Source organism: Panthera uncia, assembly GCF_023721935.1.
Source record: "Panthera uncia isolate 11264 chromosome B2 unlocalized genomic scaffold, Puncia_PCG_1.0 HiC_scaffold_24, whole genome shotgun sequence".
NCBI lineage: Eukaryota > Metazoa > Chordata > Mammalia > Carnivora > Felidae > Panthera > Panthera uncia.
In genome coordinates this window covers 93,908,504-94,052,682 of record NW_026057580.1, presented here as the reverse complement: position 1 = coordinate 94,052,682, position 144,179 = coordinate 93,908,504, and the positions used below count along the sequence as shown (strand labels likewise).

Genomic DNA, 144,179 nt, shown 5'->3' with positions numbered 1-144,179 from the left:
AACAGCGCCCATAGTTCTGTGGGTGTAGCAGTTGTGAAGGCTAGACAGGAGCCCAAATCCAGAAGGAAATATTCCCCACCCGAGGGACACGGATGGACAGGGGAGAGGGGCTGTTCTGATGACACCACGTCCGTTTTGCCAGGAGCAAATCTCTCCCAGTTCTTGGTGACCCAACTATGCTGCATTTTATTGCCCTCATGAAATGAAGGTACTACTGACTTGGAGAATCATTCAGCTTAGAGTTTGAGTTTTTTAAGAAAACGGTTTTTGGGTGTTTTTGTTGTTGTTGTTTTACTACAGTATAAAATATTTGACAATTAAATGTCAGATGATTTGACTCTGCGTGTTTGCATTTGAGGGAAATGGTGGTTATAAGCAGGCATAAAAATTAACACCCCTTGAAGAATGAGGAAGTGACTCTTACAGTTAGTAAATTGTTTCGGTCTCTGACCACAGAAGCAGAGGCTAGCAACAAATTTGATTTACAAAGTAAATATAATTTCTACAGTTGGGCTCAGCCTGTTGTTTCCTTAGAGGATATATATTTTAGTTTGCACTGTGCAAAAACACAGATTAGCATTTTTCAGAACATGAGGAATCAAAGATAGTATCATAAAAGCACAGAAAAAAAAAAAAAAAAAGGAACTCATTTTATCTTCCAGTCACGGATGATGTTCCCAATCAAAACTGGCATGTGACTAATAGGCAGATATCATATTTGTGGGCTCTGCTCTCATCCACATATTATTCCATGTATGTTTCTTTGCAGTAGCAGAAAACAAGATTCCAGCACTGGTTCATCTGTGTGATTGAGAATATGAATATGCCAGAATTTTCTCAATGTCATGTGATCGAGAATAACAGTCTCTTAATATTTCTTGACTCTGGAAAGTATTGGCAAACATTTGAATGCAACTCAGGATTTTTTTTTTCAAAATAGGCCTTAATCTTAAAAAAATATTCTCTATTCAAATTAAAATAATTTTAATAGACCTTCATTTCCAGAAATGATAATATACAAAGCAAGGCATTTTGTGAACTGTGGTCCTAACCTAATCACAGTGCAAAAGTAAATATGTACTAAGTATACTAGTCGAACAGAGACTACTCTCTGTCCCTTGAGCTTCAAAGGAAGCTGGACAAACTTTGGGCAGGGGTTTCCAAAACCAAAGTGAAGCTAAGCACTAAGGCTGCATGTTTAACATTTGGCGCTAGGATATGGTGATCAAAGACGGACATCATAAGTTAATAACAGTGTCCCACAGAGCTTTTCAAAGTCAAAAGTGGCATTGTAAGAGTTAAATACACAATAATCTGAAAGGAACCCATCTGTATGGAGATGACAGTAAACAAGGCAGGGCAGCTGGCAGAAGGGGGACTTTGATTCACTTTCTCTGCTCAAAGCTCCTGAGGATTTATTTTGGTTTGCGGGACCCTTTCAAAACCCTGGAGGCACTGGCCTGGACGCGGGGTGCGTCCTGACGAGAACAATCCGTGGGCTGTCCCCTCCTGAAAACTAGAGTGGACCGATTTTGAGAAATAGAGACTTAATCAGTCAGAAGTGAGGGATGAGAGCAGATGTGAAAGGAAGCCCTGAAGTAGACTACAGCCTCTGCAAACTGAAGAGGAAACAGAAATTATGAGTAAGCAGCGGAAGTTAGTCAGTAAGTCTAGAGAGGAAAACGGAGCAGATGTGCAGAGAGAAGATGCTGAGAGACAAACTATGTGCCTCGTGATTCTTGGTGACTTTGTCATTCATCCCCGGCTCAAGTCTATATGTGTCCTAATTGTTATATAAGTAAGTTTAAAAGTCAACAAATGCTTTTTCTTGCGGTCACTATAATAAATCTCCAGAGGTACCTTGCAAACAAAGAAGTACTAACCATACACTAATCCAAATCTCCACTTTGTCTTCTGCTGACCAGAAACATCAACACTGAGCAAATGATTTCCTGTGTCTTTAAGTGAAGAAAATTCATAGTCACTGACCCGTCTTTTCTTACTGAAAAGACGATTGAAATTCCTCCTGATCCCTCATAGAAATCCTGGCTTAGTATTTGAAAATGAGGGAAGGTCCAGAGGCGATAAAGGGATTTAGGGAAACGGACATCCAAAAAGTGATTGCCCCAAGAGTCTCTGTCCTAGGACGCTCACTATTCAGTAAGCCAATGTTTATGGAGTATTCAGCAGGGGGAAAAATTGACCAAAATTCCTGCCCCATGGAACACACAGACTAGAAGAGAAAATGTAGAATAAGCAAAGTAAATAAGTAAGGTATACTGTGGGTTAGATGAATTCTAAAGAATGAAGCAAAGCAAATGATGGAAATACAAAGCTGGGGGTGGGGGCATTGATATTTCAAAGAGGTGACAAGGAGACACTTGCTAGTAAGGTAACTTTTGTATGAAGAAATGGAGAAAGGTAAGGATCTCTCCTTAGAGACATCTGGGAAAACAAGTTTTAAGACAGAGTAGACAGCAAGTGTGGAAACCCTGGCACAGACAGTGTTGGAGTGCTGGTAGAAAAGCAAGGCGGGCAGTATGGCTAGAGTGGAGTAAATGAGGGAGAGAAGTGCATGAGGTCACGGAGTCCCAGGGGACCTGGTTGCACAGGTTTTATAGGCCATCGTACAGGCTTTGGCTTTGAACTCTGAGAGGATGGGAAACCCCTGGACAATTTTAGGCATAACAGTAATGTGACTTGATCTACATTTGTATTGAAAGTAGATGGAAGGGGGCAAGGGCAGAAGCAGGTAGACCAGTAAGAGATTCCCTTAATGATTCAGGGGACAAATAATGGTGGTTGGAGCAGGACAATGACAATGAAGATAATGAGAAGTGGGTTGAATTCTGAAAACTGAACTGATAGGACTTGGTGTTTGGATCACATGTGAGAAAGAAAAAAAAGAGGGGAGTCATTCTTGACTCCAAACGTTTGGTCCAAGTAACTAGAAGAATGGAGTTGCCATTTTCTATGATGGAGGGGAAACTTCTTTGGAGGGAAATATTCAGGGATACATTTTGGACATTTCAGAATCTTTATGTCCATTAAATATGCCCAAGTGGAGATGTCAATAAGCAGTTGGATATATAAATCTGGAGTTCAAAGGAGTGATATGGGTTGAAGCACTTAGATGGAGTCAGTATAGACAGAAAAGAAAAGAGGTCCAACGACTGAGCCCTGAAGGCTCCCACCCTGAAAGGCTGTGTGTCCATTAAGATTCAATCCATTGGCTACAATAGAAAGTCCAATTAACAGTATCTTAAAGAACATAGACAACTGGAAATAAGTCTTCTCAGGCTACTAGGCAGTCCGTGATATTTATAGAGATCCTGTCCCCTTTCCTCTCTGCTCTGCCATCCCAAACACATGGCTTCCATGTCCACATTTGCCTCAGAGGCGGAATATGGCTGCCGTAGCTCCTAGCAATTCATCTGTTTCAGGCAGAAAGAAGGAGAAAGTGGAAAAGGGTGTAAGAGCTCTCCTGGAAGTGCTACCCAATGACTCTTGCTTCCACAACATGGAGAGAAGAAGAGATACAGGCTCTGGAGACAAACTGCTGGGTGAGAATCCTGCCTCCACCATTCATAATTATGCAGCTTTGGGAAGTCAATTCACCTGGGCTAGTTGATTAATCTCTGCCATAAACTGACCTTCCAAAAATGAGAAGAATAATAGCTCTTCCATCTACATTCGTGTGAGTAATAAGTGAGATAACATGTGTAGAATATTTCCTGCTCAAAGTAAATATTCCTTAATGGATTCATGTGATCATGTTTCTTTTAATGAGCCAACGTTTAAGGGAGGCCAGAATACAGAGTTTATAAATTCTGTGTTTTCTATACAGCAGTGTTTTCTATAGAAGAGAATGGTGTAAAAACCTCTCGACCAGGAGTCCTATCTCTGGTGTTACAACGCGGTCAGTGTGGCACCTGAGATAATTCAACCACTCTGAAGATGACTGTAGGCATCTGTTAAAAAGAAATAAAAACACCTCCCCAGATTTCTTCTCTAGGATATTGTGAGGATCCAATGACTTGATGTTTGTAAAAGTATGTGTGTACTGTATGGTATTACATAAAGTAGACTATTTTCTTAATTGTCATAAGATTTCTTCCCATTCTAACACCACAGATGCTTTCTTCTTCTGATGTTATACAGTTTACATTTTTATAATTTAGTAAACTTTTCCTAAATATAACATTTTTATTGGGGAAAAATGAAAAATACTGAAATATATACAGAAAAAAAATAAAAATTATCCATAATCCCACTAATGTAACATGTTTCCTCACATATTTTTTCTTTCTATGTATGCGTGCGTGCATGCATGTGTGTGTGTGTGTGTGTGTACACAAGCATTCACATATATACAAATGTATATTTCATTCTACAAAGACAATTTTTTAAGTTGAGGTATAATTGACATATTATGTTAATTTCAGGTATACGACATAGTGATTTAATATTTGCATGTATTGAGAAGTGATCACCACAATAAGTTTAGTTGACATCCATCACCATACATAGTTATAATTTTTTTCTTGTGTTGAGAATTTTTACAATTTACTCTCTTAGCAACTTTCAATTACGCAATACGGCATTGTTAACAATAGTCACCATGCTGCACATTTTATCCCCATGACTCATTTGGTTTATAATTAGAAGTTTGTACCTTTTCTCATGGATTGGAAGAATAAATATTGTCAAAATGTCAATACTACCCAAAGCTATCTACACATTCAATGCAATCCCAATCAAAATTGCACCAGCATTCTTCTCGAAACTAGAACAAGCAATCCTAAAATTCATATGGAACCACAAAAGGCCCCGAATAGCCAAAGTAATTTTGAAGAAGAAGACCAAAGCAGGAGGCATCACAATCCCAGACTTTAGCCTCTACTACAAAGCTGTCATCATCAAGACAGCATGGTATTGGCATAAAAACAGACACATAGACCAATGGAATAGAATAGAAATCCCAGAACTAGACCCACAAACGTATGGCCAACTCATCTTTGACAAAGCAGGAAAGAACATCCAATGGAAAAAAGACAGTCTCTTTAACAAATGGTGCTGGGAGAACTGGACAGCAACATGCAGAAGGTTGAAACTAGACCACTTTCTCACACCATTCACAAAAATAAACTCAAAATGGATAAAGGACCTGAATGTGAGACAGGAAACCATCAAAACCTTAGAGGAGAAAGCAGGAAAAGACCTCTCTGACCTCAGCCGTAGCAATCTCTTACTCGGCACATCCCCAAAGGCAAGGGAATTAAAAGCAAAAATGAATTACTGAGACCTTATGAAGATAAAAACAGCAAAGGAAACAACCAACAAAACTAAAAGGCAACCAACGGAATGGGAAAAGATATTTGCAAATGACACATCGGACAAAGGGCTAGTATCCAAAATCTATAAAGAGCTCATCAAACTCCACACCCGACAAATAACCCAGTGAAGAAATGGGCAGAAAACATGAATAGACACTTCTCTAAAGAAGACATCCGGATGGCCAACAGGCACATGAAAAGATGTTCAACGTCGCTCCTTATCAGGGAAATACAAATCAAAACCACACTCAGATACCACCTCACGCCAGTCAGAGTGGCCAAAATGAAGAAATCAGGAGACTATAGATGCTGGAGAGGATGTGGAGAAACAGGAACCCTCTTGCACTGTTGGTGGGAATGCAAATTGGTGCAGCCGCTCTGGAAAGCAGTGTGGAGGTTCCTCAGAAAATTAAAAATAGACCTACCCTATGACCCAGCAATAGCACTGCTAGGAATTTATCCAAGGGATACAGGAGTACTGATGCATAGGGGCACCTGTACCCCAATGTTTATAGCGGCACTCTCAACAATAGCCAAATTATGGAAAGAGCCTAAATGTCCATCAACGGATGAATGGATAAAGAAATTGTGGTTTATATACACAATGGAATACTACGTGGCAATGAGAAAAAACGAAATATGGCCTTTTGTAGCAACATGGATGGAACTGGAGAGTGTGATGCTAAGTGAAATAAGCCATACAGAGAAAGACAGATACCATATGGTTTCACTCTTATGTGGATCCTGAGAAACATAACAGAAACCCATGGGGGAGGGAAAAAAAAAAAAAAAAAAGAGGTTAGAGTGGGAGAGAGCCAAAGCATAAGAGACTGTTAAAAACTGAGAACAAACTGAGGGTTGATGGGGGGTGGGAGGGAGGGCAGGGTGGGAGGGAGGGCAGGGTGGGTGATGGGTATTGAGGAGGGCACCTTTTGGGATGAGCACTGGGTGTTGTATGGAAACCAATTTGACAGTAAATTTCATATATTAAAAAAAAAAAAAAATAAAAAAAATAAAAAAAAAAAAAAATAAAAAATAAATATTCAAAAAAAAAAAAAAAAAAGAAGTTTGTACCTTTTGACTTCCTTCACACATGTCGTCCACCCCCAACCCCTGCCTCTGGCAACCACTAATCTGTTCTCTGTATCTTTGAACTTAGTTTTTTTGTGTGTGTATTTTTTTGGGTTTGAATTTTTTTTTTTTATTCTACATACAAGTGAGATCATATGGTATTTGTCTTTTTCCCTCTGACTTCATTTAGCATAATGTCAGGGTGCAAGGACAAGTTTTAACTCACCTTTCCCCTTGATTTTTTTATCATCAGCATATCCCCGTGTCATTAAATAGTCCTTAAGAGTTGCAAAACATTCCCAATCATAAATGTGTAATAATTTTATTTTTATCCTGTGGGAATTTCAGTTGCTTTCAGTTTTTGTTATTATAAATAAGTCTGCAATGAACATTCTCATGGTTGTAAATATTTCTGCCGATTGTTTATTCAGAATTATTAGAAGCAAAATAACTAAATCCTGGGAAATGAATATTTGTAAAACCTGTGCTATATTTTGACATACTGATCACTAGAAATCCTGATCAATTTTTATGTCAATGGATTAGGAATGTGTTGTTAATAAATTTTCATACACAACATTTTAGGAAGGAAATCATATTCTGCCCAAACTCTTTTTTTTTGTATATGTAGCTTTGGGCCACTGTCTTCCATGTATCTCCTTTCATTTGCTTTTCTTACTTGGAGTGCTTCCAAGCTCTCCTGTCCTTAGTCCATTAGTGTAGTTTGGAATAGGAGATAGATAATCTTGTCATTTAGTTCTTACGTTTGCAGACTAAGAGGGGCCACAGGTAGATTTCATGTAGAGTCCCCTGCGAACCATTCCCTAGTGAAGAAACAACCCCACACTAAAGACACTGGAGATTGAATTTCATACCATGATTGGGTGGCACTTTAAGGATACTACCCTCAGAGAAGGGCTGAGTATATTTTGCATGCAGGGAAGAAAGTAGACTGAATTTAATTACCAGAGAGGTGGACTGTGATGTCATTTGTCCCCATGGTAGATCTGTACTTCCCCTGGAAGTTGAGGCCATGGGACTGGTTTTTGCCAATAAAGTGTTGGTGGAAGTGATGGTTTCTTCACTGGCAACCGTTACCCAGGGAAACAAACCATGTGTTCCCTTTTATTTTTTTATTTTATTTTTTTAAGTTTATTTATTTATTTTGAGAGAGACAGACAGTGCGAGTAGGGGGGAGCAGAGAGAAGGAGAGAGAGAGAGAATCCCAGCATGGGGCTCAAACCCATGAAACTGTGAGATCATGACCTGCGTCAAAACCAAGAGGTGGAGGTTTAACTGACTGAGCCCCCCAGGTGCCCCCATGTGTTCCCTTTTAAAAAGTGGTACTTTCTAAGGTCTGCCATTTTGCACCCCCATCTCTGCATGTGCCATAGCATATTCTCTGTCTTCTTCAGCAATTATTCCTATTTGTTCTCACTCCTGCTCACTCAGAGAAGTGCCCCTTTCTTTTGAAAGTGAATATTGAAGACAATTTCTAATATCTTCCCCAACTGGCCTTCTTCACACCTCCCATTTTTCTCTATAATGCAATTCTTCACCTAGGACGCCCATGAAGATTTTTATGATCTCAATTACTTTGGGCCATATCCCCAATTGTTACAGAGTTTGTAGGATTTGTTTCTTAAAGACTGTGTGGCTGTAATGTGTTTTGAAATGATATTTTCAAAAATAATTATATAGTAATATTGAATTTGAGGGATTGAAATTCCAATATGTAAAAGTCCATATTCCACAAGTGTTAACACATATTTGTGTGACCACCACCACAATCTATATACAGAACAGTTCCACCCCCCCCCCAAAATCTCTCCTGTCCTATATTTGTAATCACACCCTCCTTATGCTGGTAACCACTGATCTGTTCTCTGTCACTATACTTTTGTCATTTAGAAAATGAGAATCATTGGAATCATAGTATATAAACTTAGAGACTGGATTCTTTCACTCAAAATAATACCTCTGAGTTTCATCTAAGTTGCTGCATATATTAATAGTTGGTTCCTTTTTATTGCTGAGTAGTATTCCATTATAAAGATATACCAGAGTTTATTTATCAATTCACCCACTGAAAGCCATTTGAATTGTTTCCAGTATTTTGGCATTATGAAGAATTCGATAAACACTCATGTACAGGTTTTTTTTTTATCATGAATGGGTATTGAATTTTGTCAAATGCTTTTCTGTATCAATCCTTCAAACTATTTGTATGGTAGATTGCATTGATTGGTTTCCAAATATTGAACCAGTCTTGCAATCTCAGGATAAACCTCACTTAGTTTCAGTGATTTTTTTTTTTACATATTACTAAATTCATTTTGCTAATACTTTCTGGATAATTTTTACATCTACAGTTTTCTCCTGCTTTTCTTTTTTGGGTACCATCTTTTTCTAGTGTTGGTGTCAGAATAACACTGATCTCATGAAATGCACTGTGAAGCATTCTCTCCTCTTCGATTTTCTGGAAAAGATTATGCAGAATTGGTGCTATTTCTTTAAATGCTAAATGTAATTTGCCAGTGAAACAATATGAGACTAGACATTTCTTTTTCAGAAGGTTTTACACACAAATTTAACACCTTTAATAGTTCCAGGACTGCTCAGTCCTGTTTTTTCTTGGGTGAGTTTGAGTAGTTTTTGGATTTTAAAATTTTGGTCCATTTTGTCTAAGTTGTCAAATTTATGTGCATGAAGTTTTTTTTAGTGTTCTCTTATTATCTTTTTAATGTCTCCTAGATCTGTAGAGGTATTCTCTGTTTGTCACTCCATCATCCATTATGGTCAGATGTAGAATGTTTTCCCACTTTCCTCATTGCCCTGTATGATTTCCAGAAGAAAAAGTAGAAATACTTACAGCTAAGTTTCTTCTACATTCTTAGTAAAAGAGAATATGAGAAAAACTTCTCTCAGATTTCCAGTGCCTCTTCTCCAATCCAGGTCCAAGAATTTGGATTTTCAATGAGAGTAGCATGTTAGGAAAGGAAACAGAGGTTGCTGGCAACAATTGTGTTTCTCCAGGACTGAAACAGTCATTACAACTAGTAATAAAGGAGATTGTTTAATTCATGTACAAATATTCCTTGTGGTTTTCAGAAGTGATTTGGAAGCAGAAATCTAAAGAAGAATGGAGAAGTGTTCCAAATTATTATAATTTTAATTTTAAAATTTAATTTTAATAGAGAAATTTATACCCCAAATTGGTAAAGTAGGACTTATATAATATTTTGGGAAACACATAGAATTAATTTCCAATTAAAATGTGTTACATAGGTAAATTTTATATAAGTGGGGGAGAGGAAAGTTGGTAACAGGGTGTTCATATTTACTTAAAAGATTTAAAAATTTAATACCACATTAGATTTTAATCATTTTAAGAACACTTAATTTTATTTTATTTTTTTCAATATATGAAGTTTATTGTAAAATTGGTTTCCATACAACACCCAGTGCTCATCCCAAAAGGTGCCCTCCTCAATACCCATCACCCACCCTCCCCTCCCTCCCACCCCCCATCAACCCTCAGTTTGTTCTCAGTTTTTAAGAGTCTCTTATGCTTTGGCTCTCTCCCACTCTAACCTCTTTTTTTTTTTTTCCTTCCCCTCCCCCATGGGTTTCTGTTAGTTTCTCAGGATCCACATAAGAGTGAAACCATATGGTATCTGTCTTTCTCTGTATGGCTTATTGCACTTAGCATCACACTCTCCAGTTCCATCCACGTTGCTACAAAGGGCCATATTTCATTCTTTCTCATTGCCACGTAGTACTCCATTGTGTATATAAACCACAATTTCTTTATCCATTCATCCGTTGATGGACATTTAGGCTCTTTCCATCATTTGGCTATTGTTGAGAGTGCTGCTATAAACATTGGGGTACAAGTGCCCCTATGCATCAGTACTCCTGTATCCCTTGGGTAAATTCCTAGCAGTGCTATTGCTGGGTCATAGGGTAGGTCTATTTTTAATTTTTTGAGGAACCTCCACACTGTTTTCCAGAGTGGCTGCACCAATTTGCATTCCCATCAACAGTGCAAGAGGGTTCCCGTTTCTCCACATCCTCTCCAGCATCTATAGTCTTCTGATTTGTTCATTTTGGCCACTCTGACTGGCGTGAGGTGGAATCTGAGTGTGGTTTTGATTTGTATTTCCCTGATGAGGAGCGACGTTGAGCATCTTTTCATGTGCCTGTTGGCCATCTGGATGTCTTCTTTAGACAAGTGTCTATTCATGTTTTCTGCCCATTTCTTCACTGGGTTATTTGTTTGTTGGGTGTGGAGTTTGGTGAGCTCTTTATAGATTTTGGATACTAGTCCTTTGTCCGATATGTCATTTGCAAATATCTTTTCCTATTCCGTTGGTTGCCTTTTAGTTTTGTTGGTTGTTTCCTTTGCTGTGCAGAAGCTTTTTATCTTCATAAGGTCCCAGTAGTTCATTTTTGCTTTTAATTCCCTTGCCTTTGGGGATGTGTCGAGTAAGAGATTGCTACGGCTGAGGTCAGAGAGGTCTTTTCCTGCTTTCTCCTCTAGGGTTTTGATGGTTTCCTGTCTCACATTCAGGTCCTTTATCCATTTTGAGTTTATTTTTGTGAATGGTGTGAGAAAGTGGTCTAGTTTCAATCTTCTGCATGTTGCTGTCCAGTTCTCCCAGCACCATTTGTTAAAAAGACTGTCTTTTTTCCATTGAATATTCTTTCCTGCTTTGTCAAAGATGAGTTGGCTATACGTTTGTGGGTCTAGTTCTGGAGTTTCTATTCTATTCCATTGGTTTATGCGTCTGTTTTTGTGCCAATACCATGCTGTTTTGATGATTACAGCTTTGTAGTCGAGGCTAAAGTCTGGGATTGTGATGCTTCCTGCTTTGGTCTTCTTCAAAATTACTTTGGCTATTCGGGGCCTTTTGTGGTTCCATATGAATTTTAGGATTGCTTGTTCTAGTTTCGAGAAGAATGCTGGTGCAATTTTTATTGGGATTGCATTGAATGTGTAGATAGCTTTGGGTAGTATTGACATTTTAACAATATTTATTCTTCCAATCCATGAGCACAGAATGTTTTTCCATTTCTTTATGTCTTCTTCAATTTCCTTCATAAGCTTTCTATAGTTTTCAGCATACAGATCTTTTATATCTTTGGTTAGATTTATTCCTAGGTATTTTATGCTTCTTGGTGCAATTGTGAATGAGATCAGTTTCTTTATTTGTCTTTCTGTTGCTTCATTATTAGTGTATAAGAATGCAACTGATTTCTGTACATTGATTTTGTATCCTGCAACTTTGCTAAATTCATGTATCAGTTCTAACAGACTTCTGGTGGAGTCCATCGGATTTTCCATGTATAATATCATGTCATCTGCAAAAAGTGAAAGCTTGACTTCATCTTTGCCAATTTTGATGCCTTTGATCTCCTTTTGTTGTCTGACTGCTGATGCTAGAACTTCCAACCTATGTTAAACAACAGCGGTCAGAGTGGACATCCCTGTCGTGTTCCTGATCTCAGGGAAAAAGCTCTCAGTTTTCCCCCTTGAGGATGATGTTACCTGTGGGCTTTTCATAAATGGCTTTTATGATGTTTAAGTATGTTCCTTCTATCCCGACTTTCTCGAGGGTTTTTATTAAGAAAGGTTGCTGAATTTTGTCAAAGGCCTTTTCTGCATCGATTGACAGGATCATATGGTTCTTATCTTTTCTTTTATTAATGTGATGTATCACGTTGATTGATTTGCGAATGTTGAACCAGCCCTGCATCCCAGGAATGAATCCCACTTGATCATGGTGAATAATTCTTTTTATATGCTGTTGAATTCGATTTGCTAGTATCTTATTGAGAATTTTTGCATCCATATTCATCAGGGATATTGGCCTGTAGTTCTCTTTTTTTACTGGGTCTCTGTCTGGTTTAGGAATCAAAGTAATACTGGCTTCAAAGAATGAGTCTGGAAGTTTTCCTTCCCTTTCTATTTTTTGGAATAGCTTGAGAAGGATAGGTAATATCTCTGCTTTAAACGTCTGGTAGAACTCCCCTGGGAAGCCATCTGGCCCTGGACTCTTATTTGTTGGGAGATTTTTGATGACTGATTCAATTTCTTCGCTGGTTATGGGTCTGTTCAAGCTTTCTATTTCCTCCTGATTGAGTTTTGGAAGGGTGTGGGTGTTTAGGAATTTGTCCATTTCTTCCAGGTTGTCCAGTTTGTTGGCATATAATTTTTCATAGTATTCTCTGGTAATTGCTTGTATCTCTGAGGGATTTGTTGTAATAATTCCATTTTCATTCATGATCTTATCTATTTGGGTCATCTCCCTTTTCTTTTTGAGAAGCCTGGCTAGAGGCTTATCAATTTTGTTTATTTTTTCAAAAAATCAACTCTTGGTTTCGTTGATCTGCTCTACAGTTTTTTTAGATTCTATATTGTTTATTTCTGCTCTGATCTTTATTATTTCTCTTCTTCTGCTGGGTTTAGGCTGTCTTTGCTGTTCTGCTTCTATTTCCTTCAGGTGTGCTGTTAGATTTTGTATTGGGGATTTTTCTTGTTTCTGGAGATAGGCCTGGATTGCAATGTATTTTCCTCTCAGGACTGCCTTCGCTGCATCCCAAAGCGTTTGGATTGTTGTATTTTCATTTTCGTGTGTTTCCATATATTTTTTAATTTCTTCTCTAATTGCCTGGTTTACCCATTCATTCTTTAGTAGGGTGTTCTTTAACCTCCATGCTTTTGGAGGTTTTCCAGACTTTTTCCTGTGGTTGATTTCAAGCTTCATAGCATTGTGGTCTGAAAGTATGCATGGTATGATTTCAATTCTTGTAAACTTATGAAGGGCTGTTTTGTGACCCAGTATATGATCTATCTTGGAGAATGTTCCATGTGCACTCGAGAAGAAAGTATATTCTGTTGCTTTGGGATGCAGAGTTCTAAATATATCTGTCAAGTCCGTCTGATCCAATGTATCATTCAGGGCCCTTGTTTCTTTATTGACCGTGTGTCTAGATGATCTATCCGTTTCTGTAAGTGGAGTGTTAAAGTCCCCTGCAATTACCACATTCTTATCAATAAGGTTGCTTATGTTTGAGAGTAATTGTTTTATATATTTGGGGGCTCCTGTATTCGGCACATTGACATTTATAATTGTTAGCTCTTCCTGATGGATAGACCCTGTGACTATTGTGTAATGCCCTTCTTCATCTCTTGTTACAGCCTTTAATTTAAAGTCTAGTTTGTCTGATATAAGTATGGCTACTCCAGCTTTCTTTTGACTTCCAGTGGCATGATAAATAGTTCTCCATCCCCTCACTCTCAATCTAAAGGTGTCCTCAGGTCTAAAATGAGTCTCTTGTAGACAGCAAATAGATGGGTCTTGTTTTTTTATCCATTCTGAAACCCTATGTCTTTTGGTCCATTTACATTCAGTGTTATAGAAAGATATGGGTTTAGAGTCATTGTGATGTCTGTAAGTTTCATGATTGTAGCGATGTCTCTTTGTCTCGCAGGATCCCCCTTAGGATCTCTTGTAGGGCTGGTTTAGTGGTGACGAATTCCTTCAGTTTTTGTTTGTTTGGGAAGACCTTTATCTCTCCTTCTATTCTAAATGACAGACTTTCTGGATAAAGGATTCTCAGCTGCATATTTTTTCTGTTCAACACATTGAAGATCTCCTGCCATTCCTTTCTGGCCTGCCAAGTTTCAGTAGAGAGATCGGTCACGAGTCTTATAGGTCTCCCTTTATATGTTAGAGCATGTTTATCTCTAGCTGCTTTCAGAATTTTCTCTTTATCCTTGTATTTTGCCAGTTTCACTATGATATGTCGTGCAAAAGATCGATTCAAGTTACGTCTGAAGGGAGTTCTCTGTGCCTCTTGGATTTCAATGCCTTTTTCCTTCCCCAGATCCGGGAAGTTCTCAGCTATTATTTCTTCAAGTACACCTTCAGCACCTTTCCCTCTCTCTTCCTCCTCTGGAATACCAATTATGCATATATTATTTCTCTTTAGTGCATCACTTAGTTCTCTAATTTTCCCCTCATACTCCTGGATTTTTTTTATCTCTGTTTTTCTCAGCATCTTCTTTTTCCATAATTTTATCTTCTAGTTCACCTATTCTCTCCTCTGCCTCTTCAATCCGAGCCGTAGTTGTCTCCATTTTATTTTGCAACTCTGTTGATAGCATTTTTTAGCTCCTCCTGGCTGTTCCTTAGTCCCTTAATCTCTGTAGCAAGAGATTCTCTGCTGTCCTTTATACTGTTTTCAAGCCCAGAGATTAATTTTATGACTATTATTCTAAATTCACTTTCTGTTATATTGTTTAAATCATTTTTGATCAGTTCGTTAACTGTTGTTATTTCCTGGACGTTTTTCTGAGGGGAATTCTTCCGTTTCATCATTTTGGGTAGTCCCTGGAGTGGTGCGGAACTGCGGGGCACTTCCCCTGTGCTGTCTTGAATAACTTGCGTTGGTGGGCGGGCCGCAGTCCGACCTGATGTCTGCCCCCAGCCCACCGCTGGGGCCACAGTCAGACTGGTGTGTGCCTTCTCTTCCCCTCTCCTAGGGGCGGGATTCACTGTGAGGTGGCATGGCCCGTCTGGGCTACTTGCACACTGCCAGGCTTGTGGTGCTGGGGATCTGGCGTATTAGCTGGGGTGGGTAGGCAAGGTGCACGGGGGCGGGAGGGACAGGCTCAGCTAGCTTCTCCTTAGGTGATCCACTTCAGGAGGGGCCCTGTGGCAGTGGGAGGGAGTCAGACCCACTGCCGGAGGGGTGTCTCCGCAGAAGCACAGTGTTGGGTGTTTGAGCCGAGTGAGCAAGTTCCCTGGCAGGGACTGGTTCCCTTTGGGATTTTGGCTGGGGGATGGGCGAGGGAGATGGCGCTGGTGAGCACCTTTGTTCCCCGCCAAACTGAGCTCTGTCGCCCCGGGGCTCAGCAACTCTCCCTCCCTTTGTCCTCCAGCCTTCCCGCTTTCCAAGCAGAGCTGTTAACTTCTGACCTCCCAGATGCTAAGTTCCGCTTGCTGTCGGAACACACTCCGTCTGGCCCCTCCACTTTTGCAAGCCGGACTCGGGGGCTCTGCTTGGCCGGCAGGCCACCCCTCCGCCCCGGCTCCCTCCCGCCAGTCCGTGGAGCACGCACCGCCTCGCCGCCCTTCCTACCCTCTTCTGTGGGCCTCTCATCTGCGCTTGGCTCCAGAGACTGGGTTCTGCTAGTCTTCTGGCGGTTTTCTGGGTTATTTAGGCAGGTGTAGGTGGAATCTAAGTGATCAGCAGGACGCGCGGTGAGCCCAGCATCCTCCTACACCGTCATCTTCCCAGGATCCCCCCCACTTAATTTTAAATAAAGACATAAAGCACTATATCCACCACAAGTTATAAAATATTTCAGTTCTCTATTATTGCCATAAACAAAATATTTATAAATGTAGAAATTAGTAGAAAGGTATTTTTTAAGCTGATAATGTTTTCACTTTTTATACAGCTAAAGGCCATTTAGTATGTCATTTATTGCTAAGTCTTTCTAAATTTGCCCATCATTTCCTGTTATAATCGTTTGTCAAATTCTATAAATTTTTAAAAGCTGGCCCAGAATGTCATTTATCAATGAATGTAAAGTACTCATTCAGAGGATTATTTGTTCTCATGTTTTTCCTCTTATAAAGGAGAAAACTAACCTAATAAATCCTGAGTAAAGTTACACTTTCTTAAATCCCCCCAAAAGTTTACTATCTTTTGTGAATGCATCATTTTAGTCTATCCATTTATGTAACTTAATATTTGTGGGTATCTCTACCTCAATCAACTTTTATGTGAGTTTACTGGCAAGAAATATTCTCAGATTTTGTCTGAAAAAAATGTCTTTACTGTATTTTCATTTTTAAAGGATACTTTCACTGCCTTGTAGAATGCTAAGTTGGCAGTGTTTTCTTACAGCAAGTTAAATATAGCATGCCATTATTATCTGGATTTCACCACTTTGATCATTTCTCCTTGGAAGAGATGTGTTTTGTCTTCTAGATGCTTTTAATAATTTCTTTTGGTCTTTAATTTTAAATAGTTTGACTATAATGTACCTGGCTGTGCTTGGGTTTTACAGAGATTCTCGAATCTTTGGCTTGATTACTTGCACTAATTTTGGAAAATTCTCCATGAGTATCTCTTCATTTGCTACTTATTCCCCAATTCTTTCCCTCTTCTCCTTCTGGGGCCCCAATTACACATATGCAAGAACTTCTCACCATTTGTTATATATATCTTGCTCTCTTTTGTATTTTTCACCTTTTTCTTTTTAATTTTTTTTTAACGTTTATTTATTTTTGAGACAGAGACAGAGCATGAACAGGGGAGGAGCAGAGAGAGAGGGAGACACAGAATCGGAAGCAGGCTCCAGGCTCTGAGCTGTCAGCACAGAGCCCAACGCGGGGCTCGAACTCACAAACCACGAGATCATGACCTGAGAGGAAGTCTGACGCTTAACTGACCAAGCCACCCAGGCGCCCCATACCTTTTTCTTTTTAATGTGTCAGTTCAGTGATCCTCTGCTCTAATTACTGTTAAACTCATCTGATGAGATTTAATTTTTACCAACTCTTGAACCTCGATTGGACTGTGTTTATAAGTCCCAGTCTTCTGGCAGAATTTTCTTTTTATCTATTTTCTTAAACCTGTTCATTACAATTATTTAAAAGACTGTCTAAAAACTCTGATATATAGATCAACCAAGGGTCTGTTTGTATTCTTTTTGCTTTTGTATTGGCCATTTTGTCCTGTTTCCTGGAACGTCTGATAATTTTTGATTGAATGCCAGTCATTGTGAATAATGAATTATAAGGGCTCTGGATACTATCCTCCTTGAAAGAAGCTGGGTGTTTTGTTTATTTGTTTCCTAGGAGATAGTCAAAGGAGTTGTGAATCACTTTGATCCAATCAGGGACTGAGATGATTGAAATCCAAGAGATCTTTGGAAATGTCTGAATCCAGTGTTTCTGTCTCTCCAAACACTGTGAAACTGTTTAAACTTAGTTTCCACTTTCTGCATTGTTGCATATATTCCCACCCTGTGCAGCTTATCAAATACACTGAAGAAAAAAGAATTGCAGAATATTGGGCTCACTTCCTTGTAATTTCCTTTAATCCAAGATCTTGATTTCTAAAGTCTTAGCTTTTTTGATCATATGGAACCCAGACTCTTGCCCAGCCCTGATGCCCAGCTTTGTGAGCATCAAAAGTTCTGAGACTTTTCTCTCTGTCTAGCGTCTCACCTGTGCTACCTACCTACTAGAAAATGACTTGAGAGGATCACCAATAAAGAATGTCATATTTGCATCAATGCATTGCTCTTCTTTCCAGGACATTATCCTATTAATCTTTAACAGCCTTAGTTCTTCTCTGATGCCTCCAACAGCTTGGAGAGGGGAACTGTTAAATTTTAATACATTTTACTATCTTTTTTGGTCATTATTCTTGTCAAGAGAAGGGAGTCAATCTGATATAAACTACTCTGGCATAGCTAGAAGTGGAAATTTCTTTACAAGATGTTTGCATTCTTCTCTATATATTCTTACCGAATATATTTTCCCCTTGTCATGTTTCACTTATTATTTCAGATGAAAGAGACTTTAAAGTATTATCATTACTTTATAAAATTTAGTTCTTGAATTTCTTTCCATTTATTTATACCTATACCATTTATACATTCTGTTTCTTTTTGGCCTGTAACTTCAATCTCATAATCCAAATTCTCTCTGTAAAGTCCGTGTCTAAAATAGTATCCCCTGCAGTTCTCTTGATTAAATGGCTTATTTCTAACAGTACACAAAAGGAACTCTGATTTAAAAAAAAAAAAAAAAATGGCCTGCATACCTTTTGTTCGTTCCAGAATAAATTCTTTTCCTTTCATCATTTGTTTTATTCTCAAAAGAATTTCAAGCTCCCTTGCCTGAATATCCATCCTTGCTTTTAACAGTTTTTATAATACATTTTGCTTGAAGAGAATCTGAAACTCAAACTTCTCTGGGATGCCATAAATATTCTATTTCTATAAAATTTATATTCAAATAGCTGCTTCTTTATTATGTCATTCATGTAAGTAGTATTCTCAGTGAGAGAGATGACAAACAAATAATTACACGGATGCAGGCTTCATCCAAAGAATGCGAAGATCATGAATTTTACTAATAACATAGTCTCTTTCATGTCAGTAACAAGGTGTTTAAAAAAAAACTACTTAGTATAGTATTGTTCTAGATAAAGTTATTATAAGGTTTGAGGTCCCATTTTGTAGGGGGAGAAAAATCTTATGAATGAATACTAAGGCTGCCTGCCACACAGGAATCTTAAAAAATAAGTATAAAAAAATAAATCGGATATCACCAGAAAAATTTACCATAACAGCAGGGACTTTCCCACATCAAATTTCCTCCAGTTGTTTCTGAAAGCACCACAGAGCTTTGTCACATATGCTCCACAACAGACCCCACATGTGGTTATTCTGGCCTAAACTAAACTCCTGGTGAAGGCACCCTTTCCCTTTCTCTTCTGGTAGGAGCTCTGAGATCACCATTTGGCAGAAGAAGCTACACTATGGAAAATGGCCATTGCTAATGCTTAACCAGCCTAGGTGACAGACCCTTCCCTTAACTAAGGGATGGAGCTAAGTTCAGACTGCAGCAGATGACGAAAGTATACTGTCTTTTCTTTGATGTGTGGCCCCCAAATGAAGGGTGTCTTACAAATGCTACTAAAGGTGGTTACTCTTAACAGTTTAGTCTCAACTTGTTTTCAGGGTCCATTTGGGTGCTCCCAGCCAAAGTGAATAGAGTCAGGGTCAAATTATTCTAACCCCAGGAATGCTCTGAACATAACTGTGCCTAGGAGTATAGGTCACTTAAGACAAGTTAAGAAAGAATGATTTTTACCCTTCTTCAAGTCTAAGGTCCTATGATTGGCTCCTCTTGCTCAAGAATAACTAAAGAAGAAATGTCTCCTTCACAGGAAAGTCCTGCCCTTGACCACAGGAGGGTGGCCTTGCATCATGACCCCATCAGCACAATGACACCAAACATAATAACGCAGTGTCACTCCAGGTCTGTGCATCGCATGCAAAAACAAAACTAAGCCCCACAAACTACTTAAGGAAGAGCCTATGCAGCTTCACAAGTTCACGCAAGAGTTTTGTCAGCAGCAGGCTCTCCATTCATAATCTTAGAAACCCTCCAAAAAAAATCACAAAGCCAAGTCTCAGAGGCATGGCCTGGGCTTGAGGACATGGTACATTTTGCATCATCAGACAGAGCATTCTGCAACAATGTCCTCCCGCCTGCAGATCCACCCACAGATGCTTGATTTACATTTGTATAACTCAATTATCCATTCAAGAGGGTTTTTGAGAAATAATAGTATGGCTCAGAAATAAGCTGAGCCTCTATTTTAGCAGAAATGTTTGCTACGTTTTAAAAAGTTTTTCCAGCTTCTACTGATCGAGGTTTCAAAAAGCATTAGAGTTGCATTGACAACCAGTGTTCTCAATGACGCAAGAAGCAGAGTGGTCAGTGGGGTATAGGGCCAGCTAGCTCCTCTGGAGGTGGGAAAACTTGTGTTCTTGCCTTAGCCTTCGATTAACTGTTATTTAAATAATGACTTCATTAGTTATTATATACTAGTACTTATTAAAAAATGCAGTAAGACCTGACGATGTCTGGCAGTGAGGCAGAATGGCAGTTTAGTTGACCATGCAATGATACTAAAAGCTACCCAAAAAGAAAAGACACGGAAGTGTCCCTTTTAATAATTAAAATTCTTCTTCATTAGGTAGCTGGGTGGTCTGAACTCGCTCCGAAAGCTTCATAATTGGAAGGATAGATGGAATGGTGATACTTCAGCTGCCAGAAATTTACATCTGATAGATTGAGTGGTGGGAATGGGAATTTGTTTTTAGGGTAGATATCATCGTTTTGCAAGGTGTCACTTTAATGAGCATTTCAAAGTCAAGAACCTAATCATTTCCCTTTGGATACCTCTGGGCATGGCTGGAGAAACCAGCTGCAAATGCTTCATGCTGAGACACTAAGTATTCTGTTTAATAATGTTAAAGACTGGGGCGCCTGGGTGGCTCAGCTGGTTAAGCGTCTGATGTCGCCTCAGGTCATGATCTTGCGGTTTGTGAGTTCAAGTCCCGGGTTGGGCTCTGTGTTGACAGCTCGGAGCCTGGAGCCTGCTTCAGATTCTGTGTCTCCCTCTCTCTCTGCCCCTCCCTTACTCACTCTCTCTCTCTTTCTCTCTTAAAAACAAACATTAAAAAAATTAAAAATAACAATAATAATGTTAAAGACTGTGCTGTGGAAAGTAGCACATCTCTAATGAAGGATGTTTTAACTCCAAATTGAATGTCAGTTCCATAGCCTAAGAAGGAAAAAATGTTGGGGGAGCACAAAGCCTGGATGAAGAAGGCAAAAGGGGAGGGTAGGAGTCAAGGACAGGAATGCTGGGGGTATACCTGCTCTTCCTCGGCCTGGACCCTCTGCACTGGTGCTTGGAATGGCTAATTCTGTCTAATCATTTGGATTTCCATTCAAATGTGACCTCCATAAAGAGGACTTCTCAAACCCTCCTGTTCACGGCAGCCTCCAAGATGGCTTCTCATCGTCACAGCCTTCAAAGAAAGAAAGGAAGTAACTTTCAAGCGTATCACTAAAGAAAAAAATTTACCACAGTTTATTTTTTCCCCTCTTTTGTGTGTAGGAGGATTATTTTTAATCAGTCATTCTTAGAAATTTATGGCTCCAAGCAAAATTTCAAGAAGGAATTCCCATATTGTTTGTTAGGTAAAAATAAACATACTGAACTCTTCCTGCCATCTACGCGTTATCAACATTGTAACCAAAGAAGCTAGCCACAACTACATCACCAGTTCTGTTTTCAGTTTGCTTGCCAGTGCAGTTTTGTATTATCATGCATGCTATCTGTGAGGGGTGAGAGGATTCATTTTCAGAAATACCAAATAAAAGCAGTGCTGTCTAGTTAACAATGGGTTTACAACCTTCCCCTCCCCCACCCCGCCTCGCCCCACCAAAAATGGAGTTCCAAACCCTTGGACACTTCACTTCCTGGTTCTGGTTCATCTTCCCCTCTCTATTTTACCAGCTTATTGTCACGGGCTTTGCAATGGGCATGCGCCAAAGAACTGAAGTCTGTGTGTCACCTCAAGGAATGTACTTTTTGCCTTCCATGGGCCTACGCGACTTCCGGGTAAGGCTATAACCGCCGTAGTACTCAGCCAATGAGGATTAAGGGGAGGGACTTGCACAGTAGGAGATAAATTGTCTGCTGTGACTGCCCAGATCGTGCCTGTCCATCAGACACCCGCTTGCAAGAACATTGATTAAAGCCTCACTTCAGGTTGGGCCAAGTCGGTCCCTCCTTGGATTGGGTCGGTGGGCTTATTTCTCCCACTATCTAGAACCTTTGAGGAATTAGTGATGAATTCCACTTCGCTAAGTGTGCAGTTTAGGCACGAGCCAATATTAACTGCTATTTGTACAAAGCAACATACTAAACTCCTTTTGGAGGGTTTAGAGAAATCAACATCTAAAGAGCTTTTAATGCAACTGGGAGGGAAGCAAGAAGGAAAGGAAGGGGCAAAGACATCACTGTTTAATGTGCGTCTACAAAGTCCTGTGATGTGTACTTTGTGTTTTATACTGTTCAGAGATCCTGTTGTGGATGACAGAAGCTGATTCTGGCATATTCAAACAGAAAGGAAATTAATAGTTAACCTACTGACTCTAAGAAATATGGAGAACTGGATTTGGAAAATGGTAAGGAATCAAGGAAATGTAAGCAGAAGAGCCTTGGCTCAGAAATACTCTGATTAAGATTATGCTGCTAAAACCTCTTGCACTAGCACTGAGACTGCTGGACCCTACCCACTGGACACTTACCACCACCCCAGGAAATAATCTTCGTCCCCTGGATAACTTTGTTCTTGTATTTCCCCAGATTCAAAGTTCCAGTTGGGCTTATGTTGGGACAAAGCTAGGTCATATGCTCACTCCTAGAAGCCAGGTAAGAAATGGAATGTATGCCCCATTTACCATAACAAGGGCAGGCGGAACTCTGCCCCCACCAAGACTGATTCATTTGTGAGTGAGGTTTGAAATGGAAAAAAAAAGATTCAGATGCTGGGCACCCAACAAAATGGCAAGAACTCCCTGCTATCTACCACTTTGCTTTCTTAACACCCACATGCACCATTTGTCACTTATGTTAAAATAAACATCTACACATTAAAATAATCCTCCTGCCTAATAACACGGACCCATTATAGGGTAAAAAAATGTGCTCATCTTCCCAAAGGGAAATGGCCCAATGTCTCAATAGTTTCTGCAGTCAATTCCAAATTGAATATTTATTCTTGGTGGTATTTTATTTCTCCTCTAGTGATGATATAATCTCCTCGCTAACAACACATACACAACAGTGTGGTAGGAAAGAAAGGGAGAAAATTACTTGAAATATATGGCAAAATAAAGAAGTAAATACAAGTAAAGGCAACAATAGTCCCATCTATAACTTTTCACAAGCTGTTTATGATACATGGTATGTGTGACTTTCCTCTTCACCATCTACTTCATTTTCCCTTTTCTTTCAGAGAGCATCTTATTTCGCCAGGGTTTGGCTTTGGGGGCCCTTCCAATATAACGATGTCGTTGGCTTCATTAATTTTTTGCAGCTTGGCAGATGTACAACTTAGGTTCCATCTATACTTTTTCTTGTCCCCATTACATATTGACAACCTTACATGTCCCTGATAGCCAAAATCAGTGACTCCAACCAGTTCCCCTTCCCCTTGCCTATTTGCCTCTTTGTTCAATAGTATGTAGAACTCCAAGTAGCCAGGTATCGAGTCTCAGCTTTAGTTTTCATAGAACCATTGCAGTCCTGTGGGGGCACTGCTCACGTGGATTCTAAAATATTGAGTGCAACAGAGCCCAGGTATCAGTGGACACCCCCACTTCTACTCTTGGTTCCTAGACCTGTGTGCTTTGTCTAATTGGGAGCAAGTTTGCCTTAAAACACATGTCCGGGCAAAATTAATTTATCAAAAATGTTTTTAAGACATTTATACAGCTAAAATGACACTATTGTTTCTTAGGCTTTGAAATTCCTACATTTTGAAGAATTAAAATTTTGAAAATAAATTCAATATTGCCTTTAGAAAGCTACTTGTTCAATTAATAACACAGGAAATAATAGATGCTGGCAAGGATGTGGAGAAAAGGGAACCTTCTTACACTGTTGGTGGGAATGCAAATTGGTGCAGCCGCTCTGCAAAATAGCCTGGAAGTTCCTCAAAAAGTTAAAAATTGAACTACCCTAAGATCCAGCAATTGCACTACTGTGTATTTACCCAAGGATACAAAATACTGATTTGAAGAGGCATATGCATCCCTGTGTTCATAGCAACATTATCAACAATAGCCCAGCTACAGAAAGAGCCCGAATGTCCATCAACTGATTATTGGATAAAGAAAAGGTGGTATATACATACAATGGAATATTACTCAGCCATTAAAAAGAATGAAATGTTGCCATTGGCAATGATGCAGATGGAGCTAGAGTGTATTATGCTAAGCGAAATAAGTCAATCCGAGAAAGGAAAACACCATATGATTTCACTCATATGTGGAATTTAAGAAACAACAAAACAACACAGACAAACATAGGGGAAGGGAGAAAAAAATAAAGAATGGGAAGCAAACCCAAAGAGAGTCTTAACTACAGAGAACAAACTGAGGGTTGATAGAGGGAGTTGGATGGGGGATGGGCTAAATGGGTGACAGGTATTAAGGAGGGCACTTGTGATGAGCACTGGGTGTTATACTTAAGGATGAGTCACTAAATCCTATATCTGAAACCAATTTTACCATATATATCAACTAACTAGAATTTAAGTAAAAACTTGTGGCATACCTAGGATCCAGGAAACGAAACCGAGAGCGTTCCCACACCCCGGAGGTTCTCGGCGGCATGGAGCACCCGCAGCCACAGAACTCTGTAAATCATGGAAAAGCAAAATGGACAAATGAATGCTCCTCACCCAGGAACACATTTACCATCTGACTATCCCCCTCAATGTCCTTCAGCAGCACCCCAAGGACCTGCAGGACATACTGGCTACCCTGACCCCCAGATTGGCTATCCTGGCCCTCAGGCTGGCTACTCGATTCCACCAGCTGGTTATTCAGGTGCTGGCCCAGTAGGGTTTCCTGTCCAACCCCAGCCTGTGTATAATCAACCAGGTGGACCTGCGGGGGTACCATGGATGCCAGCACCACACCTCCATCAGGCTGTCCACCCGGATTGGAGTGTTTAAGGCAGATAGATCAGATACTGGTTCACCAACAAATTGAGCTTCTGGAAGTCATAACAGGTTTTGAAACTAATAACAAATATGAAATTAAGAACAGCTTTGGACAGAAGATTTACTTTGCAGCAGAGGATACAGACTGCTGTACCCGGAATTGCTGTGGGGTTTCTCGGCCTTTTACCATGAGGATTATTGATAATATGGGCCAAGAAGCTATAACTTTGGAGAGACCACTAAGGTGTGACAGCTGTTGTTGCCCTTGCTGCCTTCAGGAGATTGAAGTCCACGCTCCTCCTCGTGTACCTGTAGGTTATGTTACTCAGACCCGGCATCCATGCCTGCCAAGGTTTACAATTCAAAATGAGAGGAGAGAGGATGCACTAAAAGTTATTGGTCCATGTGTTGGGTGCAGCTGTTGTGCAGATGTTGACTTTGAGATTAAATCTCTGGATGAAGAAACTACAGTTGGCAAGATTTCCAAGCAGTGGACTGGTTTTGGAGAGAGGCATTTACAGATGCTTCTAGCTTTGGTATCCAGCTCCCTTTAGACCTTGATGTGAAAATGAAAGCCGTAATGCTTGGTGCATGTTTCCTCATTGATTTCACGTTTTTTTTGAAAGGAGTGGAAACAAAGAATAAAAAGAAGGAGTGTGGTAGGGGATTAATGAAAGCCTCCTCAAAAAGTGTGAAGTCCGTGTGCTTATTGGGACTATGTCAAGGAAAAACTAATTGGTTTTCTTTTCTTTATTGAAGTGACTTCCGGCATTTGTGAATTCTACTGTGATGCCTGGTATATGCGATGACTTTTCAAATTATAGGGTTTATTTTCCATATCACTTACCTATAAATGTTTTTATGCATCTTGCTTTGTTTTATACATTTTCTTTTTCATTGTGTATTTTAGAGAAAGGACATGTTAAGTTTTACATTTAGTCATGAAATTTCCTGTGGCAAGTTGTTCTGAACTATAATCTGTTTTATTTTCAACTTTTACACCAAATTAAGTCCTTATTAACTTTAAAATATAAATGTGCATTTTATTAAACATAGTTCTGATTTATTTCACATCCTGTGGCCACTCCACATCCATTGTGGCAAAGATGTCATCATCTGCTCAGCAGCCCTGTCACGTTCTTGACTTTCGCCATACTTGTGGCCAACTCAAATCCCTGTGTTTTGTCTGATGTTGTTGTTAATGCGGTATGTGAAAAAAATAACAATTATGTTATTTTGCAAATACTGTATATTCAAATAAGTTAAAAACGAATATAATTTGTTTCTTTTACAATTATGTTAAAATAATACTTAATATTCATATTACCAGAGAAAAATAAAACATGTATTTGTTTTCTGTTCAGCGATCACAATGTATTAAACTTCTTTTGTAAGCTAAATAAATAAATAAAAACTTGAAATTGAAAAAAAAAAAAAACCTACTTGTTCAGATTCTCCAAGAATAAAAAGATACATAATCTATTTTAGTCAACCCACTATAACTACAGCATGGGCAGAGCAAGGTGGATACTTTGATATATTAATCATTACGATAATAACTAATGGAAAATATTCAAATATTAGCAGATATGTATAAGTGCTACTTAAACTGGAAATTTTTAATTTCAGTTTCTGTATCCTTACCCAATACTGAGTCCTTTTTCATGAAACTCTAGTATTACATGCTAAGTTTTATAGCCATAGAGATTCCCACTAAAGCTAATTATAAGGAAACATAAATTACGAGGCATGATAAACTAAATTCTGAACGTGCTATAAACATGTGTGCTTGTGATGAATTGTTACATTAATGTGCCTCAATAAATCTCACTTCCTATATCCAACCTTAGGTTGTCCCTTTCCTCACTGACTCTGGAATGTGGTCATGTGACTTGTTTTGACCAATGAGACAACAGCAAACATGATTCAAGCAGAAGCTTGATTTGGGTTTGCACATAGGACTTTCTCCCACTGAAATGCAGCCAGTGTCAGATGAAAAAAACCTGAGTAGGCCTCCCTGAAAATGAAAGACCACATGAAGGGAGAAACCCAGCCATTCCACTCACCCTAGCTGAGTCTGGCACCCTGAGGGTCTCTCGGCTACGTGCAACCGTGTGACTAAGTCCAGGTGACTGCAGCACAATTGACTAATCTACCAACAGAACTATGATAAATAGTCATTGTTTTAGATTCCTAAGTTTTGGGGTGTTTTCGTATACAGCATATCTGATAGATGATGCTACAAATATCCTCTGTTATTAATATTGAATCCTGTCTGCACATGAATGAACGGGATGGAGAAAGAATGAATGGGAACAATAAGATTGTCCTGGAAACCTCTAGAAGAGCAAGAAAACTATCCCTTTGAAAAATATAGTGCATGCTTTTCTGAGGATAAAGGGGCACATGTTTGCCTGAGTATGGTAGTAGAGACAATAACCACAGCCTACAACTTTTCCTTCTATCAGAGTCATGATTTAATTAGTAACTATTTGTTGAGCATGTGGTGTGCTCTGGGCTCTTTCCTCGACTTGTCTCACTCAATACCTTTCTCAGTAACTTGGATGAAAATGCGGCAGTAGGCTTATCAAAAGTACACATGGCAAAAGCTTGGAATGGGAAACATTTAATGGTGGAATCATCATTCCAAAATGTCAAGTTGGAATAGTGAGCCAAACCTATCAGTTCAGTAGGAATACAAGTTAAATCCTTAGGTTCAAAGCAGCAGCTTGGTTCAAAATACACAAGCACAGAATTAGAGAATCATATTTAAAACATACCACATTAACAACAACATCAGACAAAACACAGGGATTTGAGTTGGCCACAAGTATGGCGAAAGTCAAGAATGTGACAGGGCTGCTGAGCAGATGATGACATCTTTGCCACGATGGATGTGGAGTGGCCAGAAGGGCAACAACGGTCCCCTGATCTCTGCTTCGGTCAGGCTACAGCCTGTATATGCTGTTTATTTCTAGACCCTTGAGGCAATACATAGAAGAAACATGGACAAAACAGAGGAAGAAAATTTAGGGGAGGAAAGGTCTGAAGACTGTGTCAGATGGCGAACAGTTGAAGCAGGAATCATTGCCCAGAAGGGATAAGGTTTTCAAACATCTGAAGGGCTGTCATGAGGAAGTGATTTGAAATGTATTGTCTATCGCTCCTGATTCCAAATGCCTACTCAGGGTCTGAAAGGAAAACTGTCACCATGGCTTTACCATATGGTTTTCAAGCACAGCTGCTGGCGGGCAGATCTTTATACAGCACATCCTTTCACAGAGAATGTCAAGGGCTGGGGCATCCTTGAAGTCTGACCCTTCCCCTCTGGAAACACGCCCTGAACTAAACATCAAAAACGTCAGAGAAATTTTTCCCTCTATTTCTATTACATTCTAGAATGGCTGCAGGAGGGAGCCTCCAAAATGGAAGCAGCCCGGAGGTACTGGAATGAGACACTTTTCTCTATCTCCTCAGAGGAACATATTGAGAGAACTAAATCTCTCTACAACCCTAAGGACCTTATTTTTTCTTCATACAAATTTACTGAGCATTGACTCTGGGCCAGGCACTGGGCTAAGACTGCTGAGATAAAGCACGCTGTCTTTGTTCCCAAGTCCAGTGGGGTTATAGGCAAATAGACCATGGCAATTAAATTGGATGAAATGCCGTAATCATGGCTATTCTCCTAGGTAGATCTTACAGCTCCTGCTTGACACTAGTATTAATAAATTGTTTTGATTCTTCTAAATTTTTCTAAACTTAATTCTAAGTCTTCTGGGGATTAAAAGATGCATACCTATTGAGAAAGATGGTTCCCTTTCTAATTAATTAAGCTTACTATTACCATTATTTATTACTATTACTATTAATTACTATTACTATTACTAGTTATTACCATTTATTACTATGAGAGACCGATGGAAGATCTAGATCCTTCCCAAGACCTGAGAATTAATGCAAAACTCTACTCATAGTAATCATGCTAATAATTCCATAACTCTAATAGTAGTTATCATCTAGCCCACTTTCCTGGATTTATATTATAAACAATTTCTAATTCTTTCATCTACCTATAGAAATCTACAGATCCTATCTAGGATGCTCCATCTGATGTGCTCGGGATTCTTAAGCTATGTAAATATCTCTTTGAGTCTAAAGACTTATAAATTGAAAACATCATAAAATATGCAGATGCCTTCCCATTTAATTTTTTCATAATCAATGTTTTCTGTTCCATGATCAGTCCATAGACGCTATGAAACTACTTGCAAGTAATTCTTAATATAAACACTGAAAATTTAACAATTCATGAGTTGTAATCCATAGCAATTTTTCCAGTACCTTTCCATCTTACAATGTGTAGGCAAATTTTTTCTTAAATAGAGGATCTCAAATACCAAGATTTTAAAATATCAATGAGCTGTTAGACCTAATTCCCTCCAAATTACAACTTAATGCACACACACAAAAATTTCCACTCTCTGCCAGCACATGAATGAAGTAATAAGGAAAACTGGAGTACAACCACCAAAGACGGCACAGGAAGCAGACATTTGGGAAAGCAATTCTACTTTAAAAATGGATTTTTAAAAAAAAGCAAGTCATTTAAAATACTTGTCATGCTGAATACGTGATTATGGCTTCAAATCGCTATTTAGTTATACTGCATATCATGGCTATTGAGACTTCACTTCTGCAGCCTATGGAATGTTAAGTTGAAACACAAGACAGTTGGGGTGCCTGGGTGGCTTGGTCGGTTAAGCGTCCGACTTCGGCTCAGGTCATGATCTCACGGTCTGTGAGTTCGAGCCCCGCGTTGGGCTCTGTGCTGACAGCTCAGAGCCTGGAGCCTGCTTCCGATTCTGTGTCTCCCTCTCTCTCTGACCCTACCCCATTCATGCTCTGTCTCTCTCTGTCTCAAAAATAAATAAACATTAAAAAAATAAAATTAAAAAAAAAAAAGAAAAAGAAACACAAGACAGTCATTCACTTTTTAAAGAAGATTTGTAGTGAAAGGAAAAAAAGCACTTACCTAAATATGTAAAAAGAAGGAAAAAGGTAGTATAAGGGGTGGGATTTTTTTTCTCTTTAAAATGTCCTCCTAGAGCTACCAAAAAATTTGCATTTGTAAGACGATTGGTACAAATACCTCTGAATTAACAAGAAGAGACATGCCAGGACCCACAGGTGAGACCGGGTATATGACACTAACTGGACTTCACTTTCAGTTTCTCTGGCTTCTGCAGGGCAGTCTTCTATAGTTTCTTGGTGAGCCACCTCAGCCTCTTCTCTTTTGTTTGCATTTATTTTTGTCCTAAGGTTTGTCCTGTCCTGCTTCAATGTTCACCAGCAGGCTGGGCTGACAGCCTTGCCATTGCCCCTTTAATTCTTCTTGTCCCGCTCCTCCTGTTGAATTCACCCTCTTTTGTTCCCCATGGTGGTATTTGCGTCTTACCTTTGCTTTTTAAAGACATTTGCATGGTATACATTCTTTCCCATTCTTTGCGTCATTTAAAGAGCGATACAAATGTAGCAGCACTCTCAACAACAGCCAAACTATGGAAAGAGCCCAAATGACCATCGAATGATGAATGGGTAAAGATGTGGTGTGTATATATACAATGGAATATTACTCAGTGATCAAAAAGAATGAAATTTTGCCATTTGCAATAATGTGGATGGAACTAGAGTGTATTATGCTAAGTGAAATAAGTCAGAGAAAGACCAATTATCATATGGTTTCCCTCATATGTGGAATTTAAGAAACAAAACAGATGAACATAGGGGAAGGGAAGAAGAAATAAAATAAAAAGAGAGGGAGGTAAACCATAAGAGACTCTTAAATACAGAGAACAAGCTGAGGGTTGCTGTAGGGGTGTTGGGTGGGGGGGGATGGGATAAACGGGTGATGGGCATAAAGGAAGGCACTTGTTGGGATGAGCGCTGGGTGTTACAGGTAAGTGATGAATCACTAAATTCTACTCCTGAAACCAATGCTACTTGAATTTAATTTTTTTAAAAAACTTTAAAACAAGTGATGCCAATGACTTTTGGGTATTTCCCATGGCTTCTGTCTTAGAGTCACAAGTTATGGAGTCTTTCTAATGACATTCCTACCTTGTGTCAGAAAATGCCTTCTAACTGATACATTTAGGATTAACTCATTTCTGTCATCTTTATACATACAATAAATAAGCCAATAATGCCAAGTAAATAACAAGGCTCAGCAATAATAAATGCTAGTCCCTTCATCTTTTTTTCAAATTCTTAGTTATCTTTTTTTCTTTTTGTTCATCATTAGGGAATCATAGCTTTTTAATAGATTAAATGTATTTAAGGGGACTGAAGGATTTATTATTATTTTTAATGTCACAACTTTTCACTTCACTTAGGCACTTTCTTGTCTTTTAGATATGAATTTATTTATTTTGAAAGCTTTCTTTCTGGCACAACTATCCAAGTTGTATACCTAGATCATGCATAGACTGAGATATTTCTCCAAGGACCCTTAGTTTCTTTTAGTGAAAAAACAGAGAGACCAAGAACTACATAATAGCTCGCAGCATGGGATAACATTGCTCCTAGGTTATTTCAGTATCAAAGCTACAAATGTTTTCTTCCTTTTTTTTTGTTTTTAAAGCTCAGGCCCATGGTGGAGCCCAATGCCAGGCTTGAACTAACAACCCTGAGATTAAGACCTGAGCTGAGATCAAGAGTTGGGCACTTAACCGACTGAGCCACCCAGGTGCCCCTGCAAAAATTTTCTTTTAAAGTTTACATTAATATTTCTAATTCTGTTCTTAAATTATGATGTACCTCCTTAATTTGAGGAATCCTATAATCATAGCACCTTTTCTCTTCTACAAGTAAGAATAATTTCTTATCTTCTTTACTTGACTAAGAGCCCCAAAAGACTCACCCTAACATCAATATGAGCCATGAAGTATTGAATAGAGTACACCATTCTATATGTAGTTACTTTTGTTTCGAGAGGGGATCCTGGAAAGGATGTGCATTCCAGCTACTTGGTTCTAAGTTCGTTCTGCAGCCTTCATTCTTCGTAGCTGCGTAGATGCTTGTTTGACAAATGGTTTGTTTCTCTTGTTTCAATTGGTTTAGAGTCTGAAGTCCTCGGCATTCTCACAGCTGCCAATTCCGCGTCTTGGCAAGTGGAGGCTTTGGGTCACTACTCCTTTCTTGGTGCTAATGCTAATATTCAGCTTCAGAAGACAGCACAAAACTAGTCCAGTCCACTCTGAGAGGATGGAAAGAGTTTTAATTTGTGGTCCACTAATACTGTGCAATTAAAAATACAAGTTCATTTATCTAAGTGCATGAGTGCATGCTGCGCAAATTGATTCTTCTTACTCCTCTCTAATTTCTAGTAATTTCTATTTCACACATTTAATTAAAACTTAGCTCTCCCAAATTTTGCCCTTTCCTGATACTCTTTAAATGTATCTCCCTCCCCTTCCTGAGCCCCAAGCACTTCCTTGTATATACCATTCACCGTGTCCTCATTTCCTTAGCAGCTTAACAGATCATAGAATGTTTTATTTGCATTTTAGGAACCCAATTGATTCTCTTAGTTCCACTTCATTCTAGGACCAAGTCAGTTCAAAGTGTTTAATTTTCTGTAGAGAGATCAAGGAAAGGCGCTGTGTGCAAATAACATTACATGTAAACTTGGGCTTCGGAGGCTTAGACACAAAGTCTCCTTTGACCTACGATCAAACATTCATATATTTTGAATATATCATCTGATAAAATTTCACTTATCAATCAAAAATACATATGTCTTTAATTTAATTACAGATGATACCAGTATAGAACTCGAGTTTCTCAGAGGCTTCTGAATAAATAAAAGTATCTGTTACTTAAAATGTTATGAATTCAAGCTTCCAAAAACTACTTTAGAATATCAGAAAATATGCAGAATATATCAAAATTGGACAGTTTGGTAGAAATATTATGCACATTTACCTAACAAAATTGCATATTTTCACTTTTTTTTAAATGTTTTTAATTTTGAGAGAGCAAGAGAGAGAGCATAAGCAGGGGAGGGGCAGAGAGAGAGAGGGAGACACAGAATCCAAAGCAGGCTCCAGGCTCTGAGCTGTGGCACAGAGCCTGATTCAGGGCTCGAACTCACGGACCAGGAGATCATGACCTGAGCCAAAGTCGGAAGCTCAACTGACTGAGCCACCCAGGTGCCCCTAAACTTATTTTAATGTTTTCTTATATATATTTTTTAAGAGACTGAGAGAGAGAGCACAAGCAGGGGACAGGCAGAGAGAGAGGGAGACACAGAATCCAAAGCAGGCTCCAGGCTCTGAGCCATCAGCACAGAGCCCGATGCAGGGCTCGAACTCACGAACCATGAGATCATGACCTGAGCCAAAGTCGGAAGCTCAACCCACTGAGCCACCAAGGCGCCCCTATTTTTGCTTGTTTTTATGCAGAAATCTAATCTATGTCACTTAACCTTACAGCGAAAACCACAAATCACATTAAATTTCCCAGTTTCATTATATGATGCAGGAAGGTTACACTTCAAAATTTAACGGGCTTTTAATCCAGAATGACCCAATTTGGAAAAACGACCAGATTATTTTTTTGTTGTTGCTATTGCTCAACCTTTATCTTTCCAGAACTGGGGCTTTTGCTACTATGACGCATTTTATTTTTTTATTTTTATTTTTTTTAATTTTTTTTAACATTTATTTATTTTTGAGACAGAGAGAGACAGAGCATGAACAGGGGAGCGTCAGAGAGAGAGGGAGACACAGAATCTGAAACAGGCTCCAGGCTCTGAGCTGTCAGCACAGAGCCCGATGCGGGGCTTGAACTCACTGACCGCGAGATCATAACCTGAGCCGAAGTCGGCCGCTTAACCGACTGAGCCACCCAGGCGCCCCACTATGACGCATTTTAAATGGCGACTTTTTTCCCATCTCAGAACTTTACTCAGGCCCACGCTTCCCATCCCTTCCTTGGCCTTATTTCATTCTTATTAGCACAAAGTCAAATGTCTCTTTTTGAGCTTAAATCTATGGTATAAAAAAGTATTCATTTAAAGCAGCGTAATTCATATAATATTTAACTTTATCTACATACATTGACACATAATGCCATTCAAGCAAAATATTCAAATACAAATTGTTCATACACACTTCTGACCAATAAAGCTTCATAATTTCAATTAAGTGTATGTTTTTTTAATGTTTATTTATTTTATTTTTCAGAGAGAGAGAGGAGCATGAGCAGGGGAGGGGCAGAGAGAGAGAGAGAGAGAGAGGGAAACAGAGAATCCCAAGCAGGCTCTGCATTGTCAGCACAGAACCCAATGCGGGGCTTGATCTCACAAACCCATGAGATCGTAACCTGACCTGAAATCAAGAGTGAGGTTCTCACCCTACTGAGTCACCCAGGTGCCCCAAGTGTATGTTTTTTTTAATTGTTTACTTGTTGTTGCCTCCCCTCAAAAGACACTCATTCTTTAGATTCTAAGATCTCTGGATTTTAAATTGTGAATTTTAAAACCTTACATTAGTTGCCTATTTTGTTTTGCTTTGTTGTTGTTGTTGTTGTTGTTTAAGGAAAGGCACAATCCTTTTTGTTAATGTATAGAGTAGTTTATGATGATACATATTTTAGTATGCACTCTGGGGGGGAGTTAGTTGATCTTTATCTCCATCCAATGACTCTGAAAGTAAGGTTCAGGCCGTGTTCAAGTGTTCATTCCTGTGAACAGATTCCTTCTGGTGAACATCCCTTGTCTCATTCACTGGGGACACCCAGGACAGCACTTCCTTTGGTGAGAACTCAAACCTGTTAGTTTTAGGCTGTCCTCTTCTAATCTATGGGGATACAGTGATCATGCCTCAGGCACTTATTTTTATTTCTAGACAACCAAGAGAAGGCTTCCTGGGATCCCTTCAGGAGGGATATATGGTGGTTTGCAGGGATGCCGCGGGAAGGTAGATGCAGGGCTAAGAGCAACAGCAGAGGTTTCAGAGATTCGCTGAGGCACTCATATCTCGGCAGCCGAGTATCACTACTTTTTAATAATAGTGGACATTTTTCCCAATAAAGTGCTTAACGCTATTATCTTTTGCGATTGATGGCACTCTACAGAAACGTGAGAAGATCCCCTTGAATTTTTCCTTCATGTTTTTAATGCTTTTGCAACCTCTCTTGGGTACCTGTGAGAAAGACACTTAGGAATTTGTCCTTCCCAGATACCATGATTCCATCTGGCCATAGTGAACCTAGGACCACCATGATGCACAAAGCTGGGTGGGGACCCTTTATTTTGATTCATTAATGACCCTTGGAGTTAGGCAGCAAGCCAGCTCTGAGAGGATCCAACTACAATATGGGACCACTGCTGGTTAATTCAAATCCAAATGGGTATAGAATGGGTCCACAAAATCATTTAAAGATGAATGCAAAAGGTAAGGTGCTTCCTCCCCAGTCCTTGAAATTGAACCAAGGAGCACAAATGGTAAATTAATCTAGTCCAGGAACAACCAGTCACGTAAGAGATTATTCAGAGCCAGAAATGCTCTTAAAGACTAGATAGGCAGGCAAACTCAATTAATGGTCTGTCTCTAAAACAACAAAGCTTAAGCATCCCATACCACAAAAAGGAAGTAAGGAAGAGACATAATAAAAAGGATTCAAAAAGTAAGGTGTTAGAGTCTAAGCATTCGCCCACCTGATCTTATCCCACCGACCACCTCTGCCATTCTCAGGGTCTGTGTTGTTCCAGATCCTATCATATCCACATCAAACTATTGGGAGGAAAATAACATGCTTAGAATTTCAAAATAGATCCATGGGATCTCCCGGGTGCTTCAGTCAGTTAAGCGTCCAACTCTTGATTTCAGCTCAGATCATGATCTCACAGGCTCTACCCCAGCATCGGGCTCTATGCTGACAGCATGGAGCCTGCTTGGGATTCTCTTCCTCCCTCTCTCTCTATTTCTCTCTCTCTCTCTCTCTCTCTCTCTCAAAATAAATAAACTTAAAAAAAAAAATAGGTCCAGACTCTATGCTAAGAACTGCATTGCAAGAGGGAAGGAAAAGAGAACCCACCAGCTTGTCGCTAGAAAACCACCACACCCCTATTTTTTTAACACATCAAAATGACAGTCTTCCTTAAACACAAGTTCAACCTTAGACCCTTTCTGAGAATTGCTCTGTGATCAGCAGGGGAAGAGGAGCCTCATGACACTCATGAAGAAGAATCAAAAGAACCTTTGATACTAAACAGAGAAGAGAAAGATGAACCTTGTAGTCATTAGTCACCAAACCTCAAAAAAGTGTTTTGAAGGAAATGCCTTTGTCAAATCTTTGAAAGGAGGCACAATTGCTTTTGTGGTAAAACACAATGGATCTATCATTTTGGGAAACTATTCCTTTATTTAACTAGTGACAAGTAGTGCTAGCTTATTAGGAAGGGCTGATTTATTTTTCTTCACAATGTCGTCTACCTCACGACAGGTCAGGGTGGCTTTGGACAAAACCTCTGAGTCCAAGGAAGATGACAAGGTAATCTCTGAGGTCCCTTCCCTTGTCAAGATTCTGCAGATGCTGCAAAAGCCATCAAATCCCAGAAAAAGGAAGCATGAGAAGAGGGGGAGGGTTGGGGGATAGGATACACCTGTCGGTCCATAACCGTGGGTGGGCTTGGCAACCTCAAAGTTGGGACCATCAGCAATTGGCATTTTCAACCTTCATCACTGCCTTCTTGTTGCCATTAATTTTGGTATCTTGTGATCATAGCTCTTTCAAATGGGGTGTGTATTCCACATTTCCTCTAGGGAATATGAACCAGAGGATGTGGGATGTGAAAGTAACAGTTCCCCTGGAGTTCAGGAGCTTCTGCCCCCAGAATTGTTATGAATATTCAAATGTGAGCAGGATTTTCCTGATGGTCTGCAACAACAAGCAGACCCCCCACCCAAGGAACATCCTAGAACTCTGCTGGGCAAACTGCTGATGACACACGTTTTAGACAGGACTAAGGGGAGACATGTCTCCATGCTTCAACCATGCGGCCTTTGAGCCCACTTGCTGGCACTCAGACGATGGAACAGTGAAGCCTGTTCCAGGAGAATGTCATTGCTGCAGACCTGGGCAGCTCTACCCTCAGTGGACACATTATAGATGAACAAGGCAACACACAGTCCCACACTCCCAGATCTCTACGACATTCGGCAATGAAGTAGGGAGAGGCTTTTCCAAGATGAAATATCCAATGTTATACAATGTGACAGACTTTATTCTGTCTTCCTTGGACAAAATATTGACACAAGCCAAGTCTCCCTTGTAGAATCCATGCAGCAAAATCATAATTCAGATTAAACAGAGAATCCATGTAAGAAGCTGACTCCAAAATTTATCCGCATTATTTATAAGAAGAAATCCATGATCAAATTGTTATCATGAAAACAATTTTAAGTGTAATCAAATAAGGCCACTTAAAAAGAGGAGCTCTTTCCAAGCACAAGTGTAGCACCCAGTATTTATGCAAGTTTCGAATGATTTATTTTATTCATGAAAGCTAGTTCACATTGCCCTGTCTAGAGAAAATCTTTGTTTGCCTAATTCTTGCTTATAATTAATAAAACCAAATTCTTTTCATAGGAAGTGAATCATAATTGCACTTCTGAAGACCACCTGTGCACAGCTAGTGCAAATTAAAGAGGCATCACCGTAAGAATCGAGCCATTGTGACCTGCTGCCTACTTTTGAATTTAGACTAACTGAAAATAATTTCTGCTTGGCCACAGTCCTACATTTTCTCCTTTTCCAGAAACAGAGAGATGATGTCTGATGAGTAGGAACAGAATTTACAAAGATTTGCTCCTCACCACAAGCCAATCTAACCCAGGCACACCATGACCAAGAGATAATACAATACATTCCCAGATATAAACGTTTCTAGACAGCAACAATTCCAAAATACTATTAGTGTATAAAATATTAATTTCCATTTCACAGGCTTCACTTAAGCATATCATTATTGGAATTAGTTAACATAGATTATGTATTCATTATATAGACCACATTTGTTGTGTTGTCTTATAACAGTCATATAAAATAGGTAGTCCTTATCTTACAGAGAAGGAAACTGAGGAAGTTAAAATATAGTCTAAGTAAAAGACAGATCTAGAATTAATATGCAACCTGCCTGATTTTCAGGCATATAATCTTAATTATTACATGATTTCTGCTTCCCTTAAATCCATAGTAAAAAAGTATAGAATTAATAAACTCTTATATTTGAAAGATGTATTAAGTGAGTCATTTAATCTAAGTCTCTCCCACCCCAGGTAGGAATTTCTTCTTCAGTGTCTTTAAAAGAAAGAACAACCAAGACTTTATGAGATATTTCTGGTACTGGAGCTTCTGATTTTGGGTAATAGTTCATTTCATTGTTGGATCACTGTAAAGATTAAACAGATCTCCCTGATTCCAAGGTGGCATTGTAAAAATTTTTCTGATCTCTTTTTCCTCTAAAATTCTATAGCAAACAAGAACAAGAAAAAGAAAAAGAAACTGTAACATCAATGAAACCAGAATTGAATCTGTAAATCTCAAACCATAATGAAGACTAGAACAAAACACATAATAGTAAATGATCCAACAGAAAAAGGGTGCTTCACAGAAATGGTTTAGCAGGATGAGGGAAAGACAGTGGGAAAGTTAGAAGCAATATCATTTTCTTGGTAGATTTTGTTTTGTTTTGTTCAATATTTTCTAAATATTTTATTTATTTTTGAGAGAGAGAGAGAGAGAGAGAGAGAGTGCAAGCATGGGAGGGGCAGAGAGAGGGAGACACAGAATCTAAAGCAGACTCCGGGCTCTAAGCTGTCAGCACAGAGCCTTACCCAGGACTCAAACTCATGAGATCATGACCTGAGCCTATTCCACTGACTGAGCCACCCAGGCACCCCTTTTCTTGGTATATTTTGAAAAAACTAAAGAATTTGAGGTTAATATTCAGCAAGTAGAGGTTCTATCAAAAATATTAGTAGAGCTGATTTTATGGGTTGGGTTTTGGTTGTTGGCTTTTAATTAGGAGAATGGTCAGACCCAAGGGTCCCCAATCGCACCTAAAAAAGTAAAGTAACCTCTCTCCATCCTTTCAGGATACCTGAGGATTGTTCTCTGGGGAAGCTTCACCAGAAAGACTGCACTCAGAGTTATGAGGCCCAGAGGAGGAAGAGGGTGAGCAACAATGATAAAGTGGGAAGGAAGTTAAAGCTGTAAGTCTCTAGATTTAAAAACCATTAAACATCCAACACAATAAATGGGGGAAAAAATGCACATCAAATTTTATCATTGTGAAACTTCAGAATATAAAGGATAAAGAGAAGATTCTAAAGGTTCCACAAAGGGAAGGAAAAGAAAAAAAAGAAAAAAGATCATAAAAGAGATCAAAAATAAAAATGACCTTACCCTTTAAGAAAAAAAAAAAAATGAAACCTAAAAGACAAGGGAATAATGCCTTTAAAAATTCAATAGATATGTAAAAAAGTTTTATCAAAAAATTTTTTTTTACGTTCTGTAAAAAATTTTACATCCAGCCAAGCAATCAAGTAAGTATAAGGGTAGAGAAAAGGCATTTGAGACGTACAAAGTCCCCCATAAATGCTTTCTCAGAAAGCCAACAGACAGCATGTTTTACTAAATGAGGAAGTACACCAAGAAAGAGGAAGAATGGGAATCAGGAAACAAGAGAAAGGTAAAGGGAATTCCCAGGATGACATCAGGGGAAATGTTAGGACCACAGCTGTGCAGCAGGCCGAGAAAGTCACCAAACCAGACTATAGCAGAAAGTCAAGGGTCTAGGGATGTTTGTATATGGGGGTGATATCGCCAAGAAAATACTAGAATGTATAAATTATCTGATAGGTTATATCTTGTGGAAAATTGCATAGCAAGCATTTTACAGAACTTTTGTGCAGTTTGGGAAAACAGAATAGCCTCAATACTAAGCAAATGAAAAGAAAAAGTAATCATTAACTCCAGGAAAAACAAAAAGTTACAAAAGAATGGAATTATTTATAGTCAGTGCTTTACCCAATTTAGCAGTGAACATTATTTCAATAATGAAAATATAGAATATGAATTAAAAATTGAGTTGTAACTTAATGAAGAAAATGAGGAAAAGGGGGTATAGCTAAAATCTTTACCTATTATTATGGGAAGAAAATAGGTAATGTCAAAAACTGATGAGTTGACAGCAATATCAGCATCTTATTTATAAATGAGAAAGTAAACTACTGGGGAAATACCTGCAACAGTTTAATATTATTACCCCTGGGGAATATGACAAGGTTGGAGGAACAGGGTGAGGAGGAGGACAAGGGATTATTTTTTTCTTGTGGTAAACTTACCATCAGTGACTTCTTATTTTCTTGTAATATTTGCATAAAAATTAAAATGTTATTTTCAAAAAATATATATTCCTTACAATAGCTCAAAGGTTTATTTTATAATAAAACACTCAGCTCTATTGATTTGTTTTCTTTACCTTCCCAGTTCTTTGGGCCTCTACCAGGCCACAGAAGGATTCTAGAGAGCTACAAGTTTGTGTGTTTGTATTCATTTCAATAATAATTGAAAATGTATAAGCCTATTCTGGATCATCTGGATAACTGTCATTTTGGTGCCATCACTATTCTATTATGTGCACATCTAATCAACTTAGCTCCAAGTAGCACTACTTTTTTTTTTTTTTAAGTTTTTATTTTAATCCCATTTCATTAACATAGAGTGTAATATTAGTTTCAGGTGTATGATATTGTCATTTAAAACTTCCATACAATGCCCTTGCTCATCACAAGTGCACTCTTTAATCCTCATCACCTATGTGACCCAATCCCCCCACCACCCACATCTCCTTTGGTAACCATCAGTTTGTTCTCCATAGTTAAGAGTCTGTTTCTTGGTTTGCCTCTCCCTTTCTTTTTTTTTTTTTCCACTGTGCCCATGTGTTTTGTTTCTTAAATTCCACCGATGAGTGAAATCATATACTGACTGACTTATTTAGCTCAGCATAATACTCTCTAGCTCCATCCATGTCATTGCAAATAGCTAGATTTCATTATTTTTTATGGCTGAGTAATATTCCATTCTTTTTTATTTTTTATTTTTTCTCAGATCTAGGGTTAGGGTTTTCTCAGATCTTAGGGTTAGGGTTATGGTCCAGGTGAGGGTATATAAGTAGCACTACTTTAATAATTGCAAGAAAATGAGGGGCGCCTGAGTGGCTCAGTTGGTTGAACATCTGACTCTTGATTTCGGCTCAGGTTACGATCCCAGGGTCATGGGATCAAGCCCTGCATCAGGCTCTGTGCTGAGTGTGGAGCTTGTTTAAGATGTCCCTCTCTCTTTCTCTCTCTGTCTATCTTTCTGCCCCTCTCCCCCTCTGGTGTGCTCTCTCAATATATACGAAAAGAAAGTAAATCTTTAAAAAGAAAAAGAAAATGAGAAACAGCTATTAATGATATGTTAGAATCAAAGGAAGTCCAACTGAAATTGTGGCAGTTAAGGTCAATGAAACTTATGTAATAATTTGAATGGACCAAGTGTTGAGGAAATTGAGTCATTTCTTCAGGCACATTGAGGAAGAGTGTCATGAACTCAATAGGACCAGCAGGCAGTACCATATTTGTGTTGCAAGTGGCAATTTGGGTTCAGCAAAAAACCATCTGCCACATAAAAGTAATATTTTCATTTGAATTGTACTTGTTCATCTCATAGGGTTCTTTAAATGATGTTTTTAAAATTGGTACCATATAATAGTTATAAGCAGCAGATGTTTATATCTATTTTTATATTAGTACATACTGGTGCAAATGATAATACAGTAACTTAGTTCAATCACGGTGAGTTCTTTTTTTTTCCTTTAAATTAATTTCACTTTTAAAAATTCTGTTAAAAAATATGTACATTACTTAAATTTGAGAAGCACTGACTTACTGTTTATACTCACTGAGACTTCTCACTGGGTCAGTTTAATGCAATCCAGTATGGTGTGCCGCCCAGTTCTAGGTCCTCACCAAGAACACGTTAATTTAGAAAGAGGTACTTTTTTTCTCCCACCCATTTTAATTTACCAACCTTATCATCAAATGATGCAGTAAACAGCTTATTGTCTTCATTATTGTAATTTCTTTATCCTGACCCCTATTTGTTTGGAACACTGATCTAATATATAACTTACGCCTCCTCCCCCGAACTCAGAGAAGGGGATGAGAAAATGTTTGGGGGCAGGATATTTTAGTTTTCCTTTACTAAGGTAACAATTTACCATGAACCTGATAGCATTGAAACAATACAAATTTATTATTTTATAGTTCTGGAGGTCAGGACTCCACAATGAATTTTACTAAGCTAAAATCAGGTGTCTGCAGAATTGCATTCCTTCTGGAAGATCTAGAGAACAATCCATTTCTTTGCCTTCCCCAGCTTCGAGAAGCTTCCCAAATCCCTTGGTTTGTGGCCCCACAGCACTATGATCTCTTTTGGTGTCTTTTTCTGACACTGACCCTCCTGCTTCTTTCTTTTGTTATAAGGACCCTTGTGATTACATTGGGCCCACCTAGATAATTCTGGATAATTCCCCCATCTCAAGATCCTTAATTTAATCACACCTGCAGGGGCGCCTGGGTGGCTCAGTCGGTTAAGCGGCCGAATTTGGCTCAGGTCATGATCCCCGGTCCATGAGTTCAAGCCCTGCATCGGGCTCTGTGCTGACAGCTCAGAGCCTGGAGCCTGTTTCAGATTCTGTGTCTCCCTCTCTCTGACCCTCCCCCATTCATGCTCTGTCTCTCTCTGTCTCAAAAATAAATAAACGTTAAAAAAAAAATTAATCACACCTGCAAAGTCTCTTTCACCTTGCAAAGTAACGAATTCACAGAGTTTCTGGGATTAGGATGTGGACATCTTTCTGGTGGCACTATTCTGCATACCACGACAGGTGTCATTATGCCCACCCAGTCCCAGAACAGAAACTCTAATGGAGGAACACGTTCTCCAGAAACAGAAAATAAAGGGCATGGTTGTAAGTTAAGAGAAAGAAGCAGAAGGTTCTTTCTCTGAGGAGGGTTATGGAGCAAGTTGAAGACCTAAGAAGGGTGGAAAAACTTGGGAAAGCAGCAGTGGAAAAGTCTCCAACTCAAAAAGAAAAAGTGACTGCCTCCCCATAGGGCTTATCTAAAATAGATGTGAAGGCAGTGACGTCAGTAAGACGTGGGATGTGAGGCCACGCCAATTACTGTGTACGTGAAGACGCCACTAAACCCAGCTCCAGGACACCACTTCGATTTTTATTTCAAATTTTACAAACCAACCAATGACATCAGGATTTAAGGAGTTCTACCACCTCCTTTTTGTTATGCCATTGCCCCCCCCCCCATGATTCCCATAAGAAATCTGACACTAATTAGACTAGCATAAGAAGGAAAAAAAAAATAAGATGATTCATAGACCACACTGGAGATAAATCCAGAAATAAGAAAAACTGATCTCTGCCCGAAAGAACACGGGTGAAAAATCGCTCTAACAGAGGGGCATCTAGTGAAAGTTAAATTTTTTTAAGGACAAAACACAGAGAGTTTGATAAGATATACCAGCTGCTTCTCTTTTCTCAAGACGTTTGCCCAGGAGACAGCTACTGAAACTTGGGTGTATTTCTCTCTTGCTGTGTCACACGCTGTTCCTTTCCCTCCCCAACCCCTCGCTGCTCTCCTGCTGTGCCTGTGGTGTGTGTGTGTGTGTGTGTGTGTGTGTGTGGTTTCTCTCTCCCTTGTAAGAACACAGCCGCCTGCCTGCCTGTCTCCTGCTGTCGGGGCTCCTCTCACTAGCTTTTTGCTGCCTTTTGCCTCTTCTCTTTCTGCTTAGCTCCTTGCCTTCTGGTAAGTGCGACAAACGCTCCCCCCAAGTCCTGTGAGAAGCTGGAGGGTGCGGTTTGTGGTGTTCAAAACTTGCAACTTTGAGACTGCCAGTGAACTGTGGAAGAACTTTGCATTGTTTTATTTATAATTGAAATGTGTTGCTCAGAAAGGGATGTGTGTGATAATTGGCTGGACTACCAATACAAGTGAAAAATTCTTAAAGGAGAAAAAAAAAAAAAAGAAAACGAGGCAATAAAGTTTATTAAGAAGATAAAATTTAGAAATAATTTCTTGCTGTCAAGTTATTCATAGTGAAACGGACAATTTAAAAGTAGCAGAGTTTCTTGAATTTGTTTTTTTTCCCCCCTTCTTGTTGATTTATCCTGAGGCTACTTTTAGGAATTGAGTTGTCTTGTGGTTTACAATGACTCAGTCAATTCTGTTTTAAAGTAGATGTGGGATATGAGTTTAAGGGATATCCATGGAATTAATATTAAAAACATCAATGACTGTGGCCTCTGAGGAATGAAGAATAAATCAAATACAACCAAACTTTTGCATTTAGACTAACCGTATTAAAACTCCTGTGAACAGTTTTAAATTCATTGCTTTGAAGTTGGGTTTACTTTAGATTTTATTTCATCCCAAGAAGCCTCCCTAACACGTTAAAACTCACATATGTATTTAAGCCAGTAAATGTTTACTGCTTTTAGTTTTGATTTAAAAAGGATTCTCTTCCCTTGATTTTCAAAGAAGTGCCAGATGCCACGGCTACTTTTAGAAGAGCTTAAAATAACTTCTGGCTGGACAGCCGGTGCTGTGTGTCTTTCTTGGAGTTTAGGGGAGGCAGGAGTTATATATAGATGAGTGTGCCCAACAAGTAGGGGTCAGGACACAAAAAAATGCCGGTGATGGAAACAATAAGGCTGTTTACTGCATCATTTGATAATCAAGTTGGTGAATTAAAGTGCATACCAGAAAAAAGTATTTCTTTCGAAATTAAGGAGTACTTGATGAGGGCCATAAGTAGGTGACAATGACTGCAGGTTGAATTTTTCGTGCTTGTTGGTGCTCAAGCACTTGACCTGCCCTTCCCTGAGAACAAGAGGAGGAAGCTGTGCAAGGCATGGAACAGTATGCTTTTGTTTTTGCTCTCATCCCACCACCACAGCAGAACCTATGCCCTAGGAGGAGCCTGTCATATTTTTATGCTAAGAATTAGCAGCATCACCATTAAATACCATTGACAAATAAAATGCACCGTAACTTAAAGGCCTAAGTCAATTCCACTGTAACCTAGAAACGGTGATATCCAGAAACCCTGGAACTCTTGACTCAACTTGTACTTCAGCGCCTATTTCCAAACAGCCCCTATTATATGTCGATTATTTCCCAATAATATTGGGAACATTGCTATTTCCTAAAAATTATGAAGTTATCCTAGAGCTTCTTGACTGAGAGAAAAGATTTTCAATCTGGTTTTTTTTTTCCTAAAAGAAAGCCTGTTTTTACATTGGAACAAAAAAGTGTTAATGGAAATTCAAGAAATTGTTATCATGACCATCACCATGGTTCCATATTGGTCTGTTGGTTAATTTATACCCGCCTTCATTCTCCATCTTATTCCAGAAATGAAGCTAGTTTGAACCTCAGAAAAAGTGTTTTCCTGATGGATAATTACGTGTTGCTCATCTGGGAAAAGGAAAATACCAGAAAAGCCAGAAAGTATTTCCTGTATGCAGTATAATAATTCATTTACATCAATGTACTCATATTTATCAACTCTTCACTTATGGGTTAAAACAGAGTTTAGGACTACAATTGTTATGAATGATTTTAGTAAGTTCAGTGGCTCTTGTATTAAATGTCTTAACTTTGAAAAAAAAATAACACCACTTTAAACATTTTTAATGTAGACATTCGTGTCGTTCCAATGACTGTAAGGCTGTATAGAATGTCAGAGAGAGGTAGCACAAATTGGCTTAAGCCACATGACAAATATAACCTGAAAAACAGTATCTTGAATTACTCCATTAGTGTCAATAATAGGAATTTCTTCTGGAACTTAAAGACCAAAACCAAAAATATGCTGGTAGTATGACCCACTTTGGAAAAATGGCTCCCCCCTGTTTCTACCTTAACTAACTGCAATATCAATGTCTTGTCAAAGTACATTCATTCTATGTTGGAAACTGTAATCAGTAGGTGCCCTTGTGGGGATACCCTTACATTTTACATGTAACTGTATTAACTACATAAAACCTGACTATGCTTACCACTAGATACTGCTCCCAGTATGGAGATGAATCAGTCTGTACAGCTCTCGGGGGAACCCCAATCAACACCTCCAGGGGACAATTCATTACCCACTCAAAATGGTCTGGAGAAGCAAGATGAGAAGGATTCCTCAACCCTACTCCAAGCACCAGAGGGGAAGGCAGGTATGCAGTCTGAACAGGGAGCTCATGATATCTCTGAGGAGCTGAACCGACAACTGGAAGACATCATCAATACATATGGGTCTGCTACTGAAAAAGAGGGTCCCACCAAAGCAAAGGAGCCGCCTGAGAACACAGAACCACCCGACAATGAGGACGGGGACTGTGATGAGGCCACTGAAGAGATCGAGAGAGAACCCACAGCTTCTGGAGAGCCAGCCACAGCCAAAGAGCCTGTCAGTAATAAAGAGCAAAAATTGGAAAAGAAAATCCTGAAAGGATTAGGCAAGTAGTTGTGTTCTAATGCATGCATGACTTTTCTTTGAGGTATTCCTAATAAGGGACACTTCCTCCAACCTTTACTAAAAGCCACATCTCATTTTTGGCTATTACTGTAATAGCTTCCTTCAGGGTCTCCTTAAACTTCCCTTGCTGTAATTGTGTTTAGCCACTTCCCCGCAAAAGAGCTAAAGCAAACTTTTCAACATGTTACTCACCTACCCTCTCTCTCCAATGGTTTCCCACTGCTCTTAGGGCAAAACCAAAATTCTTGACATGGTCTTTCAGGCCCTAATGGTCTAACCCTAACCAGTCTTCCCAGCTTTATCTCCCATCACTCTTGCCCACAACACCCCTTTTCTGAACTCTCTGCCCCTATCAGCACCACAATGAGTACTGCCTAATTGCTAATCATTCTGATCTTCTCTTTCCTTTGTTTGAACACCCCATGCGCTCCATCCCCCACAAAGCCCACATACATCCTATTTCCTCTATCTAGAAATCCTTACCCATTCAGCCCTTTGGGCACTTAACTTAGTATTTAGCTTACAATCCAAATGGCATTTTCTTAGCCCAATCCTACATAAGGTCTTCTTGTTTTCTATTTCGATTGTACCACGTATCTTTCCTTCCTAGCATTTAGCAGCATTTGAGAGTGTGCATTTCCTTTTTGCCATTATGTGGTTAATGCATGTCTTCCCGGCTAGCTTTTTTCGATCAAGAACAGGGATTGTGTGTATATTCAGATGCCATTGGATGCCTAGCATCTAAGATAGTGGGTGGCGCATGCTAGGTACTCAGTAAATACTTGTTACAAGGAGGAATGAGTGAGTAAATGAATGAAAGAGAAATTGTTTAAAGCAAAGCTAGTGGAATCTGGATTTAAACAAAATATAAGTATAGAGATGGTTTGTACATGAAATGATCACCAATTAGATCACTTAGTACGTTCTATTACTACGTGAAATATTTTTTATTAACAAAACTCTTTAGAAATCAATCAATTATAGAATGTCAAACATTGCAGAAAACATGTTTACTCTCATTCGCTTATTGATTCAGCAAATATTTATGAATGCCTAGTCCTTATGAGGTACTGCGTTAGGCACACAAAGATAAATAAGTCATTATGGACCTTTGGTTAAGGAGCTGTAGGTATGGAGAGAAAAACAGACATTTAATCTAATTGTTATATAGAAGAAGTGCTAAGAACAGGCACAGGAAAGTTGTTGGGAGGGATTTTATACCAGAAATGGCTGTGAAAAAAGAACGAAAGGGTTCAGCTTTTAGCTACTGGTGGAAGCATGTTACTATACACAGGATAGCCCCCCTGCCTGTCTTCCTTGGTGAATTCCACTGTGACACCACAAACACCACCTCTTATATGGTACCTTCCCTCACATGCCCAGGTAGAGTTGGCATCACCTTTCTTAGTCCTCCACTCAATCTTCTGAAGCAATCATTTGTTTATATACCTGCTTCCCAAGGAAGGTAGAGAATCTATCAGGAGAAGCTGTAATGTCTTATTCATTTCTGGAAGATAACGTGGCAAAGTGAAAACTCATGGGCGCTGGAGTCAGTACGGGGTTCGGACTCCAATAACGAGCTATCGATAACCCCCCAAATATGCCTATGCATGGGATATGACTATGATGCTTTAAACCCACTGCTGGCAATGATTTCAAGAAGGGCTAAAAGACACATTCAAATGGCGCACTTGGCTCACCCAGCATGAAGAATAAAATAACCCAAATAATACCTTGAAAATATCTACCCAGTTCCAAAGTGCAAGATTGGAATCCCTCAAGTGTTTTTGGATCTTTGGGAAAGAGAATAAAGTTGCTCTGCATTCAAACACTGCTTTTCCTTATCTATCCAAGCCATCTCAGGAAAGTCCCTTTTGGATTAGTCCCTGTGTAACTTCCCATAAGACAACACAAAGTCACATCTCAGAGGTGAATGATTTCAAGTGTTCCTACCCAGGAAAGTTCTTTTGCTTTCTCACTCTAAAACAACTTCTATAGAGGAATGTGTCTGTGTTGTATTGAGAGGATATGAAGAAAATAGGAGTAAAGTTAAAGAAGACCAATTGTGGTTTCTTCTCTGTCTTCCAGGAGTTATTTCAAAATCCATATTAACCATTTAATTACCAAATAATCAAAACCATTTTAAAGAAAAAAATCCACAATTCTAATCCTCCCACTATCTACAAGTTCCCAGATTTCAACTGAGCATGTGGTCAGAACCAATGTTTGTGAAGCAGGGTGCCCACTCGTGTCCACTCTAACCGCATGTGTATAAACGCTGACCCTTCCATGCCATTCCCCTGAACACCATCAGTACGTTCTTCTAACCACTAGTGTTTCAACTACGTTATGATGTTAAAAAAAAATTTTTAGGCTAATTGAAATATGTAACCACCGATGTATTTTTTTTAAGTTTATTTTGAGAGAGTGAATAAAAGTGGGGAAGGGGCAGAGAGAGAGAAAGAGAGAGAGAGAGAGAGAGAGAGAGAGAGAGATCCCAAGCAGGCTCTGCGCTGTCAGCACAGAGCCCATTGAGGGGCTCCATTTCATGAACCGTGAGCTCATGACCTGAGCCCAAATCCAGAGTCTGATGCTCAACCAACTGAGCCACCCAAGTGCCCGTTGTAACCACCATTTTAAACATTATTTCAGCCATCTGCATGTAGCGTTAGTAGGCTTATTAGCTTTTTATCAATTAAATGGCTCTGTACTATCATCTACACCAGTGGTTCTTAAACTTCATTGTGCATTAGAATTGAATACTGAATTTATAAAAAATGCTATTCCTGAGCACAGAAATTCAGAATTTGTAGGAATGGGGTGGAACCAAAGCACCCTAGGTAATTTTGATACAAACAGATTGTGGAAACAATGATTCTGATGCTTTAGAAAGTGCTTCTTCTGCCCTCTTGGAGACAAAAAAAAAAAAAAGTGAAGTGTTGACTATGGTCTTCATTAGAATCTATTTGGACTTTTATAGAATTTTAGTAACTCATTTGACCAGTACCTGAAAAGATATCCTTAGACTTTGCTTAGGTGCTTAATCGAAGATGACTCTTTAATTATTGCATGCTTCTCAGATAATATTTGTTTTGTTGGTATTTTGAGATGCTGAAATGTTCCGGCTCTCTAACCCAAATTTTTCCCATAGTATATATTTTGGGACATTTCAGATTTCAGTAAAGTTAAAGTTTCATTACTGCCAGAATTTTCTGACCTTTAATGTATACAACAATGAAAATGTCCAATAGTGATGGGCATAGTTTGCAACATTTCCTAGACTTATTGGACCAAAGAGACCCTTCTTTCCCAAACACTTTGAATATTTGGGAAATGTCTCGACAACCCAAGTATCTAGAACTTGTTTCTCCTTTAGAGACTGCATACCCCCTCACAAGCAACACACTATGCACCAAAGCAGTTGGGGAAACATTTTTAAATCTCCTTGGTTGGTAGAGTCACTTTCGCCTTGGCATTTGAACTGAAAGAAACAAGAACATATAAAACATTAGACAGAACCATGGCATGCCCTGTCAGCATCTAAGTCTTCCCCCTTGCCTCCCCCAGCCCATCCTCCAGACTCACAAGTGTCTTAATAATCACTTGTCTGCCAACAGGACGTGGGTTGCACAAGCATCACATAGTAATAAGCACAAAACAATGACAGAATATAATGTCCATTCTGATATTTAGGTAGATAACTGATTGAGTAGGAAAGCATAGGTTTGAAGTGTAAGCCTAGGAGGAAAACAAAGCTAATCCACAGGTCCAGTCTGAGCTCAGAATACATCTGGTCAACCCACTAATTGTACAGACAGCGAAATTGAAGCTTAGAGAGTTTAAGAGTCTGCAAAAGAGGTTACTCAACTAGTTGATGCGACTGTGAGATTAGTCACAAAGAAAGCAAGGGAGCAGAACTGAAGTCACTAATATTGCAGGACCGAAGATACATAAAAACTAAATGGGGTACTGGTTGAGGAGCATTTATTAGAGCTCAGTGAATGGGTTTCATCTTTAGTTACAGGTAGACTTTCAGTTCTATCATCTAAGGACCTTGACTAGGACAATGGATTCTGAAATGTCTCTAGAAAGTCATTTACTTACTCTTCCTTAGAATGAGCACTTTCCCAGAAGATGTGTTTCATCCATTTTAGCTTGACTTCTAGTTTCACTGTGAAAGAGGAATAAACTTGCCTTGATACAAATGGTAATTTATTTATTATTATTATTATTTTTTTTTTTTTTTTTTTTTTTTTGGAAGAGATGGTAGGAGACCAGAGGAATTCAGGGGAAAGAGGAATCAGCAAAGAGTGAAAGGTTCATGAGTAGATTCACAGGAATGCTAGATCTCGGGCCAGGTCCTAAAAGGAGAGAGGGGTTTAGAGAAGTGGGTAGAATAGGATAGAAAAATACAATTTGAGCAAAATGATTAGTATTCTCTTTTGATCAGAATCAGATGTATTCATTTTTTCCTGCTCTTTCTGGTATTTTTCTTTCATTATAAGGTTTTGTTTTGTTTTGTTTTCCCTGGAGTAACCTCCTCATTATTAGACTCTTAAAGGTTTTTCCTTTTAAGAAAGTTTTCTTTATAGTTACAGCCAAGAAATCGCTAACAGTTTAAACATATCACCGCCTGATCTAATAAGAGGTCCAGGTCCAGGGGCCCCTGGGTGGCTCAGTCATTTAAGCTTCTGACTCTTGATTTCGGCTCAGGTCATGATCTCATGGTTAGTGGGATCCAGCCCTGCGTTGGGCTCTGCACTGTCAGCTTGAGATTCTCTCTCTCCTGCTCTCTCTGCCCCTCCCCTACTCATGCTTGCTCACTCTGTCTCTCTCTCTTAAAATAAATAAACTTAAAAAGAAAGAAAGAAAGCAGTCCAGTTCCACTCCCCAACTGAATAAGAGGCCGAAGTTCCAAATACATACAACAAGGTGACTAAAAACACAAGAGATATGAAATGTTGGCCAAATAAAAACAATGTAACAAGAAAATACAGGGCAGGTAGTATTTTCAAAACTGGTAGGTCATTAAAACCAAGCACAACAAACAAAACCAGATTATGAGAGGAGATAATGAAGGATAAGAGAATCTTGATAAATTTTTAAAGTGGACAAAAATATTTTGGAAAGACAAATATACCATCCAAACATTGCTATTTTTGTTGTTATCTAAATTAAGCTAAAAATGGTTAAAACTACTCTAGTCATGGAATCAACAAATCCTAAGTGCTAAACTCAGAACCCATTTAGTCAACTTACTAATTTTATAGACAGGGAAATTTAGGCCCAGAGAGGTTAAGACTCTGTAAAAATGGTTACTCAACTTGTCAATGGCAGGGTGAGTTCTAGACCTTATCCTTAGTCCAGTGTGACTACATTATCCTTTTTATCTACATATGCAAATCTAATTTTCTTATAAGATATCTATAGATGCTCAGGAATCATTTGTACCATACTCACTATTTTTAAATTTTGTTAGGAGACAAAATTAACATTGAAATATGAATCTGGGGTCGGGGGGAGCACCTGGGTGGCTCAGTCAGTTAAGTGTCCGACTTTGGTTCAAGTCATGATCTCGCGGTCCGGAAGTTTGAGCCCCGTGTCAGGCTCTGTGCTGACAGCTGGGAGTCTGGAGACTGCCTCAGATTTTATGTCTCGCTCTCTCTTTGCCCCTCCCCCACTTGCCCTCTGTCTGTCTGTCTTTCTCTCTCAAAAATAAATAAACATTAAAAAAAAATACAAATCTGGGTCTAACACTGAAACAGAATATTCATGATCTTTTTCCAGCTTTAAGCTTCTGCCACAACACATGGAAATTAGGGAGGGGGGAGAAAGGCACATGTGTGTACCCAAGATGAAATTTTAGCCCCCAATTTCTAAAAGATAATTTTGGAAGAGAAAGAACAAGGTTTTAGACACTCATCAAATCTGCATGAATTTAGAGGGCGCCTGGGTGGCTCAGTCGGTTAAGCGTCTGATTCTTGGTTTCGGCTCGCGTCACCATCTCATGGTTCATGAGTTCAGGCTCCACATTGAGCCCTGTGCTGGCAGCACAGAGACTGCTTGGGATTCTCTCTCTCTCTCTCTCTCTCTCTCTCTCTCTCTCCACCCCTCCCCACTCACACTGTCTCTGTCTCTCTGAATATAAATAAACTTTAAAAAATCTGTGTAAATTTAGTTTAAATGGTTATTGCTATGCTGAAAGTTTAAGAAAAATCCCAGGTCATGTTTATATAGCTGACTTCATTATCTTAAGTGTTTTAATATCTTTGATGTAAGAATCACGTCTTCATATTACAATACTCCCTCGGTCTACAACCATGCCACAGGTGCAACACACCCGTTCTTGTTGCTGAGGTGGTCCTACCTTCCTGGGGACCGACTACTAAATGCGTACTTTGTGGAGGGGTGGCCGAATGCCCTTCACATGCCTCCCCCAGCTCGAATGGGGACTCAGGTCTGTCCCTTGCTTTCTTTATGACGAATCTCACAATCACAGTGCTTTGGAATGACCCACTGAGGGGAAAGGCAGTCATTCCCTCCCAGTAAACTGTCCCTGGAAAAAGTCAGTTTGTCTCTTGGGTCTGACACTATCACCAAATGACCCCATTTCTGTGGAACTGTAATTACAGCCTTTATGAGAAGCGGAGCAATCTTTTCGTCTATTCCTCCCCGCCACGGTAATCCCCCACAGCATTCTAGTCCAGCAAAACCGATACAAGTTTACAAACTAAGCTCTCTGGTGTCACGAGTTTATTAATTCTGCACATGCTTGTCTCCAATTTCCTGGATTTTGTTGTTGTCGTTAAAGGGAGAAATCATTTGGGAAGGATAGACTGTTGCTTGCAAATGTTAACTTTCTAAATGTTTATTTTTGAGAGAGAGCACACACGGGGGAGAGACAGACAGAGAGAGGGAGAATGAGAGGCTCTGAAGCGGGCTCTGCGCTGAGACAGCAGAGTGCCCAATGTCGGGCTCGAACTCATGAACCGTGAGACCATACCTGAGCCAAAGTCAGGCGCTTAACCCACTGAGCCACCCAGGCACCCCATGAATGTTAACCTTCTACGCAAAATAACAGAATATTAGAACCGAATATTAGAAACCTCAACGTGACCGAAACAAAACAAGACAAAAACCCTCTTCTCGCAGTTAAAGAAAATAAGAAGGAAAGAAGATACTTCATGTGAAGACGAAAATGTTCCCATCTCCCCCAGATGAGACACATAATGGTTTTACACGTCGGTACCCTTACTGGGGGGTGATCCTAGGCATACAGTAAATGTCCCAGGGGAAAGTAAGACCCATCTGTCCTCGGGTCCAGCACGAAGTTGTCTTTAGGACACTGAACCTTTAATTTACATGGCACTAGTGTGCACGCCTTGGTTTGGCTTTGTTCCGTTGTTACCAACCCTTACTGAGCACTGGCCACAGAACAGACCCGTGCGGCGTCCTGGGCCAAATCTGATCTTCAGCAATCTCTTTCCTCTAACAGATGACAGAGGTTTCACGGGGCCCCTTCCACAGACTGAAGGCAAGGGTGAAGGGATGTCCTGACGAAGGCACGTCCGTCCCTGCGGCTAGAGAAATAACTCAAAGCACAGGCGCAGTGGGGGCAGGGCGGCAGTGATGACCAGGGTAAACACAGCACGCTAGGCCGCAGCCCATAATCGGAGAGCTGGCGGGGGGGCCCTCTCACACCCACCCTCTCCCCTGTCTTAAGCCACATCTCTAATCTGAACTGACTCACTGGGCAAAGATGGACAAAACCAGCTGTTAGGAATGAGGTCATGTTTTTTAAGAAGTTTCTTATTATTTCTCTGGGTTTCCTGGCATCAAAATTCCACATGGGAAGGGAGTGATTTACAGCAAGCAGACAAACCTTGGACTCAAGCCTTGGCTCTGCCAGTACTAATTATGTAACTTTGGGCTTCTCTGGGGCTTCGATTTTTAATCTATAAAATTGAACCAGTTGGCTGGATGCTCTTTAAAGTCCTTCTAGACCTAAAATTCTTTGATGCCATTAGCGTTACCAGATTTAGCAAATAAAAATACAGGAGGCCAAGGGAAATTTGAATTTCGGTAAACAATGCAAAATTCTTTAGTACAATCACGTCCCGCGCCCTGTATTTCATCTGGCAAGCCTAATTCCATGATTCATACGCCTCTCCGGGATGAAAGCAGATATTCCAGCAAAAGGGAAATGCCCGTTCCTGGGGAAGGGTTGTCAAAGCTGTTAATATTCTTACATAGATTTACATCAGGAACCATGACCTCTACCGTGTGTCTTGACCTTCCTATCCTAACTAGACCGACTTGTCACTGTGTTCCACCTTGACCAGACTGTTTGAAAAGATATAATCAGTGGTACCTGCAGGCCTCAGGGTCCCACTCCTCCCCACCAACACTCAGCCCAATGGCGACTTGAAAACCAGATTTCCAGGCCCACAGAAAGGCAAGTGGGAGGTTGGGCTGAAGGAGACAAAAGGAAGAACAACGAGGAAAGAGGAGAAGCTGAGGTTCACAGGCGGATAATCGTGAAGAGATGAGTCTTCAAATGTAGCATGAACTTCCACGGGGACCAGAAAAGGAGACCTCCAACAAAGATGAAGACCTGGGTAGCGGAAAGGAAGGCCCAGGAAGGCGGATCCCGTTGTCACAGCGACACAAAGAGGCCTGCGGAGAAGGTCCTCTGCCATGTCTTGGCTCGCTTTTCCTTCTAGGTTGATCTTAACTCTTATGCTCTGCTACGTAGGAAGCGTGATCAGAACACTCCCACCCAAACGTCGTGGAAAGCATTCCTGCACAAAAACAAGAGAATTGGTTCCCCCAAAAAAGAGAGAAGAGAGGGACTGAAGGAACAAAAACAAAGCAAAGATAGAAGTGGCCTACTGAGCTGTCAAATTTCCGTGCTTTGGGCTGGAATTCTAAAACTGCACACCTCCAGGCCGGCAGTTTGGTGGTAGTCAGAAATTTCGATTGGTGGTTTTGCTTCTTTTTTTTTTTAAATTAATCAATGCAGGGAAATGGGTGATTTATTCACATATAAAGTCAGTGTTTTTTATTCTTTTGAATATTTTCAAAATATTTAAAACCTTTTTTTTTTTAAATGTCTTTATGGCTTTTTGTTTTCTTTCAAGGCAAAGAAGGCAACCTGCTCATGCAAATGCTGACCAAGCTGCAAACACCTGAAGAAAAATTTGACTTTTTATTCAAGAAGTATGCTGAATTGGTAAGATCTCTGATTAGCTCTTTTTGTCAGAAAGATTCAGGCTCCGGTTAGAGCTGAGAAAAGGAGGCCGTTCACTTTTCCTGTACCTCATTATAGACCATAGCTGGCTATCTCACATACGCCAGAGCGAGGATCCGGAAAAGCAGAATTTTTTTTTTTAAAGGAAAAAGAAACAAAAACCGAGGGCAAACAGCAAAATAAAGAAAGAAGACAGGGACGCCTGGGTGGCTCAGTCAGTTAAGCGGCTGACTTTGGCTCAGGTTATGATCTCACAGTTTGGGGGTTCAAGCCCCATGTTGGGCTCTGTGCTGACAGCTCAGAGCCTGGAGCCTGCTTCGGATTCTGTGTCTCCCTCCCTCCCCCCCCCCCCCCCCCCCCCCGCATGCTCTATCTCTCTGTCTCAAAAATAAATAAACATTAAAAAAGAAAGAAACAAAGAGGATAGGGTTGGAGTCTACTCTGCCTTCAATTATATGTATAACTTGGGGGGTGGAAGAAAGAATTATAGATAATTGAAAGCTGTGGATATTTTGAAGTTCTTTTGGCTTTGTAATATAACAGAAATATACTCCACATAAGGGCAAACTTTTGTTCAGTTCTTGTTCCTAGGTGTTTTGAGGGTCCCCCTCAGGAAGGCAGAGGGATGAGTTACCCTCAATTTGTGACACATTCTCATTTAGTCTTGAAAACTTTATTTGTGCACTCACTCATTCATTCAGTCAATCAACCATTCATTCATTCATTCATTCAACCATTCATTCATTCTCTTTGATCTACATTCTTCTCCCCGCCCCCACTGTGGCAAAGTGCCTGATGTGGATTACTTTGCGCCCAGTTCTAAGACCTCCTCTTGCAGGCTCCCTCTGGGTAAGAGAGGGCCATTGGAAGGCAGGGAAGCCACCCACAGACATCAGAGAATCCGGGAAGTGCCTGGTCCCCCCACCAGTACTCCTATAATGGGGCCACTTGGGAAAAAGAGGCGGGTTCAGGGAAACACCACTCCCGCATGGGCACTCCCTTATGGAACCCGCGGCTGGGATGTGGCATCCTCTCAAGTGGGGCTAGCCAAAGTGCTTCTCCTTCATTCCTGCTTGCTTTCCTTAAAGGAAAAAAAAAGTTTCATTTATTCCTGTTGGACAAGCTGTCACAGGAGAATGAAACTAAGTCCACACACAGCAAAACAGTTCCTCCAGGCGGCAGGTTGAAGGCAGATGGACCTTTACCACTAAAGCAGCTGGATTCAGAGCCTCTCCCTGGCATGGGCCCTTCTGAGACCCTGGACGTAATTCTCTTTTCTTGATTTTGGGTTTTTATGTGTCTGTGTTGTTTTCATGATTTTGTTGGTGTTGGTTTTTTTTTTTTTTTTTTTTTTGCGTGTGTGTTTTGTTTTAAAAAAAGGGGCCTCCAAACTCCTTGTCTTATCCCTATTGATGGAGTGGAGTTTAACAAGTGACTTGTCTTTCTTTTTCACTTGGACTTTCGTCCTGTGATTCCTGTCCTTCCTTTTCTTCCTTTCACCTTGACGCATTCTCTGTGCTGAACTATCGTGCAGTAGACCCAGAGGAATTCTGAGGCCCTGAGGGACTGCCTGGTTGTTTATCTCTGCCAATACTTTTTAACTGGCTTATAATCACATAAACCCCACATCATGATGATATAAGAAATACTGAATACACTCAGAAATATCTCTAATCCCATAACCCTTAAACACAAACTTGGATTTATCCCTCTTCCTTCCCAGTTTTGCTACATAGGCAGAGATACTTTTTATAATAATTACTATAAGGTACCTATACTTTGGAATCTGGCTGGTTTTTTTTCTTGGGCTTTTTGGGGAGGTTTTTTGTTTTTTGTTTTTTGTTTTTTTATCTCATAGGACATTTTCCCATGTCGGTTAGAGTCTTTATAATTATATTTTGTAACAAGCTATGTTATTTTCCATTAAGTAGCCATTATCTACCGGTTCCCTAATTTGGGGACATTAGATTCCTTCCACTGTTTGCTTTACCAAACATCACAGCGGTGAATACCGTCATGCTTTACATGTGTTCCTTCTTCATTTTATGATCTTTGGGAAAAGTTCCAGAATTGGGATTATTGCATCAAATAGCATGAATGCCTTTTATTTGTTGTTGGGCTTTTTTAACAGTCATATTACTTTCCAAAAGAATGGTAGAAATTTATGAAGCAGGCATCAGTGCATCAACTTGTTTTTATTGCAACTTATTTAACATTAGCTATTAACCTTCTATGAACAATTTTGATGCCATAAAGTAAGTTAGGTTTCAAAAATATTTTTCCCAAAAGTAAGGCCCCCATTCTGACCTGTCCATCCTTGCTCTTTTCAGTATTTTCCACATCGTTTTTCTCCCTTTGCCCCTTCAATTTACCTCCTCCTACCAAGGCCGTTCATGTTTAGTTTCTAGTGCTATGCTCCATACTTGGCTGGATTGAGCAGCATTCTAGCCTCGCACAGGAAGCCATGTTCAGTGTCGCAGCCCACAGCAGCAAATCACTTCGCCCGTCAGTCCAAGATTTTTTCTTCCGGAGCCAGGGCTGTTCACCATGGGATCTCCCTCCACCTACTCACTCTCCTAGTCAAGAGTCACCTCACGGAGGTTCTCTTTCCAGACAGCCTACTCAATTCAAGCCTTACTTACTCTACCTTGGCATTTATGTCCTGTCCTGTAATAGGACACGATATGAACTTTAAAACCCAGAAGATCATTCTAGAAAAAATGAATAGGAGAAAATTGGCCCCAAACCCATTACATTTCCTTTTCAGAAAGGAAAAATTTTGAATAATTTCAATCTTTTACCTGGAGACTAAAACCCATTTCATTGCTCACTGATTTGGGTATTAATATAGAAGATGTTTTGAGAACAAACTGAGGGTTGATGGGGGGTGGTAGGGAGGGGAGGGAAGGTGATGGGTATTGAAGAGGGCATCTTTTGGGATGAGCACTGGGTGTTGTATGGAAACAAATTTGACAATAAATTTCATATATTAAAAATATATGTATATAGGAGATGTCTGACGTATAGGTGTTAACATAGAATAAATCATCAAATTCAAAGCTGTGAATCAAACAGCCTCTCTAGCTAACTCACCCTTACAGATTCTGAATCCTGTAATATAATCTACTACTCTTTTCATTAATAAATAAAGATACCTCATGACTAAATGAGGAAGTGACCTAGGAGAAGTATTTTTTCTAAGTTTCCTCAGTTTTAATGTAGTTACAACAAATCACTAACACTATCGTGATTTGGTAATTGGCATTAATTTTATTTTTTAACTTAGTAATAAACAAGAAGAAAAGAAAAATAGCAGATGAAAATCCATTCGGCCTGTTACAATTGTACAGAACAGCTGTGTCTAAGTGCATTATTAAATCACTAAGCCAGCAAGTATTTGACTGAAGTTGACTCAGCTGCAATGCGTTTGCTTCTGTTCATTAAGAAACCATATATGTGTTCACAAGTCTGAAGTACTTGAACAAAATTAGCCACACTCTTTTACAAAGTGTCAGAAAGCTAAGCATTTTTATTTAGAGCAAAGCAAGATAGACCCAGCTAAATGTCAAATGTGTATGACCTTGGAGTACACGACATGGTTGATAAGCAACCAAGTCCTCTCTTCCAACTTATGAAACACAGGTAGGGTATCTTCCTCCTGATGCTCAGATAAATCCATATTGGGCAGTGTTCCCCAGTCAAGGGCAGTTTTGTTCACCATGGGCCAAGAGTAAATCTTTCTGGAGATATTCTGGGTGACACAATTGGGGGGTGCTACTTGCTTCCAATAGGTTGGGGACAGGGATACTGCTAAACAGCCTACAATGTCCAAGAAGCCCCCCCCACCACAAAAAAATTATGCTGCCCAGTATGTCTAAGTGCTAAGGTTGAGAAACCCTGACATATGATTTAATCTTCAAAAGATAAAGACTAAATCATAATGGCAATAACAATAATAACAATATAAATTTCAGCAAGAGATAATAGGTCATTTAAAATGCAAATATGGGGCGCCTGGGTGGCTCAGTCAGTTAAGCATCCGACTTCAGCTCAGGTCACGATCTCATGGTCTGTGAGCCCGAGCCCTGCGTCGGGCTCTGGGCTGATGGCTCAGAGCCTGGAGCCTGTTTCCGTTTCCTGTGTCTCCCTCTCTCTCTGCCCCTCCCCCGTTCATGCTCTGTCTCTCTCTGTCTCAAAAATAAATAAACGTTAAAAAAAATTTTTTTTAAAAAATAAAATGCAAATATAAGCACAAATATAACTGTGGACAAAATGAAAAGACCTCATCTATCCTCCTAACAGGAGGCTTGCATGAGAAACATATAATAAAATATCAATGATTTTCCAATTGAACCTCAAGAAGAATATCAATTTCAATCGATGTTTACAGTAATACAGGTCTAGTTTTTCCCGATGCTAATTCTCACTAATAAATAAAAATTGCCCATAAATGTGAAGACAGAATATCTTGTGTGGATATCCCCAGCTTGATCTGGCAATGGTCATTTTAGCGTGGCAGGAGGGAGGGAGGAAGGGAGTAAAATAAGATGTGAACTGAAAAAAGTGCAACAGTCCTGTTCAGCTAGTTCAGAAAGAACAAATGCTTTTTCAAGACAGGGAAACTGAGGTACAAATGAGGGCTCATGTCATGTATGTAATCACTTGCATCAGGCTCTTCAAGGCTCTAGGAACACCTGGGGTCACTCCCCGGGGCTTTTCCTCCTCTTGAGCCCAGAAGGTCCTAACCAGGACAAGCACCTACTTGGATTAAGCACCATTCAGACAGGCAGGGAACCAAGCCCAGCAAAGGAAGAAGGGCTCTGGACAAAGGGCTGCCCTTTGCATACAGTCTCACTGATTGTCAGTCTGAGATCGAAATGCCTGGAGCATGCTAGGCTCTGGTGGCTCTGTTGGTAGATCCCCAAACTCCTCCCACCAGAACTAGAATTCCATTAAAATGTTGCCAAATTTGGCAAAAAAGAATACAGAACACCCAGTTAAGTTTGCATTTCAGGTAAACAATATGTTTTTCCAGTAAAAATGCCCCATGCAATACTTTAGATACACTTTTACTAAAATTTAATTTATTTGTTTGAAGTTCAAATTTAACTGGGTGTCCTACATTTTATCTTGCAACCCTATCCCAGAACTTTAGCATCCCAAGATGGAAAGTCCAGTGGAACATGGGTATCATTCTCCATGCCATCCCTGATACTTCGTGGTAGCTGTTGGAGGAGGGTGAGAAGAGACCCCAGCTGTAGTTGGCAAAAGCCAGTGTCCTGACTTACTAGCCACAAGCATGGAGGGTTGGGGGTGGCTGGAGGGCAGGGCATGTTACAGATACTTGCCCTTCACGCTGTGCAGTGGCTACTTCCGAAACTGGTGGAAAATCGCCAATCGTAGATAGTAGATAGGTACTTTCTCTTCTCACCCTTTTTCACGACCCCCAGACCTCACCTTCCATTTACCAGGGGGCTGTTTTATCCTTTTTTATTTTTTAAAAAGATAGTTGCTATAAGCTTGTTTTGAGAAAGAATTCTGAGAACAAAATATAAGCTGAGCAGACACACTGTTGACCATTGCCCCAACACAAGGCATTATCATGGATTCTGGCAGCTTACAGATTCCAAGATATGCCTTTCTATATCGACTCAAATCACTGGATAGAATCAAGAGAAAGAAAACTATTTCTAGACCACCAAAAAGAAGATCAGAGCAAAAAGAGATCATTATAACCATAATGATAAGGAAAAACCTATCACTGACATGGTCTAAAACCCGTATCTACAAGTATTGCAAAGTCCCATTTGTGAAGCTTATTTGACTACAGGGGGGCAGTGATGACAGCAAAAAATGTTTCCAACAACCACAGAGGGGTCTTTAGGTATTTCCTCTTCTGCGTCTTTTCGATCCACTCAAAAGTGATCCCCGCCATTTTGTTTTTCATGTCTGTACCCCTCACGTCTAGCTGGATGAACATCGCACTGAGCAAAAGAAGTTAAAGCTCCTACAAAAGAAACAGGTACAAATGCAAAAAGAAAAGGACCAGTTGCAAGGGGAACACAGCAGAGCCATCCTCGCTCGAAGCAAACTGGAGAGTCTATGCCGGGAGTTGCAGAGACACAACAAAACGCTGAAGGTGTGTACTACCACCTGTCTGAATAACACGCTTGCATGCTGCACAGACACAGCCTTCTGCTACTCACGGAAAGAGTGCAAGTTTCTGACTTTCAGTAAATCATTTTACCTCCCCAAGCCTGTTTCCTCAGCCCTAAAACGGGGATCCTACCAACCTCACTGGGTGGCGGGGGGGAAAATTAAGCGAGGTCATATACTGAGAGTGCTACACAGGCCCTGACACAGAACAGGCTCTCAGTAAAACGTGTGGCATCCCCGCTTACCTTTTTCTTACCTTGAGTCTGTATTATTTTATTTTTTTCAAGGCAGACCTTAGTTCTACACTTGAAAATACAAATTTTCAAAAGTCAGAGTTTTGTGTTATAATGAAATCTGCATGACATGAGAAAAATGGACAAAAACTAACTGACCCCATAAAGCAAGACTGAGAGCCAGAATGTCAATAGTCCGCTGAAAACAGAAGCTACTTGAAAAAACACTGACACTCTTCAGACTTAATGATTCAATCTAAAAATAATAGACTGATCACTTCATTCAGGCTGCATGGGTTTCCTTAATTACAGCGCAAGCCTCTAGCCGTGTGCCTAATTTGATTACACACAGACACTAGTTCCATTCAACAAAGCAAGATGCAGCACTCCCCAAGATAATACCGCATGTGTCCACAGTCCCCTTTCCAGCTGAAGATCTTAAAGCTTTTGACAAACAATAATTAATTAGGCATCAATATTCCTGTGAGATAGTTATTGTCACATGTGTTTAAAAGGAGATACTTTAAGAAGCAGAGAGATTAAGATCACTGCCGCGTTTGCACAACAGAGTTGGGAAGGAATATGGCTCTGCACATTCCAGATGGTTTTTTGATATCTGGGAAATGGAAGGCCAGTGTGATGAACTATAACTCTCAAATCACAAGGTGTAGGAGAAGGACTCCTGGCATCTCTTCAATCATTGCACTAGGGACAATGGGAAACGCGGGGTAAATGGCAGCCTGGGGATGGGAGCATCATTCTCAACTCAAGATACATATTCAAGTCAATAGCACCCTGTGTTTACCTAAGTCTGGCTTTCAGTAGTGTTGCGTTGTAAGGAGATAAAAATTAAATCAGATACAGTGGAATGAAAGATATATCAACAAAGATATTTAAAGAATGAAATGGGGTGGCTTGGGCTCTTTGGGTAGCATTCAAAGACAGAATGATGGAAGTGGCAAAGACCCTGTCCCTACAGGGTCCACACCCTCACTAACAGCTTCCAGTTGCGGACAATGAAATATCATTATTATGCCAGGACTTGTGCTAAGTGCCTTACATACGTCATTTTATCTAATTTTCAGAATAACCTTAACAAGGGTTAACACCTCCATTTTATTGGTGAATAAACTGAGACTTGGCAGTCCCAATCAGTTGCCCACGGTATAATGTTGCACAAGCAACAATTAGCTCTGGAGCATTTGTCTTTACTGAATTTTTGTCTAGTTGTTCTATCAACTGCTGAGGAAATCTCCTAGTATAATTGTGGAATTGTCTACTTATCTTTTTAATTATGTAAATGTTTGCTTCATGTTTTTGAAGTATTAATATGATGTGTATGCACATTTATGATTGTTTTTTATTTAAAATTTTTTTAATGTTTATTTATTTTGGAGAGAGAAAGACAGACAAAGCATGAATGGGGGAAGGCAGAGAGAGAGGGAGACACAGAATCCGAAGCAGGCTCCAGGCTCTGAGCTTTCAGCACAGAGCCTGATGCTGGGCTCAAACTCGCAAACTGTGAGATCATGACCTGAGCCAAAGTAGAACACTTAACCGACTGAGCCATTCGGGTGCCCCTCACATTTACGATTGTTATGTCTCCTTGATAAATTGACTGTTTTATCATTATGAGATGTCCTTTGGTAATAATTGTTATCTTGATGTCTATATTATCTGATGTTGACATAGCTCCTCCAGTTTTCTCTTATTGTTTGCATGGTATATCTCTTTCCATGCTTATTTCTAAGCCTGTTCCTTTATATTTAAAGTGAGCCTCTTGTAGACAGTATATAGCTGGACCTTACTTATTTTCATTCTTACAATACCTCACTTTTAGAGTGCTAGTCCATTAACATACAATGTAATTGGTTATGTGGTTGGGTATACTTTTACTATTTTATTATTTATTTACTATTTGTCATCTCTGTTTTAGGGTCCTCTGTTCTTTTCCTGCTTTCCTTTGGATTATTTGAATATTTTTAATAAAATCCCGTTCTAACTTATCTCTTGGATTTTCAGTTATACTTCTTTGTATTTTCAGTGGTTGCTCCATGATTACTTATACATTCTTAACTTTCCACAGCCTACCTGGAGTTAACCCTGTTATCATTTCACATAAGGTGTAGAAACACTGCAACCTAAATTGGTCCATTTACTGCCCCCCACCTTCAAACTATAATTGTTATGTGTATTGCATTCACATACATTGAAAAAGCCCATGAGGTACTGTTATCATTTTTATTTTAAATGATCATATGCATTCTTTAAAAAAATTAAAGGCAAAGGGGCGCCCGGGTGGCTCAGCCCATTCAATGTCCAACTCTTGATTTCGGCTCTGGTCATGATCTTATGGTTGTGAGATCAAGCTCCACGTTGGGCTCAGTGCTGAGCATGGTGGCTGCTTGGGATCTTCTCTCTCCCTCTCTCTCTCTGCCCCTTCCCTGCCCCTGCTCTCTCTCAAAAGAAACAAACATTAAAAATAATAATCATAAATAAAATAACATTAAAATTAAAGGTAAAAACTGTTTTTTACTTACTCATATATTTAAATTTTGGACATTTTTTATTCTTTCTGAAGCTTCAACTTTCTGTCTGCTGTCATTCCCTTCAGCTTGAAAACCTTCCTTTACTATTTCTTGCCATAGAAGTGTGCTGGCAATTAATTCTCTTATGTATTTATCTTTAATCTTTAAAAATGTCTTTCTTTCATTTTTATTTTTGAAGGTTATGGTTATTGGATATAAAATTCTGGATTGGCAAGATTTCCCTGTTTTTCTTCTCTTTCTTTCTCTCAGCCTTTTATAGGTTCTATATTCTGTAATCTAACCTCCCATAGTTTCTGATGAAAATCAACAATAATTTGAATTGCTGTCCCCCAGGATGCAATAATGCCATTTATCTCTGGCTACTCTCAAGGTTTTTCTACTGATCATTGGTTTTTAGAGTTTTGACCACTTTAGATGCTGAGCTGCAATTTTCTTCATATTTATCCTATTTGGGATTTGCCAAGCTTCTCTGCATCTGTAATTTATGTCCTTCACCAATTTTGGTAAAGTTTCAACCATTTTTCTTCAAGTATTTTTTATGTTTCATTCTCTCTCCTTTCCTCCTAAGATTCTAACCTCATGTGTGTTCAACCTTTTGCTATTGTCCCATACACGTTCCTTGGTCTCCATGTTCTTCACCAATCCTTTTTCTTCTAGCTTCAGATTAGATCATTTATATTGGTCTAGCTCCCATTCACTGATTCTTTCCTCTGTCATCTCCACTCTGCTCTAAGTCTGCCCAGTGATTTGTGAATTTCATATTTTGTAACTTTTAACTGCAGACTTTCCACTTGGTTCTTTCTCATAGATTTTTTTCTGTCTTAGATTTCCTATCTTTTCATTCATTAAGATAATACTTTCCTTTATAATCATTAAGCATACTTATAACACCTGTTTTTATATTCTCCCTTGCTAATTCCACATCTGGGTCATTATGGAATAGGCCTCCTCCGATTATCTTTTCTTACGAGAATGGGTCACATTTTCTTAGTTCTTCATATATCTAGTCACTGTAGACTATACTCTGGGTGTTGCAGCTGTTGTGTTGTGTAGCATATAGATTCTACTATACCCCTTGAAGAATGTTATTGTTGTTGTTGTTGTTGTTGTTCTTTTTAAGCAGGCAATTAACTTGGTTAGAGTCAAATTGCAAATTCTCTCTCTTGGGCAGCAGCTCAAACTCAGTTCATTTCTTTTTTCTTAATTAGGCTGCTTTGAGTCTGCCCTGCACATGTGTGGTTCAGGGTCAGCCAAAGATTTGGGCAGAATTTATTCACAGAATTTAAGGCTCTCTCTCTGACTCTCTCTTTTTTGGGAATCTCCTCTCATCTTTTTTTTTTTTTTTTTTAGTCTTTTTTAATGTTTGTTTATTTTTGAGACAGAGGGAGACAGAGTGCGAGTGGGGGAGGGGCAGAGAGAGAGAGAGGGAGACACAGAATCTGAAACAGGCTCCAGGCTCTGAGCTGTCAGCACAGAGCCCAATGTGGGGCTCAAACCCACAAACTGTGAGATCATGACCTGAGCCAAAGTCAGACACTTAACCAGCTGAGCCACCCAAAGTGTTCCTCCTCTCATCTTTCAGTGGCTGTAGTTGCCCGTAACTCTTCATTTCTCGGACCAGAAACATGGTAGGTAGGTTTTCGATGAGAATTTTACCCATCCTATGCAACTGCCAATTTCAGTCTTCATTCAAGCTAAAAGCTGTTTTAAAAAATTGGGAAACTTACAGTATACTATTTTTTACAGGGGTCAGCTTCCCTCTAGCATCTGCCTGATTCTATCTTCAGTTCTCCAATGTTTCTAAGCAGTTGTTTCTTGCATCTTGTCCAGACCTTATAGTTATTATCTGTAGAAGGGTCAAAGTGGTATGAGCTTCCTTAGCCATACTAGTGAAACAACCTAAGTATATCTACATCTAAAATCCATGTGCTGAGAGCTTGGGAAGATATAGAAAAAGAATGCATGCCAGGCTCTTCCCACCAAAAAAACTTAACTATTACTATTTTTTTTAATGCTTATTTTTGAGAGAGAGAGGGTGAGCAGGGGAGGGGCGGGAGGGGGCGGGGAGGACGGAAGATCTGAAGCAGGCTCTGCCCTGACAGCAGCAAACCCAATGTGGGACTCAAACTCATGAACCATGAGATCATGGCCTGAGCTGAAGTCAGACGCTCAACCAACTGAGCCACCCAAGTGCCCCTAACTATTATTGTTCTTTATTAAAATTGATTCTTCAGTGAATCCAAAAAAAAAACCCACAAAAGCTCATAATTTAGAATAACTTAGAAAAAGACGAGTGAAGTTCTGAGACATGGGTTTATTTCAACAAAGTATTCATATATTTGAAGCAATAAATGTGAACTTCAAACTATACTGAGAAAGAACTGTCCACTAAGAGATGGCTAAGTGTTTCAGGAAACACGATTTTAGTAAATGAAATATTTAGTAAATGAGAATATCACAGAATTTTAAGTGGAAAGGACTATAGGACTCATCTAGTCCAAGTTACTCATGTCTGTATGTAAATTATTAATTTATTGGTTCATTGAATAAACACTTACTGAATACTTATGAAGGATGTGCCAGAGCATAGCATCAATTCTGAGATGCACAGTGATGCACAGTGATGCTTGCAAAGTCTGTTTTCTTAGTTATTTCAGACTTTGCCTCTCAATCTTACTGGCATTACTAATTTCCACTTTGAAAATTTTACCTTTGACACCGTCCAAATTATTACAAATTCTTTATCATAGAATCAAATTTTATAAAATTTTGCTAGACTTATTTTTCTCTCAAAAGAAACTACTATAAAATGCAAAATGCTATTTTTGGGGCCAGGATTAGGTGCTATGATGGTTTGACCTGTGTTTAATACCACCCTAACACCCACACCTTCTTTCGGTAGCCAGTTGCCAGTGACAAGCTCAGACTTGCTGACTATCATGGGATGGTTCTTTCATTTACTCATTCATTAATGGATGGAATACAAATGCCAATGGCATTCAGATCATAGTCTGTAGTTCTAGAACTAGGAACCCGTTGACCTCTAAGCTAATCTGGAGCAGTAAGGAGACAATCACTATCATAGGTATATTCGGTGACTCTTAGCAGCTGGCCATAATCATTCTTAGTGAAATATATATAGTAAGCGCTAGCCTACAAAGTTCAGGAAAATACCTCAGTTAATTTCCTCAGATTAAGAAGGGTAGGTATTTCTTATAATAACCCTAAAAAGTTGTCATTCAATGTTTACACCATGACTTAATTATGATTCAGGTATCAGGAATTCTATAAGAGTTGGAGAATATGTTAATATTGTAGCATAAAAAGGACACTTACTGATAAATTCATATATTTCCAAAGCATAGTTTTTAGCATCCGTTTTTATTTTGATCACATTATTCAACTATCATAAAAAAAGATTTGCACAATTCCTTCTATTCAAATCATTATTTCTTTTTAAAATTCCTATTACATAATTTGATCATGGGAGGCAACTAAATGTAGTATAATTTTACTTGCCAACCATGAACAAGCTCTCATAGTAACAATTAATCAGAAGTGAAAGGCATCCTAAAATGTCTGGATCACTTTTCAGCAGTGTCTCTATCTTTGGTATGATAGAGCAAGATTAAACCCTTTGATTCTAAAAGAACGAGAGGAATCATCACAAAGCAAACAATTCTCAATATAGATATGGAGGAAATTTGGGCACATTGTTGGTAGTTAGCAATGAAGGCAAAGTTTGGATTTAGGAGAAAAGAGAACAGAAATGATATAAAAGTTAATTTCCAATTCTTACATGTTAACAAAGCGGAAGAGGGGAAAATTGGATGTTTCATTTGAGAGTTAAAAAAGATTTGAAACGTAATATTGCTTTCAGATTCAAAATTTACATTGAACATCTCAATTACCCTATGTGACACATGGACTGATTGTTCTTTCAGAAATAAAACATCCAGCAAATTTTCTAAGATTTCTTTTTACATTCTTGAATTGCTGTAATTGATCTATAGCCATCTTCGTTTCCTTTTCAAGCTTTTTGATAAAGTTTTTCTTACTAAGAGAAAGTTTGTATTGCGATCACTTCTATTTACAAAACTTGGGTAACACAATTATGCAGTTAACATGCTGTAGTTTTTTTTATAGAGGAATATAAGATCTATTATTCTTCTTTCTGCACCAAACCAAGGAAACACAGGATCTGTCTCATCAATCAGTAAAGCCGAGTGGCCTTTTTTCCAGGCCACAGACAAGAAATCAAAACCGTGTTACTGTGTGTTTGTTAGGAATCGCTACAGCTTATGCACTCAGCAGGAGACCCGTCATCTTTTAAAACCAGCCTATTCATCACCAACTATCAAATTCAAGGCCCTCATTGCACCTGCTCTGAGTGACTGACTGTGTATTTACAACTGAAACCTTTGCTCACACATTTATTTTGGGGCTATGCAAGGTTAGCTCCAGAGAACTGAGAAAAAAATGTCCTGCTTACCCTACACACTAACCTCCTTTTATGGACCTAACCCTGCGTTCTATAAACCCAGGTGCGTGCAAACCAGCATAACAAAAGACTTTGCTCTTTATCCACAGGAGGAAACCCTTCAGAGGGCCCGTGAGGAAGAAGAGAAAAGGAAGGAGATCACAAGTCATTTCCAGACTACTCTGACGGATATCCAGGCCCAGATTGAACAGCAGAGTGAGCGAAACATGAAGCTGTGTCAGGAGAACACAGAGCTCGCAGAGAAACTGAAAAGCATCATTGATCAGTATGAGCTCAGAGAGGAGGTGAGAAACACATCAAACAACTTAGGGGCACTATATATAGATCCAGATCTGGGCTGTGAAGGTGGAGAACTAGGTAATAAGAAAGTTATGGCCAGCCCTCTCAATTGATTAGTATTTAGGATCAGATGTTTTTTGGTAGCCAAAATTAAAACAGGAGGTATTGCAAAATACCTGGCTGAAAGTCATACGGGATTTCTTCAAAACCGGAATCATTGCAGAGCAAAGCAATAAATAGGAAGTAGTAGGCCATCAACACAGTTATCCTTGAAAATAGCATTTGTCGATTTTAAAAAACATTGTCTATAGAGCCGAGAAATATCTCACACACTCCTTCTTAAGAATCATCATGTCACGTAAATGAAGGGTCTGTATTCTATATGCTCCACAAGCCAGTAATAGTATTAATGATGTAATAATGATAATATTAATGGTATTATTTATTCAGTGCTGAATTGGTGCCAGGAAAGGTGCTGAGTACCGCACTTTACATACAATATGTCATTACATTGTCTCGACAACCTTATGCCCTAGATAATACCCTGTTACCCACATTATATAGATGGGAGGCATAGGCTATGAGGTTAATCACCTACCCATTGTCACAAAAGCCAAAAGAGTTTTGCTTTCAATAGTTTACATGAGGGAGACTAAAAGGGCCTTTTATTATTTCAAAGTTATATCTGGATATTTAATACATTTTGAAGACTTCTGAGGCCCTCTCAAGATCTTTATATATATTATTTTCCTCTTCCCACCCAAATATTAAAATGTCGGCCTTAAATGTCACATAACATAATCAGAGTGGCTCTGTTGGCAACATGAGGATTTCATCAAGAAAAAAACTGAGCCAGTAGCACACAGAAGCAGCAGTTAGATCAGTTGAGGAAACCCCTTACAGTAAACCAAAATGCCGTGTTACCGTTTTGTCTTATCACTAAGATCAATCCTACACCACGTGGAGGCTCAGGCAGAAGCAAAAGGGAGAAAGCTTTAAAAAAAAAAAAAAAAATCCATACTCTTCAGAGGGATCCCAGAGAAGAACAGAATAGACCCAGTAGACCTGTTGTACATTCTTGGGATTGGTTCTAGATGAGCCCCAAGGCTAGAATTCCTTGCATCCTCTCGCCGATTAGACTTCCTAATGATTAAGAAATTCTCTGCACTAAAGTAGAATTGGAAGCTTCTCTTCACTAAGCCAGTTGAGAGGTCAAAAGAGGTAGAGGAGGAAGTAGCAACTTGCATATCAATTCACCTGTGACCCTTAGCCTTGTTTTGCCCAGCATCCAACAGAGTTGAAGTGGGGGGCTCCCCACCCAGTCCCAGACTCTGCGCTACATGCTGGTACCCCAGAGCTGCCTCACAACCCTGGAGACAAGAATGTGGAAGAGAATTCACTACAACAAGTTGTATTAATGTGACTGAAGGTGGTTTTACATCTATAGATCTCACCAAGATACTGAGTGATGGTGCCATAGCCCTTCCTTGCAGTATGCATCACCTTGCTATCTAGCATCATAACTCACCTCGGTATCTAGTCGTTGCTAAATTCAGAAAAATAATGTTGGCAGCTTCTGGGGTTAACATTGCTGAACTTTGGCACCTCTGCCTTTTGCAGCCACCTCTGCATAATGCAAAATGCAGGGGACTGCACCAACTTATGACTTTTATATAGAGCCATAAGTGATGCCAATGCATTTATCCCCCCCCCCCCCCGCCCCGTGTTTTAAATCCTGAAACCCGGAGAACATGTGTGTCGATACTATTTTTTTTATTTTACGTTATTCAGCACCAATAATAAGCCAAGCTTGATATGTGCAATTTATTTTTCCTTAGCATCTGGACAAAATATTTAAACACAGAGAACTGCAGCAGAAGCTGGTGGATGCAAAACTGGAACAGGCACAAGAAATGATGAAGGAAGCAGAGGAGCGACACAAACGCGAGAAGGAATATGTACTTATCATTTAGTCAATGTGCTTGTCTGGTCTGCCTGGGGGTCAGGAACCCCTGAGAAAGTTGTTTTTGATCATAGTCACAGAGCGATGGAGAGAACCTGGGCTTCCCTAGAGAACTACACTGGCCAGCCAGTAGAAGGCACTGTACCCACACGGTTTTTTACACAAAATAGTCATGCACCCATTCAACAAATCTTTTTCAAGCACCTGCCCTGTGCTAAGCATCATCCGGGGCACCGGGGTTTAGCAGTGAACAAGACCAAAAAGGCCGTGTCCCGGCATGGAGACTAGAATCTAAGAAAAGACGGGCAATAAGCAAGGAAACGAACAAAGAAGTAAAATTTCAGATAATAATAGGTGCTAGTAGAGAAATAAGGAGGAACTGCAAAGGGGCAGAAGGAGGGAGAGCCTACATTAGACTGGGTGACCAGGACACCTCCCAGAGGGGAGGATGCTTGAGCTGAGCCCTGCCTAGTGACAGGGAGGCAGAGAGGAGGCCTCCAGCAGCAGTATCTGTAGCAGCAATAAAGACCCTGATGCTGGAACTAGCTTGGGGTCCCCCAGATACAGAAAAATGTCACAGTAGCAAGAGCATGTGGACCCAGGAGGAGAAAGGTTCCAAATGAAGTTGGAGACATAAGCAGGGGCCAAATTGCGTAGCTTTATAGGCTTGGGAAAGTAGTTTGGATTTTATTCTAAATATACTGAGAAAGTCTGGGTAGTTTTAGCTAAGGAAGTAACATGATCTGCCTTGTATCTCTAAACGATGAGTCTGGTTCCTGGGTGGAAAGTGAACTAAAAGGGGACAAGGAGTCTACTGCAGCAATCTGGAGGAGACACAATGATGGCTTGGCTTGGGGACATGGCAGTGGAGAAGGAGAACTGGACACGGACAGAAGTTATGTTTTCAGTACAAAACCAACAGTCGGTGCTCTATGCTGAAGATGGTGGCAGTGAGGAAAGGGAAGAGTCAAGGATGACTCCTGGGTTTTGGAGTTTAAGAAACTGAGTGGTGGCTTTTAATGACATCTCATTCACCCCAAACCTTCTGAGCCAGCTGTAGGGCCCGTCTCCAGATGAGAGAATTGAGGCTCAAAGAAGATATACCACTTGTTTAAGGTCACACACTGCTAAGTGACGGATATGTGTTGGTCACACTGCCCAACACATCACATCTCCAATGTGTCTGTCTCCAAAGCCCAAGCTCTGTGATAATACATCACACTCAGACATGTGTTTCAGAGGCATGAGTTGAAGTGTGCGTCTGCTGCTGGGAAAAGGGATTTAAAATGCAATCAATGGACTAATCATGCAAATTTGGCCATTTAGTGATTGATCACAAACTTTGCAATTACCAAAAATCAGACTAGAAGAGCAATTTAATAATAACTATGGTTATCACACATGGCAGCAAAAGGGCGAATTTTGGAGAACATAACCTGGTGGACATTGGATAATCTCAAAGCAGAAGCCCATGTGCTCTTAACAAAAAGATTAAGTTGTTAAATCCATCTACAACCTACCTCTCAAAATAAGAAAGCATTTAATTATTATTCAGAATTCAAGAAAACAGATACCCCACTATTGGCATAATTACCCTGTCAGGCAAAATATGCTTCCTATAGGATATCAGTACATTTGGCACATAATACATGAGACATGACAGAGGAATAACTAGGCAGAGATTCATTTGAAAGAGACTAGGGGTCGTTTTGAGGTGACCCAGCCTTAGCAAGAAGTTAACATACTCCCCTGTTTTTCTACCCTGGTTTAGCAAAACAGCAGATTTAAGTAAAAAAAAAAAAAAAAGAAAAAAAATTAGCCCCCTCAGTTCTTCAAAGATGGCCACCTACCCAGATTCCAGCTATGATGCTTCTTTTTGAAAGTAATGAAATAGCAAATCGGAGCTGGAGGGTTCCTTCATCCCAAGCAGAACAGGCAGCCATCTTCCTCTCTCGGCCAGGGAACCACCCACCACAACTGGGCTCCTGAGCCTGCTTAGTGAAGAACGTGCCACATGCTCAGATGGCCAGAGGGGACCCTACAGGTCTTGTAGTCCACAGCTGCCTCAGACCTCCATGGGGTGGGTCTTGACGCTTCTATAACAATGAACTTTCACTGTTCTCTGGGAGGCATGGAGGAAGAGATACAACCCATTTTCACAAATGGAGGCGTTGAGCCACAAGAAAAAGATAAACTGGGATAAGAAAAGAGATGCCTCCAAGTTTTTTTATGTAATGATTTTATCGTTTTTTGTTCTGATTACCAAAAAAATGGGCATTTTTTTTAAAAGGCATAAAGAAAAAATATATAAGTCAGTCCATCTTCAAAACCACTAGAAACTTTTTTTTTTTAATGTTTATTCATTTTTGAGAGAAAGAGAGAGACAGAGCACAAGCAGGGGAGGGCAGAGAGAGAAGGAGACGCAGAAACCGAAGCAGCCTCCAGGCTCTGAGCCGTCAGCACAGAGCCCAACATGGGGTTTGAATTCACAAACCATGAGATCATGACCTGAGCCAAAGTTGGATGCTTAACTGACTGAGCCACCCAGGTGCCCCTAGATCATGACCTGAGCCAAAGTTGGATGCTTAACTGACTGAGCCACCCAGGTGCCCCTAGAGTAGAAACTTCTTAAACTGATGAACACCTACTTGACTAATCAGATTAACTCATGATGTCCACCATTCTGTCTGTAAACACACTAACAGACCCCTCAGTATGTTGAATCCTGTGACTGGACAGCTACTCCAGTGTCTACACATGGGTTCCCAAGTTAAGGAAGACGGCGCTGACCACAAATCAGCTCTTTGTACCCAAACCTTTTCTTTCTTGATTTTGTGTTATGAAAACCGACAGAATGATGCAGAAACTGATGAAATGTAAGTGTGAAAAGAAAGAACTGTTTCTGTGAAAATGATGCTTAATGCTTTGAAATGCCAAATAGCACAAAACAATTGTCAAGTTAGATGGGAGTAGCTATAAAGGACTTGGAGAAAGTGGTAAAACTCTAGAGAATTATCCAATCAAGCTTCTTCACAAATAATCTTAAGTCTTTAGGTTTTAGTACTATTGTTTAAAAAACTAATGTATATACAACAACAAAAAGCTTCTCTGAATGCCAGTCAGAAGACCCATACCCAAGGGTGGCTCAGTTGGTTAAACATCCGACTCTTGATTTTGACTCAGGTCAGGATCTCACAGTTCATGAGATTGAGCCCCGCATCAGGCTCTGTGCTCATGACACAGAGCCTAAGATTCTCTCCCTCCCTGCCCCTTCCCTCCTCACACACTCTCTCTTGCTCTCTCTCACAAAATAAATAAATAGATAGATAGATAGATAGATAGATAACTTAAAAAAAAAGAAGACCCATACCCAAAACAAAGACCATAGCTTTATATAAAAATCAATAAGTAAACATACATCTTAAGTTCAAATAACATGTTTTACATATGTGTGTCATATTTATGTCTAGAACAACATTTTCAACTTAACCTGTCAGCTTCCAGTTCTGATTATCTTTGATATGAGAGCCTTGGTTGTATTTGAAAGGCTGCCTCGTGGAAGAGGAATGAGACTTCTTTTGTAAATCTTATACAATATTTGGAATAATAGGTCAAGTTTCTAACTCAGTGTTTCTCAAAATATAATCCATGGACCACCAAATCCCAAACCATTTTGTTTATTTGCTCTAACTACAGACTTGAATCACACCTATACTTCCTAACTTACATTCTTTGAGAGGGATCTGCATTTTAACATGCTCCTTAGGAGACACTGGTGCATGCTATGGTGGAGAACTATGGTCTAGGAGAATAACCTTGAGTTCAACATAAAGCAACAGTTGCTCACAATAATGATCTGGCGGGGGGGGGGGGTGGTTCTGGAAATGTTCAAGCAGGGACTGAATGATGACTGAACAGGATTGCTAGACTTTTCCAGAATTTGGTGGGAGGTTAAATTTTGTGTGATTTATGCTTGAGTTGAAGATTATTTTTCTCTTTTATCCCTAAGAACCACAAATCTTTAGTTGAGAATCCAACTTTTCAGACGCTGTTTTCTTAGCTTTCTTAGATACTTTGCCAAGCTCCCAAAAAGCTACTTAAGAGGGTTAATTAGCAAGTTATTCCATTTCATCCACAAATTATAACCAAATGGTAACGTAAAGAGCAATCTGACAATCTTTCCACGTGTTCTCTCTTCTCACAGTTGCTGAACCAGGCAGCAGAGTGGAAACTTCAAGCCAAAGTGTTGAAGGAACAAGAGACAGTCCTGCAGGCTCAGGTGAAATGGGGGGTTGCGGGGGGACAACCATGCATGGGGTGTGCTCTCCTTGTTGCCACATTAACAGGCTATGAACCAAAGGTACTCTCCACCAGGCCTTAACATGTGGCGGGGGCGAGGGGAGCAGGAGTTAGCGATGAAGAATAACTTCATATTTATTATTTTAAAGTAAAAATAATAGCACCACATTATACCTGAGAAAAATAAATGCTCCGCAACAACATCGAGTCAAAAGGTTTGCTGACATACGAATGAGGGCACCCGATGGGCAATCTGAATGAGTTGGTGTCCTGGTTCCTGCCTATCTGTTCATAATACGTCATCTCTCTCTCTCTCTCCTCCCCGTGATCCTATTAAAGTAAGAATAAAATGGGAACGGATCACATGCGCCATCTAGAACTCTCAATACTGAAAGGATCCTTACCTATTTGATATTATTTATAATCAAAAGAAATGAGGAAGAAAAAGTCAGCACCAAAGTTCTTGTGCTATCGGAGGTTGGCCTTGTCGGTGATAAATGACTAGGGATGATGGACAAGCAGGGAACAGTTTTGATCTGGCTTTGTGATGTCATGTGTGTGTTTTGATTAGACTACAAGAATTCATATTTCAGACTCAAAGATAAAAAGCCTCGTGCAACAGATGACTCTATCCATCCCTCCCTTGCCCTTGGGGCTCTGCCCCTTCTGGCAAAAGTTGCCTGTCGGGTTCTGGGTTAGGCATCCTAGGTCTGAGCCAGAGAGAGACACTAGCGCCCCTGCTGGGAGAAATGCGCCAGTGCTAAAGACACTGTAAAGTCACGTAGAGCAAATTCACAGAAAGTGAGGAAACCGGAAGCCTGGCGAGCTGGGCAGCTGTTAATTTAAGATTTGGATAATTCACTTGTAAATGTTTATGTGCTGACTGCTATACACTTGTTCACTGTAAAAACAAAAACAAAAACTTTGTTCATTATACGAATGAACAAGTTCATTGAAAACTTGCTTGTATGAATACTTGTTCATTTTTTACAAAGCATATGAGAAAAGATAAGACACTCACAAATAAATTTATTTGTGGGTAATAAAATCACAAATTATACCACCGCAGACAAAAATGCAGATCGCATTTTCATAGCTCACCTTCCTAATGCATAGTTTTTCCAGTGTGTGTCCCGAATGTATTGATAAATTGTTTTCCCTCAATAACATAAAATAACATATCAAAATCATTTGTGAATACTAATTACATTGAGATTTGAACCATGTTTCTTACTGTTAATAAAATCAGCAGATCCAGAATTAAAAAACTAAAATCTAGAGTTACAAACTCAAGGTCATCCTTTAGGGAATCCCAGAACCATCACATCATGGTTGTGGGGTAGGCGGCAGGCAGCGGCCACTCTCTAAACAGAGGCAGGCAGGGGGAAAGGAGGTGTGACCTCACAGTCTTGAAGAGACTCCAGAGAATTGAGGCAGGGCTCCTGGCCCTGTCTCTGTACTATTCTCAGCACAGAGCCTTGAGGGGTACAAGAGACAATATTTGAAGCTATTCATTGCTCATATCATCTATGACAAGCAATCTCTACTCCTCTCGATAAATGGTGATAATGAACGTGAGAAGAGTAGATTAATACCATTAGACATGGGGTTAGAGAGTCATTCATTCAGCTGGCATCAGAATCTAGGCCTCAAATGACCTGTGGAATGAAACATAAGGGTATGATCCAATGCCACACCTCAAATTTGAAAAAGCATCTACCAGGAGTTTTAGACTTGCCAATGTTCCTCATTCGTTCCTTGATATTGACAGAGTCCAGAGACCAGGGTCAGGGTCCTGCCTCTTCTGCTCAGAATTTGTCTGACCTTGTGTAATTCATCGAAATCTCCCTAAACCTAAATTTCTTTGCCTGTAAAATAAGAATACTGTAATGCACCCATGATCCCAAGTTGGAGTTCTCTAACCTCTGGGAGGCTCATTACTTTTCAGTATTTCCAAAACATAACAGCATAACAGCAGCTACTATTTAAAATATAGTTGTTTTGGGGGGTGCCAGGGTGGCTCGGTCAGCTGAGCGCCCAACTTTTGATTTCAGCTGAGGTCATGATCCCAGAGTCGTGGGATTGAGCCCCTCATCAGGCTCCACACTATGCATGGAGCCTTCTTCGGATTCTATCTCCCCCTCTGTACCTCTTCCCCACTCACACACACACTCTAAAAATAAAAATAAAAAATGATAAAAGAAAATAAGATATAGTTGTTTTTGACATATCGGTTCTCAGTCAGCAGCTATATGGCGGTTATTCACGTTTGGTTAAGTTTATAAAAGGAAAATGAGTTAATGAATATGTAAGATATGCAGTTTGCCTTCAAGTTATGCATGCAAAGCACTTAGCCCCATACCTGGCCCATAATTAGCATAATTAGTTCAACCAGTATTTATTGAGCACCTACTCAGTGCTAGACAAGGTTCTAGGTGCTGGAGATAGACTAATCCATAAGAGAATCAAAAGTCCCTACCTAATTAAACACAGTGATACTACTACTAATAAAAATGCTAACAATTAGTGTGTGAGCTAATATTACTATTATTTCATAGGTGAGGATCTACTTAGAGATATATGAGACAAAAGGAGTCTTTGATTACAAAAAAGTTTATGAACCCCCGGAAAAGATGATCTCAAGAACTTGTGCAGCTCTAGTTCCTGAATGTAGACAGCTTCCAGAGCAGAAGCAGTGTGGCCTAAGCTGGGCTAACCCCGCCTTTTCCTCCATTGCCTTGTTTTCTGTGGCGTGTGGCTCTCTCTACAAGGACACCCCTTTGTCTCCTGTCTTCAAGGCACTTTTCAAAACTTCAACAATGACTTCAAGAAGAATATAGTAGCCCCCAAACCCTATGTATAAAAATGTTTAAAAATTCCTCTTGAAAACTGTCGATGTTGTAGCTTTAAAACCTTTAGACCTTGAAAAACAAAATCGACCACAGATTTGATTGCAGAGCACTTGAACCCTTCCCTCGGGTTTAGAACTGCTTTAAAGGAGTGGGGTGGTAGGAGGCAAGAGGGCTCAAGTCCCCATTTCCACATTCTGAGCTAAGGAAATATCAAGGACAGATTACGTTTAACTAGATGAAGTCACCTCCAGCCATAAGACAACAGCTTGCCAGGTTGGGGCATGATTCTCACTTAGCAAAGAGATGTCTGGCTTTCAATTATACAAACCATGGCAACAGAGTAAATGTCAGAAATGATCAAAAAAATACAATTGCCACTACAAATAGAGTGTTCACTGAATCGATAAGGATGAAGATGGTGGATGTGGAAAGTCAGCAATGCCAACGCAGCCACACAGCCACGCAGCCACAAAAACACTGCCCAAGGGGAAAGATCATTGAGTAAATTTGGTTTGGCTTTATTTAGTTTTTTCTTTTTTCTCTCTTTCTTTTTTTTTCCTTTCTTTATTTTTTCTTTCTTTCTTTCTTTCTTTCTTTCTTTCCTTCCTTCCTTCCTTCCTTCCTTTTTTTGGTAAATTAAGGACAGCAATCACAGCCTTTAAACCGGAAGTGCTCACCTTATGTATCTAGGACGAGAGGACATTACTCTGCAACTGCTATTATAATTGGACGTGTTCCCAAATCCAATATCACAAGTTCGCTAAGACAATTCCTGGACATGCTTTTGTTTCCTGTATGCTATGAATGTTTGTAATTAAAATCTGGTGCCCCATTAGAAGAACGTATGAGTCGCTCACCCACATAACAGTGAAAATGTTGCAGCAACTGTTGTGGTGACTCACCCTAGAACAGTCCGTTTCTATTTCTGCCTCTGGCAGGAGTACTGTGGATGACCTCTGGATGTCCCTTCCATGCTTCTCTGAAATACCAAAATAAGAGCAGGAATATGACACATGAAACCAAACATGCATCATGTCAGCGTGATAGTGAGAGGGAACATATACCAAACAAATATCCACAAAGTAAACAAGAAGTGTCCATTTTGAGTTAGCACAAGCAAAGAGTTTTAGAGTTGTTTACCTGAGACAAGCATAATCCACACAGGTTTTGCCACCTGCCACAAAGAGGTCAAATAGGAAGAAAGGCTGAGTATGAAAAACAGTACTTAGAAGGGGAAATGTGGAGTTACTGTTTCATGGGTAGAGACTTTCAGTTTTGCAAGATGAAAGGGTTCTGGAGATTGGTTACACGACAGTGTGAACGCAGTTAACAATACTGAACTGTACATTTAAAATAGTTGAGATGGTAACTCTTACATTACATGAATTTGTCCCAATTAAAAAAAAAGAACAGCAGTGGAGAGAAGAAAAAAACAAAAACAAAAAACAGTCACTAGAAAAAGGCCAGAAGAAGTGGTAATGAAATGAGACACTTCTTCCTGGCCCTCTGGGTGTGTCTGCCTTCCCCCATGCCACAAGAAAACATGAGGAAAGGAAACAAAACCTGCCCGATGTATACACCCAAAAGACCATTTTTGCCCAAAGGAAGGGGAGAAGCTGGCCGAGGTGGGCACGGTTGCTCCTGCTGATACTGTCAAGGTTGTGCCAGCAAGATGGGCTGTGCACGCGCCCACTCCTGCTCTGCCTGTCTGCAGCCTGCAAGTACCCGGCTGCGTGAGCGGCTTTGAGAGGACCTGCTCCAGGGACGGTAGTATCTGCCACCCTCCCGTAACTCTGCAGGAATTCCCGAGAAGTGGGGAAAAGAAAGGAGAGAAAGTAAGAAAAAGCAACTTCACAGGATATGTAACCAAGAATGCAAATGAAGGTGGAGAGGATCAGCTGGGAGTAGCTGTCCTCACCCTGGACCACTAGATTATGTGCAGTAGTATAGATAGCCAGTCCAGTAGAAGTTTATCCTCAGATTAAGGACTTGACCTACTCAAGGGCCCTGAAATCAATTCAGTGGATCCCAGCCACTACTTCAAAAAAAGTGAAACAGAACTAAACAGAATATGTCAAGAGTGCATTGTACATAATGAGTAAGGATTGTCTTATGCAGTGTGTGTGTGTGTGTGTGTGTGTGTGTGTGTGTGTAAAACCCTACTACACCTTCCTGGCCATGAACTCCCTGGTGCCCTTTTATTCAGTCTTCTTTCATCTGTGTGCCAAGGAATCATGAGAAAAAAAAATTTAGGCCACCAGAGTTGCCCCAAGCTCTGTCACATATGCGTGGAACCAACATGTGATTTCAAAACGATACTCAGATGTTGTTTGACTTTTCTTTGGAAAATCTATCCTACAGAAAGGTTTTACGTTATCATTCCGTTGTTCTTGTTTACTGCAGTGAAATCTCTGCTATTCTACAACATTTGAGAATGACCCCTTCTCGATCAGCAGATTTTCTGGGTTCTAGGGGTAGTCTGATTCCCATACTCTCTACCTCTCACCCCCAAGACTGGGAACTCTCCAGTCTACTGGCTTCCAGTTAGTAGTTTTTCTCTTTCAAAAGGACAGTGTCCCAGGTACCACCAGCTAGTCATTTGGTGCCCATTTGAGGAGCTGGGGTTTGCTCCAGCATTCAACAGTACCAAATACTCATTCGAAAACGGAGGCCTTCCTAACATGTATCATCCATATTAAATCTCCACTCATAGCATGCTATTCTAAAATCATTTTTTAAAGCAAGATTTGATTAGTGTATTGCTGTCTCTAGCAATCAAGTACTTAACACACTCTCCTTCCCTGTCCTGCTTTATTCGTACTTCAAATTACCTTATTCCTTGGAATAAGGATATAGAGGTAGAAAGTACTCCTGAAGTGAACCACACGCTTGCCAATGCTAACCCATATGATGTTTTATACTGTGTGCACATTAGAAAAGGCATTCCTTCCTCGAGACTCATTCTTTCCATCTATAGAAAATTCGTATAATAAACTGATTTTGATGAACAGGGACATTTAACTGCTATTGGCTATAACGCTGTCTTCATAAACATACAAAACCAAATGGACTGAAATGCAAATGGTTGGTTGCTTAGCGTGGCACAACGGGTATGATTGCAGCCACCCATGTCGGGTCCACTTCTTTTCATTTTTCTACATTCTCACTTCTTTCAAGACCAAGTTCAAGGTTCGCCTTCTCCACAAAAACATGGCTCACGTGGTCACCTGCCATGCTCACTTCCTTCTCTGACTGACACCATCCTTAACAGACGTGGCACTTTGTAGTATTCCCTGTCCCATCATCAAGTTGTCTTTGAGATTACCTTCCCATCACGTGTGCATGTCTCTCAGAAACAGTAGCCACATGTTCAATGCTTTGCACATAGAGTCAATGTGTATGTTCAGTGCTCAATAAAAGTTTGTTGGGAAAAGTTAGGCTGTAATGAAATGGTGATGACACATTTTCTTATTCCATTTTTTCTTTAAAGACGTACTTCAATCATACTCACTGACTTAGGTTGATGTCATAGTAAACAAAAGAACAGAACACATTATTAACATTGTGTTGAGGATTCCTTTAAATCAACTTTCTTCTCAAATAATGAACAATGCCATGTTGTTTTGTTCTGGAAGCATGCTTAAAGCAGCTCTAAAGTAGATGTACTTTTCCCCTTATTTACAGCTTACTCTCTATTCCGGAAGGTTTGAAGAGTTCCAGAACACACTGACAAAAAGCAATGAGGTGTTTGCCACTTTCAAACAGGAAATGGATAAAGTGAGTAGTACTTATCCTCCACAAAATACTGACATTTTCTATTTTGACAGGCAATTCTCCTTTGAGTTCATTTCTGTCACGTTAAGATCCTTTGGTGCATTTCATGAAGTAATGAAACATTTATACATGCAAATAAGATTTGGGCTGTATTTTTTTATTGGTAATTATCTGGTGAATTAATCTTAGGAAGAGTCCAAAAAACACCAGGATCTATTTTCACCCTGAGAAAAAAATATTTTCCTTTTCTAGTCCATGGAGAGCTAAGAAAAAAAAGACAAAAGCTAGCAATTTAACATTATGCTGTTTATACTGAAATTTTTAAAAATCTAATTTCTAAAGATTAAAAAAACAACTTTCATACAAATGTGCAACAGAAGAAGTTTAGAGTAGAAAATACCATTTCATATAATCCTTCTTCGAAGAGAATATATGTAGTATGATATAACTGACAGAGCCTTGAATGAGAAGAAGGAAGCCCAAATTCAAATTCTGGGTGTGTTCTTCTCCTCATGCAGTACTAGACGATCCACTTAACGTCCCTCCAATTTTATTTTTCTTATCTATAAATTAACATACTATTTCCCTTGCCTAATACACAGATTGTAAAGTTCAAATACATGTTTTTTAATGTTTATTCATTTTTGACAGAGAGAGACAGAGCGTGAGCGGGGGAGGGGCGGAGAGAGGGAGACAGAATCTGAAGCAGGCTCCAGGCTCTAAGATGTCAGCACAGAGCCCAAAGGGGGTCTCGAACTCACAAACCACGAGATCGTGACCTGAGCGGAAGTCGGACGCTTAGCCAACGAAACCACTCAGGCGCCCCATATTAAGATATTTTTAAAGGGTTTTAAACTTTCTTACACTCTTTTACAAATATAAGGTGCTAAATATTATTGGACATATGTTCAAAATTTATTTAATCCAGTGTTTTCCCAAAACAAAATCAGCATCAGAATTGTGCTTCTTAATGGGCACAGGCATTAACCTTTTTTAAGTGCAAAAAGCATCCTTTTAAAACCACTTTCTTAAAATTATATGATAAATTTCACAATTCAGTGAACAAACATAAGTAGGTCAACACTTGTTAGAAGTTATAGCTTTCTCACTCTGGGGTGGATCTATCCATTTTTAAAAACCTCTCTTCATTATAGAGTGTTAAGATTGGAATAAATATTAGAGCAAGAAAAGTGTTTTTATTTATTTCAAAATTACATAGTTTTAAGATTGGAATAAATATTAGAGTAGGAGTTTTAAATCTGGGGTTTATTTATAGACTTTTAAAGTTGACTCACAATTAGAAAAAAAAAAAAAAACAGCAAAAAAAATGATGTGCATATTGTATTTCTTTGCGTATGGTCCCATCAAATCCTTAAAGGGGTTGATGACTTTTAAACTAAAACTACTAAACTTGGTTAACAAATGATCAAAATTAAAAACCATTCAAGGCTCACCTAGCTTCTCTATAAAGCCCAGGGCTTAGCCTGGGCCCAGCCTCCTGCCTCCAAGTGTACTCAGCCTCAGGCAGCATGGCACAAAGCAGCAAGGGCCCAGGTATGGCTCATCCAGGGGAACACAACCTGATGATTACATTGCTGTCCTTTGCTGCATCCAAGCAAAGCAGAGATCCAACCGTTTCAGTTTCAAAAAAGATGAGCTGCATTTTATCCACTTCTGTTCCCTCTACACCCAACTCCCCACTGATGACCAGCAGACACTCTTCACACATTGCATTAAATGCAATGAAATAACTCTAGTTCCACTCTTCTGCTAACTCACCTGAATATTCTTCCACCTCTCTGAGCGTCAGTTACCTCAGTGAGAGTGGAGGTGAAAACAGAACCTTCCTTATGGGACTGTTTTAAAGATGAAATGAATGATGTGTGTAATCACATTCTGTGACTCCCACCACACTCTACAAATGTGAAGATTGAGAGGGAGCAGGAAGATGGCAGTGGAGTAGGAGGACCCTAGGCTCACCTTTCCCACAAATACAACTAGATAACTATCAAATCATCTTAAATACCGCAGAAATTGACCTGAAAACTGGTAGAATGCACTCCACAACTAAGTGGAGAGAAGAGGCCAAATCAAAGATGGTAATAAATGCAAAGCCATCATTTGGGGGAGAAATAGATCACAGCTGCTATGGAAGAAAAGAAGCTGTGGTCTTGGAGAAGGGAGAGAGAGAGAGAGAGACAGAGAGAGAGAGAGAGAGAGAGAGAGAAGTACACAGGGAAATACACAAGGAGAACATTTCCCCAAAGCCATTGGCTTGGAAAATGAAAGGGGCTGAATTTTGGAAGTTCTTGCAACCAGCAGGTCTTAAAGCCTGGAGTTTTAAAGGTCAGTAGGCTTGGATAGGATAGACCTGGAGGGTACTATACTGCTCCTGGAGAGAAGGTATACAAAAAACCTGTGGCAGACAATGTGGAAACAACTATCTGAAGAGTGCCTGGGGAACGCCGTAGGGAAATTATTCCCTCTTCTCAGAGTGTGTCTCTGAGAGGCAGCATTCATGGAGACATGTCTCTGGGAACAAAGGAGGTGGCCAACACCATTTCCCTCCCTTGCCCCTCAGCATATACACAGAGCCACCTGCAAGAAGCAGCACAACATGGACACTGGCTGCCTAACTTGCTTACACCAAGCCCCACACATCCCCTCCCTGCACCCCAGTGGAACTGCTCTTCTCAATCACACTTGCCTCAGTCTCAGCATGGCAGGTCCCTCCCCCCAAAGACCAGCACAAATCCCTGCCTGCACAACATCTTCTGACCAGAAAGTTCTGGAGGGCTTCAGTTCTGGTGGAGGTGGTCAGGTCTCACTTCACAAGCAGACAAGAACACACCTAGTTAAAACTGACCACATTCACACCAGGGACCAAACACTGCCCACAGCAGGTAAGGGAGAGCCCCTGCAGATGACTGGCCTGAAGGACAGAGCAACCAAAACACAACAGCGGGGCTCACATAGCACACACTGGAGACACTTCCTTGAAGCGCCAGGGTCTCAGCACTACGTGACCTCTTCTTCATAAAGAAGCTCCTGCTTCTTTCAGGAGCAGGAGACCTAACTGGATTTTCTAACCCAGAGAAGAAGATAGAGACTTAGACAAAATGTGAAGACAGAGGAATTTCTCCAAAATGAAAGAACAAGATAAGGTCACAGCCAGAGATCTCAGTGAAACAGATACAAGTAACATGTCTGATGGAGAATTTAAAGCAACAATCATAAGAATACTCACTGGGCTTGAGAAAAGAATGGAAGACATCAGTGAGACCCTTACCACAGAGATAAAAGAGTTTAAAAAGAATCAATCAGAGATAAAGAATGAGACAAACAAGATCTGAAACAGGCTAGATGCAGTAAAGAGCAGGCTGGAAAGAAGGAGACCTAGAAGTGGAAAGACCTAGAAGCTGGAAAGAAGTGACCTAGAAGACAAAGTAATGGATAGTAATGAAGCTGAACAAAAGACAGTAACACCAGAATAGAATCCGGGAAGTCAGTGACTCCACCAAATGTAATCACACTCATATTATAGGAGTGCCAGAAGAAGAAGAGAGAAAGGGGGGGGGGGGGGCCGGAAATTTATTTGAAGAAATAATAGCTGAAGACCTCCTTAATCTGGGGAAGGAAACAGACATCCAGATCCAAGAGACACAGAGAATTCCCATCAAAATCAATAAAAGCATGCCAACACCAAGACATATTATAATTAAATTTGCAAAATACAGTGATAAAGAAAAAATCTTAAAAGCAGCAAGACAAATGAAGTCTTCAACTTCCAAGGGAAACCGCATAGGCTAGCCGGAAAGTTCTCAATAGAAACCTGGCAAGCCAGAAAGGAGTGGAATGATATATTCAAAGTACTGAGCGGGAAAAATCTGTACCTAAAAATATTCTATCCAGCAAGGCCACCATTCGGAATAGAAGGAGAGATCAAGAGTTTCTCAGAAAAACAAAAACTAAAGGAGTTCATGACCACTAAACCAGCCCTACAAAAAATATTAAAGAGGACCCTTCAAGTAGAAAAGAGAGACCAAAAATGACAATTTAAAGGCAGCAAATACAAAAGCAGTAAAAATTAATATTTCTGTAATAATCAGTCAAGGATCTCACATACTAAATGGTATAAAATAAAACATATACCTAAAATGTAGACAGGAGAGGAAAAAAGAATGAGTTCAACCTTGAGTGAACATCATCTTCATATAGACTGCTATTTGCAGAAGAGGTTATGGTAACCATATATCAAAAATCACTAATAAACACGCAAAGACCAAAGAAAAAAATCCAAATATATCACTAAAGAAAATAAGCAAAACATGAAAAAGAGAAAGACAAGAAATGATCAGAGAAAATCTCCAGAAACAACCACAAAATAAGTAATAAAATGGCAATAAATACATATCTATCAATAGTTACTTTGAATGTAAATGGACTCAATGGTCCAATCAAAAGACATAAGGAGTCATAATGGATAATAAAAAAAAAAAAAAATACCCATCTATATTCTGCCTACAAGAGACTCATTTTAGACCTAAAGACACCTGCAGATTGAAAGTGAGGGAATGAAGAAACATTTATCATGCAAATGGATGTCAAAAGAAAGCCAAAGTAGCAATACTTACATCAGACAAACTAGACTTTAAAACAAAGACTATAACAAGAGACAAAGAAGGACACTTTATAATAATAAAGGGGGACAATCCAACAAGAAGATATAAGAATTGTAAATATTTATGCACCCAACATAGAAGCACCCAGATATATAAAACAATTAATAATAAACATAAGGGAACTAATTGATAATAATGCAATAATAGTAGGGGACTTCAACATACCATTTACATCAACAGACAGATCATCTAAACAGAAAACAAACAAGGAAACAGTGGCTTTGAATGACACACTGGACGAGATGGACTTAACAGACACATTCAAAACATTCCATCCTAAAACAGCAGAATACATATTCTTTTATAGCACACATGGAACATTCTGAATAGATGTCACATATTAGGTCATAAAACGGGCCTCAACAAATACAAAAAGATTGAAGTCATACCATGCACCTTTTCTGACCACAATGCTATGAAACTAGATATCAATCACAAGAAAAAATCTGGAAAGACCACAAATACACGAAGGTTAAACAACATGCTACTAAACAATGAATGGGTCAGCCAGGAAATCAAAGAAGAAATTAAAAAATACATGGAAACAAATTAAAATAAAAATATAACAATCCAAAACCTTTTGGATACAGCAAAAATGGTCCTAAGAGGGAAGTGTATAGCAATACAGGTCTACATCAAGAAGCAAGAAAAATCTCAAATAAACAACCTAACCTTCCACCTAAAAGAACTAGAAAAAGAACAGCAAACAAAGCCTAACGTCAGCAGAAGGAAGGAAATTATAAAGATTAGAGCAGAGAATGTAAGGGTGATCTGGCTGAGACATTTGTCACTCCATTGATCACCAGGGTTGATTCAACTGATCTGGCTGGTTAGGTGGGTGTCCAGATAGAGAAAGACCATCCTTCTTAGTCAGGGGTGTATAAGTACCTGTGCTCCCCTGCTAGAACTTCCAAACAAGCTCTCTAGGTCCATTTGTAGGAAAATGTAGGGTAGTCAAGCTTCCAAGAACCCAGACACATCCAAATGAGGTGCTGAATGTGGCAGTCCGCATTTCTTTCAAAACAAAAAATAATAATAAAGATTAGAGCAGAAATAAGTGATGTGGAAACTAAAAACACAATAGAACAGATCAATGAAACCCGGAGCTGGCTGGTTCCTTGAAAAACTTAATAAAATTTATAAACCTCAATTCAGACTTCTCAAAAAGAAAATATAAAGGAAAAGAAGAAAAAAAAAAAGAAAAGAGAAAGGACCCAAATAAATAAAATCACAGATGAGAGAGGAGAAATAACTAACACCACAGAAATTATAAGAGAATATTATGAAAAACCATGTGCCAACAAATTGGACAACCTAGAAGAAATGGATAAATTCCTAGAAATATATAAATTACCAAAACTGAAACAGGAAGAAATAGAAAACTTGAACATACTGATAACCAGCAAATAAATTGAATCAGTAATCAAAAAACTCCCAACAAACAAAAGTCCAGGACCAGATGGCTTCACAGGAGAGTTCTACCAAACAGTTAAAGAAGAGTTAATACAAGGGTGCCTGGATGGCTCAGTCGGTTAAGCATCCAACTTCGGCTCAGGTCATGATCTTGCAGTTCGTGAGTTCAAGCCCTTCATAGGGATCTGTGCTGACAGCTCAGAGCCTGGAGCTTGCTTTGGATTCTGTGTCTCCTTCTCTCTCTGCCCCTCCCCCATTCACATTCTGTTTCTGTCTCTGTCTCTCTCTCTCTCTCCCAAAAATAAATAAACATTAAAAAAAAAATTTAATGAAGAGTTAATACCTATTCTTTTTAAACTATTACAAAAAAATAGAAAAGGAAGGAAAACTTCCAAATTCATTCTATGAAGCCAGCATTACCCTGATACCAAAACCAGATAAAGACACTACTAAAAAAGGGAACTACAGACCAATATCTCTGAAGAATATAGATGTAAAAATTCTCAATAAAAAACACTAGCAAACCAAATCCAACATTACATTTAAAAAATCATTCACTACAATCAAATGGAATTTATTCCTGTGTTGCAGGAGTTGTTCAATATTTGCACATCAATCACCATGACACATCACATTAATAAAAGAATGGATAAGAAGCGTATATGATCATTTCAATAGATGCAGAAAAAGCACTTGACAAAGTACAATATCCATTCATGATAAAAACACTCAATACTTTAAGTCGATTTAAAGGGAACATACCTCAACATACTAAAGGTCATATATGAAAAACCCATAGCTAATATCATCCTCAATGGGAAAAACTGAGAACTTTTCCTATATAGTCAGGAATAAGACAGGGATGTCCACTTTCACCATTTTTATTCAACATAGTACTGGAAGTCCTAGCCACAGCAATCAGACAAAAAAGAAGGAGAAGGAGGAGGAGGAGGGGGAGGGGGAGGGGGAGGAGAAGGAGAAGGAGAAGGAGAGAAAGAAAGAAAGAAAGAAAGAAAGAAAAGGTTCCAAATTGGCAAGGAAGGTGTAAAACTTTCACTATTTGCAGATGACATGATGCTATGTACATGTCTAGAGGTGACAAATAAATTCATTAAAGTCACAGGATACAAAATCAACATACAGAAATCTGTTGCATTTCTATACACCAATAATGAAGTAGCAGAAAGAAAAACTAAGGATCCATTTACAATTGCAGAACAGAAACAATGATACCTAGGAATAAACCTAACCAAAGAGGTAAAAGGCCTGTACTCCAAAAACTATAAAACACGGATGAAAGACATTGAAAATGACACAAAGAAACAGAAAGACATTCCATGCTCATGGATTGGAAGAACAAATATTGTTAAAATGTCTATACTATCCAAAGTAATCTACACATTTAATGCAATCCCTATCAAAATACCAACAGCATTTTTCACAGAGCTGGAACAAGCAATCCTAAAATGTGTCTGGAACCAAAGAAGTCCCTGAATAACCAAAACAACCTTGAAAAAGAAAAACAAAGCTGGAGGTATCACATTTCTGGACTCGAAGTTCTAATACAAAGCTATAGTAATCAAAAAAAAAAAAAAAAAGTATGGTACTGGCACAAAAACACACACATAGATCAATAGAGCAGAATAGAAAACCCAGAAATAAACCCACAACTATATGGTCAATTCATCTTCAACAAAGCAGGGAAGAATATCCAATGGGAAAAAGAATGTCTCTTCAACAAATGGTGTTGGGAAAACTGAACAGCAACATGCAGAAGAATGAAGCTGGGCCACTTTCTTAAACCATACACAAAAATAACTTCAAAATGAGTTAAAGACCTAAATGTGACACCTGAAACCATAAAAATTCTAGAAGAGAACACAGGCAGTAACTTTTTGACATTGGCTGTGGCAACTTCTTAAGTATGTTTCCTGAGACAAGGGAAACAAAAGCAAAAATAAACTATTGGAACTACATCAAAATAAAAAGGTTCTGCAAAGGAAACAATCAATGAAACTAAAAGGCAACCTATGGAATAGGAGAAGATATTTGCAAATGACGTATCTGATAAAGGGTTAGTATACAAAATATATAAGGAACTTATCAAACTCAACACTCAAAAAAATGAATAATCCAATTAAAAACGGGCAGAAGACATAAACAGACATTTTTCTACAGAAGACATACAGATGGACAACAGACACATGAAAACATGCTCAATATCATTCATTATAAGGAAAATCCAAATCAAAACTACAGTGAGATATCACCTCATACCCGTGAAAATGGCTAAAATCAACAACACAAGAAATATGTGTTGGCGAGGATGTGGAGAAAGGGGATCCCTCTTGCACTGTTGGTGGGAATGAAAACTGGTGTAGCCACTGTAGAAAACAGTCTGGAGGTTCCTCAAAAAGTTAAAAGTAGAACTACCCTATGATCCAGCAACCGCACTACAAGGTATTCAACCAAAGAATACAAAAGTAAGAAGTACTGATTCAAAGGGATACATACACCCCAATGTTTATAGCAGCATTATCTACAACAGCCAAATTATGGAAAACAGCCCAACTGTTCACTGACTGATGAATGAGTAAAGATGTGGTGTGTATATATATATACACATACATGTATATATACATATATATATGAATATCATATTACCCGCCATAAAAAAAGAATGAAATCTTGCCATTTGCGATGACATGGATGGATCGAGAGAGTATTATGCTAAGTGAAGCAAGTCAATCAAAGACAAATACCATATGATTTCACTCATATGTCAAATTTAAGAAAGAAAACAAACAAGCAAAGGGAAAAAAAGAGAGAGAGAGGCAAACCAAGAAACAGACTCAACTATAGAGAGCAAACTGATGGTTACCAGAGGGGAGGTGGATGGGGGGGGATGGGTTAAAGAGACGATGCGGACTAAGCAGTGCACTTGTGAAGAGTACCAGTGATGCACGGAAGTGTTGAATCACTATATGGTACACCTGAAACTAATACCACACTGTATGATAACTAGCTAGTATTTAAATTAAAACTTTTTTTAAAAAAAATGTACACTGAGAAAATAGAAAGCTGTAGTTTTGTGTAGCTACTTCTCAGATGTGCCCAGATAGTCCCAATATGTTAATGGCTAAAAAGCCAGACCAGCTTTCTCGCTTGCAGTTTCTATTCAGTAAAGAATCTAAATTGCAAGCTTATTCTTGGGACTAAATAAAGCTACTTTTACTTTAAAGAATAAGCAATGACAAAACAGGGTGACTCTAAGTAGTTTCCTTTTTCCTGAATTGGTGCAAGTAAGTTTGTTCACCACGAACCTAGATGATTCAGGAATAAATAGGACTCTTCCCACTCAGTCTTCATTCCGTGACATCAAACTTCTGTTTGTTTCAGCAGCTAGTGACAAAGAGACTTTTCTTGGCATCACATATGGAACTAGTAGTTTTTTTGATATGTTAAGTTTTCAGGATTAACATTAAAATACTCTAATTTCTGTAGACAACCAAGAAAATGAAGAAGTTAGAGAAGGACACAGCCACGTGGAAAGCCCGGTTTGAGAACTGTAACAAAGCTCTGTTGGACATGATTGAAGAGGTAAGGAAGCCTAGCCGCTAGCTTATTTTCCCCTATCTAGTCCAAATATTCATATTCCGAAAGTAATTATAACCTAATAGTGCAAATTATTATCTTGGAAAAAGAGTTGATTTTTTTTTCTGAGGTGTGATATGTGAAATTGTAATAAAAATATTTAGAGCAAAAGAGAATTGGATCCAGACTCACAAAGAGCTTTGTGACCCTAAGTCACATGCCTACGTGCTGAGTCCGCAGCTGTTGCCAAATCAGCATCATGCCTGCGCGACTTCATTCCGTAAAAGAAAGACAAGTGTCTTACTTGTCTTTGAATTTCCCCAGTGCCTAGCACAGAGCAGGTGCAGAATAAATTAATGAGTTAATCTGAACATACTGAGAGAAGACACCAGCCCCAGCACCCAGGGTATGTACAACTCTATAGACAGATATGGAGATGTATTGTCTAATTCTTCCAACAGGCATTTAATTACTGATATTATGTCAGGCTCTGTAGGTGTTGAGACAATAAAGGCAAAGATATATAGCCCTTGACCTGAGAGGCAGAGCTTACAGGTGAAGGTCTCCCCATGTGCACGAGCAACAGAAAAACCCTCAAAGGGTACAGAGTGGCACAAAGGTGGGGGCAAGGAGTGAGACGATTAGGAACGATTTCATGCACAAACACACCAACATTTCCACAGAAATGGAGAACTGAACAGTTTGAGCAGGCAGCATCATGAATTAGTGTGTGGGGAGTTTCTGTCGTTATAATTACTGTTCTAGCAATTCATCCCAAATAGCAACCAATTCCAAAGAGATGGGCTTATTATTCACTGACATAAATCAAACAGTTGCCAGATTAGCATACAGCAGTTTATCTATAGACTAGATAAGGCTCTGCTGACAGCCGGGTCCCAGTCCATCGCATTCATTGTGCCATTGGAAGACTTAAAAGCAGAAAATGCATCTACTTTAAGATTCCGGAGGCCTTGGACTGAAGCAGAGAGATGCTTTGCCATCTTTCTTTCCCACAGAAAAGGATACAGGGATTAAAATTCTACCAGGGTCTCACCCACAAGGCAAAAAAACGGAAGTGATTCCCCCTGACCAGGGGTCTGTTCAGCCACCAGTCTGCGGTGGCTGCAGAGTCTGGCAGACAAATTCCTGGGCAAATGGTTTTGCTTGTCTCCAGAGGGCATCCTGGCAATTTTGCTCTGGTGTTTTACGTGTGTGTGTTTTCAACTCACAGAAAGCATTGAGAGCCAAGGAATATGAGTGCTTCGTGATGAAAATTGGGAGGCTGGAGAACCTCTGTCGAGCTTTACAAGAAGAGAGAAACGAGCTCTACAAAAAAATCAGAGAAGCAAAAATGCCTGAAAAAGATGACCAAAGTCAGCACACTTCCGACGAGGAGCTAGAGTCTGCTGTTTCTGTGGGCGGCGAGGTTGATGCAGAGGAAGCCGACAGTGTTCACAATGCTGTGAAAAATCTGGCCACAGCCTTCATGGTCATCCGTCATCCGGAGTCGACCTTCGACCAGTCCAAAGAAATCCCACCAGAATCCGGCAGTCCTCAAGGGGTTGGTGACTCGGCCCTCAAAGAGCCAGAACAATCCCCTCCGAGCCCTTTATGCCACTCAGAGATTTCCCTGCCTCCCCCAACTCCTCAGGCTGAGGCCGAAGGAGGCAATGAGGCAGAACCGCCCCCCAGGCCCAGCAATCCCCCCACGGGGTCGGCAGCAGAGGCCCAAGACCAGGGTCTCCTTACAGCAGCCCAGGCTGATCAGCAGCCCCAGAAGCCAGGGGCAGAAGCTTCCAGTCAGGCCCCACAGCCCCCGGCAGAGGCTTCCCTACCAGTGATGGAGGCAAATGGTCCTGCTCCACCGCCCACAGCAGGTGAGCAAATTCTAGTCGGGGAGCTCGGATGTGGGCCCAGTAGGCAGCCACCCCCACTGGAAGCAGCAGCATTGAGACCACCAACAGGGGTCTCGGTGGAGCCCCAGCTGCCCCAGGTGGCTGACACCAACCTGGAAGGAGTAGACTAAGCCTCGTCGTGGTGCCTTCCGAGCTTAGTGCCTTCCCAGCTTCACGTCTTCATCGTGACAGATTGTCTTCTGAAAGAGGCATTAAGGGCCAGGGATGTCTAAGGGAAGAGACTTAATTAGAATCAAGACATTTTTAAATGTTATGCAGAGCACATTCAGCCTGTGCTATTTGTTCTCAATTTATAACTGATTTGGAGCTTTTCTATTTAACGTTGGTTGACAGTACAATTTTCCTAAATGGCAACAAAACATACAAATAGCAAATTCATAAGAATTTTCCACTGAGATGGTATTTATTTCAATTTTTTAATCAACAGTAGGATTTGGTGTTTAAAGACTTCTCCTACAGTATGTAAATGCATAAAAAGTGATTGTTATTTATTTCCCTACATATTTTAATAAGTTCTATAGTAAGTTATGGATGTCCAGGTTTCATTTAAGCAACATTTACATAATATGTGCATATGTGTAGATGTATATATATGTATACATGTGTGAATGTATACGTAAGTGTGCGAATATATACCTATCCGAGTTTATGCACCTATATGTACATGTGTGTATTATATATGTGTGTGTATATATATACAAATATATTATATACTAATATATATTACACATACATTTCATCCCTCTTTGGAATTCTCTCATGCAAAATATTTAGACAGTAATCAAAAAAATGATCTCTTACTTGCTTGGGATCACAGTAGATTAATGCTCTATGAATCAGAAGTAGGTTCAGAATATGAGTATTTAGGCCATGTAATGTAGGGCAAAAACAAGTAACCAAATGGTAAGTCAATAAATTCAATCAGTTGATCCAAAGATAGAACAGCAGTTGGGTTAGATTCTAAGTCTGCAGAACACATAGACACAAAGGTGCCACAAGAGGCAATAGACAGAATAGGGGAACAATCACAGCCCTCGATGGCTCATCTCTTCCAGCGGCCTCTCCGACACAGCTCGCCCATTGCCTCACCACCCCATGTGGTGGGGCAGCCCACTCATGGCTACCTGCAAGGAAAGGGTGGGAAGTGGGAGAGCAAGCAAGGGCATGGAGGGATTGAGTGCCCTGGGACTGATACGAGGCTATGCTCTCGTCCCCTGGCTCTTGTGCTATGGAAGTCTTGAAAAGGAATGTTCGCCTGGCCCGGCCAAGTCCTCAGTTCTCTCGCTGTCATCTTCTGCTCTCTCCAGAGGGTTTCCCACCATTTCTTGCTGTCACTGCCTCAATCTATATTCTCAAAGCATCTTCACATTTTTTCCAACCTTCACACCCTTTACAGGAAATTATACCCCGTCCTCATCTCAATAACTGATAAGTAAAAGCTATTATTTTTACAAGACAGAAGTCTACATAGGGTCTCAATATGAGTGATGAGGTGCACCAAACAATATATTATCTGCTTTGGGGAATTCTTTACAACCAGAAGTACAAATGGCTTGAAAAACAGGTGAGGATTCAGCAGGAGGCAAAAGTTAGATGGTCTACAGGAGTATTACATTATTATTGGACAAGAACCTCTAATACAACTGACAGCATAAATTACTCTACCAGATTTACCAAAACCCGGTAAATCCAGTAAATCTGGTAAAGGGAGACTGGAACAAAGAAATAGGAAGGAAGGGAGGGAAGGAACGGGGAAAGGGAGAGGAGGGAGAAAAGGAAAAAAAAAAAAGGTCTAACCCAGCCCACCTCAAAAGTTGAATTCAAGTAGAAAAATGGATAAAAGCAAGATTCTCTACTATTCATCCAGAAAATCATTCTTCAGTGTTGCATGTGGCTGTCTGCCAAGGAACACAAAATGCTTGTAGGCAGCAACCATATGCTACAAGAATTGTAAACTGCATAAAATTTGTTTGAAGTCGACAGTGAGGGTAATAACGAAATGCTAATCAGAAGAAAAAGCATATCCCTATTGAAGAACCAATGTATTTTTATTTATTTTTTTCCATGTATTTTTGAAGGCTTGCAATATTATAACCACAGACTATCCAGCCAAATTCAACATTACTGGAAATCTTAGAGATTTAAACATTCATTTAATTCAGAGCTAAATACTCACCATAACAATCCAGGAGGGTCTCCTTCTGTTTACAGAAGGTAAACTTCCAAGAATGGAGTAAGATTAGATAATCATAGTAAAGTCTCAGTCTGAATGTTTAGCAAGAGAAACAGGCAGGAGAGGAGCCAAAATCTGGTAAATCAAATATTCTAATACCCAAAGTTCATTTTTTTCATCCAAAAAGCTTTCACAGCAACACATTACTCACTACTGTGTATATCTTGGGCAGAATTTCAATACAACACCTTACCTAAAATTTGCAAAGCTTAATTTAGACTTTGGAAGGATTATTTTAATATTCAAAGAATGTTTTGTTATAGTCTGTGTTAGAATTCGGCCTTACTAATTATCACAATAATTCATACGACCTGAAAGAGTAAGGAATTTCTGTTCTTTATCAAGTTCGTGTAACTATTTCTAGAGATGCCAAGTCTACTTTTCCAGAAACACCAGTATTGTTTGTGTTTTCTTAATTAAATAACTATAATTTATGTATCTATTAAAGTTACTTCTCTTCCCACATGCTTACTTTTGTTACTTCTATGTTTCAATAATACCTAACAAAGATTATGGTTTTATTTTGTTGTTCGTTAAATTTCTGGTCTCTGAGTAGAATGTACATATAATGAACACTGTGAACATCTTGGGTGTGCGTGCGTGTGTGTGTGTGTGTGTGTGTGTGTGTGTGTGGTGTGTGAGAGAGAGGAGGGAAACAAGGGAAAGAGACAGAACACGATTGCCTGGAACTAATGAGAAAGCAAAACCCCGGCTCCCCTGCCCAGTCCTCAGCTTCTGGCAGACAGTTATCCCATGACCAATGTCTCTCTTCAGTGCCAGTCTCCAATGAGACCATTTCCATAGGTTTCTCTGCCATGGGAGCTTTCAGAAATACTCTGAGGAATAAGGGGGCAGATGTAGAACGTGTCAACTTATTTTACCTCCACCCAGTCCTTCTTTTTTTTTTTTTTCAATATATGAAGTTTATTGTCAAATTGGTTTCCATACAACACCCAGTGCTCATCCCAAAAGGTGCCTCCTCAATGCCCATCACCCACCCTCCCCTCCCTCCCACCCCCCATAAACTCTCAGTTTGTTCTCAGTTTTTAAGAGTCTCTTATGCTTTGGCTCTCTTCCACTCTAACCTCTTTTTTTTTTTTCCTTCCCCTCCCCCATGGGTTTCTGTTAGTTTCTCAGGATCCCCGTAAGAATGAAACCATATGGTATCTGTCTTTCTCTGTATGGCTTATTTCACTTAGCATCACACTCTCCAGTTCCATCCATGTTGCTACAAAGGGCCATATTTCATTCTTCCTCATTGCCACGTAGTACTCCATTGTGTATATAAACCACAATTTCTTTATCCGTTCATCAGTTGATGGACATTTCCACCCAGTCCTTCTAACTACTCCAAGAATTCTCCCTGGTAGGACCCAAAGAGGCCCAACTATTCTGCCTTTTACTTATTCTCTCTTCCCAGTCTATCTTCAACCAGGAGAGGCTTCTTGAACAAAGCATTTCCTAGTATGCTTGGAGAAGAGAACTAGTTAGCTAAAATTGGGGAAAAAATTAAACCCTGCCCTTAAGGCTGTTTTTGCTCCTTTTTGCATGGCATAATACTTAAAAAATTGTTTTAATGTTTACTTATTTTTGAGAGAGAGAGACAGACAGACAGAGCGTGAGCAGGGGAGGGGCAGAGAGAGAGATAGAGACACAGATTCCAAAGCAGGCTCCAGGCTCCGAGCTGTCAGCACAGAGCCCAATGAGGGGCTCGAACTCAAGAACCATGAGATCGTGACCTGAGCCGAAGTTGGACACTTAACCGAGCCACCCAGGTGCCCCAATACACATTTTTAAACAGCTCTTTTTTTTTTTTTTAAGCTAATAAAGTATTATGTGTTCGTTGCAAAACTGAAGCTGCTTTTCAATAAGACTAAGATATCATTAGGGGAGAAATCATTTCAGGAAAACATCCTCAGCTCCTTCTCCTCCAACCAGTAGTTAAATCCAGTACTTAGGATACATAAAAGTAATTTAAAATGTAAAGAATTGGGGCACCTGGCTGAATCAGTCAGAAGAGCATGCTACTCCTGATCTCGGGGTCATGAGTTCAAGCCCCACGCTGGGTATGGCGCTTAGACAAAACGTAAAGAATCTCCTAAAAGAAGATATGAAATAAAAATGATGACTCTGGCCTCTAAAATTTGTTGCCACCATGAACTGGCAAGTAAGATTTAGGATTCAAGTCAAGTATCTGGGTAAATCTTCACAAGGTTTAAACCATTTATATCTCTGTACTTTATAACCTAAAAGTTAAAGTTATCATTAGATCAACCATAAGGGCATTCCATTTGAATAGAAGCATTCATAAATGATAGTGATAAAGATCTCCCCCAATCTTGTTAAGTTGTACCTTCCACACTCGAAGTGAAGTCTCCTCGGTGGTATCCTGAGAGAAGTTGTGCAAACGCCAATTGCTGCTGTACATGTGTGTGAATGTTCACACAAACACACATACGCACGCACATAAACGCACACGTATAAAATTTGTCCTAGATTTAATGCTGTTCCTGTTGGTGGGCCTTTACACCTATATTTTCAAAGGATATTCCTATTATCTTTCCTGACAAGGACAAACTATAAAAAGAAATCATTTCCTGTATAAATAAGGATATTTGATAGAAACACTTAACTCACAAAATAAGCCTACAGGCTCATTGATCCATGGCACAAAAATTATTCACAGAAGCTGATTCACTCTTCCAGGAGATAAGAGATGAGATAAATCACCAACAACACAATCGAGTTGGCAACAGCCAAGTGTAAGTCCTTCTTCCTGCTGGATTTTAAAGCCTCCACGACCAGCAACGTCTATCCCATTTTATAATGATTTTTTGACAAAATGATATATCATGACATTCAATTACTCCATGTCATAATTAAAACATACCTGGGCATAAAACTCATTATTTCAGTGCGGACAGTCAATGTGACATTTTATGTCAAAGAACACGAAACCACAATGGAAGCCAAGTAAGAAGATATTGTGTTAAGTGAGGGACAGGAGAGAGAAAAAGAGACTTTCAATCTGATAGCCATTACAAAAATGAAAAACAAAAAGACAAAACCTTAAGAGCAATAAAAGGAAGAGGAACATAAATGGGTGGGACCCTTTTGTGAAAGCAGGATGCCAACAGACGACAAAAGCCACAATGACATTAATACACTCCCACACAACACCCTCCACCTGGGGGATTCTTACAAACATGTTTCTCAGTGTTGTTGTTTTCTTGTCTTTCTTCTTGTTTGCCTTTCGTTTAAAATAATCAATGCATTCTTTTCAATAAAAAATAAATAAAATAAAATTACATCATGGAACATGCAGAAAACAGAGAAGAGAGAAAATGAGTGTTAATTCCATCACCCTAACTTAACCGCTATCAGCGTTCACTGCGTCCTATCCATTTTTATCTTATCTACCATTTGTATTTAACACGTTAGTTTGTCTTTGGGGAAGGGAACAGTAGTTGAACTGAGAGTCATAGCTATTACCAGCTGCCAGATTTGACTGTTTACACCATGTATTCAAATTTTATGCACTTTACCATATAAACATGGAAGCATATTATGTTATTTATAGAATAAACACGACTATGCAAATACAAATACACAGCATTCTTACATGTTGTTTGGAAAGTTTATGCCACGCACTGCACTTAAATGCTCCACCACACATATACCAAGTTTCCGAGTAAACCTGGACATAGCTAGAGTTAAGTCAGCTCGATAAATAAATAGCCAATGCAAGAGTGATAACAAACTCCGTAACTAAGAAAACAAACAACAGAAAGGGTCAAACTCGGGTTTATGAAGTGACAAGAAACATACGGTATTACCATAAATCACAGCCTTGGCTTAACAAAGGTCAGCGTTCTGAAATAAATCTAAACTCTTCAAAATGAATGAGACAGAGCTTTGGTTGTTCTAATGAAATGGTGGTCACCAACATTAGCTACAACCCACCAAGTAGGGCAAGGCTGAGAACCAGCGCGAACCTGAGACTGCTCTGGCATCCACCAGGCAGAGGCAACCAGCCGTGGAGCATTCAGAGATCCTATATGCTAAAAAAATTTGAAAGTCAGGTCTCGAATTTATAGGAATAGGGTAATAAGGCTGCCTTTCATCGTGCCCAAAGTCATGAAGTTAAAAATATGTCGGATGGGAGCACAACCCATGTGACTGCATAGACTAGATTTATTAGGACACTGCAAAGCTCTGGCCAAACCAATATAATCCCTCACAGACTATTGTAATGCTCTGGGTAAAGAATTCATGTTCAATTCTCTTGTTTTCTTAACATTCTTACCAGGGAGTTATTCCCTGGAATAAAACTGCTGTAGTCTAATCAAGGTGAAAAGTGGGGGATAGCACTAGTCCAAGGATCAGGCCATTTGAGCCCTTAGTCCCGGTTCTGCTGCTAACTAACTGGGTGACTTTGGAGAAATCACTTAACATCTCTGGGCCTCAGTTAGTTCACCTATAAAATGGGAGTCTGGGACTAAATGGTGTCTGAGGGTTTTGGCATCTCTGGCTAAATCCTCAAGAGACTTAAGAAGTTATGTAGGACTGTCCCCTCCCCAGGGAGAGATTTATTCTAAGAAATCTACACATCACCTTGGGCACTTCTGTTAAAAGCCAGGCAAGGGGAAAGAGACAAGATATTACCCAAATAAAAAAAAAATGTTTTAATTTTAAAAATTAGACAGAAGTATGAAGAAGGAAATCACAAATTCTTGGATTTCTTCGACAAATACTGAAGACTTTCTGTGTGTGAGGTTCTGTGGCAGCACCTGAGATGGCAGTGGTTACGAGCCTGAACAAAGGAGCTTAGAACCACCTATATCTTGACTCGATCTGCTCAGCACCAGAGGGCATGGTTGGGCCTGAGGATCCCTGGGGACTCAGTACCAAAGGAAGGGGCTGCAAAAGGTGCTGAGAGGCCCCACCTGCCCCCAAAAGTTCCACTACCAAACAGCAGAATGGTGAACTCCAGCAGCATTTTCATCACAAATGGTACCCAGATCTCCAAGTGGAAAAGCTGTGTTCCTTGCAGAGAAGGAGGTTTTGTGTGTGTGTGTGTGTGTGTGTGTGTGTGTGTGTGTGTTCATTTATTTTCAGAGAGAGAAAGCGCATGAGCAGGGGAGGGGCAGAGAGAAAGTGAGAGAGACAGAATCCCAAGTGCAGAGCCCAATGCGGGGCTCGAACTCACTAACCACAAGATCATGATCTGAGCAGAAGAGTCAGACTCTCAACCGACTGAGCCACCTAGATGCCCCGAATAGGAGGGTTTTATGAAATATGTATGTAGTTATTTATGTGAATATATATGAGTGCATACTTGTGAGGATATGTATGAGCATATATGTGTAATATGTGCCAGTATATATGTGTACTTTTGTGTGTGTCGTATGCATACAGTTCTTTTTTAAAAAAAAATTTTAATGTTTATTTATTTTTGAGAGAGAGAGAAAGACAGCATGAGCGGGGGAGTGGCAGAGAGAGAGAGGGAGACACAGAACGTGAAGCAGTCTCCAGGCTCTGAGCTGTCAGCACAGAGCCCGACACGGGGCTCAAACTCCAGAACCGTGAGATCATGACCTGAGCCGAAGTTGGACGCTTAAACAACTGAGCCACCCAGGCGCCCCATCGTATGCATACAGTTCTGTGTGAGTGTTTGTAATTATATGTGTCAGTATTTATGCATAAGAAATCAACATGAGCCTATGTGTAAGTGTGTGTAGTTGTGTGTGAGTTTATGACATATGTATGATAAGACTGGGAACTGAAAACCTGAACACCACAGATGTGATTTTAGTCACGTGGCCAGCTTGTTTTTCATAAGATCAGGTCTTGTTGCAGACTTCGTTTGCACAACTAATCCTCTTTTGCTTACAGCGCATACAGCCCATTCTTTTCTGGCTGACAATCTGCCTTCTAAGCAAACAGGCAGGTGGGTGAGGTTGCAGATACAGCAACAGCTCTTCATGAAATAATTGTACACACTACAAGGCCAAGGTGATGGCCCCTGCTGACACACAGCTGTCATCCTCAGGCAAGGCAAGGCTATGTCTTGAGAAATTCTCAGCACTATTCTTCACATAGACCAGTCACAGCTATATATATATATATATATACACTATCATCCAGCTGAAACCAAACCCCTGAATATTATGAATGTTATGAATGTTTCTCTGAATTAAAAACCAGAGAGAAAGTGTCCAATCCATTGACGCTTAAATCAGTGAGTCAGAAGGTAGCAAACCAGAGTTAACTACAGATGCTACCAGCCAATCAGTTATGACCATGACTCACCCTTTGTGCAGGGAGCTTTTTTGCTGTGACGCAATTCATCTCCCAAAAATATCTAGTACTGACTAGCTATGCTGTCATAGCTGGACCATCTGGCTTCTCCCTTGCCCATTATTAGAAAACTGATCCAGAAGTCCTCTAAATCAGTCTGGGAGTAATTTAAAGCAATACCCAAAGGAAGGAGAGTGAAAGCTTTTTATAACAAATTAGTTGCCTGCCGTACAAGTTAACTAATGATCTTCAAAAGTTAAAGGAAACAAAGCAACTAAACATGAAGCATATTTGACACAAGAACAGAATGGGAGAAAACAGTCACAACAAATACAATAGAGCATTAATATCCAGGATACAACAGAAATCACAGAAAGCAATAAGAAAAGACAAACAACACAGAAGAAAGTGAGAGAGGCAGGGGGTGTAACCTACCTGGAGCAGGTGATGAGGGGCAGGGGCATTGTCTCTACAGAATTTAAAAACAGTAATAAAATCAACTACAAGACAGTCTGCTTTTTACGACCATTATGCACTGCAATCCTGAATAAGACCAGTGGTAAAGTTGTCCTCCCTGCCAGAGATGATCACTCCCACTATGTGTCCCCCATTTTCATACCACTGGCATGAGATATGATGGGTAGTTCGCAGAAGAAGAAACGCAAATGACCAAAACATATCGGGCCAATTTACAATAAGGAGATATTCTGTCACTTCTGCCCATTGGACTGGCAAAAACTTAAATATTCATAATATCCAATATTAGCAAGGGTGAGACCAAATAGATATGCTCAAAAACTGTTGGTATAATATTAAGTCATCTGTCTTCTTCTTGTCCATTTGTAGGAGTTCTTCTGAAGGGCAATTTGGCAGTATGTACTAAATTTTTCTAATGTGCAAAAATAAACATTATTTGGCAAAGAACAGACATATGGCTCTCGCCTACCCACATCTTTTCCTTGGAGGAAGCACTGTGCCCTCGATACCTGTAGCCTGGAAGGGATCATCAATAGAGTCCTAACCCCCTCAGCCAGTCCTGGCCTCAGGGCTGGGCCTAAAGCAGCATAACATTTGATAGTGTATTTAGTTCAGACAGCGGCCGCTCCAGGATTCCCACTGAGAAGCTTCTGGACTACAATCTGCTTGAAAGAAAGAAGGGCAGGAGGCTATTTGACTTGTCCTGAAGTTGCATTTGCTTCAAGGCAAACACACTGTTTTTACTCCTATGTTACCTTGGGGTCTGTGGGCATTTGAAGCCCCTCCAATCCAGCCTGCCTAAACTTACCACCAAGGGTCCAATCTAGTCTACTGGTTCTTTCTGCTTGAATTCTGCTGACCATGCGAAGACATCCTGTCTGCAGGATAAAGTCAAGAGGAAATGAATGGAGTCACAAGACGAGGAGAAACATAATCCTGGTAACCCTACTATTTGGGCCCTGGATCCAGTTGGTGTTTTCAGATCAAATAATTTCCCTTTTTGCTCAAGAGGGTATGAGGCAGGGGACTGTCATTTGCATCCAAAGAACTCTGAGCAACAAAGATGAGACGCGCAAATAGCTGAAGTATGGCACACCAAAAAGAAGAGTTTAAAATTGTAATAACTGAACGTATATTAGAGTGTTTTAAAAATCTCATCTCTTGGGGCACCTGACTGGCTCAGTCGGTTAAACGTCCGACTTCGGCCCAGGTCATCATGATCTTGCGGTTTGCGGGTTCAAGCCCACGTAGGGCTCCGTGCTAACAGCTCAGAGCCTGGAGCCTGCTTCGGATTCTGTGTCTCCCTCTCTCTCTGCCCCTCCCCTGCTCGAGCTCTGTCTTTTTCTCTCTCTCTTAAAAACAAATAAACATTAATTTTTTTTTTTTAAATCTCATTTCTCACTTTAATTTTTCAACTTCCCTTTAGAAGCTTTTCATTGTAAAAATGATGAATTCGTATAATGTAAATTCTTTCCCGTAACCCACCACTCGGGTCAGGAAATAGAACACAGCCCAGCATTTCAGAAAATCCCCCCCCCCCTTCCCTTGTGCATCACTACCCCCTCCCTCCTTTCCAGAGGAAACCACTTGGCTGATGAAAACAACATGGATTTGTTTTGCCTCTGCGTGGTGTGTGAGTTTGCGTGTGTGTGTGTGTTTCATTTACTTTATAAAAAAAAAAGTATCTTTTTGTGTCTGCCTTCTTTTTGTTCAAACTCTATGTGTGAGATTCATCCACATTGGGGCTTGTAGGAGTAGTCTATTCATCTTCATTGTCATATAGTGATCTGTTGTATGACTATACCACAATCTATCCATTCTAATGTGGACTGACATTTAAACTGTTTCCAATTATTGGCCACTATAAATAACGTTGCTGTGACATCTCCTAAGTATAAACTTAGAGAAACTGTTGGGTTATATGGCATGGGTCCATTCTGCTATAGGAGATACTACCAAATAGTTTCCCAAAATGATCGTACAGATTGTTTCAACCACCAGTGCATTGGTATGGTAAATCTTCTTCCCTCCTAAAATGTTTAAAAGAACTATTTGGTTAAGCTATCTGAGATTTAAGTTAGGGATTTAATTTTTCTTCAATAGATTTTCCCATTGTTTTGTATCAGTTACTGGGTGCCTAATTTTTCAAGAAATTAATTGATTGCATCTAAATTTTCCAATTTGTTGGCACAAATTGTTCACGATATCTTTTTAAAAGTTTTTAAAATTCTGCAGTATCTGTAGCATTTTTCACTCCTGATAGTGGTCATTTATACCTTTGTCCATGTCTTTCATTAGTCTTACCCAAGTGTTACCAATTACGGTGCATTATTTACAGAACCAACTACTGACTTTGGTTTTATCTATTTTATTTTCTCTGTTGTACATTTGGTTTTCTGTTTCGTTGATTTGTGTTAATGTCTTCACGTTTAATTGGCTGTTCTTTTTCTAACTCCCTGAGATGGATGGTTAGATCACCAATTTCCTTCCTTTCTTCTTTTCTAACCTATGTATTTAAAACTACCTATGAATGGCTTTTTAACTGCATCCCACAAGCTTTGGCCTGTTCTATTTATCACCATTCAACATATTTTCTAATTTCCACTAGTTTTTCTTTGACATACATTGAAATATATTTTATTTGATCCATTTCTAAGCAGAAAATATTCTATTTATCTTTAGCTTTGAATTAATAGCTTAATTCTGCTATGATCATAAACCATATTCTGTATGATTTAATTTATCTGAAATTTCTTGAAACTTTATCGCCCAGTATATGGTCAGTTTTGGTAAGAGTTCCATGTGCAATTGTTGAGTGCAATGTTCTATGTATATCAAACAGGTCAGTTTTATTGATTATGTTCAAATCTTCATCCTGTTTGATTAACTTAATGGTTTTTGGTCACTAGTTCTGTCAGTTACTGAAGTAAGGGTGTTAAAATATCCTACTATAATTGCGTATTAATTTCTTAAGTTTTTAGTTAATATAACTGCATATTTTTATATTTTTCCAGTTTGTTCTTCGGTATTGCCTTACATCTTACTAGGTATATAATTGTGATATCCTTATGTTGGAATGACCATTTCTTTTTATGAAACATCTCTTTTGATTCTTAGTAATGCTTGTTGCCTTAAAGTTGACTTTGTCTGATACATAGGTAACTGAGCTTTGATTTAGCTAATATATACATGTTATGTCATTTTCCATCCTTTTATTTTCAACTTTCCTGAATTCTTGTAATGTCCACCATGCACTTGTGTAAACATTGAATTGAGTTTCAGTTTGGTTTGGGTTTTTTTTTTTTTTTGTCTGTTTATTTTGTCTTGTCCAGTGTGACCATTTTTGTTTTTTAATGAGAATTTTTATTCACTTACATATAATGTTATAACTGGTATATATAAATTTAAACTCACTATCTTGGTATTTGTTTTAAATTTGTTCCATCTGCTTTGTGTTTCTTTTTCTCCCCCTACCCTTCTTTTCATATCTTCTTTTGGACTATGAATATTTATTATTTGTATTATATTTCCCCTCTGTTAACTATTAATTACTATTAAAACACTTACCATTTCCTGGTCAAAGCAAAACCTTAGTATGTTTAACTCCATCCAATCTCTTTCTTCCTCCTCTGATTCATCCTCCAGTTTATGATCTCTCTCTTCAACTATATCTAAGCCATGTTAAACCAATCCACTGAGTTCTTAATTATTGATATTAGATATTAATTTTCAAGTTTAGATGTTCCATTTGATTTTTTAGTTTCCAGACATAGTTTCCCGTGCACTTCTCTATCTCATCACTTAAATTACTGAACATCGTAGTCACAATTATTTCAATGTCTATGCCTGATCATTGCAATACCTGGACCTCTTAAGGGTTTCCTCTCCTCAGTTTTCAGTTATTTTGCCTTGAGATATACTAGATGATTTTTTGTTTGAATACAGGGCATTTTCTATTAAAATTTTTTGAGATATATAGCTCTGGACAGTGTTATCTTCCTGAAGGGAGTATATTGTTGCTTCTAACAGGCAGTTAAGGTGGAGCAGGTTACCTCATCCAACCATAAATTGAAGTGATTTGAAGTTAAACTTTTCCTTTTTAAAGAGTCATCTGTTTCTTACTGTGTAGTCATTTGAGGGTCCCAACCCCAAACCTGCAGTGTTTGCCAGGACCCTAAATCACTGGCTGACTCTAAACTTTCATTTTTCTGATACCCTGTAAAACTGTAGGAAACTTTGCTTAGCTGCTCAGCCTCTCAGCCACAGCTTGGATATTTGCAAATTCCTGGAGGGGAAAACCAGTCTGAATGTCACTTCATTTCTCTGGGGGGTTTTTGGTTGTTGTTTTCCTCTTTCTTGAGGACTTTATCCCTTCACAATCTTGCTGCCTGGGTAGCTTTCCAATGCTTTTAAACAGATGTTGTATGTATTTTCTCCAGACCTTCTAGTTGTTTTTGGACAGAAAGTTACCCCTACAACACGTGATTCCACCTCTACCAAAAGTAGAATTCCCACTCAGCTTGTCTTTTGAGCATCAACTTCATTATCTTGAGATTCTGGAGTTTCACTGTATTTCCTTTGAGCTCTAAAATTAAATGATCCCCGGGGGCACCTGTGTGGCTCAGACGGCTAAGTGTCTTGACTCTCAGTTTCAGCTCAGGTCATGGTCTCACGATTTCATGAGTTTGAGCCCCACATCAGGCTCTGGGCCAACAGTGCAGAGCCTACTTGGGATTTTCTCTCTCACCCTCTCTCTCTGCCCCTCTCCTGCCCTCACTATCTCTGTCTCAAAATAAATAAATAAACTTAAAAAAATTTAAATTAAATGATTCCCTATGACTTTGCCTCCTTTGAGTTTCTGTTTCATGTAAAAACCAACCATGAGGGATCCTTTTTGCTGTTTTAGCTAATATTTTGTCCCTTGTTATTATATAATGAAAATACTAAAGATGAACCATGGTTTGAAATGAGAAAAATAAGTTTTATCCTAAGTGCCAAAAAATCGGAAGCCACAACTAGTCCAGCAGGCAAGTGTGCCTGAGAAATTAACAATGCCTATCCTGGAGAGGCGTGGTGGCAAGCCTATGTGCCAAGCATTTGTCAGACACAGAAGAGACGATCCACAGAAGAGACGATCCACAGAAGAGACGATCCACAAGATGAATTCATCTGAGAAGTTGCTTTGTATCCACTTAAATTTTAAAGAGACAGAACAGCTAGTGCCTCCCTCTTAAAGGTGGGTAAGGATTTGCTAACACGAAAGGTATTCCTCCCATAAACTGAGAGAGCAGCGACAACCAAATCCCAAGGGCTCATGGGTTCCCATCACTTTGTATAAGCATTTGAATTAGAGGGGCGCCTGAATGGCTCAGTTAAGCATCTGACTCTTGATTTCAGCTCAGGTCACGATCTCACCATTCATGAGTTCAAGCCCCACATTGGACTCTGTGTGGACAGTGGGGAGCCTGCTTGGGATTCTCTCTCCTCGCTCTCTGCCCCTCCCCCACTTGCTCTCTGTCTCTTTCTCTCTCAAATAAAAATAATCTTTAAAAAATAGGTTTGAATTAGAAAAGAGGGTACATCCTGTTGGTTGTCTTAGTCCATTCAGGCTGCTATAAAAAATTATCATAGACTGAGTGGCTTATAAACAACAGAAATCTAGTTCTCACACTTCTGGAGGCTGGGAAGTCTAAGATCAAGGTGCTGGCAGATTCGGTGTTTGCTGAGAACCTAGTTCTTGGTTCATAGGTAGCCATCTTCTCACTGTGTCTTCATATGGCAGAAGGCTCTCTGAAGCCTCTTTTATAAGAGCAGGACTGCATTCATGAGGGCTCCACCCTTACAACCTACTTACCTCCCAAAGACTCCACCTCCTAATACCATCACACTGAGTGTTAGGATTTCACATACGTGGGCCGCCTGGGTGGCTCAGTCAGTTAAGCTTACAACTGCGGCTCAGGTTATGATCTCATGGTCCATGAGTTCAAGCCCCGTGTCGGGCTCTGTGCTGACAGCTCAGAGCCTGGAGCCTCTTTCGGATTCTGTGTCTCCCTCTCTCTCTGCCCCTCCCTTGCTCATGCTGTCTCTCTCTCTCTCTCTCTCTCTCTCTCAAAAATAAACATTTAAAAAAAAAAAAAAGGATTTCACATATGAATGCTCAGGGAACACAGTCACTCCATCACACTGGTTGAAATTCAGCTGTCAGAAAATGGAGGTAACTATGGTGGCCGTATTTTCTACACCCCAGGTAGAGGCACTGTCTGTCAAGGGCTAATACTCTTGTGTCAGCAGTAAGACAGAACATTAGAAATCAAGACTGACCGGGAGAACCCAGCACAAAGGTATAAAAAAAGACAATTCTGTCACTGGTTCAAGATCCCCTTGATTTTCACCAACTTGGTTCCAAGTTAGGGGGCTTTAAAGTTTGGCCATTTTTGAGAGATTTTCCAGACCAGAGTCACAAGAGGGAAGGGGCTGCCTGGGGTCTGGCCTCCGCCTCCAAGCCGCTCCCGGACCATCTGCAGGGAACCAGATAAATGACTCCCAACCAGCTTATTTTAGACAGTGGTTTGCTTCCCAGCGTCTCCAGCGTCCCAGTCAGATTCCAAAGGCCTTTACTCTGAAACCGCCCGCAAGCAGCGACCGACAGCAGCAGCTGCCACCGCACTGATAATGGGTTTGTACAGCCGCTTGCCCAAGAGCTGCTTTGAGTTGACGATTTGCATTCCTGCCTGCCCAAACCCACAGCCTCCGCGCCGCTGCCGCCAGCTTCAGCACACAGAGAACACGAGTGCCACCTACTGGAGCACTGGGGACGTAGCCAGCGGCACAGCCTTCCCCGGGCCTGCTGGTCACCCAGCAACGGGCCTGAAAACCACCTTTGTGCCGCGATCAGGCAGGCCTTCTGCCAACTTAGTGACTGTTTACCACAGTTAGGCTGAAAAGGTCTCAAGGAAGTTTATTCTGCTCCGAACAAACGAAACCAAGCTGCAGTTGGGACCCAGGCTGTATTCCACTTACGTGAGAAGTGGGCAAGCCAGCAGGTGCAGAGTTGAACGTAGAACACGGTTATTCCCTGCTCTGTACGGGACACTGGGCGAGGCACTAGGGCTAGAAGTATGAATGGCCTACCCAAGGCAAACAGTGGAAAGAGGAAGAACCTATATCCAGAGCTGACAAAATACACTCAAGAAACCCAGACAGGATTTATTCCACAGAGAACGGAATTTGGGGGATCTGAATTTTCCATTTTTCCCTGAGGTCTACTGCCACTGTCCATAAGCTTAAGGTTAAGAAGTCATGCGGGCACTTGGGTGGCTCAGTCGGTTGAGGGTCCAATGTTGGCTCAGGTCATGATCTCGTGGTTCGTGGTTTGTGAGTTCAAGCCCCACATTGGGCTTGTTGCTGTCAGCCTGTCAGCACTGAGCCGGCTTTGAGTCCTCTGTGGCCTTCTCTCTGCCCCTCCCCCACTTGTGCTCTCCCATAAATAAATAAATATTAAAAAAAAAAAAAAGAAGTTATGATGACTTCTTTATTGTTTTGGGCTTTTTTTTCTTTTTTTAGTCACCAATTAACAAATGACATATTTAGAATTTGTTCTCAAAATAGCTGCTTTGCAGACGTCCTAAACATCCTCTTGGCCTGCTCTCATAAAACCTTGCCAGGACAACTCTCAAAGTGCTAGATCTTTTCCCTGTATTCACAAACTCTTCTACGTGTGTTAATAGGACATTTCTGACCATGATCAATAAAGTACATTTGTCGATATTTTTTTTAGGAGTGGTCATTAATTAATTAATTTATTTATTTATTTATTTATTTTCGATAGAGAGAAAGCATCCTTGTGGTGGGGGGTGGGGCGGAGAGGGGGAGAAGGGGGGCGAGAGAGAATCGAAGCAAGCTCCCTGCTCAGTGCACACAGCCTGACACAGGGCTCTATCCCACCACTCTGGGATCATGACCTGAGTGAAAGAGAGTCAGACACTCAACCAACGGAGCCATCCAGGTGCCCCCATTTGTCAATATGTTTAGTATCTAATGACATCCTACTTGAAATACATACATGCATACTTATATAAGTTAGTAAGTAAACACCCTAGTAAGTCAAGAACCCAACATACAGCGGGCACCCCTGGCAGCAGAACCTGAACACCCCGAGGGGGGCCCTCCCCTGCTGAGAGACTACGGGGCTTCAGCCATTGTGTGGCCTGCCACCACCAAGCACATTCTAATGAGCTGTACATGTTTGCCTCCTCCATCAAGAGGAGAGCAGGTAAATGCAAATGATAGGAAATGGGCAAAGAGGCGTCATGTTGGATGTAAGACGCACAGATTTAAGGCAGAATGCAATAATCACAAACTAAAATTTCTTAAGCTACTACTATGAGAATTATATTTGAGGCCCGGCTAAAGTTTCTGGTGTTCTACTAGGATCTTACTTCTGAATACATAATATGTGTTGTATTAAGTATTTACATCAGCACCTGTTTCACCCGTACATAATTGACATATTTCCCACGCATCCAGTCATTCCGCTGCTGACCTGACGGATTTTTCTCACATGCCTTACTCATTAATTCCCATAATTCAGTTCAAAGGGGGCTCCTAGAGCTGCTGCTGGCTGCTACAAATTCACATTTAGATGGTAGGCACACGCCTCCTTGGACATCTCTCAGAACCCTCTAGAAAAGTCCCCTGCAACCTTCATTCTTGCCAGAATACTGTTCTGAGGACAGGCCTCACAGTTTATGGAGTCTGTTTTCAAGGTACAGTGACCGGGAAGCCCTGGGCCAGGGCACAGAGGCTCATCCTAGACTTTCATTCATCTCTCCTTCCCTCCATTCCTCTCCCTCCTGCCTGTCCCACACAGTCAGCAAGAAGCTATCCAATGTCACCTGACCAAGGCAAAAAAGCTCAAGGCTTGGGTATGGCTTTGGTGAAAATAAACAGGGAATGCAACAAAATAAAATAATCTTAGATCCTGATATGGGAAGGAACCTTAAAACTCCAGTTCAATCTCTGATCTTATTCAGGGCTTCGGTGCCCTCTATACTCACTGCCAAGAGGTCATCAACACTTTAAAACACTTCAGTGATGAGAACTTACTCACTCCAAAGCAGCTCATTCAATGTTTAGATGGTTCTTCTTTATATCAGCCAGGATGTGAGGTAATCATGTCATCTGATGTTAGATACTTTGTTTTGTATATACAATAGTTTATCCTCCTCAATAACGCCATGTGGAAGATCACGAATATTATCCTGTTCTGCAGATGAGGAACTGGGGCTTAGAGAGGTCAAGTAACCTGCCCAGGGTCATCCAACATGGAAGAGACGGTGCAAGATTTGAACACAGGTAGTCTGCCTCCAGAAGCTCCCTAAATGATGGAGTCTGCATGCCATAATGATTCCCGCCTCCTTGAACTTCTACTAATGGTCCTTGGTCTGCCCCCTTGGGCCACAGGAGCAACTAATTTCTCTTCCACATGACAGCCTGGGTGTTTAGCATACAAGAGGTGCTCCCTCTTCTCCCAGCTGAGCACACAGGTCCTTCAAAAGGCCTCATACGACATGGTTTTAATTTCTCTCTTTCTCCGGGCCCTCTGATCTGACATGCTCCTTTTGGTGTACTTCCCTCCAAACGTGTTACTCAGATCCTAACATGACCATCCCCTTGATGTGGCTTCACCAGTGCAGTGTTGAAAGTGTGACTTCAGGGGTGCCTGGGTGGCCCAGTCGGTTGAGCGGCCGACTTTGGCTCAGGTCATGATTTCGCGGTCCGTGAGTTCAAGCCCCGGGTCGGGCTCTGTGCTGACAGCTCAGAGCCTGGAGCCTGTTTCAGATTCTGTGTCTCCCTCTCTCTGACCCTCCCCCGTTCATGCTCTGTCTCTCTCTGTCTCAAAAATAAAAATAAAAAAACACATTAAATTGTAAAAAAAAAAAAAAGAAAGAAAGAAAGCGTGACCTCAGCATTCTACACCAGCACCGTCCAACACGACCCTCTGCGACGAGAGAACTGTTCTAAGGTTTCACTGTCCTACTCAGGAATGTCCCACTCAGGAGCTACTAGCCACCCTTAGCTATTTAGTGCTGGAAATGAGGTTACTACATTTTTATTTTATTTCATCGAACTACTATCATTTTTAGTGGACACATAGTAGAGAACGTAGTTCATGATTCTGTATTTCTAGATCACATCCTGACCCATGTTGAACTGAATGTTCTCAATAAGTACGCCATCCCCATCCTATAATACTCAGTTGGCTTTTGGGATCTCTCTCTCTCTCTCTCTCTCTCTCTCTCTCTCTTTAATGTTTATTTTATTTTTGAGAGAGACAGAGACTGAGCATGAGCAGGGGAGGGTCACAGAGAGAGAGAGGGAGACACAGAATCCGAAGCAGGCTCCAGGCTCTGAGCTGTCAGCACAGAGCCTGACATGGGACTCGAACCCACAAATTGTGAGAACATGACCTGAGCCGAAGTCGGACGCTTAACCAACTGAGCCACCCAGGCGCCCCTGGTTTTGGAGATCTCTAAGTATATTTTACATCTATCTTTGATGAGGTCACTTGACGATCATTCCAGTCTCTTAAAATCATTCCCAATATGATTTTGTCACTCAGAGTATTTGGGGTCTCTCGTGCTCTGTCACCTGGAAGTCGGCTGAGCCCACTTGCTACATCTTTCCAAAACCCAGCTAATGATGTGTTAGTAAAAATGTAGCTAACATTCACTGAGGGCTTTCTAAGTGCCAAGAGCTGTGCTGTGCACGCCAGCGCTCTATACACCCATCCTGATCTCCACCCAGGATAACCAGATCCACAGCTCACATTCACTTGACTAGATAGACTGCCTTCTGCAATGGGGAAACACATTCATATACATATGTGTGCACATACACACATACACACACACACACACACTCACACACACAGAACAACACGAGAAAAGCTCTTCCCCCATCGACATCAGTGATTAATCTACATTTGGCACACTGGCATTCAATCACAATTGTCCTTGCTTCCGAGACAATGTCTTTATCACGTTCTCAAGAATTTCACGAGAGTTCTTGTCACACCTCTGGTCGAAGCACGTGTTCACAGTATCCGTAAACACTGCCCGAAATACCTAACAACCTTTTAAAAAATGTAATGAGATCAATCTATCCTGATTTTTTTTTTTTTTCTTGAACTGATCCTGATTCTTGGAACTATTTAATACTCATTCCTCACTTAGTAATTCAGTCAAGGACACATTCCCGTGTCCATCAAGAAGAATTTTTATAACTGAGATATTAATGAAAATTTTGTTTCAGCAAACTGTCTAGCTTGTCAAACAGCATAGAGAGTTGCACTTAAAAGTTTAGAGAAAAGAACAGTTTGGAATAAAAAGGAAGACTTCGAAGAGACTGTTTTTTCAGATGATCAGATATCTAATAGGACATTAAATGAGGGGCGCCTGGGTGGCTCACTCAGTTAAGCCATGACTTCAGCCCATGTCATGACTTCATGGTTCATGAGTTCAAGTCCCACATCGGTTGAGCTTGAGCCCCGCTTGGGGTGAGCACGAGCCACGCTTCTCTCTCTCTCTCTCCCTCTTTCTCTATGCCTCTCACTCATTTGCGTCCTCTCTCTCTCTCTCTCTGCCTCTAAAAAAAAAAAAAAAAAAAAGACACTAAATGAGATTTTTCTTCCTGTTGCCCCAATTTCAACTAAAGTCCCAAGATGGAGTACAAGTGATAAAGTGCCCCACAATATTCTTTTTTTTAATTTGTTTGTTTGTTTGTTTGTTTTAGTTTATTTATTTTGGGAGAGACAGAGAGAGAGTACCATCAGGGAATGGGCAGAGAGAGAGGAGAGGGAGAATCTCAAGCAGGCACCTGTCAGCACGGAGCCCAGTGCAGGGCCCAAACTCCCAAAACTATGGGATCATGATCTGAGCCGAAATCAAGAGTTGGACGCTTAACCGACTGAGCCATCCAGACGCCCCCAACAATCTTGCATCTGGACTGTCTTTGCAGAACTTTCTTAGGAGGTGGCCTCAAACGACCATCAGCAGTCTGGCAACTGTCTGTAGTCTATATTTGAGAAAATTGGAATAATAAAGAAAGGAAACACTAGTGGGTGAGGCTGTCTTGACACAGAGTTGTCAGACTGCTGTGTCATTTCTCTCTCGTGTCTCCCAGAGTTGGCAGCAGGAGACGGGAGACATGGGGAGAGAGTGGCTGGGAAGCATCAGAAGGGGTTGAAAGAAAAAAAAAAAAAAAAAAAAAAACCAGGAGAGTGCATTGTCATGGAAACCAAGGGAAGAAACTGTTTCAGGGAAAAAGGAGTAGGCAGCCTCTTCAGGTGCCTCAGAGAGGTTAAGCTAAGGAGTGAAGGCATTTCTCGAATTCAGCAATAAAGGGACACCGACTTCCTTGATTAGAGCAGTTTCGTTGGAGCAGTAGGAGTGGATGTGAGAGGGCAGTAGGTAAAGCGCTAATGACAGAAAATCCAGACAGTTTTTTGAATTAGGCTCTGCAAGGGGAGAGAGAGAGAGACTGGCCAGTGCAAGTAAATGTGAATTCCAGGGAAGAATGTTCAAGATTTTAAGTTATCAGTACAGGGGCGCCTGGGTGGCTCAGTCAGTGGAGCGTCTGACTCTTTTGATTTCAGCTCAGGTCATGATCCCAGGGTGGGGGGATCAAGCCCGCGTCGGGTCCACACTGAGCATGGTGCCTGCTTCGGAGCCTCTCTTTCTGTGCCCCTCTACCCTGCTCCCCTGTGCTCTCTCTCGCTCGCTCGCTCCCTCTACCTCTGTCTAAAATTAAAAAAAAAAAAATTATCAGTATAAAGCACTCCAGAAAAATCAACCTATAACACGTAGTTTTATATGTGTTCATGGGAGATCCCACCCTGCAGTGTGGCAAAGTCGTGAGCCTTGAGGAGAGCTATATGTATATACACCTCAACATTGTAATAATCTTTAAAACAAAGACCACAGTCCATTTGTTTAAGCCCTGCTGCATTAAACAAAATAAAAATAAAACAGATAAGGAACCGGTGTATCTCTCAAACTTTGAAATTCCTAAAATGTCCAGTGTATGCAACTGTCAAATACTTTATCAACGTTTCTGAGAAGCCTAGGATTGTTTCACCTAAACCAGAGACACAATTTGCATCCTTGAAATGGTCCCAGGTGAGCCCAGTAAAATAAAATGCATGACCACATACACGTTATGATCACTGACGATTAGATTATTCATCAGGTCAGTCTCAGACAAGTTTCTAAACTGTGCTGTGTAACTAGATACGACAGAGAAACTTTCAATGGAAATTTTATATAGTGTCATTTCAATCAAATGAAAATAATGAAATTAAGAATACGTATTGTTAGCAGGATAATCACACAGAAAGTCGTGACACCGAGGCTCTTCTTTCCAAGAAGCAACTTTATTCCTGCCAGCACCACTCAGTTGGGTTTGTACCCGAAAAACTGAGCCCCAAATGCCATGTGGTGTAGTTTTTTTTATATATTTTTTACTACTTTGTCTGCCATATATGGTAACATACAAACATGTAGTCTGATGAAGTGGTCTCATGTTACAAGGTCATGAGGGATGTTATCACATATGTATATAACCAGGTTGTTTTTTTTTTTTTTTCTTTCCTTAGGGAGGGGACCCTACCACAATATCACTGGGGGTGCCTGACTGGCTCAGTCGGTGGACTGAGTATCACTGGGGGTGACTCCTGATCTCTGGGTTGTGAGTTTGAGCCCCATATTGGACGTAGAGATTACATAAAAGAAAAAAAAAAAAAAAGAATACATATCACTATCGCGAGAGGAGGAAGAAGCATGTTATGATGTGGGTCCTGTAGAAGGGGAGGGGTCAGGGCACACATGAAGGGTTAGCTCTCGCTGAGTCGAAAGCATTTGATTTTCTCTGGTGCTTTCAACTCTGGGGCTGGCCTAAGGCCTCTCTCCAGCATGGCTGTCCAGTGTTTATTCCAAAGAGTTTCAGTTAGCCACTTCGAGAAGAGGCTCACGCTTTCTGGTTTCTATTCCTTCTTTCATGGGGCCAAATAAATAAATAAACCAAGCCTTGAGGAGTCAATAGCCAGGGAAACGTGGAAGAATCAGGATCGAGAATCTCTGAAGCAGGGAAAGAAAACAGGTAACAGATACTAACATTACAGAGGAAAAGAGACAACCGTTTATGGATAAGTTAGAAGGAATAAAGTAACAGCTACTGTGAAGTTTGGGAACTTGGTGGCAAGCAACTGAAGGATTTTTCATGCATTGACTTGAATTTCAATGTGAAGCCAAAGGCAAGGTTGTCACCTGTGAACGGGGAGCGGGAAGTATGGTGGGAGGGGGTTTAAGAGAACAGACTTTAAAAAAATAAATAAAACCTGCCATGGAGAATGTGGCAGGGAAACTAGTGAAAAGAGCACAAGATTGTACACCTGTTGAGACTTGGACAGAGACCAGGAAGGTGAAATGTCTCCAAATGCGTGGGTCTGGGGGCTCCCAGCAGCCGCCCAGGCTGTGCAAGGCACAGAGGAGGTGGTCCAGGATACAAATGGCAGCCAGGATACAAGGAGTAACCTGGAGGGTGTTAGCAAGACAGGAGTTGATTGGAGTACCTGTAACTCAGCAAATCCTTGTTAACAGAGAAAGAAGAAAACCAGACACCTAATAGTCCCCCCTCTTCCCACCAGACATAATAGCCACGCCTCACCGACTTTCGGTTACAAACCTCGCACCGTTTTCTCCCCTTCCGTCCCCTGCCACTATTGTCACCACACGGTCACCAGCCTCCCAGAGCTTCCCCTACCCACCATTGATCACCACAGTGAGAAATCTTTTCTTAAATACCAAAACTTGCCTTCTTGACTCACTGTCTTTCAGTAACAGGCCAACATGGCCAACACAAAGGGGCAGAGCTGAGGCAACACTGATCGTTCTCTGGGCCTCTCAGAAAACACGGAGCTGCTCCTTTGGCCGCATACGTGTGAATCTACAAGAAAGATGATGTGGTCCCCACAAATGTTACCAGGGCAAAACAGGAAGTGTGCAGCCGCACCCAGCATGCTCTTGGCATCGTTGTAGACAAAGCAAGTGAAGCACAAGGTTCTGGCCAAGAGCATCGCTGTGCATGTGGAGCACACAGAGCACACGAAGAGCCAAGAGAGCTTCCTGACACATATGACGAAAAATGATCAGAAAAAGAAAGAAGCCGGGGCGCCTGGGTGGCTCAGTCAGTTAAGTGTCCAACTTCAGCTCAGGTCATGATCTCATGGTTTGTGGGTTCGAGCCCCGTGTCGGGCTCGGTGCTGACAGCTCAGAGTCTGGAACCTGCTTCGGATTCTGTGTCTCCCTCTCTCTCTCTGTCCCTCCCCACTCGCACTCTGTCTCTCTGTCTCTCTCTCAAAAATAAATAAACATTTTTAAAAATTCTTTTAAAAAAAAGAAAAAGAAAGAAGCCAAAAAGAAAGCTACCTGGGTTCAACTAGATCACCAGCCAGAGGAGCACGCTTTGTGAGAAGCAATGGAAAGGAGTTTGAACACCCGGAACCCACTCCCTATGAATTCACGGTATAATAGGCATTCAAAACAAAGCAAACAAACAAAAACTCTGAACTATAAAAAAAGAAAAGAAAAAACCCTAAACTTACCTTGCTTTTTCCTGCTCAGAATCCTTCAATGACGTGTGAGCCAGGATCTTAACTAAAGATCAAGGTACTTCAAACACACGGCCTACGAGACGGTTTTGTTTCTCCCACCCCAAGAGCCCTCTAATCTGACGTGCCCCAGTGAGTAAACATATCCCTCTCAAATGTGCTGCCCAGATGCTAGACACCAAGATGGGATTGAACATGCAAGGACGTTACCAGGGAGAGAAAATAAAGGAGACAGCGGAGGCAGGGGGAGCAGGGGAACCAGAATGCAGTCTGCCGCCCAGGGAAGGGCAGAGGGGAGCAAGGTGGGGGGAGCGCCCGGACCTCCAAGCAGCCTCTGGAAGGGGTGACAGGCTGCTGGGGAGTCCTGGAGCTGAAAGCGCCTTCCAGGCATCCTGTGTCTCCCAGGGAAGGGCCAGCCTTCATGACCACGCTGTGGTCGGTCACTGGCTGGCAGCAGCCTGTGCAAGCACAGCTCAGAGCAAACACGGGTGAGGAATTTCAACCTATGGCAGCTGGACCCTTGGTTTCTCTCTCTGTCGCTGGAGTGTCTGTGAGGTGCACTCTTAGGACCACTTTTGGCTAATGTCCCAAATCCTTATTAAAGTGGCACACACCATATAAACTCTGACCTTCCCTTACCACTCCAGCTTAACCCAGCCCTGTTTCTTCTGCTCCAACTATATCAGACTTCTCTCAAATCCAGGAACACATCATGCTTACACTTTATTAAGACTTTATACATTCCAGACGTGTGCCTGGCTGGCTCAGTTGTAAGAACATGCAACTCCTAATCTCAGGGTTGTGAGTCCAAGCCCCACGTTGGGCATACAGCTTGAACACACACACACACACACACACACACACACACACACACACGGGTACCTGAGTGGTTCAGTTTGTTAAGCGGTTAAGCGTCCAACTTCAGCTCAGGTCATGACCTCGCAGTTCATGGGTTTGAGCCCTGCATCAGGCTCTGTGCTGACAGCTCAGAGCCTGTAGCCTGCTTTGGCTTCTGTCTCCCTCTCTATCTGCTCCCTCCCCTGCTCGAGCTCTCTCTCTCTCTCTCTCTCTCAAAAATAAACATAAAAAACAAAATTGAAAGTTAAACACACACACACCCTTGAAGGCTTTATACATTCTGGATCCCCCACCAGGAAGGCTCATCCTGATCCCACCGCCATCTTTGCTCAGCTATTTTCTTTACTAAGTCTTTACTCACGTCTTCACTTAAACACCATCTCCTCAACCCCCCTGCCAATATCCCTCAGACTGGATCATATGCCCCATTACGTGCTCCTGTGATGGCCAGTTCTCCGATGTAGAAGAGGTCAGAGGAGTAAGCATCTGTCTAGTGTCTTGACTTTGCTGCCGGATGAAATAGCCGCGTGACAGCTGGACCCGTCTGTCTCACTCACCCCTGGCCCCCAGGGCCTAACGCATGGTCGATGCTCGAGAGATACGCAATAAACCATCTTGACTGACTGCCTGGCAAAAGGAGATCAGGTAGAAGGGGGTTGCCAGCAAGAAATCAGGGCAGTCACAATCCTAGAGTGCCAGCTAAGGTTGAGGTTTAGGAGAAAAAATTTAGGGAGAGACCTAACACAGGAGGATTGGAATAGAAAGTCAAATAAAATGTTTTGCAAAGAAAAATTAAAGCAAAGATCATACTAACAATGTGACCATTGCTGAACTGTGAATCTAGGACATAACTATAGATATTTTTCTTTTTCTTCTTTTTTTTTTTTTTAGACTATAGATATGTTTCAAAGAACATGGCACCTGAAGGCTGTATCAGTCAGGATTAAATTTAGCTGCATATACCAAGGAACCTAAATTTGAAGCTCTATCCATCAGGGATCCTAGCATGAAAACAGATGGTACATTGAAAAGGCTTTTACTAAAACAAGGTTTAAGGGAAGCACTGGTATAGAGGTGCGACAGGATCAAGGAAACCAATAAGGAATGGGTGGGGAAGCTCCCTGGGGTCACCAACACTGGGAAGCCATGACCACCTCTAGGCTGAAGAGACAGTGGAGGGATGGTGTTACTGGAGCCCATCAAGAGCTGGTGCCACAGAAGAGGGGCCACTGGGCAGGAGCTCTGGCCACAGAGGAACAGAGGCTCCGCTAGAACTGAGACAATGCAAGCAGTGTGGAAACAGAAAAAATAATCGTTCTCTTCTCCCACACTGATCTGCCAAGTGCCTCAACTGGCCAAATCCAACCAGAAGCCAGAGGGTATGGGAGCCTCCTAGGGCACAGTTCATGGAAGACAGGGTACAGAATGGATCTTGGTGGTGGTGGTTGGGGGCGGGGGGGCAGGGGCGGGAAAGGCTGTGAAAGGAAAATAACCAACACAACAGCTTATTTATCTCACATGTAGCAGATCCTGATGCAGGTGCCTTAGGACTAAGATGCCAGCTCCATGGTCTTCAGGAACCCAGGCTCCTTCTATCTTTCTGATCTATCATCTTTAAGAGCTGGCTTCCTTCCCTACAGTCAGGCATGGTCCAAGATGGCTTCTGGTGCTTCCGATAACCATTCTGATTCCAGGAAGGAATAAGGAGAAAAGGGAGAAGGCCAAAAGGTGCCTTCCATTTGAGGAGTTCCCCAGTAGCCCAACCCAAGTTCTTCCCTTGACGAGTTCCCTAGTAGCCCAACCCAAGACTTCCACAGACACCTCATTAGCTACCCATTGCTGCAAGGGAGACTGGCAAATGTATGCAATATTTTGGCTGGGCGTGTTGCTTTCCAGAATAAAATCATGGGTTTTATGAGGGTAGAATGCATATTAAGTAGGCCCTCCTTGAAACAACGATTGAAGTAACATTGCTAAAGACGGACTGAGAGATGGTATGAATTTTCAGAGGGAAAACAGGTTTTTTTGCCTCATAGGTCAACTTTACAACCTAATATCCAGTTAGGTTTCCACAGGTTCCTGTAATTCATAATCTTCCTAGACTACAAAGACCATCTTCTTAGTCACATCATTCTCAAAGAAGGTCTGTCAATTAGTGAGTGACCGGTTTCCTTAGTTGATTGAAATGAATCATAACTTCCAGCTGATGAAAGATGAAAACTCTTCGTTCATTCGCTCAGTAAACGCTTATTGTGTGCTTACTATGTGCCAGGTACCAACCTAGATGCTGAGATACAGCAGCGAGCGAAATAGAAAAAAAATCTCCATCTTCATGGAGCTTACCTGCTAGCAGGGAAAACAGACACTAAATATGATACATAAATATATGTTTGTTGGTCCTAAGTGCCATGAAGAAAACTAAAGCTGGAAAGGGGAAAAGGAGTGTTAGGTAGGAGGTGCGATTTCCCACAGTCAGTAAAGACCTGAGAAGACCAAATACAAGTAAAACCCTACAAGAGGGCGTGCTTTGCAGGTAACTGAGGGGAGAGAATAGCACCAAGTGGAAGAGGTAGTTCTCGGAGAGGGTAGAGCGGGCAGAATAAAAACTCCCCCAAAGATGTCAATGTCCTCATGTCAAGAACCTGTGAAAATGTCATGTGGCAAAGACTGCTAATTAGCGGACTTTAAAACGGGGAGATTATTCTCGCTTCTTGGGTGAGCCCAATGTACTCACCAAGGTCCTTAAAAGTAGAAGAGGGAGGTGTAAAATGATGTCAGAGGGATGCCATGTGAGGACTCAGCCCACCATTGCTCGCTTTGAAAATGGAGGAAGGGGCCACAAACTGGGGAAAGCGGACAGCCTCTAGAACCCGGAAGGGCAAGGAAACAATTTTCCTCTGTAGCCCCTGGAAAGGAATGCAGTCCGGCTAACACTACGATTCTAGCTCAGCAAGATCTGTATCAGACTTCAGACCTACAGGACTGTAAGATAATAAATGTGTGTTGTTTGAAGCCACTATTTATAGTGATGTGTTACAGCAGAGCTAGAAAACTAATACACACGGAAACACAGCAGTATGTTAGAGGAAACGCAAAGAGACATCACTGAAACAGAGCGGACAAAGGAAGGAGTGGAATACTTGCACTTAGAGAAATAATTGGGAAGCCGATCACGTCGTTTCTTGTTGGTCATCTTAAGGATGTTGACTTACACTCTGAGAGGAAAGGGGAAACATCACAGTTTCCAGCAGAGCTGTTACATGGAAAATACACTGAGAGCGCAAGGCGGAAGGAGTAAGACGGACCAGAAGGCTACGCCAGTGAGTTGAGCAAGACACAATGCCTTGTACCACGCAGTAGCACTGGGCTGTGTGAAGTGATCGGATTCTAGACACATTTTAATGGCTGAGTTGACAAGATTTTCCAAAACATTGGATATAGAATATGAAAAAGAAGAGTCCGGCATGATTCCAAGCATTTCGGTCCAAGCAACTGGAGTTGCAAGTAATTGAAATGGGCAGGAAAGCAAGAATAATAATAGGTGTGGAGGGAAGACCAGGAACTCAGTGTTGGACACGTCAAGCCTAAAATGTCTAATACACATTCCACTGGATTATATTGTTGTTCAAAATCATTCACTCCCTTTCCAGTTGATGGGGTACACTCCCTTGTCACATTGACCTTGGTCTTGGCCACATGACTTGCTTTGGCCAATAGAATGTGAGCAAATGTGACATATGTCATGTCTAGAGGCATCAAAAATTTTCACCTGCCATCTTGTTCTCTCTGCTACGAGAGAATAGCTCAGACCAGATAGAAGTGATAACTTCAACCAGTCTGAGGGGTCTGAGAATGAGAAGACAGGGAGAGAAGATCCATCTATGGAACAAAGAAAATCTGAACCCAACCCATAGCCTGGAGCTGAGATGCAGGCAAATCCATGAACAAGCCATAAATGGTTGTCAGTGTAAGGCACTGAAATTTAGGGGTTATTTGCTTTTAAATTAATGCAGTCTAGAGTTTAGGGGAGAAGTCTAGGCTTATATATATATGTATAATATAGGATATATTAGATATATTATATTTAATATATATTATATATTATATAATTATTATAATTATAATATATATATAATTATATAAATATGTTTTATATTATATAAATTTATATAATTTTATAATTATATAAATATAATATATATTTATATAATTATAATTATATAATTATGATAATTATTATATATATAATATTATATATAAATAGGATGAGATCACCAAGACAATGAGTACAGATGAAACAAAGAGGATCAAAAGCTGAGCACTGGGGCATTCCATTGTTAAGAGAATGGGGCGATGAAGGAGGACCCGCTAAGGAGGGATTGAGAAGGAGTTAGCCAGTAAGGTAGGAGGAAAAACTGGAACATGCGGTGTTCTGGAAGAGGGAGTGATCACTATTATCAAATGCTATTAACCACTTAAGTATGATAAGGACTGAGAGATGACCACTGGTTTTAACAGATGGTGGTCATGGTTTTAATGGAGTGATCAAATGGAAACATCACTCTTTGGAATCACATCCACTTATTCATTCAATAACTGTATCTTGACCATCTACTATGCGACACACTATTCTAGACATTGGGTACATGCCAGTGAAACACACACCCCCTGCCTCCCCACTTCTCCTCCCTTAAGAAAACACCTGTGCCTTTAAAAAGCTTAGATTGTAGTGGGAAGAGACACACAAACAAAAAGCATAATAAATGGGTCAGAAGGTGATAAATGCTATTAAAAAAAAGAATACTGCAGGGAAAGGGAAATCAGAAATGCCTGAGGGGCTGCAATTTAAATAATGTGGTCAGGGTAGGCTTCATAAAGAAGGTGACATTTGATTTATAGCTTGAAAGAGCTAATCCTCTGATCCAAGAGGCTCTCCAGGATTTTACTTCTCTCAATGTCCTCGCAGTTTACAGCCCTCAGCTGGCATTAAGGAATCGACAAATCTGTAAGACCTGTGACTCTAGAGGCTGCCTGAAATGTTAACTAGCTAAAGAAATAAACCAAAAGTAAAAACCAAGATTCAGTCTCCACTTATTTCGCTGTTACCTTTAGAACGATCCAATCAGTACTGCGATCTATCAGAAACACCAAAGAAAAGTTATTTCCTATTAAGTCTAATGAAAGTTCATAAAGCATTACTAAGACAAAAAAAGAAATCTATCAATATTAGATTATTTAAAACTAAATTAAGTATATTTAGCTGCTCACAGAAGAGGCTAAATTAAGCAGGGATGTTAAGAACACCAGCTTTGGGAAGTTACTTGACACAGACCTGGAGTTAACTTTGTTGTTTCACAGGAGGCAGACAAGGGCCAAATAAGGCCTTTTCTGCTCAATCTCAGGAACATGGTTCTGCGACTGCTCACATCTAAATGAACCATACACACTGAGTCTCCAGATACACCTCGCTCCTGGGATAACCAAAAATGAGTAATAAGTAACAAAATCACTTCACACGTTGTTTCCAGTTTTAATTCATTTATTGAAATACAGCGTGAGGGGCCAATCACCAGGCACCCATTCATTAAGGTTTTAAGTGGAGAAAAAAGAGCTTTGGTGAAAAAGTCTAGTCGAGCATGCTCTAACAGAACTGTCTCCAATGACAGAAATGTTTTAGAACTGGTGCTGTCCAGTAGATTAGCCACTAGCCACGTGTGGCTACTGAAAACTGGGGCTGTGGCTAGTGCAACTTAGCGAGTGGATCTCTAAAACTTTGTTAATTTAATTTGAATGGCTAGTGGCCACTGGACTGAATGACACAGTTCCAGAGGCCTTGACTCTAAGCAATTTTTGTACTGTTGCCCTTTCTTTCCAGAAAGGATTTTTAAGGGGCCTTCTATTTTTGACATTCTCTAATTCTAATTTTTTTTTAATCTTAACTACCTAAATCATCTTAAACAAGATTACCTTTATCGTAAGTGTGTGAAAGGTGAAGTGATTTTTGCCAACGGCCCAGGATAAAGGTTAGTTCTAATGATCCAGGTATTTTCTTTTCACATTTTGATATTTGATTTTCTGAAAGAAATCCCCAAAGGAACAGGCATCACAAATGCAAACCACAGTATGATGTATAGTATACTAGGTGAAAAAGAAACTGAGTTCTCCCACAACTGGCTCATTTGTGTCTCTGACCTGCCGAACTACCAGCACATTCGCTCAACATTTAACAGAGAGGTAACGGGGAAGGCCCTGTACCGGGCATTAGGAATACAAAATGTCAAAAAAATAATCCCTGCCCTTAAGGAAAGCGTAATTCCATCATACAGTTTCGACAGTACAAGAGCCTGGCAAGTTCTCCGTACCCCACATCTGAGCAATTTCTTGCCAACAAGATCATCCTTGCTAAATGCTAACATTGCAGTCCAACAAAGCTCTGTTTTCATCTGGCTCTGCCCTCCCCACCACACACCTGCCGAGGCAGTATTGCCTTTGAAGAGTTGAAAGCTTTCTTCCCTGACCCACATAAGAAGCACCTCTGACCTGGAGGGGTGCCTGGGTGGCTCAGTCAGTTATATTCCAAATGAGTACATCTCCACAAGCCAGGAACTCCATTTACTTCGACAACTTTCTGGTTTCCTTTCTTTTGGGTGTCATGATAAATTTTGAAATCTTCAGACTCCTATTTAGCATCTTGTTAACTGAAATGACGTGTAAACCAAGAAAACTAAAAGTGCCAAAGTACTTGCTCCAACCTCAAAATAGAGTTCTAATAACAAAAACCTTCAACTTGACTATTTTAATTTTTTTTTTTAACGTTTATTTACTTTTTGAGACAGAGAGAGACGGAGCATGAACGGGGGAGGGGCAGAGAGAGAGGGAGACACAGAATCGGAGGCAGGCTCCAGGCTCTGAGCCGTCAGCCCAGAGCCCGACGCGGGGCTCGAACTCACGGACCGCGAGATCGTGACCTGAGCCGAAGTCGGACGCTTAACCGACTGAGCCACCCAGGCGCCCCTCAACTTGACTATTTTAAACATTTTTCTTTTTAGGTAAAATCATCTTTCGAACTTTAAAACAGCAATTTTGAATAAGCTTTCTCACATCGCTTAGATAATTTGCTACAGGTATTTTCTTAAAACGGTCAACGAAGGCAAATCCAAATATGCGTATCGGCTTTAAGCGAAATCATAAAGTGGGGCACCTGGGTAGCTCAGCTAGTTGAGCGTCTGCCTTTGGCTCAGGTCGTGATCCCGCCGTTCTTGGGTTTGAGCCCCACCTCAGGCTCTGCACAGACAATGAGGAGCCTGCTTGGGATTCTCTCTTCTCCCCCTTTCCCCCCCACCCAATAAATAAATAAACTTAAAAAAAGATTTTTTTTTAAAAAATAAAGGGAAATCATTAAGTTTTTAGCAACAGCAACAGAAAATGCCTGTTACCTCTTCTGTAATGTTTGTATCCCCAAAAGCTATAATAAAACATTAGTACTTCCTACACTACGCATCACAGAAATGCTTAATGTTAAAGTCCCAATTTCAAAAGAATAAGAATCACAGCCCATATCCTGCCTACACAGACACCAGATTAAAGACATCTGGAAAATAATTGAGATTTCAACACAGTTCTTCCAAAAGCTCTTGCTTCTCCGCACACAACGTGCTACATATGCATTAATAAACCTGACAAAAATGTAAATGAGATATGCCCGGCGTGAAATTTCTTTCGACTTTTTTCGGACTAATAAAAATCATAATCTAAAAAAGCAAACCTTGTAAGCCAAATGCTTTGTTAAGAAATTCTATTAGTTCTCTTAAAAAGGATCTACACTTAAACATTCATTTCAGTGTTAGGGGAGATCACCAATGAACATAGCAATTCTCAGCAAGAACGATCTTAGGTGTACATAACCTCAAGGAGCTTGTCACCTCTCACAGGATGACACTTCAAAAGTGTCATCTCTTATTGAAAGTCTTTAAAAGACTTTTAAAGACTCTTATTGAAGTCTTTAAAAGATTTTCACAGCTACTGAAGATCAGCCTTCTGAATAGTCACATTTTTTTTAGCAAAAAAGCATGTGCACATAGTGCGTGCTCAATAAACAGTGTGTGCTCAATAAATGCTGAATTAAATAGCATTTAGCAAGCCAACCTTGTCATGAGAAAGACAAATTTTAGTGACATAGTCACAGCCATTAAACACCAGGGATCAAAGGCATCTGGTATAAATGCTCCTGTTTTAAAGAATTAAATGGGATCATCACTGACTTGCTCATTTTAATAACTTCATTCTTTTTTTTTTTTTTTTTTTTTTACTACATTTTGGGAGTTCTTCATAGATTCTGGATGCAAGTCCTTTTCTTCTAGTCTGTAGCTCATCTTCATTCTCCTAATATCTTTGAGAAGCCTTAATTTTAAGAAAGTTCAACTTGGGGCACCTGGGTGGCTCAGTCGGTTGGGTGTCCGACTTCGGCTCAGGTCATGATCTCAGAGTTTGTGGGTTCAAGCCCCACGTAGGGCTCTGTGCTGACAGCTCAGAGCCTGGAGCCTGCTTCGGATTCTGTGTTCTCCCTCTCTCTCTGCCCCTCCCCTGCTAATTCTCAGTCTCTTGAGAATGAATGTTTAAAAAAATTAAAGAAAAAAAAAAAGTGTAGACACTTCTAAAAAATGGCATTTTCCCAACTCTGCCATCGCCAAAGACCACCCCCCACCTAACATGACCGTATCCTGCTCTGAAAGGTTATGTCTATGAGGTAAACAGCACTTATTAGATAATAATTCATTTGTGCTCTCATATATTATTCATCTGAGACATAGGCTACTGCCAGTGTTTCTGAGCACGAGATAGCCAAGGTTGCCAAAACTCCTGCCAAAAATAAATTGACCTTTTAGATATCCTGTGCAGTGTCACGGTGGGCAATGTTACAACTCCATTAAGCTTTTTGAAATATTCACAGTAGCCCCCAGGACTGCCACCATTTTGCTCCCTGCCCAAACCACTCTCTTCTTAGAGCCATGGGCTTCTAGAGCCTCAGACAAACCCTAGCCTAGGGGCTTCACCTCAGCTTTACTTTTTTCATCAACCACATGCTGGGTCAACAGAGCTTCAGAAAAATGTGTGATTTGTTAATGGGATAAAAACAACAAGTATAAGGCACTGACTGCCAACCCATGGTTGTGCAATAATTTGGAATACCACTAATTATTAGCTCAAGAGATAGCCCCTGTACCGTGAAACATCTTAAGTCTCTAAAAGAAACATGTAACCAGCATTTTCCTCCCCAAGGCTGTGTGGGATACCAGTACAGTGCTCAGGTTTAGCAACTTAAGAACTCCCAGATATCAGAGCTTCGGACAAAATAGTGAGCAACTGAAAATGAAACATACCAAGAGCAACTGTTTGAAAAGTTAGTCAAAAAGGAAAACCGTACCCAAACTGCAGAGACCAATGCTATCAAATCTGACAGCTGGACATATTTGAATCAAAACACAACTCAAAGTCAGATCCCAACGTGAATAAAATGATAGACTCCAAGTGCAGGCTGTTAAAATGTTACCTTACACTCTCAAGCAATGCTCTTACAAAAGGGAACAGAGGTCAACAAATTCATGCATGAAAAATGAGGCAAACACAATTGCTGATTTCACATATTATTCTTCCCTCTTATAAAAGTGTTTGTTTGGTTTTTTTCTTCTTTCTAAAAATAGGGGGTGATTTCAAACATGCTTGTCACCCTTATACAAGGGCCCAGTGAAACCTTCCAGAATTACTCCCATTTTAGCACCTGTGCAGCCAAAGTGAGGGCTACTATACATTTTAAATCTACTGCCTTGTGAAAACAAACCCAAAGTTCTCTCTCACCTGGAAACAAAGTACCCACCCATTGATCTCATTTGGAAGACCAGGGAGAGGAAACCCAGACTTAATATTCTCGGCCACTGACTATGTGAACTTATTATATAGATGTAAATTCTCTGGGTCTCCGTTTCTCTCTAAAATGAGTACAACAGTCAATGCAACTTAACAAACATACACTATTGAGAATACAATCAAAAATACAGCCTTTGCTTCAAATTCTGGCATCTCTAAATTTTAGACTTTTATAGCTGTGCGTTTTCACTTTTGGGTTTATGAGAAATGTGACTAGCTGGCTCTAAATGTGACTTTAAGATATGATCTAAATTTTCAATCAAGTGTATCAGAACCTCTTGGCTATGGTATCTATCACCAGGAAATGGTGCAATGGTGGCCGATTCCATTTGTTGAGCACCAACAAATGTAAAGAGTGTTGTTCTACTGAATTCCATAAAACAAAGTGCTTTGTTAATCTTCCTTTTGCTGTCCCTGAGGCTTAGCAATGCCAGAACTATCTTCAAAGGTATTTTGTATTCATCAAATAAGATTTATCCCAACTATGGTCAGTTAACATGAAAAGAACACAAGCTCCAAACAGCTTTTTATTCTTCCAAAATTTAATGCTTTACTAGAGAAACAGCCTGAATAATTAGCAATCTGATTGCTAAAATTAAGTAAAAACAATATAAGATTTAAAGAAATGGCAACCACTACAAACAAGATTCTTCTTCCATTAACCTTAATTCTAATCAGTCACTGTTTAGCTGTTTCTACCACGGTGAGAACCGTATTTTTCTTACAATTGCTAAGGAATTTTGTTGACATAAATTACACCAGTAGAAACCACAATATCCTTGGGCCTTGGGCCCTTATGTAAAATTTATGCCTATGATGTCTGTAGTAAATAAATGGTAAGACAGGCCTTTGAATCCACCGGCAGACTGGACACAGTTTCCTCACCCACATTTCCACATCTTATCCTGTGTTCTAATGTTTTTGAGGATTCCAACCCATTGGCTGAGAATATGTGAAATGAAAGGGGCAATGAGATTGAAAAGATAAAAGATACCTGACCACAGTGCATAAACTGAGCAAGAAGTTTAATTACGACTCAGTTTTCATTTCTTTACAATAAAGAAGCACATGACCAAGTCTTTTCATTATGAAAATTGGTATAGGCCTGGGAACCAAAGAAAAATATGCAGAATAAGATTATCTACCTATTCAGTAGAATTCCCTCTAACCAGAACAAGAACTGTGGACTATCCATACGGAACCAACCTTGTGATTTTACTGTAGAGGTCAGCTACATGCGACACACTGCCATCACACAGCTTTCTAAGTTTGAAGTTTTCATCAGCCGCAACAGTGATTGTGGGATGGCCACCTGAGCAGTGATCAAAATCCCAGGTCTTCCCTATGATCTCTTCTGATCAAACAACCCCAAGCTCAAAAACCTTGAATCCCAAATAAAGTGACACACCGAAGAGAGATACAATGTTAGTTTCTGAAATTTTATTATTTTTAATACATACATGTCACAAACAGAAACCTTCAAACACCACACACAATTCCATAACCAAATGTTTCAGGTTTATCAACATTCTTTAACTATTTACACTTTCTTCCCCCAACAAAAGTGCAATCCAAGACATCTTGACAAGAAATGTTTACTGACAAGAATATATTTGTGAGCTGGCTTTAATGACGCCCATCCGTTATTTTTTCTTTCCATTACCTGGAATAATAACAAAGTCAACAGGACACAGAGATGAGCTGGGTTAGGCAGCATCCTATTAAAGGAACGAAAACACTGAACAGGAGCACTTATTCCTCAAGTCCTCCCCAAACCTCCAACTAAAACTGCTCAAGAGCTGCGACCAGGAGACCAAAGAGGAGAGCTGAGTGGAGGTCCTGATCCGGGCACAGCACAACAGACTGTACATTAAGCGTCAGTCTTACAGGACAAAACAGAAGACTGCAGCAAGTTAGGTCTCACGGTCTGAGAAGTTACATGTCAGCCTATCCGTTAGTTTTAGTATTTCAACACCGAATAATATTCTTTCCTGATGAGGTCATCTCCCCCCAAACAGATACGAAAATACTTTTTATTCTGAAAATAAGCTTCTTTTGCAAAAACTGGAAAGTAAAGACCGGGGAGAGCTCTTTCTTAGAGTGGAATAATTCATCCCACTCCACAATTTCATGGCCAATGTCTATCTTTTCATCAAGCAGCTGATAAACTCAGTATATCTATCACTTGCTTCAGATGCAACCAGAAGAGAGTGGAGAACTGAGTCAGCCTGAAGAGGAAGTAATAAAACCATCAGAAAGAGTTTCTCACTAGAATGAAGCAGGTAACATTTTATTTGTTCCAGGTACAGAACGCTTAAAACTAAATGAATAATAAAAAAGAGTTAGAACAGATGAAAACTCACTTTGAAATCACTAATCACTTACAAGTGGTTCATTTTATTGAACACTACTTATCAGAAAAAAAGAAAATGGATCTCTGGTGTGACTAACGTCCTTTAATATCCGAACCACAACAAAAATGGTCATTTTTGACCTATTCCAATTTCCACCAGACCAGAGTACTCTGACAAAGTGTGGCAAAAATACCAAGGTCAGCAGATTTCCAAAGTAAGATTTATTCTCCACATTGTTGCATACTCGATTATATTTTATTCTCAAATAAGCCAGATTCTCTACTCCAGAGGAGAACGTGATGCCTTAAAGGCAAAAGATACTCTCAGATGATACCTGTGCCTTGACCTTTAACATAACTGCAGCATCCACAGAATCCTAACTTTGTCATCCAAATAAAGGCCAAAAGCAAATTTTATCCAATTACAGGGAAAACTCCTCATCTTACTTTTCAGAGAGTAGAAAACAAATGTAAGGAGAAAATACTGAATGCATCAGACACTACACTCACGGTAGTTTTAGACTACTAGGAGCTTGTGAATGTGTGAATGTGTCAATTTTAAGATCCAGAACAACAATATAAGCAGGTTTCTCTACAAAATTTTAGGTGGATTAAAAAACAGCATTACAGACATTTATTTTACTATATGTTTTAAGTTCAGAACTGAAATCCAAATGCTACTCTTAGGATAAGAGAAACCAATTTTTATACTTGGGTATACGAGAGAATCAATGGGGAACCAGTTAATTCACAATTACAGCTTTGTGTATTAAAGACAAATTTGCAAGGGCTATGTCCTATAGACCTTTTAAGTCGCATCAAATACTGTCAGACCAATATCGATTTGCCACTTCTTAAAGGCATTGAGCATTTCCCCTACTGTGAAACATTTTTCAGATCATCAAACACCAAACCAGATGCAGTAAACCCAATTACAATCATCCAAACTGAAAGATAAGAATATTAGTCGATATGCTGGTTCTTTAATGTTGTTATCTCAAACAAAACATCAAATATTTCATACAATAGAATGGAGACTTGCTTGCAATAATAGCTAAATGCTTCTGAGAGGAAAAACAGCTGTCTTTCTGAAGGGGAAAAAAAAAAAAAGGTATAAACCAAATGAATAACACAAAATGCTCACATAACCCCAAATTTGGCTACCCATGAAACGACTGTATTTTCAGCATTCTATTAGCCTACACGTGTAATACTTGAAATTATCAAATCCATTTTTGAGGGATCATATTCCAATTACAATTCTATACGGGTATGAGGTGCCCGTCTATTTAATCAAGCTCTCATTAACACACGTCCATATTTTGGAAAGCCCAATGCTCTGATAATCGAGTTACACAAATTACGTTCTTTTTTCACTAACGGTGAAGTATCACGGAGAGCTTCAGAATGATCTCTTCTCAAACATACTGTTACACATTACAACAGGTAATGTTTTGAAAAATGAAACACATTTAAAAAGAAATATTAAAATTCTTTTCCTCATATCCTCAAAAGCAATTTTTTCCTTTCCTTCCTAGGGTCAAACCTATGATTTGGGAAACTCAGCATTAAATGGGTAAAATGTGGCCATAACAGTTTTGTGGAAGGTAAGGCATGGTAACGGTGGCTCTGAAATTCACCAGTTAGGGTCCACGGCTGCGAGATTACCCCTAAGAAGGATCTGACATCAGATGACACCTCGACAGTGCAACCTACATAAATCGACACCCACCCAAATCATGTTATTCATGGATTCTCCTTCAGGGCTCATCTGACCAACCTCAAAGACACAATTCAAATGACAGGGTTCTTTCTGCCTGATCTTGCCCCCTCCCTAGAGTCACTGTGTATCACTTCCAAATTCACTTAGCATATTCTCTGTGACAGGTCACTTACCCACAAATATTTGCAACACCATTAGTTTTCACAGGTCTTATAATTCGGATATAATTTTCAGGAGGACGACTGCTAAGTCACAACAGTGACAGAAACAGCACTCGGGTCTACTTGCAAATAATGTGCAGGTCAGTGCGCAGTGCAGAACACTAAACCAAGACAGACTAATCCACTATCAGCTCCCCAGGCACAGACTCACGTTCACACGTCACGTGTTTTTCCCAAGGCCCCGGGAAGATCTAAGAAGTGGGTCTTGAGACGGTTAACAAGATCGAAACAGGAGTTTCCTTCCAACACCTACCATGCTTTTAGTTTATAACCACATAATCCCTTTGCTAATTTCACCCTATCCTCCCCACCACCTTCAAAGCTGCATGAGAGACGCTTAGTGATGGTGAACCGCTAGCCCAGACTCACAGGATTATCCGTATGGGCTCCGGTCGTGACCACAGACTAACACTGAGGAGTCAAGAGAGGGCAAGGGGCCAACCCCACGTCAGTGGCACATGTACACAAAGGAACTCTCCTTTAAATTAGAAAAGAAAGTAATGTCACAGAATGTCTCCCTATAAAAGATATGTAATAAAGAAGTAATGTCAATAAAATAGCTACTACTAAAGCAAAGCTTTCATCAATAAGCTTCGAGAACTTTGAAGGAGGAAAATGGCTTCACGAAATGGTAGTCCAGGTTCCCACAGTGCGGACACTGCTGGACATTGCTGTACTCGGAGAAGTACTGCATCCCGATCCGTACGTCTATCACAGGCTTCCCGCAGTGCTTACAGTTCAGGCGGGCCTGGGGGGGAAACACAGACGCGTGAGCCACGATGCCCTTCTGTCTCACAGCACAGTCAATGTCACCCACACCGCGATGCAACACTGCTAGGCCAGAGAAACGGATCGAGAGTTTAGCAAAGCGTCCCTTTCATTGCCAAAAGCAGGTTATGCAAAGCCTAAGACGCGTGCTCAACTGCTCATCGTCAGTCCGACGCACTGACTCTTAACATTTCTCCCTGGGTGCCTGGGTGTGCACACCGCTAGCATTTCCACCTACTGGTACGAAGCCAACTCCAAACCTGTACTGCCCGAACGTCTGCACTAAAGTTCCCCTAACAACAGGAAACCCTCTCCCCTGGATTGTACCGAGTGGCTGAAGCCAACTTCCCCCATTCAAAGCCTCATGAAGCTTCTGGGAACATGCTGAGTTTAGGTTAAAACTTCATATACATTTCTTTCTGCTCCTTACTGCCCTTGTTTCCTTTGATGTAAAAATAAAATGCCCCCTAAAATACTCAAGGAAAATTAACGGTCCAGGAAGAAGTGCTATGTTTATCCTGAGGCTTCTGGGAAACCACCGCACAGCAGATCTTCATTCGTGCCTGGGCCTCTGACAGCACAAGACTAGAGTCTTTCAGCAAAAGGTCCAAGAACTTAAGGGAATAACCAGAAATGATAAATACAACAGACTCTCAATTTAGACTCATTCTAAAAATGTAATAAAAAGTATGATCTCATTTTGCGCTCAACACACTCCTGTGAGGCGTGTGAATTTTAGATGAAGAAACTGAGGCACGCAGTGAGAGAGCAACATGGCTAAGACCACAAAGTTAGGAAGCAGAAAGGCTGAGAACTGAACAAAGTAGCTTACTCCAGAGCCCACATGCTTAGTCGTGACATGGACGACCTTCCTGGAGTCTAAGATCAATTCTCTTTTAGCTGATTAATCTCTCTGAACAACAAAAGTGAAATTCTGGGCAAACCTCTCTCTTTAATCATTCTCTTTAATCTGCTGTTCCTTTCAAATAACTAACCATCGCTTATTTTTGGCTCAAAGTCTTATTAGAAGACTTTCCTTGATTCCTTAATACTGTCTAACACTTGTACCTTCCCGGTGAATAAACAGTTGACCCTTGAACAACCCAGGTTGAACTACATGGGTCCTCTTATAAATAACCAGATTTGTTTAAATAAATACAATACAGTATTATAAATGTATTTCCTCTCCCTTATTATTTTCTTTATAATATTATCTTTTCTCTACCTTATTCAATGTAAGAATACAGTATACAATACATATGATATATAAAATATGCGTTAATCAACTATTTATTTATGTTATCGGTAAGGCTTCTGGTCAGTAGGAGACTATTAGTAGTTAAGCATTTAGGGAGTCAAAAGTTGTATGTGGATTTTCGACTGCACAGGGGATCAGTGCCCTTAACCCCTATGTTGTTCAAGAGTGAACTGTAATTAACTGATATTTTTTTAAAGCCAAAGAGTAATCAAGCATGTTTTCCATTTTACTAGGAGGCCATAAAATAAAAGTCTGAGCTTACAGTTTTAAGGAAGAAATACATAGTGGGTACCAATACTGGGTATGGCAGGATGCCATTCTGCTTTCCTCCCTAAAGATAAGGAAATAATCCCATTGCCTTTCAAGCGTCTAGTAGAAAGAACACCAGACTGGCTGTGACACATTTGTAAAGACCTGGGCAAAAAGGTCTATTCTGTGTGTGGAAAACAAGGAGGCTAAACGAGATCTCCCAGGTCCTTTCCGGCACCAACATTCTATGAGGCACAGGCCCCAAATTCTTTTATTTCCTTATTTCTTTAAAAGAGAACCCTCTCTCGTGTGTGTAAAGAGAGAGAAGCCGCTGCCTCCTGTTTCTCTCATCTCAAAAGCTGCCATCATGGCACGATGGATATTACAAAACGCTACAGTGCAGAACTCAAAGGCTAATGAGATCTCATTTCCAACGCTAATGGAATTTTAAAATGGAAATGTGGTCAATGTATCAGAATAGCATAAAAGTGGTCAGTCCTATCCGGAATCAAATGACAGGCTACGGATGGCCATCTAGGTCTCTCACGGCCGTGCTTCTCTTCTGAGAACACTAGTAGAGAACAAAGTGTAGCTGAAAAACCCACTCCGCCAACCTTTTAATTCAGCCGACACAGGTTATCACAGGATACTCTCTTTATAAAATCAAACCGTAATGCTAAAGATACAAAACTATGTAGTAACCAATAAAGTGTGTACTAGTTATTGACATTGAAAGCCAGGCTTGGCCACCAAAGAGCCAAGGAAAATTCTCTCCTACCCATGAATATCAAGGAATTCTAAAACGAGGCTTTCTTTTCCCCAAGCACTTGGAAACAAACCAAGATACTTCCAAGAAATTTCTTTTGTCTGCTGTGTTTCCATGTACTTATTAATATGTTTTCAGAGGCTACCACTTCCCTTTTTCCTGGTGGCAGCTAACTTTTGGAAAATGCTTCCTCTTACCGGGGCTTTATGGATTACAAATCTTTCATGTTGACCTCCCAACACTGTACAAAGCAGGCAGTTCCTGGGTCACTTTACTATCCCATAGGAAGAAAGCAAAAGAAAATCCTCTCTATTAAAGAAGGGGCTTGAACCCATGAACTATGAGACCATGACCTGAGCTGAAGTCAGACAACTGAACTGACTGAGCCACCCAGGCACCCCTAAGTAATAGCTTTTTTTTCTTACTAGAACCTAAGTATACGTTAATCATACAAACATAAGAAAATAGAGCAAAAGAAAACTTAGGGAACCACTTAGCATCCCACCATCCAGAAACAACCTCTGGTTAACAGGCCAGCAGCTCCCTTTTTACAAATGGAAGCATACTTCCATACATATTATGCTATTTTATAAAGTACCTTTGTGACTTGAAATACTAAAACTCTTTCTTATGAATTAGACATTACTCTACATACCCCTTTGAGTGGCTGCCGAGTATTCCAGCAACAACTCCCTCACACTGGTGAATCAGCCATCATCCCTGGACTCTGGGGAAGTCTTAGGATTGTTCACTTATCTTCCTCCTCCTCCCCCAAGCTAACTACAGCACTGCCTCTAACTCCTCTACACCGACTACAGAAAAGAAGCCGGAGATCATCCACAGCTCGCTCTGTGGGGCCAATACCAACCTGACAGCACGGAGAGGCGGCCAGGATGTCGTAGGTGTACATGGTGCCCAGCTGGTGCCAGCTGCCGTCCCACCGCGACTTACACTTGATGCAGATGATCTTGTGAACCCCTTCCAGGCAGTCCACGCACACCGCGTACAGGTGCATGAGTCTCCCTGTGCACAGAAGACATAATGCTGACAGTGGCCGTTAGAAGGGATAAAAAAAGTGGGTTACCAATCAATTATAAACAAACACGTTATCATTCAGATAAAATAAGCAAAATAGGTCCTATTTATCACATATCCCCAAGATGTCCTTTTAGAATAATGATGAATACTAACTATTATCAATGGGACATATATTGGAAGTTGGTTTAATAAATATTGGCTCAATTCACTTTTCCAAAAAGAACTGACAGGTTTCCAATATGGACATCCAAACTCAAGTGATCAAGCCACAAATGCTAAAAACTAGCCAATGATGACAGAGGACTTTCTGCTCACAAGTCTGTGCGTGGCGTGGGGACTGAACCACAACGCTAGTCTGCAGTCAAGGGCTTTCATCCATCGACAGGTCCCATCATAAAAAAAGGCAAAAGTCTGTCTTGATATACTGGTGGCCCAGAATTCTACCACAGCCACGATTACTAGGTTAACTGTCTTTGTCTCCAAAACTGCTCAGCCATCACCATATTTAATTTAGGAACCAGAATTATAGCTTACTTGTAAGTGGTTATTTAAAAGGAGTTCAATGCTTTGTTATTTACTGGGCTCTTCAAAGACACAACCCCATTCTTCCATCACCTATTAACATCTAGTGCTTGAGAAAGAAGTCACCCTTGTTTACACAGAAGGGTTAGTTAGGATTCAAATCATTGGGAAAGACTGGGAATGTCCAGGATCAGCCCAGACAGTGTGTAAGAGCAACACTGTTGCTCTCACAGGGAGCTCTGCTGTGCTGAAAGCTATGGTAAGAAGAACACGTCCTCCTCCAGAATGTGCTGCTCCCTGCCATCCGCCCGCCCATGGCTCTTCACCTTTCAGAGGTTAGGGCCAGCCTGCTCCTTACCTGTTGGAGGGTCGGGGGTAATACAGTACTTACAGAGACACTTTTCATTGCATTTGCTTACAAGGCTCTCACTTCCTCCGTGAGGGTAGGAACACGTCTACACGCATGCGCACGCACACACACACACACACACACACACACACACACACTGTTCTCAGGACTATCTAATTTTCACCTTTCTCCACCCATTCCCTGATAGGTTCCCTTCAGACATGGTCCTGGGCTCTGCCATATACTCTTCCTTTACTTTCTCTTTTCTCCCTATTCAAGAGTTCTTCTAATCTTAAAATCTGAACCACCACTGTTATAAAAGAAGCTCCCCAAATGCTTATTTCTCAAGGTGCTTGCTACATAGACCTCTCCAGCGAAGAGTCCCAACACCCCTTCAAACCCAAAACACACCAATGTCCTCATCGTCTTTCCCCTAAGACAAGTCCCCTTCCCAACGTTCTCCACTCCCGTCCTTGACAGCATCATTTATCTGGTCTAGAGCCAAAGTGAGCTAACAGGGATGCATTCTCATCCTCTATAGTCAAGCTGCCCCCCAAGCTCCAATTTTTCCTTTAAAATAATCTCCTGTAGGTATATATTCCTACCTTTCAGTTCCCACTGTTAGCACCCAACAGTCTCTCATCTCCTGCCATCTAGACCGGAGATAGAAGTTCTACCTCCCTTAAAAAAAAAAAAAAAAAAAAAAAGAAGTTCCACCTCCCTATAGATAGGTTCCACCCCTTTTGAACAATTTTTTCCCCAACCGATCATCTACTCTCAAAAAAAACAACTCTTAGGGCGCCTGGGTGGCTCAGTTGGTTGAGCGTCTGACTTTGGCTCAGGTCATGATCTCACAATTCGTGAGTTCGAGCCCCGCGTCAGGCTCTGTGCTGACAACTCAGAGCCTGGAGCCTGCTTCGCATTCTGTTGTCTCCCTCTCTCTCTGCTCCTCCCCTGCTCGTGCTCTGTCTGTCTGTCTGTCTGTCTCTCTCTCTCTCTCAAAAAATAAACATTTAAAAAAATGGTTTTTTTACACTCTTCAGTTCTTAAAGAACATGGCAAAGCTCTTGTTATGGCTCAAAAGGACACCCACAATCTATTGTCCACCTGACCTACTCATTGTCCACTGCAGAACCTCTACCCTAACCAACGTGTTCTCTCCAGTTCTGTCTCCCGACTTTTTAACCACCATTCCTCTGCTCATGTTGCTCCCTGTCCTTATCAGCAAAGACCTTATGTGAGCAGACCCTCTGCTTATCAAAATCCAGCCCACCTTCTGACATCTGCCTTCACGCTGCCTCCTGTGACTACGCAGGCCAAAGCGGCCCCTTCCTTACTGTAGACAACTACAGGATGCCTAACGTACATCATATCCAGGTGTTATTAACTCCACAGGTGGTACTAGTGTCTTCATTCTGGTAAAGTTAATTACATTTTTATAAAAACATCTTACATCCTGGGGGCACCTGGGTGGCTCAGCTGGTTGGGCGTCCAACTTCAACTCAGGTCATGAATTCACAGTTCGGCAGTTCAAGCCCTGCATCGGGCTCTGGTGGTGCGGGGCCTGCTTGGGATTCTCTCTCCCTCTCTTTGCCCCTTCCCCACCTGCACATACTCTCTCTCTCTCCTCTCTCTCTCTCTCTCTCAAAATAAATAAATAAACTTTAAAAAAAAAAACAACATTGCATCCTAAGATTATAAATTGGTGAAAAGCAAGAACTGATAGTACCCAGCACATGTATGAAATTCATAAAACGGACTCACTGACGAATGGGTTAAGCGAAAAGAATCCATCACAAATAGAAGAACACTCCTCTCATGTACACCGAACACCTGTACTCTCATTCATCTTCAGAAAGAGTATTTCCAGTCTTAAAACGAAGTGAAAGTAGTTTCCACCTACTTCCCTCTAAAATTATCCCCGACCAGTATAAAGAATGAGAAACAAAACACAAACTCCATTTTCCAGGAAACTATGAGATACCTGCAAACCAGAACCAAAATAAGAGCTCAGAAGCTGGATGAAGGCATTTTAAATGGTTTAGCTCTGGAAGCAGCCAGCATGCACAGGGAGGACTGGGATGAGGTGCTGAGAGGAAAACAGTGTGGGATAGACAAGTAGCCATTCTGTGCAACTTTTTCCACCAAATCACCCCCAAACCTGGGCTAGCCTTACGACTTATTTTGAAGAATACAACGTGACGGAAGTGATGAGACTCAGTTCCACGCTTATGCCTCTGGAGAGAGACTGCAGCCCCCACACTCACCCCCACTGAATGCAGGAAAGAGCCCAGCCCAGCCCTACCGGAAGACAGAAGACTACACAGAACAAGGAGGAGGGTAGAGCCATTCAGTCCGGCTGAGGCTCCCCAGGCCAGCCAGTCTGCCAACTGTCAGACCCGTGTCAGGGGCCATCCTAACCAACCCCCCCACAGAACGGTGACAAATCAGAAATCATCACTGTTTTAAAACACTCAGTGGGGGAGTAATTTGCCTTTAACAAAGGTTAAAAGACATTCGGGATGAGGTGAAGCTCTGGAAAAGGAAGGGGGCGGGGCTCCCCCTGCAACTTCATTTCCTCTTCCTCGGATGAGAAAGTTAGAACAAGAAACTGCATCCATGAAACAAGAACAAGATGCTATTAAAAAGAGCTCTTGGAAATTATAATTCATATTTACATAACAGAAATCTTAAACTCAGTAAAAATACTGGAATATAAAGTTCAAGAAATCTTCCAGAAGGCAAGATAAAGAGATAAACAATAGGCTCAATGTGTATATAATAGAACAAAAAAAAGGGATCAATTTTAAGAGGTCCAATATCTGACTAACAGTTGCACGGGTTTTTTTTTTTTTTTTTTTTTTTTCCCCTTAAATGAAAGAAAAAATCTTCAGAGAAATAAATTAGAAGAAAATTCCCCCAAACTAAAGACTGTAAGTTTACACATTCAAATGTTTCACAACGAACTGGGGGGGTGGGGGGGTGGGGGGAACAAGTGACGGTGAAACTTCAGAACACTAGGGATAAAGAGGAAATCTTAAAACCTTCAGGGGATAGAAGGGGAGAACAAAGGGACAGGAATAAGACTACTATTTGACTTCTCAACAGTGACACTGGAAGACAGGAGACAGTGAAGAAATGCCTTCAAAATCCTAAAGGGGGAATATTTATAACTTGGAAGACTTATGCCCAGTCAGACAGCAATCAAGTATGAAGATAGAATCAAGATCTTATCAGACTTTCAAAGTCAGAAAATACCTATTCCCACGCTTCCTTTCTCAGAAAGCTCCTGGGGATGTTTCTTAACAAACCGGGGGAATAAACCAAGAAAAAAGAAAACACGGGATCTAGGAAAACAGAAGATTTTAAAAAAAAAAAAAAAAAAGAAGAGAAAAGCAAATAAAGAATTCCTGGAAGGGCAGCTATGTAGTACAGCCAGTAATGAGTGCACCAGGACAGACAGGAGCAGGGAGACGAAAGGCTCCGTGAAGGAGATTTCTGCAAAAGGAAATTTATAAAATGTATGATAGGTATGTGCAAATGTTTCTGAAAGCTTTGTGAGAGCTGCTGGAAAGTGAGAACAACCAGCCATTGTTTCCAAAAAGATGAAGCCAATGAAACTGTGAAGCAACTATTAACTTGAAGAAAAACAAAAGATGTCTTAGAATATACTGTACTCTACACAGGAAATGCACCTACACTACTTACTCAACACTAAATATTTACATAATCTTAACAGTAAAAACATTAAGGATTTAACCAAGAACTGTAATAGATTATCCTGATAGAAAGTGGAAGATTTAAGAAAGCAGAGTCATCCACCTCAAAAGTAAGCCAACAGACAGTATCCAAAATTGGACATGAAGATAGCAGTTTTTAAATGATGATGGGAAAAACCTGAGAATCAGTTACGGTTGAAACGTGCTCGTCTCTGGGCACCGAAACAGCAGGCATCGATGGGAAGAAGGCGGTGAGGCTACATCGTTTCTACTACAGGCTTTGTTAGCACACTTGTTTTGAAATTTATTTTTGTTTGTTAAGTTTGTTTATTTATTTTGAGAGAAAGAGCATGCACAGGAAGGGCAGAGAGAGTGGGGGGGAGAGGGAGAGAATCCCAAGCAGGCTCTGCACTGTCACAGGCGCCCCATTTTTTAGCACGCTTTTAAAGTTACAAATGTGTTACACATCATGTATCTCACTTTTATAGAAATTCAGTAATTTAGGGCACCTGGGTGGCTCAATGGGGTAAGCGGCTGATCTTGATTTTGGTTCAGGTCATGATCTCACAGCTTCACAGCTGTGAAGCCCCACAGATCAAGCCCCACGTTGGGCTCCATGCTGCCGGTGTGGAGCCTACTTGGGATTTACTCCCTCTGTCCCTGTCTCTCTCTCTCTCCCTCTCTCTCTCTCTCTCTCCCCCTCTCTTTGCTCTTCCCCACCTCACACATCTATGTGCATGCACTCTCTCTCAAAATAAATAAATAAAAACGTTTTTAAAAAATTCAATAATTTTACATGAATGGACAGGTTTCTCCCTGATACTGACCAACCCCCATCATTTAAGTGATAGCTGAACTATCCCTACATCCTTGAACAGTCATCCACAGCACTAAGTTCCCCCCACTCCACCACCAGGGTTATGTCTCAGCTTTCAATAACCCTCCACTTTCCTTTTGCTGCTATCAAGAAAGACTCACCTTCCATAAACTTCAAGATTGTTTCAACTAATCTAAAAACGCGTTGGTCCTCTCTGACCCCCACTTTCCCTTACTCCATCATGTTTACAAGGATCAAACCGAATACACAACGTGCTGGGCACATTAACAAAGGTTTGAAAGGCAACTGTCTTACATCAAGTGACATAATTATGCAATTCCTACTCTCAATTCCCTCCCAGTTACGGAAAACTATACACCAGGAATCCTCCGTTCACAGCAGAACCAAACACAAAGTTACCCCCCGGGGACAACAACACTTGGTAGGTACGGTGATGTCGGATTAAAGAAAGAAAACCAGCCCCACTGCCACCACCTCAATGGGCAAAGCTGAAATACTCAAGCATCCTAGCACCTAAGACGAAAAGCAGCAACAGTTAAAATTAAGCCAGAACAGGGCCATCCCATCGTGTTAGCTTTTCAGCTTGTAACAAACCGAAAGCAGGCAAGGTGAATGAACACCTGTACCTTGAAGATGACACGGAACATCATATTCGATCTCATCGTGTCTCGACGGGCTCAAGAACAGAGTTCCGTCCACCAGCGGGAACTGTTCGAACACCGGGAGCGCCCGGTGGCACAGAGCACAGTTGACGACATTCCTGTGGCTGGCGCTGAGGGCCGCGAGAATGAACTTGCGCAGATCCTCGCCCTGGCCCATCTGGGCATCGTCTTCCATCCGCACGTGGAAAGTGTTCAACTTATGCCGGGGGATGTGAGTGAGCAGTTCGGACAAGTCCAGCCGCCGCAGGAACTGCACGGGCGCGTCGAAGTGGCCCCCCCTGTGCACGGATAACCCAGCCGGACTATACTCGAAGTGGGTGTTTCGGAACACGTGGCCCCCGGCCATGGCCTTCTTGTGAGGCTCCAGATGG

At 40.5% G+C, this 144,179-nt stretch overlaps 2 protein-coding genes and 1 pseudogene across 2 annotated transcripts in view; 2 read left to right on the top strand and 1 right to left on the bottom strand.

Moving 5' to 3' along the window:
- The first annotated feature begins 24,450 nt into the window (after positions 1-24,450).
- LOC125938967 (phospholipid scramblase 1-like) lies at positions 24,451-25,422 on the top strand (annotated as a pseudogene).
- An 18,179-nt stretch (positions 25,423-43,601) lies between these two features.
- Positions 43,602-94,018, top strand: TXLNB (taxilin beta). The gene is made up of 10 exons (XM_049654460.1): positions 43,602-43,700; positions 45,962-46,402; positions 55,563-55,654; positions 61,641-61,811; positions 69,201-69,395; positions 71,229-71,348; positions 75,558-75,632; positions 82,189-82,281; positions 91,878-91,973; positions 93,199-94,018. The coding sequence occupies exons 2-10, from the start codon at positions 45,976-45,978 to the stop codon at positions 93,991-93,993; spliced, it is 2,064 nt and encodes a 687-aa protein (XP_049510417.1). The 5' UTR covers positions 43,602-43,700; positions 45,962-45,975; the 3' UTR covers positions 93,994-94,018.
- A 31,607-nt stretch (positions 94,019-125,625) lies between these two features.
- The window catches only part of HECA (hdc homolog, cell cycle regulator), a 55,796-nt gene continuing 37,242 nt past the window's right edge, over positions 125,626-144,179 (bottom strand). Inside the window, exons 3-5 of the mRNA XM_049654665.1 lie at positions 143,773-144,179; positions 137,549-137,703; positions 125,626-134,387 (exon numbers count right to left, since the gene is read on the bottom strand). The exon at positions 143,773-144,179 is cut by the window's right edge and continues 634 nt beyond it. Of these exons, the coding sequence (XP_049510622.1) occupies positions 134,223-134,387; positions 137,549-137,703; positions 143,773-144,179 (727 nt within the window). The 3' untranslated portion in view covers positions 125,626-134,222. The remainder of the gene's footprint in view (positions 134,388-137,548; positions 137,704-143,772) is intronic.

What these genes read in the sequence shown, in the direction of transcription:
- TXLNB (XM_049654460.1), top strand. Translation starts at nt 45,976, where the DNA reads ATGGAGATGAATCAGTCTGTACAGCTCTCGGGGGAACCCCAATCAACA. An exon ending in AGTATGAGCTCAGAGAGGAG is followed by an intron (nt 69,396 to 71,228) that starts GTGAGAAACACA and finishes ATTTTTCCTTAG; the next exon opens with CATCTGGACAAAATATTTAA. An exon ending in TCAAACAGGAAATGGATAAA is followed by an intron (nt 82,282 to 91,877) that starts GTGAGTAGTACT and finishes TAATTTCTGTAG; the next exon opens with ACAACCAAGAAAATGAAGAA.